This window comes from Mesoplodon densirostris, chromosome Y, assembly GCF_025265405.1.
Source record: "Mesoplodon densirostris isolate mMesDen1 chromosome Y, mMesDen1 primary haplotype, whole genome shotgun sequence".
In the NCBI taxonomy this organism is placed as follows: Eukaryota; Metazoa; Chordata; class Mammalia; order Artiodactyla; family Ziphiidae; genus Mesoplodon; species Mesoplodon densirostris.
In genome coordinates, this window is record NC_082682.1 from 9,853,792 (window position 1) to 9,997,970 (window position 144,179).

At 41.0% G+C, this 144,179-nt stretch overlaps 2 pseudogenes; one reads left to right on the forward strand and one right to left on the reverse strand.

The window, feature by feature from the left end:
- The first annotated feature begins 8,129 nt into the window (after positions 1 to 8,129).
- LOC132482901 (probable helicase senataxin) lies at positions 8,130 to 70,023 on the forward strand (annotated as a pseudogene).
- Positions 70,024 to 82,462: 12,439 nt separating this feature from the next.
- LOC132482902 (ubiquitin-like modifier-activating enzyme 1) lies at positions 82,463 to 119,169 on the reverse strand (annotated as a pseudogene).
- Positions 119,170 to 144,179: the final 25,010 nt, after the last annotated feature.

The window sequence follows — 144,179 nt, forward strand, 5'->3', positions numbered from 1 at the left end:
TAGGTGGGAGACAGATAAGTAAACAGCTCAGCCTAACATGGTAAATGCAGTGATAGAGACCATGTACAAAGTCCTGAGGGGATAGAGAAAAAAGCCATCAAAGACAGATTGGAAGGGAGGGAATGAGTCAGACAAGCCTCCAGGCATGATGATGCTCAGAGGTAGTTCTCAAATCTGGCTCCCCCCACCCCCGCTCCCGAAATATTTACTTATTTATTTATTTTGGCTGTGCTGGGTCTTAGTTGTGGCTTGCGAACTCTCAGTGGTGGCATGCATGTGGGATCTAGTTCCCAGACCAGGGCTCGAACCCCGGCCCCCTGCATTGGGAGTGCAGAGTCTTACCCCCTGGACCACCAGGGATGTCCCCCAAATCTGGCTTTTTATCAGACTTACTGGTGGAGTGTTTTTTAGAACACATCTGAATTTTCTCAGTGGTATCTCACCATGTGCTTTTGCTAATTTTTTTTGCCAAGTTCCTTTGGTGAGTCTGATGCACATCCAGGGTTAAGCAGGCAAAGGTATGAAGAGTAGGTGTCCAAGGCAGATGGAAGAGCTTCCATAAAGGCAGGTAATGCCAAACACCAGGAAGCATTTTAGGAAGTGCAAGTGAGGGGGAATGGCAAGAGATGATGCTGAAGCCAGGTCATGGAGAGCCTTGTGTGGTGAGGTCAGAAATTTTAATTTTATCGGCCAAAGGTAGAGGAGTCATTTGTGCTTTTAGAGTCTGGTTTTGGCTTTGGCCTTTGACAGCACTTTGGAGGAAGAATTGATGGTGGATCAAACAAGAGGCAGATCATTTAGGTTTCTTCTGTAATCCAGACAAATAATGAAAATGTATTGAACTAAGGAAATGGCAGTCTCACTGAGAGTAAAGTACAGAGGTAATCAAGGTGGTAGACTCTATAGAACTTGTAGAGATGGGGGCTAAGGGAGGATAGTATAGGAGAATTCACAGGTTACTGGTTTGAAAAGTGAAGTCATGGTAATACCATGCATACAGAGAATACAGGACAGATAACACATTGATGGGAAGGACTTTGTTCTATTCTGGTCCTGTTTACTTGGAGGCAACTGTCAAGTGAGTATAGATTCACTGTACAGTAGGATATTGAGTACGGTCAGCCTTCCATATCTTTGGGTTTCCCATCTGTGGATATAGAGGGCCAACTGTGTTCCATGTACTCCACTATTTTATGGAAGGGACTTGAGCATCTGCAGATTTTGGTATGCATGGGGGTACTCCTGGAACCAATCCCTTGCAGATACTGAAGGGCGGCTGTATATCTTTGTGGAATTCTAGGCTAGGCTATCATTTATTGAGTAGCTGAAACACAAACATGGCATTGAGTTTTACCTACATTCTCAGTCTTTGGGAAGCTTCATTATAAATAGTAGTTGAAGAAATAGGTTGAATTGTCACCCACAAAGAGGATATTGAATGAAGGGTTAGAGTCCTGAGGACAAACCTTTGGAAATGTTGATATGAAGCAGGGGGAAAAGGAACAGATGATTATGGGGGCTGGGTAGAGGAAGTGAGAGAAGAATGGTGTGTTGTCGTAGATAAGGAATACATGCTTAGCAGTTTCATATGCTTTAGAGGAGTCCATTAAAGAACCTACTGGATTTGGTATTAAAGAGATTATTAGGGACTTTTGTGAAAACATTGAGTGAAACATAAGGTAGAAGCCAGAGTGCAAAGGAGCTAAAGAAGTGAATCTAAATTATTTTTTCAAGGGGAGTTCCCTGGTCGTCCAGTGGTTAGGACTCGGTGCTTTCACAGCCGTGGCCCGGGTTCAATCCCTTGTCAGGGATCTAAACTAAGATCCCTCGAGCCGCTCAGCATGGCCGAGGAAAAAAAATAAATAAATAAAAGCAATTGCGAAGAAGTTTAAAATAAATAAATTTTCAGAAAGTTTAGCTAGGAAGGATAGAAGAAAGTGATTGTTATTTGAAGTTTCTGGCCAGGTATTATTGATAAATGTAATCCCCTGGATAAGTCAATAGAAAATTACAGTTATACCTCTGGTGAAGCATCCTATGTTATTGGCAAAAAACCTGTCTCTCTGATGCACAGGAGCTGCTCTTACTTCTGTCATGCAGCTTGAGGATTCCCTGGACTCCCCCATTTGTGGTTCAGTAATGATTCCAAGCAGTAAAAACACTGATGAAATTAACAAAACTGTCCTCCAGAAGAACTGAATTGTACAAAAATTTGCAAGATTCATAGTCATCTACCAGCAGTTTTCCCTTAAAAGAAAAATTTCAGTATACCCTGTTCAGATTTTTTTGGGGCTTAGCTATCAGGCCAATGATGATTTTACTTTTAGGAACATAACCACACCCACTTATGGCCTTTGAGAGGAACTATGGAAACATGTTTCTATTGTTGATGTGCTGTAGCACTGTTCTCTCTGTTTTCTAAATTCCATGGCACTTAGCTGTTATATGGCAGTAACTCCTATCTACTTTGAGAACATTTTGTTTGCTTTCTGGAATGTGGAAGTAGGCCAGCTCTCTGAGTGAGTGAAATAAAAAGCAGCCTCCATATTTTTTTTTTACTAGAAAGTTTATTTTGCTAACTAACTTCTCTGTTAATAATTATTTTAAAGTATACAACATTTTGGGCTTCCCTGGTGGCGCAGTGGTTGAGAGTCCGCCTGCCGATGCAGGGGACACGGGTTCGTGCCCCAGTCCTGGAAGATCCCACATGCCGCACGGAGCGGCTAGGCCCGTGAGCCATCGCCGCTGAACCTGCGCGTCTGGAGCCTGTGCTCTGCGATGAGAGAGGCCACAGCAGTGAGAGGCCTGCGTACCGCAAAAAAAAAAAAAAAAAAAGTATACAACATTTTATTTGTACTTCAGTACCTTGATTTTTTCAAAGTTGCAGTTGACTGCAGTCTTGTTTCCTGCTCAAGTCAAGCTTGAAACAACTGATGTTTGAGAAATCTTCCCTGAGTTTCATTTTCTGTCCTTGCATTGTCTAGAAGGGTGAAACTTGTTGAATTAGATTACTTCACTGGAAAAACACAGCTTCTGCAGACTTTTAACTTCCTGGTATTATATTACTGGTTTTTCAAGTATGAGAAGTTCTTTGAGTGAAATTTATATTCTGCAGAAACATAATGTCTATTCTGTTACTTCATATTCCCTAGTTTGCAGCACCCTTAAAAAATGTAATTGAATTAGAATTAGTGTTAGGAAAGGGCAGGTCTCTCCAGCTGAACTAGCATATTACTTTTTTAATTTTTCACACAAGGACTGTGTAACTCATGCTATCTTTCTGCTCTACTTTTCAGGAAGCTCCTAAATTAGGCCTTATTGAAATTAAATTTCTTCTAAATAAGTTTTGATTTCTCTCCCTTTTTAAATTTCCTTCTAAAATGTCTTTTTCTTTATACTTTAATGTTGAAAGCTGCCCTGAATTCTTTTCAGAAGCATGAAGAAAGTATACAGTTAATATTTAATAAGTTTTAAAAATCAGTTCACAAGACAAATACATGTTTTTGATTGTACAGAAACTATAAATACTGTCAAGATGTGATCAGTTTCCCATTAGCAGAGCTTATTATGCACTCTGAATTTTTGGGTGGTAATGCATTCAAAAATGTAACATTGTCAAGTTTCTGTACCCAAGTATTCAATGACTTGGGTCATGTTTCTTAACCTTTTATTGTCCCTTCTCCCTCTCTGAAAGGAAACATTTAAGACATTTCTTTCCTATGAATTTCCCATGAATTTTAATACCAGCAATATATTATATACTTCTTTACGTAATGTCCATATACCTGTGCTTTATATGTAAAAAGAGTAGGATGTGTTCCACTAACCAGTTTTCATCTCCTTGAGGATGATGTCACTCCTGATGAGAATGCACGGATTAGGATCATCCAGTTAGGAAATGAACTTCATTGGGTTTACAGTTGGGTTTGTAACTTTTTTCCCATCAGGCTGATATACATTCATTAGATAATGAAGGTCAAGTTTTCAAGATCGGTTTTATTGGGTAATTTCCTGGCCCAATTCCCAATAAAATGTTTCCATATGATAGAACACTTGGTTCGATTTCCCTTGGGTGTGGTTTTCTTCATTTTTGTCAAAGACTGGCTAATAGCTGTTTGGCTAATACGTTGAGTTTGTCTGATGTTTTTCACATGAATAGACTGGGGTTGTGGCTTTGGGGAAGCATACTGCAGAGTTGAAGTTCCTGCCTCATCACATTGTGTCAGGGGTTACCAACACGACTTAACCACTGGTGATGTTAACCTTGATCACTTGGTTTGAGGTGGTGTTTGCCAGGTGTCTCCACCATAAGTGTGCTTTTCACTTTGCATACTTTCTTATTTGGAAGTGTTTCACCAAGTCCAGCCCTCGCTCAAGATAGGGTGGGATTAAGCTCCACTTCCTGGAATGGGGAGTATCTGTATATATTATTTGCAATTCTTCCATAAGGAAAGTTTGTTCCTTCCCCCACATTTGGTTATTCATTCATTTGTATCAGTATGGATTCATGTATATTTATACTGTGGGTTATAATCCAATATTACATTATTTTGTTACTCAGATTGTTTCAACTTTGGCCGCTGGGAGCTCTTCACGTTGGTGTCTAATATGTCCCTTTGACATGCCCCCATCCTTTTGTGTTTTGTGCACTTTGTTTCTGTTCCGGGCTTCCCTGGTGGCTCAGTCGTTGAGAGTCCGCCTGCCAGTGCAGGGGACACGGGTTCGAGCCCTGGTCCTGGAAGATCCCACATGCTGTGGAGCAACTGGGCCTGTGCACCACAACTACTGAGCCTGCGCTACAGAGCCTGCAGGCCACAACTACTGAGCCTGTGCTCTAGAGCCTGAGAGCCACAACTACTGAGAACACATGCCACAACTACTGAGGCCCACGCGCCTAGAGCCCGTACTCCACTAGAGAGGCCACCGCAATGAGAAGCCCATGCACCACAACAAAGAGTGGCCTCTGCTTGCTGCAGCTGGAGAAAGCCATTACACAGCAACAAAGACCCAACGCAGCCAAAAATAAATTAATTAAAATTAAAAAAAAGTCCCCCACTATTATTGTGTTACTGTTGATTTCCGCTTTTATAGCTGTTAGCAGTTGCCTTACATATTGAGGTGCTCCTATTTTGGGTGCATATATATTTATAATTGTTATATCTTCTTCTTGGGTTGATCCCTTGATCATTGTGTAGCATCCTTCCTTGTCTCTTGTAACATTCTTTATTTTAAAGTCTATTTTATCTGATATGAGTATTGGTACTCCAGCTTTCTTTTGATTTCCATTTGCCTGGAATATCTTTTTCCATCCCCTCACTTTCAGTCTGTAACTGTTCCTAGGTCTGAGGTGGGTCACTTGTAGGCAGCATATATATGGGTCTTGTTTTTGTATGCATTCAGCGAGCCTGTGTCTTTTGGTTGGAGCATTTAATCCATTCATGTTCAAGGTAATTATTGATATGTATGTTCCTATTACCATTTTCTTAATGGGTATGGGTTTGTTTTTGTAGGCCGTTTTCTTTTGTGTTTCCCACTTAGAGAAGTTTCTTTAGCATTTGTTGTAGAGCTGGTTTGGTGGTGCTGAATTCTCTTTGCTTTTGGTTGTACGTAAAGCTTTTGATTTCTCCATTGAATGTGAATGAGCTCCTTGCCAGGTAGAGTAATCTTGGTTGTAGGTTCTTCCCTTTCATCACTTTAAATATATCGTGCCACTCCCTTCTGGATTGTAGAGTTTCTGCTGAGAAATCAGCTGTTAACCTTATGGGACTTCCCTTGTATGTTATGTGTCATTTTTCCATTGTTCTTTTCAGTAATGTTTCTTTGTCTTTAATTTTTGTCAATTTGATTACTATGTGTCTTGGCGTGTTTGTCCTTGGGTTTATCCTGCCTGGGATTCTCTGCGCTTCCTGGACTTGGGTGGCTATTTCCTTTCCCATGTTAGGGAAGTTTTCGACTATCATCTCTTCAAATATTTTCTTGGGTCCTTTCTCTCTCTCTTCTCCTTCTGGGACCCCTGTAATGCGAATGTTGTTGTGTTTAATGTTGTCCCAGAGGTCTCTTAGGCTGTCATCATTTCTTTTCATTCTTTTTTCTTTAGTCTGTTCTGCAGCAGTGAATTCTACCATTCTGTCTTCCAGATCACTTATCCGTTCTTCTGACTCAGTTACTCTGCTGTTGATTCCTTCTAGTGTATTTTTCATTTCAGTTACTGTATTGTTCATCTCTGTTTGTTCTTTAATTCTTCTAGGTGTTTTTTCTTTAATTCTTGTAGGGCTTTGTTAAACCTTTCTTGCATCTTCTCGATCTTTGCCTCCATTCTTTTTCCAAGGTCCTGGGTCATCTTCACTGTCATTTTCCTGAATTCTTTTTCTGGAAGGTTGCCTATCTGCACTTCATTTAGTTGTTTTTCTGGGGTTTTATTTTGTTCCTTCATCTGGTACAAAGTACTCTCTGCCTTTTCATTTTGTCTGTCTTTCTGTGAATAGGGTTTTCCTTCCACAGGCTGCAGAATTGTAGTTCTTCTTGCTTCTGCTCTCTGCCCTCTGGTGGCTGAGGCTACCTAAGAGGCTTGTGCAGGCTTCCTGATGGGAGGGACTGGTGGTGGGTAGAGCTGGGTGTTGCTCTGGTGGGCAGAGCTCAGTCAAACTTTAATCTGCTTATCTGCTGATGGGTGGGGCTGGGTTCCCTCCCTGCTGGTTGTTTGGCCTGAGGCAACCTAGCACTGGAGCCTACCTGGCTCTTTGGTGGGGCTAATGGCGGACTCTGGAAGGGTTCCCACCAAGGAGTACTTCCCAGAACTTCTGCTGCCAGCGTCCTTGTCCCCACGGTGAGCCACAGCCACCTCCCCCCCTGCCTCTGCAGGAGACCCTCCAACACTAGCAGGCAGGTCTGGTTCAGTCTCCTATGGGGTCACTGCTCCTTCCCCTGGGTCCCAGTGCTCACACTACTTTGTGTGTGCCCTGCAAGAGTGGAGTCTCTGTTTCCCCCAGTCCTGTCAAATTCCTGCAATCAAATCCTGCTAGCCTTCAAAGTCTGATTCTTCAGGAATTCTTCCTCCCGTTGCCGGACCCCCAGGTTGGGAAGCCTGACATTGGGCTCAGAACCTTCACTCTAGTGGGTGGACTTTGTGGTATAAGTGTTCTCCAGTTTGTGAGTCACCCGCCCAGCAATTATGGGATTTGATTTTATTGTGATTGTGCCCCTCGTCATTGCAGCTTCTCCTTTGTCTTTGGATGTGGGGTATCTTTTTTGGTGAGTTCTAGTGTCTTCCGGTTGATGATTGTTCAGCAGTTAGTTGTGGTTCTGGTGCTCTCGCAAGAGGGAGTGAGCGCACGTCCTGTACTCCGCCATCTTGAACCAATCTCTGAAATTAATTTCATTTAACCCTTTTTACTTGAGTTTGGATGGTGGAGGCTGGCTCTGATGGTAATATAAAACCCCAAATTGGAGACAGTTGAAAACTGTGAGTTTCAAACTTAGTAGGAATAGGTTTGTAGCTATTATATTTGCAGCCATTACAGTTTATACTGCGTTGATGAGCAGTGAGTTATGGGCAGCAGTTCATACACACGTGCAAATTCATGTGTATATATACTTCCTAACCAAGAGAAAATTCTTCTCTATATGAGTTTTTGTTATTGGTATGGACTAATATTTGTGGATTTCTAAGGTTTCCAGGGATTTCTGGAGTAGGGCCTCAGGGAATGTGAAAGGTTTCCTGAGCTTTTCACTTGACTCCAGTACATGATTAGAACACTCCAAAATCTGTACTTTGAAAACATTGATAATTCTATGTCTCTGTATATAATTTCCCATCAGTACTGTATAGTTTTGAGCCGGCTTTATAACACAGCTGTATGTTGCCTTATGATGTTTATTACTAACTGCTTTCATTTCATTATTTTTCACGTGTCACAGGTAAAGATTTTACGAGTAAGCTCAGATTGAGTTTAGCCAGTGATTGATAAGCTGGCCAGCAGAATATTCTGGATGTGGTCGAGGCACATTGTAAGTTGAAGACATGATCGTTAGTAGGAAATGTATCCATTCTCCACCAGAATATGCCTGAAGTGTTGTGTGTTTTTTTTCTTTAGTCTTTCCATGTCTTCTTTTCTGGATACAGGTACAGAATGAGCACATGTTGTTGGTGTACACCAGGTGGTATTTCCACCATTGACTTCCTGCAACGCTATGTATCCAAGACCCACTCCAGTGAATTTCAGACAGCTGAGGAAGACCTCTGCTACTGCTTAGAATGTGTGGCGGAATACCACAAAGCAAGGGATGAATTGCCATTCTTACATAAGGTACTTTACATTAATTGGGCAGTATTTTTCAGAGCTTGATAACTAGGAAGAGAATAAATTTGAACTCTGTTGGAAGCATTCAGGGAACTGAAAATGTGATTTAAACTGTGAATGCTAATGTACGTGTAGTATGTAACTCATAGCCTGGTAGATAGTAGGTGCTGAATAAATGCTTATTGATTGATGGAATTGAATTGAAATCTAAAGCAGAATTTTATAATCCTCCACATTTAGACATTTTGATGTGAAACAGTTTCATGAAATGAAGTGACATATGGGGTTTTTTTGGGTTCATGTTTTAATGTTGTTGCATTTGACATTGTTAACAGCCAGGTATCTGAATGGCTTGGGTTATTCTTTTATTGGCTAATAGTTCTTTTTTTTTCCCCTCTCTTCATTTTTTAATGTTAAGTGCTATAAATCAATAAAGACAAAAATTTTTTCATTCACAGTAACCAAAGTGAAACATATAATTTTAAATATGTGGCTTTGAATATTGGTTTATTATATTTATCTGATGAGAAATGGAATACAGACCATAGAGTTATGTATAATAATATAGAAGAGTGGGCCTCCCTGGTGGCGCAAGTGGTTGAGAGTCCGCCTGCCGATGCAGGGGATACGGGTTCGTGCCCCGGTCTGGGAGGATCCCATATGCCGCGGAGCGGCTGGGCCCGTGAGCCATGGCCGCTGAGCCTGCGCGTCCGGAGCCTGCGCGTCCGGAGACTGTGCTCCGCAACGGGGGAGGCCACAACAGTGAGAGGCCCGCATACCGCAAAAAAAATAAATAAATAAAAATAAAATATTATAGAAGAGAGGAGGGGGATGATTAGTTATGAACCTTTAGAGGAAAACCTTTACGTTTACAAAGTTGCCTAGTGATGAAGCTAACCAATGCCTTTATGCTAAAGATGATGTTTCAAGGTAATTACCTATGGCTGGAACGTAGGAGGGAAGTCAGAGAAGGCCCAGCTTGTGCCTTGGTAAAGAAGCTCCAACTTCTCATTTCCTTTTCAATAGAGTATAGTTGACAGTGCTGTTGATAACAAAACTCTGCAAGAGCAATGTTGTAAACATCTCATGCTCTATGTACTCATGTTCATGTATCATAAAAGCCACTTTTATGTACAGTGACTGTTTTCTTTAAATTTAATATATGAGGTTTAGACCTTTTTTTTTTTTTTTTTTTTTTTTTTTTTTTTTTGCGGTACGCGGGCCTCTCACTGTTGTGGCCTCTCCTGTTGTGGAGCACAGGCTCCGGACGCGCAGGCTCAGCAGCCACGGCTCACGGGCCCAGCCGCTCTGTGGCATGTGGGATCTTCCCAGACTGGGGCACGAACCCGTGTCCCCTGCATCGGCAGGCAGACTCTCAACCACTGCACCACCAGGGAAGCCCTGTTACTTCTTTAAACTTCTGAATTTTTATGCTTAGGAAAAGGCTTTCTAGAAGGATCGTCACATCCAGTATATTTTGTTGCTAATAAGATATAAAGCACACTGCCCGTTTTTCTTTTCCTGTAGGTTTTATGGGAATTAGAAACCTCACGTCTCATAAATCACTTTGAAAAGGCCATGAAGGGAGAAATTGGAGACGATGACGAGTTATATATAGTAGACAACAATGGAGGGGCACAGATGTTTGACCTTACAGGCCAAGACTTTGAAAATAAGCTTCGAGTTGCTCTTCTTGAAGTACTGAAATATCCTTATTTGCTTTTACATGAGCGTGTTAGTGAGTATCTTGGGTGTTTCACAGTTGTATCATTTTTTTATTTTAAGAATTGTAAGAATTTGGGTTTATCTATATTGAACATCTGTTTCTTAAACATATACTTAGGATACTTTTTTTTCCAAATGTTTTATTTTGAGCATTTCCAAACCTAGAAAAGTGAATTACACAGTGAATACCATATACACACCACATAGATTGTACAGCTGCTGATATCTTGCTGTTTTTGCTTTATCACATATTTATTCATCTATCCATTCAATTAATTTTCATTCTTGGAATTTGTCTGTAGCAGGGTTTTTCAAACTTGGCAATGTTGACATTTTGGACTGGATAAATTTTGGTGGGTGAGGGACATGCTGTTTATTGTAGGATGTTTAGCAGCGTCCCTGGCCTGTCTCCACTAGATGCTGGTAGTGACTTGCTCTCCCCATTACCCTAGTTGTGACAAGCAAAAATGTCTCCAGATATTGCCAAATGTCCCTTGGGAGTTGGGGGTCAGGGCCAGTGGGGGACAGAATCGCCAGGTTGAGAACCACTGTTCTGTAGTAGTTTTCAGTAATCACAATGGCATAGCATATTATGTCTGCCTAGATTTTGGCCATTTATATTTGCATTTCTTAATATGAATCTCTTGAAGATATTTCCCTGATCTGTCACATCTAATGAAATAACAGTACCTTTAAGGCACCCACTACTGTATCTAGTCCACATTCAGATTTTCCCAATAGTTGCAAAATGTGTTTTTGGATGATTTATTTAAATTAGAGTCCAATCAGGGACTGTACATTTGGTTCCATTTGGTTCCATATTTCATACATCTCTTTTAATCCAGAATAGTTTACTTTTACGTATGTGTGCACAGGTATAGATATAGTTAGATACATAGATAGATGGATAGATAGATAGATAGATTTTTTGTCATAACTTTGACTTGCTGAGACCAGATGGTTGCCCTAAAGAATAATGTGCTTCCTGGACTTTTCTGATTTCTTCCTTGTCATGTTATTTGACTTGTTTCTCTATCCTCTGTATTTTCAGTAAATTGAAAAGTATATCTAAAGATTTATTTGATAAATCAGTTCTTTCTAAATAAACTCAAAATAACTAGATTTTTAAATTCGAACAAGTCATTTTTCAAACATTTATTAAAGAGTACCATATCCAGAAAACTATATAAGCTTGATTTTTCATAAACTAAACATACTTGTGTAGCTGGCACCCAGGTCAAGAAACAAAACATCATCAACACACCAGAAGCTCTCCTCTTACTTTTCCAGTCATTGTTCCTCCTTCCCAAAGCTAACCACTGTCACTACAATATTCTTTGAAGCTTGACAAAATAAAGTTGATTCATCTGATATGGTAAATGTAGGAGTCTATTCAGTATACTTTTGAAAGAGTGATGAAGAAATTTCCATAAAGCAACAGGGATTAGGATAGTGCTGGTACAGATAGACTCATGGAGCAGTGTAGAGAGTCCAGAAGTAAACCGAATCTATTTGGGGAATTTACTCTTTGGTGATGATAGCATTTCAAACCAGTGGAGAAAATGGATTACTCAGTAACTGAGAGTAGGACAAAATAGCCATTTGGGGGACAAAGCTGATTTTATCAGTGCGGTACAAGATAAAGTCCTCATGGATCAAAATGTAAAATGCTAATGGAATTGGACCTATAGCCATACTTCTAAGAAGGTGCCCTCTGGAGATAATTATGCCCAGTGTGAAAAAAGATGTTTGTACTAGGAAAGTCAGAGCAATTCATAGGCACACAATATGATCAACCTACCGGTCTTTCAGCAGCTAAATATCATTCCTACATTTACAGCATTTTTATGCCTCAGTTTAAAAAACAAAAGGAGCAACTTTTCATTTACTTACAGAGCAACTGAAGGAGCCAAATTTAGGGAATCTTGATAACGTTGATAAGATGTATGTCTTATGTTTACTGCCTTATTTTTTCTATTTAGATGAATTATGCGTTGAAGCACTTTGCCGGATGGAACAAGCTAACTGCTCCTTTCAGGTTTTTGACAAACATCCAGGGATCTATTTGTTTTTGGTCCATCCCAATGAAATGGTGAGTGTGAGTGTTAGGCAGTGGAAGAGGGGATATTTTATTTTTGCTCCTATAGTATAGATAACTATAATAGAGGTTTTTGATGTGTACTTTGTTTAAAATATTTGCCAAAGTTATTCTCTTGTTGTTGTAACATTACTGCAGTTAAGGAGGGGGTGCTGGGGGGGCTCAAAGAAGAGAGTTAAAAGAGTAGGGAAACAGTTCTGACAGGTGATGCTTCAGTTTAAAAGACAAATGAGGGAATAATCTGAACTTTCAGTGTGTTGACCTGAACTAACGAAGAAGGAGAGTTCTCTCTTGCTTTTCTTGCTTGCCTGCCCCGCTCCAAGCACATGGAAATACCAGTTAAAACACTTGAAATAATTATTTTGCTAATAGATGAGATTTTTAACAGGTGATGGTGTAGAGGGGTGGACAAGGAGATTCAGTTCCTAGGTGCCAGACAGGAAGAGGAGCATGAGAATCAGAACAGTAGGTAGACAGAAGCAGAGAGCAACACCAGAGGCTTGGAACCTGACTTTGCGCTGATTGCTCGAGTTTGAGGACGTATCATCATGTGGCTAGGCAGTGTGTGCAGTAGGACCTGTGCACGTTGGCCTCTAGAACTGAGTTACAACGTTAAGGCAATAGCCACGAAGGGTTGCTCTGCCAATAGAAGGATAGTAAAGAGGCTTTTTTTTTAAGTGGCGAAGAAAGAACACGGTAATGGGGTTTCCAGTCAGAATGGTGGTGAATTTCAGTCTCCTTTGTGCCAAACCCAAACAATGATAGAAAAAAATTCAAAAAGTGGAATTCTAAAAGGTATAATCACACTTTTCAAAGGGTAAATGTTTCTTTGGACCAGTAATAGAACAGAAATACAAAGTGATACATGGTGGAAACCTGTATGTCGGCCTGGGTGGCTGTAGGTAGCAGGGGACTGAGTTTGTGCATGATAATAAGAATTACAAGTCTACTCCAGGCAAGGGTAGAACCAGAGTCGAGGCCTGTGCTTAAAATAAGGGTGGGGCTTTCCTGCCTGTGAAAGAAGACTGACAGAAAGTACAGCCAGATGCTCTCTGGGACTGGCTTTCTTAAAGCTGCAAAGCAGTAGAGGAAGCAGGTCCAGCTGAGCAACCAGGACCTGGGCCAAGCACTTGCAGACTGGTTGACTGGGTCTGCAGAGCCAGGAATGACTGTATTCTTCATTATATACATGTTTTGGTAGGTGAGGAAACTGAGTCAGGAGACTTAACCACAGTTACACAGGCTAGTATGGTGACTGGGATTTGTATATAGGCAGCCTGATCCAGAGCCCTAATGCTTTTTTTTAAAGTTTTTATTTGAAAATACTTTAAAATTTTCAGAAAATTCTCAAAAATAAAAAAAAAGTAGAAAACACCTGTATATTCTTTAGCTGTATTCACCAATTACTAATGTTTCACTCCATTTGTTCTATCATTTGCTTTCAGTTAACTACAAAGCTGTTTGTTTTCTGACCATTTGAGAGTAGGTTGCATGTATCATAGCCTTTTGCCCCTAAATACTTCAGTGTATATTTCCTAAGAATAAGTATATTCTTACAATATTATAAACTTCAGTGACTTTAACATTGACACAGTAAGGTCTGTTTTCCAGTTGTGTTGTGTGATCCAGTGTACTTTGTAGCATTTTCCCCCTGTACTCCAGTATCCAGACCAGGATCAGGATTTACATGTAGTTGTGTTACATTAGTCTCCCTTAATCTGTAACATTTCCGCAGCCTATCTTTGTCTTTTATGACAATTACATTTCTGAAGAATAGTCATTTCTGTCTCCCTCCCATTTACAAAAAATAGAATGCTTATCATTTTGGGTTTGCCTGATGCTTGTGCATGGTTAGTCTTCGGTTATACGTTCCAACTGGAATACTACATAAGTGAAGGATGTTATGTCCTTCTCAGGGTGTCAGATATACAGGCATGCCATATCATCCGGCCTTTCATGGTGATGTTAATTTTGATCATCTAGTTGAGGTGTTGTCCAGTTTCTTCACTGTACAATGTCTATTTCTTAAGTACTCTAAGATCACATAAATACCTTACTCCTCACCAAAATGTTCTCCTAAATTTAGCATTACCTGATGGTTCTTCCCTGAGCCAGTTTTTCTAAGATTGCAAAGTAGTTTCAACCCCAGCACTTTACACGTTTACCAGTCAGCACTTGACATTGATGATACTATAATCAAGAGCCATTTTCCCTGCTCTTCATTTATTCATCTGTTTATCATAAGTTATAGACTCATTGATTCCTTTGTATTTTTTTCGATAGCTTAAAATCCATTACTTAATTATGTTGGCATAGAGCCCATTCTTTTGTCCACTAGTTCTATGTTTTGCAAACTTTTCTGCCCATAACCTAAGTAAAAATATTCTTCATCGAGTTCACACACATATATAGACATACGTGACCTAAACATTTCACAAAACAGTACTTACTGTTATTATGAAGGAAGCCCACTGATTTTTTTTTTATTTTATTTAGTTTTTAAGGTTGGTTGTGGTCACTAAATTCAGTTTGTAGTGCAGAATAAATTTAAAATCACTTCCCTATGCTATATCGCCATGTAGAGGTGACCTTTGATTTCTTCTGAGGTTTCTCTTTTCATTTTTCTTTCCTTTTTTAACTTTCTATTATGGAACATTACAAACATACAAAAATAGATTGGTGTAGTGAACCCCCATATATCCATCACTGTGCTTCATCTATTATCAATATGTGGTCAATATTCTACTCCTGTTAAGATTAGTTACCGCAAATCAGACATCAGAGCATTTCATCCATAAAATACTTTAGTACGTGTATCAAAAAGTTAAGTGCTCTTTAAAAAGAACAATTACATCAACACACTTATAATAATAATAATAATAATAATAATAATAATATATTTCTAGTCAGTGTTTGAGTGGAAGTTATTATCCAAAAATGCTTTATCAGGTTTAGATCAAATCAGGATCAAGTAAGGTTCACACGTCGCATTCCAGTTGACCTTTGAGCAACATGGGTTTGAACTGCATGGGTCCTCTTATACACAGATTCTTTTTAATAGCATGTAGTATAGTACTACGCAGTTCGAGGTTAGTTGAATCCATGATGCAGAACCAGGATATGGAGGGCTGCCAACTATGTTATATTCGAATTATATTAGTGCATTCAACTACGCAGAGGGTAGGTGCCCCTAACCCTTGTGTGTTGTTCAAAGTTCAATTGTAATTAGTATCTTCCGTCTTTTATTTTTTTCCTGTCATCATGGACCTTTTGGTTTATTTCCTTTAAATGTCTGAAAATCATGTATTTTTCCTAAAGTACTTTATTCTATATGATAGGTTTTTTCTTCCAGTTTTATTGAGGTATAATTGACATACAGCACTGTATAAGTTTAATATATATGGTGTAATGATTTTTTAAAGTATTTGATGTATCTTGTGTCCTCTGTAATCTGTAGAGAATCTTATTTTAACTGTATTCTTTCTCTAGACAATTGTGTGTTATATGAAGTAATGAATGTGTTACACTTTTAGGTTTCGCGTTGGGCTATCCTGACAGCAAGAAACTTGGGGAAAGTGGACAGAGATGATTATTATGACTTACAGGAGGTTTTGACTTGCCTTTTTAAAGTTACTGAGTTAGGGCTTTTAGAAAGTCCAGACATTGATACTTCTGTCCTTGAGAAGGGTAAACTGATTCTTCTGCCTTCACACATGTATGATACTGCCAACTACAAAAACTATTGGTTAGGTGAGTATTGTTCCTACACACATATAATTAGTATTTTCCAATATTTCTTATGATTATCCTGCAAGGGAAGGGATCTCTTCTGGTAATCTGATCAAAATTGCTAAATAGGGTTTCCCGGGTGGCGCAGTGGTTGAGAGTCCGCCTGCCAATGCAGGGGACATGGGTTCGTGCCCCGGTCCAGGAAGATCCCACATGCCGCGGAGCGGCTGGGCCCGTGAGCCATGGCCGCTGAGCCTGCGCGTCCGGAGCCTGTGCTCCGCAACGGGAGAGGCCACAACAGTGAGAGGCCCGCCTACCGCAAAAAAAAAAAAAAAAGCTAAATAAAGGATTTCATAGTTCACAATTCTTGTTCTGTCATTAAATTGACTATTACAACATCTTGTCTTTAAACATATCTTATCCTAGAAATCATCTGTGTAAGAGGTACATTTTCAATTATGGCAAATAGATCTTTTATTTAAGGCAGTATTAGATGTTACCGTATTAGCACAGCAGCTGAACTTAATAGGGTTTTGATCTCTTGAAACAGAGGTTTAATACCTCTTTTCCCATCTGTAAAATATTTCCTGGGAGAAAGCGATACTAACTTTGGTTTTCATCAAGTTGTATATTGACTTAAAGTAGTTCTGTCCTACTTCATTGATTCAGAGTCTTACAGTCATGTGTATATTTGGCAGTGACTGGTACTTGAAATATAGTGATCTTAAAATTTAAGGGGTCTTTGATATTATGAGATGCAAATTGTGTGGTAGTCATTTTGGAAATGGTTTTCTAACCAGGTTCGTGCCATTTTCCCTTTTTATTCAGTCTAAAGTTCTGTTCTTAGGAGGAGGAGTTGTATATGAATATCTCAGACTTCAATGTCTGAGGCACTGGATACTGTTTGGTTTCATCTTACTGCCTTGTTATTCTTTTTGCCAACTAAACTGGAGAAGACATTAGAACAGTTTTATTTAATCAATTCAAGAAAACTATATGTGATCTTACAGGTATTTGCATGTTGCTGACCATTCTTGAGGAGCAAACCATGGATTCACTGTTGTTGAGCTCAAACAAACAGAATGATTTTATGCAATCAATACTTCACGCCATGGAGAGACAATCAGATGGTAATAAACTTTATTTGCTGACTATTGTGATGATGGTGCACTTTGAAAATACTAGTGTCACTGTAAGAATTTGGGTGTATGATGTGGAGGAAAGAAAGAATGAACATTTTATGGTTTTGGTCACAGAGTCAGAATTTTTAATTGGAAAGGACCTTCAGAGTTTAACTCAGCACGTTACTTTCATAAAAGAAGAAACTGAAGCCCAAGGAAGTTAACTTACTTTTGAAAAAAATTAATTTATTTATTTTTGGCTGTGTTGTGTCTTTGTTGCTGTGCATGGGCTTTCTCTAGTTGCAGCGAGCGGGGGCTACAGATTCTTTCTTTAACATCTTTATTGGAATATAATTGCTTTACAACGGTGTGCTAGTTTCTGCTGTATAACAAAGTGAATCAGCTACACATATACATATATCCCCATGTCCCCTCCCTCTTGCGTCTCCCTTCCACACCCCCATCCCACCCATCTAGGTGGTCACAGAGCACCAAGCGGATCTCCCTGTGCTCTGTGGCTTCGTCCCACTAGCTATTTTACATGTGGTAGTCCATGCCACTCTCTCACTTCGTCCCAGCTTACCCTTCCCTCTCCCCGTGTCCTCACGTCCATTCTCTATGTCTGCGTCTTTATTCCTGTCCTGCCCCTAGGTTTTTCAGAACCTTTTTTTTTTAGATTCCGTATGTAAGTGTTAGCATACAGTATTTGTTTTTCTCTTTCTGACTTACTTCACTCTGTACCACAGACTCTAGGTCCATCCACCTCACTACAAATAACTCGATTTCGTTTCTTTTTTATGGCTGAGTCATATTCCATTGTATGTATAGCCACATCTTTATCTATTCATCTGTCGATGGACACTTGGGTTGCTTCCATGTCCTGGCTCTTGTAAATAAAGCTGCAGTGAGCATTGTGGTGCATGACTGTTTTTGGATTATGGTTTTCTCAGGGTATATGCCCAGGAGTGGAATTTCTGGGTCATATGGTAGTTCTATTTTTAGTTTTTTCAGGAACCTCCATACTGTTCTCCATAGTGGCTGTATCAATTTATATTCCTACCAATAGTGCAAGAGGGCTCCCTTTTCTCCACACCGTCACCAGCATTTGTTGTTTGTAGATTTTTTGATGATGGCCATTCTGACTGGTGTGAGGTGACACCTCACTGTAGTTTTGATTTGCACTGCTCTAATGATTAGTGGTGTTGAGCATCCTTTCAGGTGTTTGTTGGCAAGCTGTATATCTTCTTTGGAGAAATGTCTATTTAGGGCTTCTGCCCATTTTTGGATGGGGTTGTTTGTTTTTTTGATATTGAGCTGCGTGAGCTGCTTGTAAATTTTGGAGATTAATCATTTGTCTGTTACTTCATTTGCAAATATTTTCTCCCATTCTGAGGGTTGTCTTTTCATCTTGTTTATGTTTTCCATTGCTGTGCAAAATCTTTGAAGTTTCATTAGGTCCCATTTGTTTGTTTTTATTTCCATGTCTCTAGGCGGTGGGTCAAAAAGGGTCTTTTATGTCATAGAGTGTTCTGCCAATGTTTTGGCAGGCGGATTCTTTACCACTTCACCACCAGGGAAGTCCCCTCTTTAAGAAACATTCTATAATTGTCTTCACCTAACTAATGACTTTCTTCCTTATTTGAGAGCTTCCTAGACATAAGACAGCTTCAGTAGAGGATAAAAAAGTATATGAGCAGTTCTACACGAACGACTATGATAAAAAAAAAAGTAGACTCTAAGAGCCCTGAGGGAAATAAAGCAGAAAGTTCTAAGGTTGACAGTAATTGGGTGAGTTAGAGCACTTGCCTCCTAAGAATACTGCGGAAGATGACAGGTGGTACTCACAGTGAAGCCATTCTGGTTCTTTCTTGGAAAAAGCCAGCTATCTGTTTTTTTCTGTAGGTGGTGTATCTTTATGTGAGTGTAAAAAATAAATCTGGAAAGAAAGAATAGAGTAAGATCTTACAGATGCTTGACTGAGGGCTTCTAATTTCCTTAGAAGACATTAAGGAGCAAGTGAAGGTCTTTGAGCAGGGTAGTGTTTTGCCCCTGCATGTGGAGAAGAGGGGAAGGACTGGGCATAAGAGTGTGTGAGTAATGGGAATTCCTGCCAGTTGGATGGAATGGAGATAACAACAAAGCCATGTTGAGACATGGGTGGATGAAGAGTATGTATCTCTGCTTATCCAGTGGATGAGGGGTTCAGTCCTTTATTCCAACCGAATGACACACACAATTCAGGATTTCTCATATCATGGACTTTGTTTAGATCTGAAAATACCAAGTTTTCCGTTCTCTCCCTTTTTTTTCTACTTTACCTCTGTTATTTATTGAAGGATGGGAGTATAAAGGTCTGGAAGAAGCAGAGGAGGAACGATTCTTTCAGGTTGGCAAATAGGGTGAGAAAGTTGAGTTTATCTGGACTATCTCAGTTTGTTCCACACAACAAGATTTCTTAACAGAGGTGTATTGCTTTAAAAAAAATGCAGACACTATTTAAAAGTTTGCCAGCTTTCTAAAACCTGTAGTTGACAACGCTTTACTTTAAATTACTTCCTGCTTTGCTTTCAGTTTTGTTGCTACCCAGGTAAAGAATGCTTAATTCTCAATATATTTTAGTACCTTTCTCTAATTGTGTTGTAATTTGGCAAATTACTCCATTGTGTCTCAGATGATAATGTGGATCCTTTCTGGCCAGCGTTACACTGTTTCATGGTGATTCTGGATCGTCTTGGATCTAAGGTCTGGGGTCAACTTATTGATCCTATTGAGGCATTTCAAACCATTATCAACAACGTGAGCTACAGGAAAGAGATCCAGAACATACGGAGCAGTTCTGTGAGGTTCGTTCAGTTCCTGTGTCAGGATTTCCAACAATCTGTATGAGGAAGTCTACTATAATTGACTTAACAGTAAGATTTTTCTCTTCTTTTTACCCTTCATTTCAGTAATTTCTATTTGTTCTTAATATTTAAGGACCAAGTCAGAACCGGAGTCATATTTAGATGATATGGTGACTTGCAGCCAGATGGTATACAATTATAACCCTGAAAAGACCAAAAAGGTATAAAACATTTTGAGAATTCAGATGATATTGTATTGCCTTTATATTGTATAGCCAGTGTTTTACGTGGTTAGTTGCATTGCTGATTTTATGATATGTAGCTATTCTGAATCAACTGTTGCATAAAACAGTTTCTGATTGAACAGTAGCTCATGAGGAAAAATGGGCTGTAATGAGAGCATGCACACTTTGAGAGATTAATTTTAAGTACATTTTGGAAGGGTAGAACATTTATGGCTTGAGGGAGATAAATCACATGACTAGAAATCAAAACCAACTGAAGGAAAGAGGTCCAGAGTACATGGAGGTTTTGTAAATTTAACCTTTTCATGAAAGCTTCACCTCAAAATTGGACTGTTTTCAATTTCTTAGGGGTCCGTATATGTACATCAACACAGGAAAGTTGAGCAGTGTATTTTCTTGTTGGCAACTTTTGTGTTAAACCTGTCATGAATGGTGCTTGTTTATCTGAATATCAGTATCTCTTTCATTTTAGGATTCAGGGTGGAGATCAGCCATTTGCCCAGATTATTGTCCTAACATGTATGAAGAAATGGAAACATTAGCTAACGTGCTTCAGTCAGATATCGGTCAAGACATGCGTGTTCATAACAGCACGTTTCTGTGGTTCATTCCCTTTGTGCAGTCCCTCATGGATCTTAAGGATCTGGGTGTGGCTTATATAGTGGAGGTTATTCATCATCTGCATTCTGAAGTCAAAGACGTCCTCAACCAGACGGACGCCGTGTGTGACACAGTCACTGAGTTTTTCCTTCTGATTTTGGTGTCAGTGATTGAACTGCATAGAAATAAAAAGTGTTTGCATTTGCTGTGGGTTAGTTCCCAGCACTGGGTGGAAGCCATCGTAAAATGTGCCAAGCTTCCCACCACCGCGTTTGCTCGGAGTTCTGAGAAGTCATCTGGAAACTGCTCCAAAGGCACAACAATGATACCTCTGTCACTGCATTCAGTGCCATCTAACTCTGTACAACTTGCTTGTCTGCAGCTGATCAGAAGTCTCCTTAAAGAAGGCTATCAGCTTGGGCAGCAGACTCTTTGTAAGCGATTCTGGGATAAGCTCAACTTATTCCTACGAGGAAATATATCTTTAGGTTGGCAGTTGACAAGTCAGGAAACCCATGAGTTACAAACTTGTTTAAAGCAAATTATTAGAAACATAAAATTCAAAGTGCCTCAGTGTAGCACTTCTGTGGATCTGACTCCTCCATGTAAAACGCCTCCTGCATCTTACAATAAAGAAGTCTAAAAAACACAGGCACTGTCTGGAAAACTCCAGCCCAACATTCTCTAAAGAACCGATGAAAGCTGATGCCTGTCAAGTGAAAGAGAGTATTTTCAGCAAGGCACATAATGCCATAGAAGAGGATAATGAGCAAACTTATATAAAAGATTTGAAACGCAAAGACCATCTCTCAGCTGAGTTGTGCTTGAAGCCCAGTAGTAAAAGGCTTGTTAATGAAAGAGCTCGAGGCCAAATTAAAATAAGTACAGGGAAGCATAAGTCTGTAAAAGAGAATTCCTCATATACCCCACAGAATTGTACTTCAAGAAATGGTCCAGAAAAGGTATTTGACAGAGGAATAATCACATCAGCAGGTTTGTTGACTGATTCTAGCAATGACTCTCTGGAAAAGGTATCCACATCAGATGAGGATTTCTCTTTAAAGGATGATGCTCTTGGCAAAACATCAAAAGCAAGAACTAAGGCACATAAAGATGAAATCTGTGCTAAGTTATCGCATGTAATGAAAAAGCAAGACAGGAAAAGTACCACTTTAGAGGAAAACCTGACTGTATCTAGCATTGAAAGTTTCTGTTCAAAGAAAGATGCAGGAGGTCAGAAAGGAGATGGCTTCATACACAATCTCTCTTTAGGCCCTAGTGGTGTTCTGGATGATAAAAATGGACAACAAAAACCTGAAAACAGTTTATTGCTGAAAAAGAAACAAGTAAAGGAAGAAGAGTTGGGCATTTTCTCCACCCCTGATATCAGTTGTCAAATACTAGAATGTCATGTTGGTAATAAAGATTTGGTCTCATTCACAGAAATGACCAATATTTTTGTGGAGAAAACACCTCCCTTTAAAGATCCTGTGACTGTACTTGAATCAAGAGATATGGGAATTAGCAAGAGTACTGTTCAGTTTTCTTCTGATTTAAGAGAACAGGTCCTTAGCATCAGTCCTAAGTCTGACCCTTTAACAGATTCTCAGATAGACAGAGACATCCACATATTATCTTTAATAGCTCAAGCCAGTGTTATTAAGTTCCCATCAGGTTCAACCCAAAGAAGTTTATCCCAGCTACAAAGAAAAGTTAAAGATGATAGAAGATGTTTGACAGCCAACCAAAATAGTGTCAGGGAAACCTGCTGTGGACACGTCATTATTATTTCCGATTCTGATGAAGAAGATGATGATGATGAAAGAATTGTGGGTTTTAAGAAACACATTAAACAGGGTAAAACATGCATTGAGAAAGAATGTCCAGAGCATCATACTTCAATAGCTAACACAAATGTGGAACAGAATGTAATAAAGGAAGAAAATACAAGGTCCCTTTTGCGGTTTGAGGAATCGGATTCTCATTTTTTTGAGTTTGAAAGTCCATGTGAAGTGTTTTCAGTTTGGCAAGATCAGAAAGCAGACAAGAATTCAGTTCAAGAGAATGAAGATAATTCGTGCTTGACTCATGTAGGTGATACCACAGATGATTGGGGTTATGGTACAGCTTATGTACCTGAAGAGGTCATTAAAACAGCAGAGGCAGCTTTGAAAGAGGGAGAACCTGAATCCAACAGTGACATAGAGGAGGATAATACATTTTTAACACAATGTGATCCGGAAGATATGGATTTATGTTCACAAATGGAGAAAGAGAATGATGAACTCATTGAAGTAGTTCATGGAAAAGATACAGTCCAGGTAGAAGAAGATTCTGTGAGTCGGCCTCAGTTGGAATCTTGGAGTAGCACAAAATGTAAATACAAAGATTGTGTGGAAACACTGAAAAACCAGGGTGAATACTGTTCCAAACACTCTGAAGCTAAAGCAGCAGATGAAGATATATTTCGTAGACCTGGCTTGCCTCTCTCTGCATCTAAACCTTCGAGACCTCCCACTGCTAAGATATTTACCTCCAGTAGTACTTCACGAATTGCTGGTCTTTACAAGTCTTTGGTAAATACGTCAGCACTCTTACCAACTCTGCAAAATAAGTCAAGTGGGGTACAATGTGCTTTGAAAGTACCACAGCCAGTCTCTCTGGTGTCTCAGAAGCCAGTGGCTGAAATGAAGGGTTTGTGCAACGTTCTCCAGTCTCATACTCCAAATAATTCCAACAGGCAAGGCTACAAAGTTCCATTTTGTGAAAACAGATCTTTTTCGCCTTCCTCTCCAGTAAACATTTTCTTGTCAGCACAGTCCATCTCTGACACCTTCGTTAAAGAGGTCTTAAAATGGAAATACGCAATGTTTGTGGACTTTGATCAGTGCGGACCCCCTTCAACTCTTTGTCAGTCCATCACAAGACCTGTGCCTGTGAGATTTCAAGATGGTAGAGATTATTTTAATGTGTTTTTCCCTTTGATGATCCTGAATACTTTTGAAACAGTAAGTATATGTTCTAATCGTATACGTTCAGACTTTGAAATTACCTTTCTTTACCATGTTGTGTACGGCTAAAATAACTGATCGCATTTTGATTTAGATGTAGCTTGTAGATTTCATGTTGAACAGACATTGTGCCCGACACTCTTCTAGATGCTGGTGATACAGAGGAAACACTTAAACTCTGCCCTTCTGGAGCTTACAGACACAATTCAGAGTGCTAGTTTACCAAGTCCAGAGGTGGCACAGGAGGAGGAAACGTTTTTCGGTGTAAAATAAGGGAAGACTTCTCAGAGGACATAGTCTCTCATCTGCGTTTATTTTTTTGAAAAGTAGAGTAAACCTTTACTGAAGTTTTCTTGAGGAGGTAGCAAAGGGCAAGTTACACTGGTCAGCACAAAGCAGTAAATCCCAAATTTCTCATCTGTCTTCCCAACTTCTTATGCCTCATAGCAGCCTTTAGCTGCCCCCCTACCCCAACACATCCCATTCTGGCTCTTCTCTCTTTCTTACTGCCTGAATGGGATTGCCAAGTAAAATATAGGATTCCCAGTTAAATTTGAACCTCAGAAAAACAGCTAGTAATTCTTTAGTGTAAACATCCACCTGCACTTTGAAGGATGTTTTTGGTGTTCTCACAGCAGGTCGACTTTTACTTTTTTTTCAAATTGATTAAAAAACAAAAACCCAAAACGTGAGTGTGCAATAAGATGCTTCAAAACCAAGAGCACTGTGGTGAATACCCACGTATTCAGTCAGCAGATCCTTGGGTGCCTGCTACTTGCCCAGTATTATCACAGACCTGGTGGGGGTAAAATGGTGAACACAACAGACAAGGCCTCTGCCTTCTGGGAATGATCATTTCAGATCAGGACAAAAGGCTCTAGAGTGCTCTAGAATGATCTAGAGCAAAAGGGAGCGGGCACTTTAGACTGAAAGGTGAGACGGCCTCTGTGAGCGATGGTATTCACACCGAGACCAGAGTGAGCAGAAGGAGTTGGCCATAGGAAGTATATCCCAGGCAGAGAGACTGCAAAGATCCAGCTTAGAACTGTTAAAGGCAAAGGAGATGTACTGCACAAAGAGGCAAGTTGGTGTCGATTTATGCCCTAAATTTCAGCCATTGTCATAAGAATTATTTTACTAGTGTTTCAGAACCATTAGAAACAACTAACTGGTAAAGGCTCTTCAGTCTCTCTCCTTAAGAACAATGTGAAATAGTAATACAAGAATGATTTTCTTACCTTACAAAATCGTTAGTTCAGTGAACAGTGTATACAGTTAAATAAGCTGGGGAATATACAGAGATTTTCTTCATCTTGGAGCTTATTTTTTTCTTGAACGTTTATCCTTTCCAGAAAACACCAAATCGCTTAGAAGCCATTCATAGCCCTTAAATTTAGGACACATTTGTGATTTTATTTTTCCCTTAGTTCAGAAGTATTTATATGTTTATCTTTAAGATTTCTTCCTTCAGCACATTTCTGTAGCCAGAACCTTTTCAAAACAGAATGAGCGCAAGTTCCGTTTGTATATACACAAAGTTTAAGATAGTCAAATACTTGTGGAAGGCCCATTATAAAAAAAAAAATCAGCCACTCTCACCTCCCCAAGTAATTATTTTTGATCCTTGAGGGATCCTTTTGTTATTTACTTCCATATTTCTAAATAACATGCCACTATTTTGACTTGTTAATTTTTCAGTACTAGACATTTTCTGTAATTACCCACTACAGGAAGTACCCTCTCTTCCCAGCCCTGTGTTCACACACACCTCTCCTGTTTCCCCATCCTCACTATGGAGTAGTTTTGTAATTTTTAGGTCAGTATTTGTTATTATTTTGACGATATAAAAGGTGTCCACTGGGCTTCCCTGGTGGCGCAGTGGTTGAGAATCTGCCTGCTAATTCAGGGGTCACAGGTTCGAGCCCTGGTCTGGGAGGATCCCACATGCCATGGAGCAGCTATGCCCGTGAGCCACAAGTACTGAGCCTGCGTGTCTGGAGCCTGTGCTCCCCAACAAGAGAGGCCGCGATAGTGAGAGGCCTGCACACTGCGATGAAGAGTAGCCCCCACTTGCTACAACTAGAGAAAGCCCTCGCACAGAAACGAAGACCCAACACAGCAAAAATAAATTAATTTAAACAAAAGAGAATAAGGTCTTTGAATTTAAAAAAAAAGTTTCCACTACAAAGTCGGGGTAGCTGTAACTACTTTTCGTTTCCAACTCTTTGCTTTCTCTTTCTTTGGATTTATTGTTTACATAATTTTCTATGTACTTATTACTAATTTAGCTTCAGGCTGTCTCTTGGATGTTTAGGTCTCTCAGTATGATCAGGCACATCAGATAGTTGATAAATTTCATCTTCTTGGTTTAGGATGGTTAACCTGAAATGCTCACCATCCTCATCTTAGGGCTTGCATTTCCTTCTTTCCTGTGTTGGAACTTTGTCTCCTGTACCCAGGGTTGTCTGTTTTTGTCACCCTCTCATTTTAGTAAGTCACATCCTTCAAGCTTCCTGAGAAAAGAATGTGTAGGAGATAAATTTTGAAACTTTGCATGTCTTAAAATTTCTTTCTATTTTGCCATCTCTGTCTTTGTTGTTGTCATCGTCATTCTCCTTCCTTGGAGACTTTCTCAGCATCCAAGTCTATTGAAAAATTTTTGAGCATATTTTTAGTTTCACAGTACTCTTGTCCTCTCATTATTCCTTTTTATAGGATTGTGTGCTTTCTTCATGTGCACAGTATTTTTTACCTGAAGTTAATTAATGATAAGTTTAAAGTTAGTTGAAAGTTTTCTTCTCTTTTCATTGTCCCTGTTTTCCCAGTTGCTTTTTTCCTATTCATTTTAGTGTCTACAGACCTTTCATGTTAACTCCTTTCTTCACATGTCTAATGATTTTTGGTGGTTTACTCACATTTAAGAACAGAATACTAACAAGCAGATTGGAGCATTGTTCATAAAAGCCAAAAGTTGTAAACAGCCGAGATGTCCATCAGGAGATGAATGGGTAAACAAAACATGGTATATGCCTACAATGGAATATTAGTCTACTATTAAAAGGAATGACCCATTATATGTACTTTTACCTGTTCTTTGATGAACCTGGAAAATATTATGCTAAGTGAAAGAAGCCAGGTACAGAAGGCCACACATTGTGTAATTCCATTTATATGAATTTCCCAGAATAGGCAAATCCGTAGAGACAGAAAGTGGATTAGTAGTCGCCAGGGGATGGGTGAGGGAGGGGTGTGGGAATTAGGACTGACTGCTAATAGGTATAAGGCTTGTTTTGGGATGGTGGGAATGTTCTGGAATTAGATAATGGTGATGGTTACACAAAACAGTGAATGTACCAAAAACACACTGTAGTGTGCACACTTTAAAGTAGTGAATTCTATATTGTGAAATATATCTCAACTTTTTAATGCTATAAGAAAAGAGGATGCATTTAAATAATGACAGGTCAAAAGAGGTGCTTAGGAAAAGAGATACTTTTACTAAAATGGTCCTTTATTATTTGCACTGTGGAAGTCAAATGTGATCTGAAGGACACCATCACATGGTGAAATCCAAATTAGTTTCATTCTTTATATTAAGATTATATGCTTAGGTATAGTTATAATCTATATTTTGTTACATGTAAGATTTTAAAACAGATTAGAAGCTCTGAGTGAAAGGGATAGGCTTGTTGACCATTTGGCATTTTATTGGGAAGCCTCATCCCCACCCTCATGTCACTGTTTTTAGTCTTTTTTTCCCCCTCTTAGTGAGGTCAGATTTCCCCAAGAAGAATCTTCAGATCGATTGCCTGGAAAGCATAGGCTTGATGGGGAGCTGACTGTGGGGTGAGGGTGGGGGCAGAGGGAAAGGTCCAGGCATTCAGTATATAAACATTTGCTTAATTCCCTGTTTAAAAATTATTTTATTTTATTTTTTAAATTATTTGTTTTATTTTTGGCTGCATTGCGTCTTCGTTGCTGAACGCGGGCTTTTCTCTAGTTGTGGCGAGGGCTTCAGTAGTTGTGGCTCACAGACTCCAGAGCGCAGGCTCAGTGGTTGTAGCGCACGGGCTTAGTTGCTCTGCGGCACGTGGGATCTTCCCGGACCAGGGATCAAACCCGTGTCCCCTGCATTGGCAGGCAGATGCCTAAACACTGTACCACCAGGGACGCCCCCCCACCTTTTTTTTTAAGTACAGCATCCCCTCTCTGTCTGCTGCCCCACAGGCAGAGACGGTCACACTTTATAGAAGTGAAACCACTCTAGCTTTTTGCTAGGAACAGGGATGGACAGTCTCCCTTCAGCACTCCTCCTTCTAGAGGTGTATGTCAGATGCTTCCTTCTTAGAGTTCAGCTTCTTGGACTTGCTGAGTTAGTTAACCATTCATCCATCTGCTTACCAGCTTCCCAGATTTTGATACTCTTGCCTCGTCTTCTGTTCTCTTCATCCTAATGAACTAATCCTGTTGTGAAAAATCCCTTGGGTGTTTTAGTGGGGTTTCAGGGGAATGAAAGGAAATGCCTGTGTTCAATCTGTCATCTTTACCATGAAGTTTTATCTTGTTCTTTTTTTCTTATTTTTGCAATCTTGTTCTTTTTCTTTAACCATGTAGTGAAACAGCATTGTTTTAGCATTTCTAGTTTATATAGTCCAACATTTATTAATGGTATTATTAATATACCTTGATTCCTTTTTTTTTTCCCCACTGTAACGTGTGGCTTGTGGGATCTTAGTTCCCTGACCAGGGATTGAACCTGGGCCCTCAGCAGTGAAAGCACTAACAACTGAACTGCCAGATAATTCTCAGATACCTTGATTACTTTTAATGTTTATTCTTTCTTATAAGCCAGAGACTGTGGCATCAACCACAGTCTTGGTCCAAGGCTTCTTATCCTTATTTGGATGTAATTTGACTTCATAATATTGTTTGTTAATGGAATGCTGAAGTGTGTTTAGAGTCCTTTGACAGAAATGTGGTTGGTATCCTATTTAGGACATGAAACACAGTGTTTGGTTATCCAGTTCTTATGTCTTATTGCAGGTGGAATGCAATGACATTGCGTAGAATTATCCCTTGCCCCAAAGGGCAAACGAGCAAATTCAACTTTTAGAAATATGAGTCTCTTGAATAAAAAAAAAATCCCACAGGATTCAGAGGCAAAAAGTATACAAATCAATTTTCACAGCAAAGTAAAGGAGCTGTTACAGTGGAGGATTCCTGGACTGAATGTCAATATTATGACATAGTATGAGTCTGTTTCGTGTTTGGTAGTTGCAATCGTTGTTGCTTTTGTTGTGGTCATCCATTTGCAATGCTTGGTGTCAGTTTATCTCTTGTAAAAACAAAATACAGTGTGTGTGGGGAAAAAAAAGAAATATGAGTCTTTTGTGTACTGATGTGACTGATAGAGGATATATTAGTTTTTAATCCTTACGTTTAACACACAAAAGTATTAGATAATGTGCACTATTTTGACAGGGACCAATTTTTTTGGTCAGTTTTGGCAAATACTTTATTGTCTTAAAGTTTTGGTTTGCTGGCTCTGTCTGCAGTCCCCTTCGGTTACCTGTGTGTGCATGCACGTATATGCAGAGTGTAATTGGCAGGAGCTTTTTAGGTTGTGTAGACAAGGAGCAGGCAGAAAGGGGGCCCTTCTGGAGTACCAGCTGTGATTCTTAGTGCCCACACCCCTTATAGGGAGAGTGCACCGTTTTTTAGCTAATTTCCAGGTATACTTTGTTCTGTGAAGGAAACAAAACAGGTTGATATGATGAGCGACATTGGGAGGCTGCTTTTGAGATCGGGCTGAGAGCCAGGAGAGGAGGGTTTTGTGCAGAGGAGGGGGGAGGGTCAAGACTATAATGCTTTGAGGTAGGTCTAACTGAGCATATGTGAGCAAAGAGATTAGACTGATGTGACTGGAGTGAGGTAACTTAGAGGTAAAGGGAAATGAAGTAAGATTGCAGAAATCAGTCAAGAGCTGGATGGTATACAACCCTGTAAGTGCAGGTCGGGGTTTCATTCTCAGTACAGTGAGAAGATGTTGGAGGATTTTTAGTTGGTTGGTGTTTAGGCTGGGGGAGTAGCAATATGTAGTAGTTTACTTTTTTGTTTTAAAGAAAACATTCTTAGTTGCTCATTAGAGAATAACTGTAGAAAGGTAAGCATAGATGCAGTAGACCTGTCGGGGGCTATTATAATAGCCCAGGAGAAAGATGATGGTAGCTTGATCTAGGTGGTAGCTATGGAAATAAAGAGAAGTGAATTCATTGGGCGTAAATTTTGGAGATAGTACTCAGTACTTATCTTTTTTTAATATATATAGAAATTTATGTTATTCATTTTTGGCTGGGTTGGGTCTTGGTTGATGCACACAGGCTTTCTCTAGTTGCAGCGAGCTAGAGAAACTCTGCATAGCATCCCCCATTGTCAACATCCCCTACCAGTGTAGTACATTTGTACAACTGATGAACGTACATTGACACGTCATTACCACCCAGAGTCCATAGTTTTCATTAGGGTTCACTCTTGATTTGTATATTCTAAGGGTTCGGACAAACGTATAATGACATGTATCAGTCCTTTAATATCAGAGTACTTTCACTGCCCTAAAAATCCTCTCTGCTCTGCCTGTTCACCCCTTCACAGTCTCAACCCTGGCAATCACTCATCCTTTTACTGTCTCCATAGTTTGCTTTCCCAAGCATGTCAAATAGTTGGAATCACACAGTATGTAGCCTTTCCAGATTGGCTTCTTTCACTTAGTAATGTGCATTTCAGGTCCTTCTGTGTCTTTCCATGGCTTCATAGCTCATTTCTTTTTAGCACTAAATAATATTCCATTGTCTGGTTGTACCATAGTTGGTTTATCCGTTCACCCACTGAAGGGCATCTTGGTTGCTTCCAAGTTTAGGCAGTTATGAATAAAGCTGCTATAAATATCCATGTGCAGGTTTTTAACGTAAATATAAGTTTTCAGTTCATTTGGATAAATAGTGAGGGCACTATTGCTGGATCCTACAGTAAGAATATGTTTAGTTTCATAGGAAACCACCGAACAGTCTTCCAAAGTGGTGGTACCATCTTGGGAATTTCCTGGTGGTCCAGTGGTTAGGACTCTGCACTTCCACTTGCAGGGGGCACAGGTTCGATCCCTGATCAGGGAACTAAATCCCACAAGCCACGTGGCTCAGCAAAAAAAAAAGAAAAAAAAAGGTGATGGTTCCATTTTACATTCCCAGGAGCAATAAATGAGAGTTCCTACTGTTCCACATCCCCGTCAGCATTTGGTCCTGTCAGTGCCCCAGATTTTGGCCATTCTAATACGTGTGTAATAGTTTCTTGTTGTTTTAATTTTCATTCCTTTGATGACATAAGATACGGAGCATTTTTTCATATACTAATTTACGGTCTGTATATCTACTTTGGTGAGGTGTCTGTCCAGGCCTTTTGCACATCTTTTTCATCAGGTTGTCTGTTTTCTTACTGTTGAGTTATTTTTTTCTTTTTTAAATAAATTTAGTTTATTTATTTTTGGCTGCATTGGGTCTTCATTGCTTTGCACAGGCTTCCTCTAGTTGCAGCAAGCAGGGGCTACTCTTTGCGGTGTGCGGGCTTCTCATTGCAGTGGCTTCTCTTGTTATGGAGCACGGGCTCTAGGCATGTGGGCTTCAGTAGTTGTGGCATGCGGGCTCAGTAGTTGTGTCTCACGGGCTTAGTTGCTCCGTGGCATGTGAGATCTTCCTGGACCAGGGATCGAACCTGTGTCCCTTGTGTTGGCAGGCAGATTCTTAACCACTGTGCCACTAGGGAAGCCCTTCTCCTTCACTTTTAAAGTATAATTTTTCAGGATTCCGAATTCTAGGTTGGTAGGATTTTTTCTCTCAGCAGTCTAAATATTTCACTACTCTCTCCTTGCTTGCATGGTTTCTGAGGAGAAGTTAGATGTAATTCTTATCCTTCCTCCTCTATAGATAAGGTGTTTTTTCCCACACGCTTCTTTCATGATTTTTTCCTTTATCTTTGATATTTCATATTCCTGAAGGTTGAATATGATATGCCTAGGTGTAGTTTCTGGCATTTATTCTGCTTGGTCTTGGAGCTTCCTGGATCTGTGGTTTGGTGTCTGATGTTAATTTTCGAAAACTGAGTCATTATACCTCAAATACTGCTTCTTTTTCTCTCTCTCTTCTTCTTGTATCTCCATTATGTGTATGCTGCATCTTTTGTCATTATCTCACAGTCTTGGATATTCTGGGGTGTGTTTTTTGTAACCCATTTTTTTTCTCCTTGCTTTTCAGCTTTGGTAGCTTCTATTGCTGTAGCCTCAAGCTCAGAGATTGTTTCCTCAGCAATGTCCAGTGTACTAATGAGGCCATCAGAGGCATCCTTCATTTCTGTTACAGTGTTTTTGATCTCTGGCATTACCTTTTGATTCTTTCTACTTTACATCTCATTCATTACATTACCCATCTATTATTTCATGGCCTCCTTTTTTCATTAAACTCTTAGTATATTAACTATAGTTTAAAAAAAATCCTGGTCTGATAATTCCAGTATTCCTGCCATATCTGACGGGTTTTAGTGCTTCTTTATTCTGTGCAAACTGTGTTTTTTTTTTTTTTTGCCTTTGAGTATGCCTTGTAATTCTTTGTTGCAAGGCAGACGTAATCTACTAAATAAAAGGAACAGCAGTAAATAGGCTTTTAGTGATATAGAAATGAGGTATGGGGGAAGGAAAACCATTCCATAGTCCTGTGATAAGGTGTCACTCTTTTAGTGAGCCTTTGCCTCTGGACTAAGAACTTTACACCACATGCTTCTTAGTTTCCCCCCACCTCCTTGGGTGAGACAGGATGGTTAGAATGGGCTGGAGCTGGTTTTCTTCCCTCAAGTAGGTTAAGCTCTGATGAAATCCCAGGAAGTTTGACTCCGGTAAAATAGCTTCTCATAGATCAGGCCTTGTTAAGAAGGTCAAGAATGTTCTGGTGTATTTCACAATGGTTCCTTTACCCCAGTCCCCACCAACCCCCCACCCCCGCTGGAAGCACACAGGGAATTTTCTCCAGTGTTCACTGTGAGGGCCTGTTCGAGCTCCTAGAGGTAAGACTCACCAAAGTGTGGAGTCCCACTTATGACTGGGTCCCCCTAGAGTTTTTAAGAGAGGTCATGCTGAGCCTCCAACAGTTTGTCGCATCCAGTTCAGGATTTCCTCCTGGCATGGAGGTTTCTACTTAAGAGTTTTCTGCGCTGGCAAGTTGTGATTGTCTGTATCCACCTTTTTGTCTCTTTTTACTTGTTAGGATGGAGTGGTGACTTCTAAGTTCCTTACATGCCAAGCTGGAAACCAGAAGTCCCAAATTAATTTTTAATGTTTGTGTCACACAGGAGTTCTAGGTTCTGGATTTTATGGTTGCTTACTTTGGAAAATTTTGCTGTTTAACATTGGCTTTTCAGATGTTTTTGCTTTCTTAAGTTGCTTTTTTTTGCTTTGCGTAGGTGGCACAGGAATGGATCAGCTCTCCAAACAAAGAGAAATTCCATCAGTTGCATTTACGAAAATTTCCTGCTGATTATAAAAAATACTGGGAGTTTGTGGGTAAGTTCTTCCTTACGTAACTTGGGCTCTATCATATAATAATTGGAGATTGCTATTTGAGGGAACATAATAATTGCTTGAAGTTTCTGGGATATAGGTTTCCTAAGGTCAATTTGTAAGCTCTTACAAAGAATATGTTTAAAGTCTTTACTTAATGAGGATAATTACTGGGACAGTTATAAAATTCATGGTTTTAACCATTGTGCTAGCAGAATACCACAGGCCAAAGTGTCCCTAGATGCTGGGCAAGGGAGAGAGAAGGTGAGTGAGGGAGTTTGACTGGCGGGGGTGGAGGGGATGTTGACATGATCGTGCGTACAGATTCTGAGTAAATCTCTCTGCCGTCTCTGCTCTCACTTCATGAGTTGTCTGGAGCATGTGTCACAGTTATATCTTAGTTATAAATAAACCAAGCATTTAGAACCCTTTAAAATAAAAAATATAAATTATCCATCTGCCTCCTTCCCCCTTGTAGTCCATCCCACTCCATAAATTCACATAAGAAAAAAAGCGTGTACATATATTTGGGGGGAAAGGTATTATATGTTCACTGTAGAATATTCAGATAACATTAGCCAATAGTAAAATAAACATCACTCACAGTTCCCATCATTCAGAGATCATCTTATGAACATAGTAGTGTATATCTTACTGCTAGACTTCCTATTCATCTGAGTGAAGGCGGGGTGGGTAGGGTTATTTTACCTAAGTGACTTCTTTCATGTATTTATTCAGCAAATATTTACTGACTTTATACTACCTGATAGTGTATGATTCTAGATGCTAGGTATGTAGCTGTGATGAAAACATAAAATTCCACCTTCGTGAAGCTTACATTTGACTTATTTTCATTTAGTCTATTATAAATGTCTTTTCAGAGATAAATAATAATAGCATGTTCAGTGTTTGTAGTTATTCCATTGTAAGCGTATTCCATAGTTCTATTTAACCAGTAATTTCTAGTTAGACATGTACATTACTTACGGTTTTTTACTGTTACACTGAAAAAATCCCTTTGCTAGATCAAACAGTGTGTGCATTTTAAGACTTTCGGTTCATATTGCCTCTGTCTACCAAAAAGAATACCATTTTCACTTCTGACATAAGAATGTAAGAATGCATCTCTTCTCATTTGCTAGTTTAAACTTATCCCCCAGTTTTATATGGAACATGTATCTCATTTGAAGTTGTAGTTTTTGTCCTCAAATCTTTATTGGTCTTTTGTATTCTTGCGGGGTGGATGGATAATTGTCTGTTCATGCCTTTTGTCCTTTTTTTTCTCTTAAGGAGGTTATTTTCTTACTTGTATGCATTGTTATTTTTTTTTCAATTTCATTATTTGCTGTTCAGTTTCACATGCAGTTTTTGAGGCAGACAATTTTTATCTTCACATGTTCAAAAATACCGTATTTATTTCTTTACTGTTCAGTTGGTTTTAGAAATCAGATAAATACTTCCATATTTTCTTGTAGTAGTTTTATATTTCTTTCTAATATTTAAATCACTGATTTATCAGCCATTTATCTTGATGGTATGATAGAATCACATAGCATTTACTCTTGTGTCTGACTTCTTTCATGTAACATGTCTTCGTAATTCATCAATTTTGTGTGCATCTTTGGTATTTTTTCATTGCTGTGGTGGTATTTCAATATGTGACTGTGTCACCATTTTACTGTTGATGGACATTTTTATTATTATTATTTTTAAGAAGTTTTTTTGGCAGTGCCATGCGGCTTGTGGGATCTTAGTTCCCCGACCAGGGATTGAACCCGGGCCACAGCAGTGAAAGCGCCGAGTCCTAACCACTGGATCGCCAGAGAACTCCCGTTAATGGACATTTTTTTCAGCAGTTTAGGCCTGTGTGTCAGGGCTCCCCAAGCCCATGCCCACGTTCAGTGATTCACTAGGAGGACTCACAGGAATTATATTCATGCTCATGGCTGTGACTTACTATGGCAAGAGGATACAAAGCAAAATCAGCAAAGGGAAAAAGGAAACCAGGAGCAAGATTCCAAGAGTCATTTCCCAGCGAAGTCACACAGGACACACTTAATTTTCCCAGTAGAGGGCTGCAACAACCCATGTGACACATTATCTGCCGGGGAAGCTTAGAGACCCAGTGCCTAAAACACCCTCTGCCTAGCCCACATTCATGATTTTCACAAGTAAAGTGGGTGTTTGACATAAGCTGTAGAGAAAAAATTTGGCAAACAGGTAAGGTACAGTGAGCCATTGTCATCAGCAAATGATGAGAGCTGTCTGGAAAACCAAGTTCCCAGATTCCAAGGGGGGCCAACCTTGTAAGCAGGCCTTTCTAATGATAGCAGCCTCAGGCCTTCTTCTACACACAACATTTTATGAATAATGCTACTATGATCATTCATGTGTCTCTTCGTGTTATGTGAGGGCATTTTTGTGGAGTCTGTCTCCTGAAGTGGGTCTCAGAGTCTCAGGGTATTATGCGTGAGCTTAACATGAGTAGATAATGCCCAGCTAGTCATGCAGAATGACATGCCCCACCAGCGTATGGAAGTCACGTTGCTCCATGTCTCTGCCAACACATTTGTGTTGATTGTGCTGTTCATTTTAGCCGTTGTAGTGTGCGTGTACTGATGGCCATTTGTGGTTTTATTTTGTAATATCCTGGCTATCAGTGAGATTGAGCACCTTCTCATATATTTAGTAGATGCTCAAGTAACCTCTCTGGGGAAGCACCTATTAAATTAAAGACTCTTGTTCATTTTCTGTTAGTTGTCTTTTCCTTACTGATTTGTAGCAAGTTCTTTATGTAATCTGGATATAAACCATTCTCCCACTTTGGCATGCATTATGACTCTCTTAGTGATGTCTTTAAAATTCTTATTTTATTCTTGTTTAGACTTTATTTTTTAACATAACTAATGCATCTGTGTATTTTTTTATGGTTAATGGTCTGTGCCTCATTTAAGAAACCTTTCCCTGCTGCAGGTCATAAATATATTATCTTAACATCTAGAACAGGTGTCAGCAAACCACAGCTTGCAGATCTACCCTGTATCCTGTTTTTATACTGCCCAAGAGTAAGGTTCTTACATTTTTTAAGGTTTTGAAAAAAAGATGATGATGAATATGCAACAGACATCATGTGTAGCCGGCAAAGAAAAATCTGGCTCTTTACAGAAAGTTTGCCAATCCCTTTTCTAGAGGCTTCGCTGTTTTGCCGACCAGGAATGGATTTTGTACACGAGTAAGATGTAGGGGCCATGTTTCATTTTTTTCCCTAATGGAGATGTAATTACCGCAGTAGTATTTATTGAAAAGATTATCCTTTCTCCATGGTCTGCAGTGTCATATTTGTTACAAATCTAATGTCCATTTAATGCACTGACCTTTTTCTGGGCTCCTTTCTTCTTTGTTGGATCATTTGCCTACCTTTCTGCCCATATCACGTTGCTTAATTTTACTTAATTAAGCTTTATTATAAACATTAATGAGCAAGTCTGCTTACCTTGTTTGGCCTTAAGAGTACGTTGGCTATTCTTGTCCCTTTGCATTACCATGTAAGTTTTAGAGAAAAAAAGATGTGGACATTTGTTAGGAATTGGCATCTTTCTAATACTGATTTGAATACAATACATACTGTCAGTTATTTAGGTTTACTTTCAGTAATGTTTTACAGTTTTCTAGGGAGAGGTTTTGCAGATCATCATTGGTTAGATTTTTTTCTTTTGGTGTCATTTGTAATTATTTAAGTGACTATCTCTAATAGAGATGGACCTAAAAATTCATAGTAAAACATTATTTTGTTGCTAAAGTATTAACCATGATTTCTTAATATTAGATAGCTAGACAGTGTTCAAGTTTTCAGTTTCCTCATAAAGAACAATTTATTTCAGCCTGCTTGAATTAAGATCCAAGTTAGGTCCACTCATTGACATTGTTAATATGTCTTCTTCAATTATAATTGTCTCCTTCATGGATTTCCCCCCTCCTTTGTAATTTATTTGTTGAAGAAATTGTGTTGTTGACACTGTAGAATTACAGGGTCTGTGTCTGTGTCTTGCTGATAGCATCCCCCTGGTGGTGTTTAGTATGTTTTTCAGTCCTTTGTACTTTTTGTAAATTGATAGTTGGATCTAGAGGCTTGATCAGTTTCATTTGACCTAATATTTTTGGCAAAACTAGTTCATAGCTGAGGTTGGTGTGTTCCTTTATCAGGAGGTGCTTGATCTCTAATTTCTCTTTTTGTAATACTTATAACCATTGATCCTTAATGCCTTGATTAATTATCTTACTAAAGGATACAAAATGGTGATATTTTTATTTGATCATTTCTTCATGTATTTGCTATTGTAGTTCTATAAAGAAAAAGTGCTCCATTTTATTTGATTACTCAGTAGTATACTTTATAAAGAAGGGTAGAATAAGTATTGATACTTGACTCCTGACCAGTTTTCAAAATAATGACTTAATTCTCTGCAAGTGCTGGGTTGACCAGTGAACTTTAAAAAAAATGTTTTTTCGTTATGAACACATGGACTTAAATACACTTGTTTCAAGTCTTTGTAATTGGTTTCTTCAAGTTGGCTCCTGAGCCCTTTAGACAGGACCCTACTAGTCTTTGAGAGCTTTCTTGCTACCTGATACAACCGATACCATCTATATGTTTTATCCTGTATGTGAGCTTTCAATTTTCTAAGTAGCCTTAGTATCTTTGGGTAGAAAAAGTTATTTCAAGATCAGTATTGGCATGTTATATGCTGTTTACAAGTAATACATGTAAACATAAGGATACAGAAAGGTTAGAAGAGGAAGATTGGAGAAAGCTACTCATGCAAACCCAACTAAAAGAAACTTGTTTTGCTCTGTTAATACCAGACTAAATAGACTTTACGGCAGAAGAGCATTATTTGAGATTAAAAGCGAGTATTTCACAATGATAGCAAGTTCAGTGAACAGAAGATAGGACCATTTTGAATACCTAATAAAATATATAAAGAAAAAACTGATAGAACTAGAGTGTACTCTTTACATATATGTGAGACCTTTGAACCATTCATTTTTTTCTTTTCTTTTAGTTTGGAAATTATACATCAACTTTTACCTCTTTTGCCATTTAGTAGTTCAGGTGAAAACTTAGAGTGTACATGATTCAAACTTTACAGATTTCATCGATACTTTAAGTGTCTCCATAGATAAGGCAAAATCTTAAAAACTTTAACCCTGTTTATGTGTTCCACTTTGTATATTATTATTGTTACGTATTTTAACTCTATATTTTAAACTGTGTAAGACATACAGTTGGTCCTCTGTATTTGCGGGATTTGCATCATCAGATTCAAGCGTGGATTGAAAATATTCATGGAAAAAAATTCCAGAAAAACATGTTTGCTATGCACCAGCACCTATTTACATACCACTTATGTTGGATTTACAACTATGTCCATAGCGTTTGCATTGTATTAGGTAGTATAAGTAATCTAGAGATGATTTAAAGTGTACTGGAGGATGTGCGTGGGTTATATGCAAATACTACGCCATTTTACATAAGGGACATGAGCATCTGAGGATTTTGGTGCCTGCGGGAGTCCTAGAACCAATTCAAGGACTGTACTCTGTGTAGTGCCTTGTGCAGACCTTTTTTGTTTGTTTGTTGATTCTACTAGTTCATGTATTCTCTCCTGGTGCTTTGCTTATTTCTAATATGTTGGTCATTGTCTTTGGAAAGTTATTTAAAAAATAATCAGGGGCCTAGGATGATACGATGTCCTCTTCCAGAGAGGATTTTTCTTTGCTTCTGCCAGGATTCTGGGAGTACTAGCAATGTGGGATCATCTTAATCCGGTTTAAAGGATTGAGCTTTCCTGAAGTACTCGGGTGAATTGAAGCTGCCTTCATTGTTGGGTGTAGTCCTTCATGGTCCCTACCTGAAGCTTGAGGGCTACCAGTATGCCTACTTTATCTATGCAGGCCCTGGACTCCAGTTTTTGTCTCATTTTTTGTACAAGGCTATCCCAGGTACTGCTCAAATTCCTGGCTGCCACTCCCTGAAGAGTTCAGATGTTTCTAGGGAAAATACTGGGCTGGCCCTTGCGGATCTCCACCTTGTTCTGGATCTCAACAGAGTGATTCTTCATTGTTGTATTTGCTCTCTGATGCCTTCAAATAGACATTTCTTACATGATGCATTTTTTAAATTCTTTTTTGACTTAGTAGTTCAGTCTACTTAATCCTAGTACTTCGTGCTTTGGTTCAGTATGTTGTTGCTGGATTTGGCAGTTGGTACTGAACTTTTTAATTTTAGAGCTTGCTCTGTTTTCCCAGCCCCATTTATTTTACGACTGTCCTTTCCCCCTTGTTTGAAATGCCACTAGTAGGCTCAAAATTCTTACGTGTACATGGATCTGTTTCCAGATTTTCTCTTGGGATTTTGAAAGTAGGGCACAAAAGTGAAAATTCCTTGATTAAAAACTACGGTAAACTTCAAGGAAAAGAAATTTATTAGCTACTTTTGAATATTATGACTTCATCTATTTTGGCTTTGTAGCAGGTTTTAAGAAGACTTTTATAATGCTGTGTGATCAATATTTGTCAATGCTGACTAGCTTAGACTATCATTTTGAAGTATGTACAAAGTCCGCTAGTGCTGTATACTTGCTTGAACTTGGTACAAGCGTTTAATATCCTTTAATCTCATGTAAAATAATTCTGTTAGAATAAATGCTGGCTTCTTCTTGTGTTATAGTTTATCTTGAGGAATGTGAACTAGCTAAACAGCTTCATCCAAAGGAAAGTGATTTGGTGTTTTTGGTCCCTGAAAGACTAAATGGAGAGAAGAAGGATATAGAGAGAAATCGCCTGCAAGTACCCCGTGAACATTACTGTGGCTATGTTCATACGTTCCGCCGCACTTCAGTCAGTAAGTACCTAATGAGACATGGAAGAGAAATCTGTCAGCAGCTCATCTTTTAATCTCCCTCTAAATTAGGCTTTACTAGCCATGTATTTGCTATACATTTACCAGCCCTCTATTTGCTGTACATTTACCAGATGTATATTTGCTCTATGTTTACCAGACTGTATTTGCTAGGTTGATTACTTACCATTCAGAGTCCTCTTTTAGTTTTTCTAGACTCAGCTGGAAAAGGCCCAGCATGTATTGCTTTAGACTTAGGATTTTAAAGCTTTCTTTTGTAATGTCTTCTCCTTCTAGTAAATTCCTTCATCTGTCAGTGTGTTTGTTATAAAACAGACAGTTTGCAAACCATCTGTTTGTTAAATCACATTCCAGCCTTGGTTTGGGGGCTAATTATTGATGAGCAGACCAAACACAGAACTAATTGTAAGGCAACTGGAGGGGTTTACTGTTTCATCACTCCCATCCATTGTGGTGTAGGGACTTCTCTCCCTAAGGTAGCATAACAAAAATAATGTTAGCTTGAATTTAAGGACTACTGACTGTGTGCCAGCCAGTGTGCCCTGTCCTTCCTGTACACATTTATCATCTTTTCCCAGAGCCCTGCAAAACAGAATGGTTTGTTCCCTGCTCATTGGGAAATCAGAGTTCAGGGATGTTAAGTAACATATCCAAAGACATCCTTAGTATTAAACACTCGGTCCAGAATTGAAACCTAATTTTGTTTGACTACGAAGTCCACATGCTTGATATATGCCAAGCTGCCTTTTTGACATTGCTGCTCTCTTAGTCTCTGTTATGGGAAGAGAATATGTGATCATTATTCCTTCACCTTTTTGTATCATATCTTAAAAATAGCAACAAAGCTCTTAGAGTTTAACATTGTGCCGCATCATAACTGGTGTGCCATGTCCACTATTGTGTGATCGGAGCTCAGTTCTTTGTGCAAGATGCGTTGAGCACCAGGGATATCTAGCTTCATCTGTGCTTTCAACTCTTACAAGTGGTTACATTTGCCAAAGTTCTGTTTCTAAGATTTAGCAATGGTTTCTGTCTCCTTCCCGGAACTCCTCATGCATCCAACTACCTGACGTCTCCATTTGGAGATTATTAGACATTTCAAACCTACTGCAAAAGGAAGCACTTGATTTACTGCCTGACATCTGCTGTTGCTCCGGTTTTTCCCAACTCAGCATGTGGGACCTCCATCCCATTCTTCCAGTTGCTCAGCCCAAAACCTCAGAGTCATCCTTGAGTCCTGCTTTCCCTCGCACGCTCCATCTAATGCATCAGGAAGTCCTGTCGGATCTTCCTTGGCCATATATTCTACATCCAAGCACCACCTCTCCTGCTGCCTCCTGGCCCACGTGACCATTCACTTTTACCTAGATTTTAGCCTCTTAAGTTGTCTTCTTGTGCTTTTTCCATTGCAGTTTATTCTTCTTTCACGATAAGTGATTCTTTTAATGTGTGACTTAGCGCGTGTCACTTACCTGCACGGAGCTGTCCTGTGCTCTTGACCTGACTCAGAGTCATGTTCAGAGTGGTTAACTGCAGAGCCCTCTGAAGTGTAGCTGCATTTACTGTCTTGGTCTTCTAGCTTGCTTCTCCCTGCTTTTCCTTCTAGCCATTCTGGCCTTCTTCCTGTTGTGAAAATAATCCAGGCACCTCGCTGCCCCATTGTCTTTGCAGTTGCTGATTCTCTGCCTGTAACCCACTTTCCCCGGTTACGGGCATGGCTCACTCACTTAATGCCATGGCTCTGCTCAAATATCATATCAGGAAAACCTCCCCTGACTCTCCTGTCTACAACAACACTCCCTCACAACCCTCATCACTTCCTCATCCCCCTTCTCGGCTTTCTTCCTAGCACTTACCATCACCTGACATGTTTATTTGCTTTTCTGCCCCCTTCTTCTAAAAAATAAGCCTCCAGAGGACAAGAACGTTGCCTGGTTCTTAGGAGGCAGTCAGTAGATACTTACTGAGAAAATTATTTAAATGATGTATAAAAAACATGTTACAGGGCTTCCCTGGTGGCACAGTGGTTGAGAGTCCGCCTGCCGATGCAGGGGACATGGGTTCATGCCCCGGTCTGGGAAGACCCCATGTGCCACAGAGCGGCTAGGCCCGTGAGCCATGGCCACTGAGCCTGCGTGTCTGGAGCCTGTGCTCTGCAACGGGAGAGGCCACAACATTGAGAGAGGGCTGCATACCCCAAAAAAAAATGTTAACAAAACACCTTGTTCTGAATAACCTTTTTAACTGGACACTGATATTCACTGGTAACTGAAATTGCTTTTTCTCCTTCTTGATAATAGTGCGTAATGGGAAATCTGAGTGTTCCCTTTCCATCCAGACTCAACATAATTTACCAGTCAATTTAAATGAATTCGTGAAATGTCTTGTAATCAGCTCTCTGGTGACTACACAGAGGAAGTTGAAAGCCATGTCTTTGCTGAGTGGTCGGAACCAACTGGCCAGAGCCATTCTGAATCCAAACCCCATGGACTTCTGTACAAAAGATTTACTAACTACAGCATCTGAGAGAATTGTGAGTGACAGTCATTTGATAACAGGGGAAGTCAGAACATTTCATGTCAAGATGTTAAAGCATGTTATTTTTATCTGTCACACATTCCCTGTTGTCTACAACAAAGACATATTCACCATGTGTGCCCAGTGACGTTTTTAGTGCTTAGTTTTCTTTAATATTGCAAAGTAGTTCTTTGTGTTAAGTTAGTCAGCTTACCTCAGGAAAAAAGGTAGAGTCCAAAAAGGAATTGAAAATATGCTTGCAGAGCAGCATTAAAATGTGAGGTGAACATCGTACTTAACGGTTTGTTAGGTAATTAAATACAGGAGTAAGAGGAGGTTTAATGGAATGACTTTTGCATTTGAATGATCAGTGGAGCATTGACTGGTACTGTTGTCAGTGTGACGACGAAGTTGTGATTTTTGTGTGAACACATATTTCTCATTGTTGTAAGAGTTGTGTGTAAGTTCCAGGAAATTAACACAGAGACAGGCGGAGGGAAAGGAATGCTATTTGAACCCCTGTCTTGTGTTAGGACTTTCATATGCATTTTCTCAGTGAGTTCTCACCCTCTAAGGAATCCCAGATTTAATGATTGTCAAAGCCTGAAGCCCAGAGAGGTTAGGAGTTTAGAGACCTAGCTTTTGAGTGAAACTGAGTTGTAGACTCAGATCTGACCCCAAATCCATGTTGTTTTGACTGTATCACTTGTGTTAGGAAAGGAAGTCTTGGAATGTTTTTACTGTCTAAAGAGAGAATTGACTAAAATGGGAAGAACCACGGAATAAAAAGAAGAAAAGTACAAAACAGTTTATTGTGATCATCTTTATAAGAATCACAAATAAAAATATAGTTGTTGTGGTTGTAGGTGGACTGAGGCCTGTAGACTCATCAGTAGCTCTTTCCAGTAGTGAAAGTGGTTCTTAGATTAAGGGTCATTTTGGGGTTTTGCCTGATCATCACCAAAGCATCTGTCTGACAAAGGTCAGCAGCAGTTCAAACAGATGTCTTCCACTCTCTCGCTCTCTTGTGCCATCCCAGGAAGAACCACTCGTTCTCACTAGTGTCTTTTGTATAGATTGCCTACCTAAAAGATTTCAATGAAGACCAAAAGAAAGCGATAGAAACTGCATATGCCATGGTGAAACACTCCCCAGCAGTTGCCAAGATCTGTCTGATTCATGGACCACCCGGGACAGGAAAATCAAAAACCATTGTGGGCCTCCTGTACCACCTACTGACAGAGGTAGAGTGTGCACAAGGGCATCTGTGCCCTTAATTGAGTATGTTGTTTTACTTTAACTAATGTGTAAATAAGTACTAAAGTGCGTTTTTTCCCTTCACTTCTGTGTATCTTTTTGATACTGTGTGGAACTATATCAGATAAAGCGGTAGCAGAGGTAGAGAAGGTTATAAGAAATAAAAGGAACAGAAAATGTTATCTTGTGTGAAACTAAGGGCCAGAAGAGTGTTCTTCGGGCTTTATTATAGGTCACGGCTAATCCCAGGAGACAATCTTGAATGTATTCCTGGGTTACATTTTGGATTGAACATTGAATAAAATAAGTGGATAGTAAGGTAAGGCTCAGAGAAGTTAGATAAAATTTTATGCCAGATTAATTTTTATTTTTTGGGCACACCATGCGGCATGTGGGATCTTAGTTCCCCGACCGGGGATCGAACCTGGGCCCTTGGCAGTAAGAGCACTGCGTCCTAACCACTCGTTTGCCAGGGAATTCCCAGCCAGAGTAATTTTTTAACATCAGTGTAAGATGTAGGTGCTTTTATTTACTTTTAACTATTTATTAGGGGAACTTTCAAATATATGTGACAGTAGAGAAGAACTATAACACTGCATAATAGAGCTTATCAGTATTGTTTGTTTGTTTTTTGGTTTGTTTGTTTGGTGCAAATTGTCGAACCAGAGGAGGGGGCATTCAGATGAGAACTCCAATGCCAAAATCAAACAAAACCGTGTCCTTGTGTGTGCACCTTCCAATACAGCTGTTGATGAACTTACAAAAAAAATTATGCTTGAATTCAACGAGAAGTGTAAAGACAAGAAGAATCCTTTAGGTATGATACTTATGTGGGCTTTTCATTTGTTTTTGTTTTCAGTGTTTAGTGTGGGTAACTTTGAATGACAAAGAGCAAGCCAGTTCTGGTCATTTTTTCTACTTGAGGCTGTGGCCCATGTGTACTTACTGCTTTGTTTACTGAATATTTTGGAGCATTTATTCTGTGCCAGGCCCTGTGCTGTTTGAAACACCTTAGAGCAGCCCTTGATTCAGTTGTGTAGGGGTTACGGAAGACTTTTAGAGGAAATGATATCTAAGATGAAACTTGGAAGAGCAATGAGGAAGTGAAGTGGGGAGAGGACTCTGGTGGAACTTACTGTACATAAAAAGGACCAGAAGCCAGAGAACCGTGGATGGTTCAGTCTAGCTAGAATATAACAAGCTCCACCAAGGCAAGGGGTTTTAAAAATATGTTCATTGTAGTAACCCCCGTGCCTGGAACAGTGCCTGGCACTCAGTTGGGACTTAGTAGATGTTTAGTGACACAAAAGCTAGAGCAGTCATCACTTATGGTTACCGAGTGCTCACTATGTGTTAGCACTCAGAGTAATCCTCTGAACCATGCAATAAATAACCTATCTACATTTTATAGGCGGAGAAGCTGAGGAGTTGAGATGTAAAGTATACGACAGGGATAAGTCTTTACAGTTGACAGATTGAAGAGCATTGCCACCGAGGATTTGGGATGCTTGAGCGAATGTGTAAAGTCATTTCTGTGCACTTAACCTTAACACCTCCTCTCACACCAGCCATCCTGAGTGGCGTGGTTATGGCTCTGGGTTGGGCTGTTCTTCTAAGCACATGTATCTCGTCTTCCCTAAGCAAATTTTATTTTCCTTGGGGTTACCTGGCAGTGACCTAAATCAGTTAAGATTCAATTGGGCTGCAAATAATAGACACTCCAAATACAGTGGCTTAACTATGATAGAAGTTTATTTCCTTCTTACTCAGAAGCCCAGAGATGGGCAGCTGAGGGATGATACTGGCGTGATGACTCTGCTTCCGAGTCTTCAGAGACCTAGGGTCTTTCTACCTTGTTGCTGCACTACATGGGACCCCCCACTCCTTAGTGCACCTCATGGTCAGAAACGGCTGCTCCAGCACCAGTAGTCCCATCTAGCAAGTGCAAGGAAAAAGGGACAGATATACTAGCTGTGCTTTAAGGAAAGTTGTGAGACGCTGCCAGTAGCACCTCTGCTTATTTCCTTTTGGCCAGAACTTAGTCCCGTGGCCACACCAGCTGCAGGAGCAGCCAGGATGTGTCGTCTGTCTTCGCAGGGATCACGCACATTTCCCCTTTTATTGCACATGTATTAGCTACATGTAGAGGTCATTTGCTTTTAAAACTGAAAATGCATTGTCAACGGAAACTTTTCTACTCACCATTATGTTTGTGAGAACTATGACTTTATGTATCGCTGTATATGGATACGGTCATTCATGTTAACTGCTATAGGGTGTTTCATCTGTGAGTGCACAGTTCATTCGTTATCCATTGATAGAAATGTAAGTTCTTTCCCTTTTTTTTTTTGTTATTTCAAACTTTATTCCTGTACTTGTGCCTGTTTCTCCAGTGCAGGATGAAAACGTTTACTGCAGTGACTGAGTTGTATTGTGTTGTACTGTACAGCAGCTGAAGGGAGTACACTGGAGTACTGTGTTCTTACTCACGTCTCCTGAGTATTCATACAGGCTGCTAGGGCAGTGCTTTCACACTGTGGCTTGTGACCAGTTAGTGGATTGTGAAATCAGTTTAGGGAGATCAGACCCAGCATACTTAGACAAGATAAGATAGAACAGAAGAGAACAGAAAAGATTAGAGTGTAGGTAGTGAGGGGTAAAGTATTGTTTTGTGAAACCTGTTTTATTGGTGAGGTATGAGTGTACTGGCTTTCAATGTGAAGTGTACCTCATACTATAGATCACGGTCAAAAGAGTTTATAAAAACACTGGTCTAGTGTATATATACCTAGAAATGAAAATGCTGGGTTGAAGGATTTGTGCAGATTCTAGATAGTGCCCGGTTCTGCTCCAAAGTGGTTGTATCAAGTTATACAACCGAAAACAGTTCCCACGTGATTTTCACTTTCCTTTCCCTGAGGGAGGGTAATAAGCCCCTTTTCAGGTGTGGGCTGACAACACGAGAAGGCTGGGATGAAGGTGGCACAAGTGTAGTGTCTAGGTTGGATTTTTAATATTTTTGTTAGAGAGAAAATGACATCTCTTGTCAGTAAAGACAGCTTTTTTCTTCTTATTCAGTACTTTCATTTTTGCTTCTTTTCACTATGTCCAGTGGTCCTGGGTGTCCTTTACGGAAATACCTTGGACATCTCACCATTATGTGTGATGTTTGTTCCTGGGGTTTGGTATATACGCTTTTATCAGGTTAAAAAAGTCCCCGTCTAATTAGAGTTTTTTAATGAATGGGTGTTGAATTTTACTGCATGCAGTTTTTTTTTTCATTCATATACCCCTCCCCCTCACCGTATGGCAGTGCAAGCACAGAGTCCTAACCAGGGAATTCTGCTTTTCTTTCTTTCTTTCATTCTTTCTTTTCTTTCCTTTCTTTTCCTTTCCTTTTTTTTTTTTTTTTTTGTGTGTGTGGTTCGCTGGCCTCTCACTGTTGTGGCCTCTCCCGTTGTGGAGCACAGGGTCTGGAAGCGCAGGCTCAGTGGCCATGGCTCCCGGGCCTAGCCGCTCCGTGGCATGTGCGATCTTCCCGGACTGGGGCACGAACCTGTGTCCCCTGCATCGGCAGGCGGACTCTCAACCACTGCGCAACCAGGGAAGCCCCTTTTCTTTTCTTTCTTTTCTTTCTTTTCTTCTTTCTTTCCATACCCCGAGGCTTAAGGGATCTGAGTTCCCCGACCAGGGTTTGAAACCAGGCCCATGGCAGTGAAAGTGCCGAGTCCTAACCACTGGACTGCCAGAGAATTCCCTACAATGCTTTTCTAATGTGAAAATATCCTTTATTCCTAGAATAAGGTCTGCTTGGTTGTGTACTATTATTTTTTTACCACATTGCTGGATTGCTATTGATTTTTTAAAATGAGGGCAGCCTATAATTTTTCTTTGTCATATCTTTGGTTTTAGTATTGAAGTTATACAGACTTTAAAAATGAAGTTATACAGGGCTTCCCTGGTGCCGTAGTGGTTGAGAGTCTGCCTGCCGATGCAGAGGACATGGGTTCGTGCCCCGGTCCTGGAGGATCCCACGTGCCACGGAGAGGCTGGGCCCATGAGCCATGGCCACTGAGCCTGTGCGTCTGGAGCCTGTGCTCCGCAACGGGAGAGGCCAGAGCAGTGAGAGGCCCTCATACCACAAAAAAAAATAAAGAAAGAAGTTATACAGACATTTATTTGGGATGTTTCATATATGACAGAGAATTACCTGTTACTTGAAGGTTAATTTGTCTTTAGTGTTGTTTTTTGGGGGGACTTCTTGTTTGTTTGTTTTTTGTCTGTTTTTTGACAGATGGGTAAGTTTCTGTCTGCTGAATGTCTTTAATTGTTTATTCAAGTTTTCTACATTTGAGTGAGTTTTGCTAATTCATATTATTCAAGAAAAATTTCCACTTCACCTTAGGTTTTCAAATATATTGGCATAACATTGGTCACTGTATTCTCATTTTTAAAATCTCAACCATATTTTGGTTGGGTCACCTTTGTCATTCTCTGTATTATGTATTTAGGCTCTAAGTCCACATGTGGCATGGGCCTATAGTTGGAAAGTCCTAGAAGAGGGTTTTTTTTCCCAGCTAAGCCCAGGCCAAGATAGATTCATGTCTTTTTCATCCCTCCACCTCTTCCATGCCCTCTTACTTTCTAGTGGACATTAAAATCCAAGCCCCATTTATAAAATTTCTATATGTTGATTGGAATGGTAGTTTTGCTGATGTAGATATTTGTCAAACTCTGTAGAACTAAGGATTTTTAAATCTCTGCATTTGATTGTATGTAAATGAAAAAACAAACACCTAAGCATCTAGAGAGTGACCAGCCCTCACCCTGTTCCCTCCAGGGAAGCCACAGCATCTCAGGGGCTTTCACCTCTGGTTTTCACCTTTCTCTTTGTTTTTGGCCCCTAGGAATTTCTCTTACATCCTTCTGAGCTCACCCTGCAATTTAAAGGATGTCTGTTTTAATTTCTGGAGCATTTTTAGATGCTTATAGTGGGTATAAATCTCATCCACCTTTCTGGTAGAAACACAAGTTAGCAATTTTGACACCTTCAAGTAAATGTTGGTCCGAGAAGATGGCTTCAAATTTTAGAAGAATGAGCTGAACTCGGAACAAAAATATGTGTAAACAGCTGTATAATGAGTTCATTTATTCATTCAGTGTATGTTTATTGTACTTACGTGCCAGCTGCGGTTCTAGGCAGTGACCAAAACAAAACCTGGTTCTTATGGGACTTGGATTCAGTGGAAGGAGATAGCAAACAAGTATGTGATGTGTCAGATTGGGATAAGTGCTAATAAACGCTGCATGATTGCTATAGTTTAGTAGTTCAGTGAAGCAGTGGGAGACTTTTCGATTAAATAATATCTGAAATGTGCTAACCTAAAATTAAAATGTGGTTAATAAACCAGTTAAATGATGCTGACAGTTTTTGGAATTACCATATTCCAGAATTTCCAGCATCTTGTGTCCCTTAGATCCTGGAGTGGCATTGTGATGTGGAACAGAGTTTCAAAACCGTGGTTCTCAGTATTCTGCAGAAAAGCATTTGATGGTCCTGTAAGATTCTGTTTGGGGAATTCAGACATGCATTAATAGAGAAAAGTCTTCATCTTCGAAATATCCTATGGTCAAGAAATTTGTTTTATTTTCACTCGCCATTTCCCAAATACATTTTACCATGGAGTGATGTATAGAACATAGTTTGAGAAGCATTAGTGTAATAGAATCTCAACTCTGCAGTGTACTGCTTGTGCCACCTCAGTAGCTTTTACTAGGTGGAAATAAATCCTTGCCTTATAGGATTCTTATGAAGCAAATCTAAAAGAATGTGTGTGGAACCTCTAGCGCAGTTCCAGGTATTTGGTTGATTAATAGTTCATGTTAGCTCCTTTCTCTGATTGTTAATATATTTGCTTAGAAATAATTATTATGTACAGAAATTGACAGCATTCTTATTAACCTCTAAGTGTGACTTGTATCAACAGGAAACTGTGGAGATATAAATTTAGTACGTCTAGGTCCAGAAAAGTCTATTAATACTGAGGTCCTAAAATTCAGTTTGGACAGCCAAGTTAACCACAGAATGAGTAAGTACTGAATAAAGATATATATTAATTGATTTCTGTTTCTTTTTGTATGGTAGAAAATGGCATGGGCATTAAAGGTAATTTGGAGATCCTAGAAGTAGTCTAGTTTTGAAAGCTAGTTTTTCTTCTCATTGTGTATGCATATGTGTGTATTTGTTAGAATTAACAGCTTTTTATCTTTTTTTTAAAGAAAAAGACTTACCTTCTCATATTCATGAGATGCACAGAAGAAAGGAATTTCTAGGTCATCAACTAGATGAACTTTCTCGCCAGCGTGCTTTATGCCGAGGTGGAAGGGAACTACAGGTATCTAAACATGTCTTGATCAGTGTTTTTTAATAGCTCATAGATAAACTAGTTGGTGAGTATTTGATGCCATTCTTTCATTGTGGAATAGCATAATTTGTGTATAAAAATGTACAGAGAAATGGTATGCCTTATATTAGGGGTTAAACTTTTTTTTAAAAGAACAAGATAGTAAATATTTTAGACTTTGCAGGCCATGTGCAGTCTGTTTTAGCCACTGAACGCCACTGTTAATAGCATGAAAGCAGAGTAGATAACACGTAAGTGATGCCCCAAGTTGGCCTGCTTAAGCAGAAAGAGCGTACCTGCAGTACTCTGAACAGAACTGAATCATACACACTATTAAGAATTTATTGGACTTCCCTGGTGGTCCAGTGGTTAAGAATCTGCACTTACACTGAAGGGAGCTCAGGTTCGATCCCTGCTCAGGGAACCCTAGTTCCTCATGAGCATTCCTCATGCTGCACAGTGTGGCCACCAAAAAAGAAAAGAATTTATCAAATTAACACCTACTGATTGAAGCATGGGGTGCTGGTTGTTGGGTTGCTGGATAATGAGCTGATGTTTAAAAACAGACCACAAGAGAAAGCGAAATAGAGAAGTTTATTTTCACAGGTCTTGAAGAAGGTATAAGGCATGTCTCATGGGGCATGACAGGCAGGTCAAGGGAGAGTGCAGACAGAGAGAGGCAGGCCCTGGCGCACATGTCATTATCAGAGTCCATGGGTGGAGTACTTTGGGGTTCCCAGGCTAGGGCTGGATTGGCCAATTTTAACCAAAAGAGCAGGGTTTTGGTAAGTAGCTTGGAGGGTCTCTTATCTAAAGGGCATATAAGGGGAAGGCACTGGATGGCAGAGGAGACTGTTGATCACAAGAGCTGATGTTGGCTGGTGGGCCGGTGACTCCACGGGCTGCCATCTAGGGCGTGCATGTGTGTGAAGGGGCCTAGTGTTAGTTTGGGGTCTCTGCAGGCTGCTTGGCCAAACAAAATGGATGCCAGGGCATCAGTACCATGGAGTAGCTTAGCTAAACTCTGACCCCCAGCAATACAGAAAGACTGATATAGAGAAAACACACTGGGTGAATCAGTTTTTCATTGGTAAAGTACTGGCTCACCCTTTTGAAATGTGAGACAGTCCATTGGAAAGCATTTTAAAATGCTTAATTTAATTTTAATGATGGCATTCTGATTTTTTTCCAGAGGCAAGAATTAGATGAAAAAATGGCCAAAGTTTCACAAGAAAGGCAGGAGCTTTCTTCTAAAATTAAAGAGGTAAGTAGTTCACCTGTAGCACTTTACTGGTATTACTTTTTCTTTTTTTAAATTATGAAATAGTTCAGACAACCTGTGGTCTTTTCTCAATTACATTTAAAAATTGGGGGGAATTCCCTGGCTGTCCAGTGGTTAGGACTCTGCTTCCATTGCAGGGGGTGTAGGTGTGATTCCTGGTCAGGGAACTAGATCCCATGTGCTGCAACTAAGAGCCTGCATGCTACAACTGAAAGATCCCTCATGCTGCAACTAAAAGATCCCACACGCTGCAGGGAAGATCCCACATGCCACAACTAAGACCCAGCATAGCCAAATAAATAAATAAATAAATAACTATTTGAAGATACAGGAAAAAAATTACACGTCTGAATTCAGGTAGAGTGACAGTGGCTGGGATGTGGCCCAAGAAATATAAGCACCTTTTTTCTCAGTTTTTGGCTGAAAGCATATACTCCTTTTACTTGTGTTTGATCACAAAAAATCCTTCTATAACATGTATAACTTTTCCCAGTTTTCTTTGGATATAAAAATATCAACTAACATTTATATTGGTCAAAGCTAGGATGAGCCAGGTGTGTACCCCATCACCAGAATGCAGCCCTTAATGAAATGAATTGGCGGTCAGGGAAAGAGAGGGTAATACTCAACCGGTAATGGTATTTGTATTTTTGAGCTGAGGTTTTCCTCTTGAATGTATTATTGACCTTCTCTGTGTGGCTAAATAAATATAATTGAACTTAATGTGTATTTCCACTAGCAGTTTGTTATGTGGAAAGCTTTTTATTAAAACTTTAAGCTGAGCCCAAAATTAATCTTCCCACATTTAAGGATGAAGTCCATGTTTACCAGTACTATGGTTTTTGCCGCTGATCACATTGTTCTGTGGGCCATTAAAACAATTGTACTTGGCAGTTTTACTCATTAGATGGCTGAGAGGAGAGGTATGTGACAGTTAACATGTGAGCACCAGAAGGCCACAGTTGCCGCCCTCTCTTCACATACATGCCTTGGCAACCATGGTTGAATCTATCACATGTTCAGGGATGATTCACGACAGCTTTTTCAGGAGGGGAGATAGGCTACCTGAATCTATGATGAGAGTACCAGTTTATTAATTTGAACACTGAATGATATGCGTTGTGAGGTGTCATTCATACTGTTAGTCTCCATCACAGCTTATTCCATTATAGTCTGGACCAAGGTTGTTGGATTCCACTGTGGAACTAGAATGCTTGTCAGTTTCACAGGCGTTTTTGTTGGTACTATCCCTTATAAAAGAACAATATTACATACTTAAAAACTAACAGCAAAGTGTATGTTCAGGCTTAGTTCTGATCCTGGTTTTACTCAGATAATTGCTTCACAACTCAGTAGAATTACTTAATCTTTGCTTATTCTGATAGCTTCCCTCATACGTCAGGCTGTAAGAATTGTAATCCACTTCGACCAAATTAAACCTGAATAAATTTTTCTTAATGTGCTTATTATTAACTCATGTTCTGAGATTAGACTCCACTGCAAAGTGTTCTTTCTGGTGGCTTCTGATTATCTTGAATGTTTCTGCTGTTTTCTAGGTTTGAGGTTCCTACCTAACATTTACTAGACATTATTTTGCCACATAATAAGTGTAGTTAAGAATTTATATACAACTGAATGTTGATGAAGTTTTATTCTCTTAGGTTCAAGGATGCCCACAAAAGACACAGAACATCATCATCTTAGAGTCCCACATCATCTGCTGCACACTGAGCACGAGTGGTGGTTTGCTGCTCGAGGCTGCTTTCCGTGGGCAAGGGGCTGTCCCCTTTAGTTGTGTCATTGTTGATGAGGTCAGTAAGCAGTCGGCCATACAGCTTTGCTAGGAGTAAGGCGTAAGTCTTAGATGAAGAGTGGCTGCCGAGATGTTGACAGAGTGGTCTTTGCATCTGATTTTGACCTGCCATTACATGTGTATTCTCTTATGTTGAAATATGCTGCTAATGACCCACCACAATGAAAATTGCTTTTTCAGTATCGGGACTGTAGTCTTAGAGATTCCTGATTGTTCTTCATAAAATCCCTCCCAAGGATTATTCTAGCTCCTGCTTTGGATATCTCTGGTTACCTTTATTTTTTTTGTGGTACGTGGACCTCTCACTGTTGTGGCCTCTCCCGTTGTGGTGCACAGGCTCCGGACGCACAGGCTCAGCGGCCATGGCACATGGGCCCAGCCACTCCGTGGCATGTGGGATCTTCCTGGACCGGGGCATGAACCCGTGTCCCCTGCATGGGCAGGCAGACTCTCAACCACTGCGCCACCAGGGAAGCCCTCTGGTGACCTTTTGAAGCATTTTTAATATAACTCTGGGCAGCTCTGAGCCACTGTATTTTCAGCTAACATCTTTATTTCTACTTCATTCATTGAGCAAACATTTATTGGGTACCTACTGTTTGCCAGAATGTAGAGCCAGAAGACAAAAGAGATGGAAAATGAGGTACAGAGAACCCATCCAGGAGATCCAAGATCCAGTATTCATCAAAACGAAGGAATAGAAAAGATGGAAGTGATGAAATAATTGAAGGAAATGCCATTGACTTGAAAAGAAGCTTGACTCTTGCGTCTGAAGCGGCCTACTGAGGAGCAAGGAAGAGAGTGAGAGGGGGTGGGACACACAGACACACAGTCCCCCCAGGCATGTGCCCAGCAGGGACAAAGAAGACAAACCGGGGGCATGACATGGCCCTTCTAGCTTATGGGCTGCTTCCCAGGTGGTAGTGGCACCTGAGTGGTGGCTGACTTCAAAACGTGTGTGGGCTTTTTTCCCCCACTTCGGTGTTTAGAATGTTTTTGTTGTTTTGTTTTCTAACCAAAGAAAGTTCTTATTTTTGATCTTTGGTGCAGAAGGAGAAAGTGTATGTTTCTGAATGGTTAGGACTCTTATGAATTGGATAGACTGTATATGGATAAATAAATAATAGATATAATTCTGATTATGTCTCCATTCTGTACTCTCTTACCAAGGCTGGACAGTCTTGTGAAGTTGAAACTCTTACTCCCCTCATACATGGTTGCAACAAGCTCATCCTTGTAGGAGATCCTAAGCAGCTCCCTCCCACAGTCATTTCCATGGTACGTTTTTTCACATTCGTGTTGCTTTAAAGTGGAAGGGGCTTGTTTGGGTTTTTTTGTTTTGGGCGGTGCGGCGGTCTTTCTTGGATCATCATCTCTTATTTGCAAGGATAAATAGGGAATGGCTGAGAAAAGAGAACCACTGTTGAGAGCCTTCATAGTGAAAGTCTCCCGAAATGTTCCTTTGTTCATAATGTGCTTATGTGTGTGTGACAGGAGCAGTGTGAGTGTCACAGACCAGAAGTTTAGGAGGAGGATGTCCCATGTGCAGTGGGCTGTTCCTTTGGGAAAGGCAGTGTGCAGCTGTTCTAAGGGCTGTGTCTGATTTATTTTAGTAACATAAACACCAAAACAATAATAAAAGAAAACCTTTAAAAGCAGGGAATAGAATCCAACCTCCTGATTTATCTTTCAATATGTGAAAATTTGAGGAAAACAGTATAAAGAGAAATTATTCTTACAGTAACGTTTTCAATTTTAGAATTCTGTATCCTATAGCACAGGAAAATGCCGGTGTCCCTCATATCCTCTGAAAGGGAAGGTGGGAAAGGAAAGAGGTTGTGGGCTGTGCTTGTGGGAAGATGAGCACCAAAGTTGTGGTTCCGTTCACTTCGTTTCTTAAATCTCACTAAAGGTGGCTCCTAGAAATGCACAGCAGAATCAGGATTCAGATGTTTTGGGTAATCTTCATAGGTCTAGATGACGGTTTTGAAGTTTAATGAAATTTCAGCATTTTACTGATACATAGATTATTTGTACAAATATAGAGTAGTGGCTGCATAAACTGTCCCAGAGAACAGACCATTTTCACAGCATTTCTGTTACGTTATGGAAACAAAGCAGGTTTTTTTGGTTAGTATTGTTTTTGACTTTGGAATCATCAAAAGGATAGTGCAGTTCTTTGACGTCTGAACACTCGTGCGTGACTGTTCAAGGGAGTAGCCTAGGAGCGCCCGTGTCCCTGAGTGAAAACCTTGTCCATAGGACAGAGCTGCTGTGGGGGGTTCTGCTTGTGGAGACCTAGGAGGAGCCAGCTCTGCCCTGCATTCTTTGACTAGTTGCAGTATTTCAGAAACCTACTGATTTAACTCCCTGAAGGGCCTTAGCATGTGGTTAGTGAAAAGGGTTGTCGATAGGCCTCAACTTGACTGTCTCCTTTGGTGATGGATTAAAAACAGCAGAAATGAGAAAAATCCATTTAGGCTTTTCTTATTGTTGCAAAAATAATAGAGGCTTATTGAGAAGATTCAGAAAATAATTACAAAGTTAATTTTCTCAGCATGCCTTTCTAACCCTAGGGATAAGTACTATGAACAGTTTAGTGAGTATTTGAACAGTTTGTGGGCATGTGTGTGTTGACTTTTTTCAGTCTGTGTTCATTGAGTGCCAGGCTAATTCAGGCACTGTTTTTAAGTTTTGGCGTCATGACAGTGATGAAAATAGACGAAAATCCCTGCCCTTGGGCTTCCCTGGTGGCACAGTGGTTGAGAGTCCACCTGCCAATGCAGGGGACACGGGTTCGTGTCCCAGTCCGGGAAGATCCCACAAGCCACGGAGCGGCTGAGCCATGACTGATGAGCCTGTGTGTCCGGAGCCTGTGCTCTGCAGCGGGAGAGGCCACAACAGTGAGAGGCCCGCATACCACAAAGAAAAAAAAATCCTTGCCCTCATGAAGCTGACATTCCTAGTGGGTAACAGACAGTAAATAAGTTACTAGATTCAGAATGTCAGATGCCTATAGGGAACGTATAAATTTGTGTATATGTATGTAGGTTTTTTTTAAATTTATGGCTGTGTTGGATCTTTGTTTCTGTGTTAGGGATTTCTCTAGTTGTGGCAAGTGGGGGCCACTCCTCATCGCAGTGCGCGGGCCTCTCACTGTCGCGGCCTCTCTTGTTGTGGAGCACAGGCTCCAGACGCACAGGCTCAGTAATTGTGGCTCACGGGGCCAGCTGCTCCATGGCATGTGGGATCTTCCAAGACCAGGGCTCGAGCCCTTGGGTCCTGCATTGGCAGGAGGACTCTCAACCACTGCGCCACCAAGGAAGCCCTGTATGTAGGTTTTGACCTTGTTTAAAGGTGGAAGAATCAGTCTGTACCAAATTACCCTTTTTTCCAGTCAGTAAATAGATCAGGGATATATGTTCATGTCAAAACATAAAAATCTCCATCATTTTGTAGGATGGACTCAGTTTTTTTTTTCTGGAAGTAGATGTGTTACCTCATATAAACCATTTTCTTTTTCCCCAGAGTGAAATAAATGAGGTTTTTTAGCTAACTTGAATAGATAAACTTTGGGGGGTATAGATGAAATTGCCAAATGTCTACTAAAAATATTCTCTTTAATTATACAAACTTATTTAATATCACATATGTAAATAATCACATATATAACTAATATAAATAAGAAGTAACACCTGTTTTCTCCACTCTGATAGTTTGTGAAACAAGTTTATTAAAACTGTGCACATACATCTTCAACGCTCATATTGTCAACGTCACTCATAAAGATTGCATCATCCTAGTGGGTTTTCCAGAGCACATTTTTTGCTTCTAGATTATTTAAGACGTAATACTTTTTGAATCTTGATGTGATGCTACCATTGAAAAGTATATCCCAAGGCACGACCGTGATAACATTAAGACAGTTTTCTTCGTTTGTCAATTAAGTCACTGTGTTTCAGATCACAGGTTTGTAACCCTTTCTTGGATTTATGAAATCAACTTAGTTGCCTGTGTCCTCTACTAGAATGTAAGCTCTGTGACATTTGATCTTCACTGTAGACTGTCAGCACCCCAAATTTTAGCTGCTCGGTATATGATGGATGGATAAAGAAATTGGTCTTTCAGAGGCTTATTTACAATGGCATTCATTATTTCTAGTTGTGAGAGCATAGCCCAGAAATAATTGTTAAAATCTGTGTTACAGTTCTTTGCTGCTTTTATCATCGGTTCTTTCAGGTGACCTCTGTTAGCACCAAAATAGCGACAGCTGTGGTCATTCACAAGATCACATCTCGTTCATAAGCAGTATGTGGGTTTTCTAAATAAGGGGAAAATACCTTAACTTTTGTAGTCAAGCTACATGGCTTTTCTAGGGCTGGAGTCGGAAACATCTTCTCTCTCTGAATCTTTGGTTGTTGGTAATACCTGGTATATTTTAGAGCTCAGTGATTGTTTTTTTTTTTAATAGTGGGAAACGTACACATGAATTCTTGCAGATTATTGCTTTGTTTTCCTCCTTTCAGAAGGCCCAGGAGTATGGCTATGACCAGTCGATGATGGCCCGCTTCTACAACCTTCTGGAAGAGAACGTGGAGCACAATGTGATTGGCAGGCTGCCTGTCTTACAGCTCACCATTCAGTACAGGATGCACCCAGACATATGTCTCTTCCCTTCTAATTACATTTATAACAGGAACTTGAAAACAAATAGGTGAGCTCTGTTCATTTCATGTTCACCTGTTTTATTTGTAGGTTTGGCTGCTTAGGAAGAATAGCTCTTTTGTTGTGCTTTTAGGTCTTGTTATTAAAAACACAAAGGTTTAATAATTTTAATTACAAAAGTCCTATTGATTGTAGCAAATGCAGATAAATGAAAAGAAAGGGATAAACCCAACCCCTATTGATACTACCCAGAAGTAATCGCTGGTAACATTTTGTTATATCTACTTCCAGTCCTTGTACTATGCACATCTTTTTTTTACTTTTTCTCCTTTTTTGGGGGGGTGGAAAAGCACACCATGCTCTACATAGTATACTGTAGCATGCTTTTTTCACTTACTGTATTATGAGTAATTTTCCAATCATGATTGTTATATTTTAATTTACATGGGTCATTCTCCCTAGTACTAGAATAGAAATGAAATTAACTTGCTACCTTTCACTAAAATATGTTATTTAAAAGTATTTAATTTTATTTAAAAAGAAGGTCCTCTTGTCCTCTTAACTTTCCCTTGCTCTCTTCCACAGAAAGAACAAATAGTAATAATAATTCTAAAACATTTTCTCTTGTAATTTGACTTGCATTCTAAATGGTGGCTGCTCTTTTGTAGAATGACAGAGACCATTCGGTGTTCATCTGACTGGCCATTTCAACCCTACCTCGTGTTTGATGTTGAAGATGGTTCAGAAAAGCGGGATAATGAGTAAGTTCTCCTTTTTCTTCAGTCCGCACTGATGGTCCCAGAATTTTTGTATTGTTTCTGTTCATATTTAAATTCAAAATACTTTCCATATAAATCTCTCTGCCTAGTGCCAGTGCACAATCATTTTCTTTTAGCTGGGTTGATAACTTCACCTTTTCAATCATAAATTACTGATGTCTTTATATATTTCAGTCTTGAATTTTTTTCTTAACTGGGTAATGGGGGTTATGTTACCTAACATGCGGTCAGCACTTCAGTAGATCCATGCTGAGATCCCAGCTGTGAGTAAAACAGACGTGGCCCCAGTGTAAGGCTGCTGTGGTCTAACAGGCGAGACAGACATTAACCAGGCCATCACCGTGGTGATTAATGGTTCCAGTTGGGTTAAGTATTGTGATGGATAAGTACAGATACAGTTGAATCAAGGTGTGAGGCAGAGGGTGGACAATACTTTCAGCATGTTGGATTGTGAATCAGGTGGTTTGTGAATGACAGCACAAAAGGAGCAGTGGTTGCTAATTAGGAAGCACCTCAGAGGAGCCGGGGCTTCTTGTGTGAGAATAAAGGAGGAGGAGCCCGGAGGCTGTATTTGTTAGCACAGATAGAAATGCCACCCCTGCATCATGACGTATGAAGAAATAGAAATTCCACCTCTGTGTCAAGAGAGAGCTGCAGAGCAAGTGGTGTCCTCCATGAGAATAAGATATTAGTTAATAGTGGTGGAAGGAGGGGCCCTTCAGTGAAGAAGTTAGAAATACGGAGCAGTTGGCTGGGGGGTTGCTATTCCAGAGGGATTGTGGAGGTTGTAGTGGGGTCTGTTGGAATGGAGCAGAGGATTGAGAGTTTACCGCATAAGTATTATGGAGATGGATGGTCACGGGAAGAGTGTTGGCCTGAGAGGTGACCAAATAAAGCTTTCAGGTATGGAAAAGAAAGCTAGCTGACTGGCTTGTCTGTATAGTAAGTCTTGAAATTAGAATAGTGAATATTTAAGGCTTTAAAGTGAGACAGATAAGGTAGCCTCGGGAATAAAGTTGTGCATGCAGGGCATCCCCCAGTGTGCACACATGTTGCATTTGGTATGGTGATGAGGGATCGCATTGTAGTTCAGGAGATGAGTTGGGAGTGCAGGATGAGGCCAGCAAGGACAGAGGACGTGATCCTGCTGTAGGGCCCCGTGTTTGTTCATCTCTGGGAGCCGGGTCACATTTAGTCTGTGTGGCTGCCATCCTCTCGGTCATGTGGTGCATGATCTGCATGGCCTGTGGTGGGGAATGCAGGAAGGTAGTACATCTGAAGCACTTTTCTCAGTGTTGGGAAGATAGTCAATCCTTACGTTAGCTATTCATTAGTCATATCTTCATTATTATTATGAATACTTTCGTTCTCACTGTGGCTATCCCTGTTTTAATAAGTGAAGAAACTGGTGCCTTAACATCACGTAACTCGAACCACTTTTCTCTCCTACAACTTTGTGTTTCACTGGGCAGTTATTTTTATATTTATTCATCTGTACAATATTAATGGTCATTATAACAGCCTCTTTGAATCACTGCTGACTGAATAAAGATGAAACCTACCTATGTACTCTTTACTGTAGTGGAAAACAAAGTGGAACTTAACTTAGCAATTGGACTGCTATTAGTTTTGATGTGTTGTATTTTTTGTTTTCATCTTATTTAGCTCATATGTAAATGTTCAAGAAATAAAACTGGTAATGGAAATAATTAAACTTATGAAAGACAGAAGAAGGGATGTTACTTTCCGAAACGTTGGCATAATAACCCATTACAAGGCTCAGAAGATGATGATTCAGAAGGATTTGGACAAAGAGTTTGATAGAAAAGGGTGAGGCATCTCTATTTTTACAGATATTTTGAGTTTTTCTGTTGAATTAAAAAGAAGAAAGAGGGGATAGAAGGAAAGAAGAAAAGGAAACTTAACTCTAGGGAGTGGTCTTAGACCCTGGTAGTATAGAACAAGGAGACTAGGACCCTGGCTCCATAGACTTGTGCTGGGAGGGAGTGTGGTTACACGTGTAGCCCCTGCAGATGGAGTACCTCCTGTCAGTTCAAATGTCATCACCGTTACACTTGACAATGGAAGTGACTGAGAAATTCTTCAGGCCTTTACCTTTAGTTGGATGACTTGTTATCTGAATTCTAACTCTACTGAGAATCATGTATTCACATTTTCACTTACAATAAATTATTTAACCCTTTTAGTGCCTTCATGTATAGGGTCATGTTTTTGTCTCCTTTATACCTCAACAGTAAAATAAAAAATTAAATATTGGAAATCCATTAACTCAAATGTTTCTGCACCTAGAAACCCACAAAGTACCAAAATTGACTCTAGGAAAAAACAGAAACTTTGGATAGACCTATTAAATGAAAAAGAGTGAGTTAGTAATCACTTTCCAACAGAGAAAAACAGAGGATCAGGCTTCACAGGTGAATTCTGTCCAACATTAAGAATTAACACCAGTCCTTTGCAAATGCTTCCAAAAAATAGAAGGGAAGACTTTCTAACTCATTTTATGGGGCCATTATTACCCTGATACCAAAGCCATGGAGACATCACCAGAAAAGAAAACTATGGACCAATATCCTTTATGGATATGGATGCAGAAATTCTCAACAAAATAATGGCAACTGAACTCAACAGCATATTAAAAGGATTATTTACCACAGTCAAGTGGAATTTATCTCAGGAATGCAAGGTTGGTTCAACATATGAAAATCAGTCAGTGTGATATACCATATTAAAGGGGGAAACCCCACATGACGGTGATCATCTGAATAAATGTGGAAAAGACATGTGACTGAATGCAGCAATCTTTCATGATAAAGATACTCAACAAACTAGGAAGAGAAGGGAACTTCCTCAACCTAATAAAGAGCATCTATGAAAAACCCACAGCTAACACATCATACTTGATGTTAAGATTGAAAGCTTTCCCCCTATGATGAGGAAGGATGCCTCTCTCTACTCTCTCTACTTGCACTACTTGTGTGCAGCACTGTATTAGAAGTTCTATGCAGAGCAATTAAGCAAGAAAAGGAAATAAATGGCATCCATATTGGAAAAGAAGAAGTAAAAGTGTCTCTTCACAAATGGCATAATCTGGGACTTGCCTGGTGGTCCAGTGGTTAAGACACCATGCTTCCACCGCAGGGGGCATGGGTTTGGTCCCTGGTCAGGGAACTAAGATCCTGCATGCCGTGTGGCCACAAAAAAATCCAAAAACCAAAAAAAACCCAAAACTAACAACAACAATAAAAAAAAACAAATGGCATACTCTTACATCTAGAAAAACCTAAAAAAATCTTTGCAAACTACTGGTCCTTATAAACAAGTTCAGCAGAGTTGTAAGGTACAAGATCAGTATACAAAAATCAGTTGTATTTCTGTACACTCTAGAGAAGTCTGAAAAGGAAAATTTCTTAAAATTCCATTTACAGTAGCATCATAAAGAACAAAGTACTTCGGAGTAAATGTAACCAAAGAAGTGTGAGCTCATACACAGAAGGACAAAACGTTGTTGAAAGAATTTAAAGTACTAGATAAATGTAAAGACATTTCATGTCCATGGATCGGAAGACTTAATATTGTTAAGATGGCACCATTCCCCAGGTTGATCTACAGATTCATTGTTATCTCTGTCAAAATTCCAGCTACCTTTTTTTTTACAGAAATGGACAAGCTTATTCTAAAATTCACATGGAAGTGCAAGAGACCCTAAATAGCTTGACAGAGAACAATGTTGGAGGGCTCACACTTCCCTCTTTCAAAATTTACTACAAAGCTATCAACACTGGTACTGTCATAAGGGTAGACATATATAGACCAATAGACTAGAAGTGAGATTCCAGAAATCAATCCATACATTCATGGCCAGTTGATTTTCAACAAGGGTGCCAAGCCTACTCATTGGGGAAATAATAGTTTTTCAACATACGGTGCTGGAATAACTGGATATCCACCTGCAAAAGAATGAATTTAGACCCCTGTCTCACACTGTATAGAGTAATTAACTCAAAATGAATGAGTGCTCTGAGTCTAAGAGACAAAACTATAAAACTTACAAGGAAACAAAGGTAAATTTATATGACCTCAGATTAGGCAACAGATTCTTAGATATGATACCCAGGCACCAGTAACCAAAGGAGAAGTAAATTGGCCTTCATAAAAATTAAAAACTTATGTGTTTCAAAGGACACACTATCAAAAGAGTGAAAAGACAACACACAGAGTGGGAGAAAATACTTGCAAAATATTTATCTGACAAGTCATATCCAGAATATATAAAGAACTCATACAACTTAATAAAATGATAATCTAACTTTTTAAGCGGGCAAAGGATGTGAATAGCATTTCTCAAAAGAAGATAAACAAAAATCCAACAGGCACATGAAAAGCTGTTCCACATCATTTGTCATTAGGGAAATGCAGATCAAAACCACAATGAGGAGATATCATTTCACACCCACCAAGATGACTAGCATTACAAAAAAAAAAAAAAAAAAAAACAATAACAAGTTTTTGAAAGGATGTGGAGAAATTAGAATACTTACACATTGCTGATGAGAAACTGCAGAAAACAGTTTGGCAGTTCCTCCTAAAGTTGAACATAGAATTACCATGTGACCCAGCAATTCCACTCCTAGGTACATACCTGAAAGAATTGAGAAAGGGTTCACACAAAATCTAGTACATGAATGTTCATAGCAGCATTATTCATGATAGTCAAAAAGTGGAAACAACCCAAATGTTCCAAAATGGTACATAGGTAAGAAGTAAATTGTGTATCTGTACAAGCGAATAGTCAGTCGTGGAAGGAATGAAGTACTGTTACCAGTCTACGACACGGATGAACCTTGAAAACATTATGCTAGGTGAAGGAAGCCCAACACAAAAGGTCCCATATTTTATGATTCCATTTATATGAAATTTCCCATGTAGAAAAGTCCATAGAGACAGACAGTAGATTAGTGGTTGCCAGGGCCTGGGGAGGGGGAGATAGAGACTGATGGCTGATAGGCACAGGGCTTCTCTCCTGGATGATGGACATGCTATGAAATTAGATAGCGGTGATGACTGCACACTGTAGTGAATGGACTCAACACCACCAAATAGTGTGCTTTAAAATGGTGAATTCTGTGTTATGTGAATTCTACTCCAGTTTAAAAAGATAGCACTAAAAAAATAAGAAATACTACTGTGTAAATATGTATATTTAATAATTATCTTTTTTCAGCAAATATGTTTCTCTCTTCGTAAATAGGCCAGCAGAAGTAGATACCGTGGATGCCTTCCAGGGTCGTGAGAAAGACTGTATTATTGTTACATGTGTCAGAGCAAATGCCATGCAAGGCTCAATTGGGTGGGTAACTGTCATCATTGATTCTTTGCTTGTTTATGATCCAGAGTTAGATCCTTTTAATCACTGTTAGAGAATACCATCATTTGCTCTATTTTCTTATATAAAAAATTGAGTAATATCATGAAGGTTTCTTTTTTAAGTTGTGAAGGTGATCCACTGTTAGGTCTGCTTCTCTTGGTACCTTGTTTATTAACCCATGTCACAGTGTGAATCTGTTGTTTCACCTGATAAGAGTGAAACAGATTATCGAATCCAGTATATTTTGCAGGGGCATGCTCCTCTCCATGGTATGTGTCATAATTGATCTCCTATCATATTTTTAGGATCTTTGAAGGCTTAAAAATCATACCATTAAACTTTCCAATATCTCATCCAAGTCAAAATAGGAAATTGACAGACAGATGCATCACTTTGAAGGAAAGCACTGGGCCTCTTGTTTGTTTGCTGTCCTTAATGGGAATTGCTTCTGTGCCGGGTCCTGCACCACGAGCTTAAAGCAGGAGCCCAAGAAAAGCTGTCTGAAATGCCTGTGTCTCACCTACGCTGACATGCCGAGTCTTTCTGAAGAAGGAAGTAACTCTTTTTTTTCCTTCTATTGCTTAGGTTTCTGGCAAGTTTGCAGAGATTGAATGTCACCATCACACGAGCCAAGTATAGCCTCTTCATCCTGGGACATTTGAGGACCCTGATGGTAGGTACATTCTCGAGGACCGGGGAACTCCAGAGTTTGCTCATGATGACTGATACCGGGTTGAGGTTTTATTTTTATTTTTCATCAAAGTGGAAATGATTTCGAAGCTACAAACAATAATGAGCCTCTTCCCACTGGTTGTTTTGTCCTCCAGCAGCTTCTTCCTGGGAGCTTTTATAATGCCTAAACTGCTCACCCTTTCTTAGCCCAAGACCCAGGTATCCGTAGTGTACTCTCAAGATGAGCTTTAAAAAAATTGTATCTACATCGTAGAATTGTTAAGAAGACATGTAAACCCATATATGTAAAGTGCTAGAAGATTGGTTAGCACTTAGTAAACACTCAGTAAATGTGGCTATTAGCCTAGCTTAATGCCAGAGAGGGGGAATTTGCAGGAAAGTGCTTGGATCTTCATTTCTGTCTTGGCACTTAGAGCAGCACTGCTTGCTGTTTCCCTTGAGGGGTGAGTGGCATCAGAGCTCATCCATCCGTACAGATACTCCTGTAGAAGGAGGGGCAAGTTTACATCTGTAGTCGACAGATAGTAATAGTACAGCTTAATTTGGTGAACCACAGCTAGATAAAACATGTATTTGCTGCCTGCCTCATTAGGTGTAATAACTCAGTTTCTCTAATTTCTGTATTTAACAGAGTCATTGTTTTATCTCAGGAGAGGTGCCAACTCAGTAGGATTTTCCTCCGTTTTGGTTAGTTCCACCAGAGGGCGCCCAAATACAGTCTTTCTCATTCAGCTCTTATCTAGATTTGTGGTCTTCAACCTTTGTTGTTTGTGTACCCCCTTGAAAGAATGTTTAAAAGCTGTGTATCCTCCGCTTTTAAGATTATATTGAAAATGTTTCATCGTTAAGTGTTGATAAAGATTTTGTTTCTAATATATTGTAAATATTTGACATTTTAAAAGAAAGCTATTAAAAATAAATCCATTTTGCCACTCTTAAATATATCCAGTGGAATAGAGAGCAGTGTTATTCTTTCTGCTCTTTAAAATTGAATTGCCATTTATACTGTTTAGGATAAAATTCAGTGGGGGTAGTTTATATATTTTCATAATTAAAAGCCTTTCTGTTAATATGACTATTAGGCTTTTCTGCCACAAAAACTTTACATGTAAATTTGAAAATTTAAAGAATTGGTTTTCATAACGATTTGGGGAAACTGTGTGAAGGGTGTGTGGAACCTCTGGACTGTTTTGGTAACTTCCTATGATTCTATAGTTACCTCAAAGAGTTTTTTTTAAAAAAATTATTTTTCCTGTGACCATAAGGATCTGAGTATTAACGAACGATATCTTGTCAGTTGAGTAACGTATTAACAATTACTCTTTTCACACAGTTGAATTTTGATAATGTTCAAACCCGAAAAGTAAAATGTTTATAGAGCTGTGTCTCTTAGATGACCTGATTGCAGGAGCCTTCATGGGCAGCCCTCTGTTTACCAGCCCCTCTATTTGACACCCAGGCATGTTTACCTCCCCTAGCTGTGTGTCCTGTGGTCAGATTAGGGACAGGTGAGACTTGTGGTTGTGAAGGTGGAGTGGAAGGGCAGAAAAGCCCCAGGAGGACATAGGGAACTGGGGTTTGGAAGCTGAGGTTTGGAAATTCATTCCCAGAAAACGTGCTCACAACCCCCTGAGGAAGTCTCTGTGAGCCCCAGAGTCACCGTCACGCAGATTTGAAGACCACTGACGTCTAGGTGCAGTATAGACGTTATTATCTTCACTCTGGGAAGCCAGTGTGACAAAAAGAGACCGGCAGAACAGAATAGAAAAACTTCCAGTTTATCATTTGGACTTTGCAATCCAACTTGCGTATTTATCCTTGGGCTTCCCCCTTCCCGAGCCTCTTTTTTTTTTTTTTTTTTTTTTTAGTTCTTCAGCCCAGTTTCCCTTATGGAGATAGAATCAGTGATTAAGGCACTTGGTTTCCTCTGAGAAATCAAGACTAATAGCCCCTTCTCAGAACTGTTTTTGTGATCTAGGGATTGGATTAAACAGCAAGTTTAGGTGCAGTAGAATTGGCAGAAATAGCAGCAAGGCCATCTGCTTTACATCTGCTTTCCAGCCACAGGGTAGGACTCTCAAGAGCTCTCCTGAGTCAGGGAGATCTGAGACTGGTACCTCTTACATGCACCTCCTGGTGCATGCGGTCACCGTACCGTGCACTTGATTTATGCGACTTACTTTAAAAGGCCCTGTGAGGTCTGCATTGCCACCATAGTTTATCAAATCCAAGAAGCCAATAGTTATATAATGTGCGTCATTATTTTATGCTCTACTATTGAACTGTGACACTTTATTTTCACTTAGAATTTTTGTCTTATAGTGACTGAAAAAACTCTTTTAGACTTTAGACAGATTTTTATTGGGTTGGCCAGAAGGTTCATTTGTTTTTTTCTGTAACATCTGAATGAACAGTTTGGCCAACCCAGTGTCATACCACTCTTGTTCATACCTAGGAAAAACAGCAAAATAGGTAGACTAAGATACCCCTGAAAGCATCTCACTCTCAGACTAACACTCTGGGCGTCCCCATTCACCATCCCATGTACCCTTACTGATGCTCGAACCATTCCCTGTGCAGTCAGAGGTGTGTCATGAGAGGGCCCCACTGTGGTCCCGGGTTTTTTTCCAACTTCTGATCTCCATTCTCCAAGTTGTAGTGCTGGTACTTTCTTGTCTTATCAGAAGATGTCTGTGGAAAGATTTTTCAGGCAAGAGCCAGGACTCATTCTTTTTAGAAGTGGTTTGTTGACTAAAAGTCAAGAGGTTGTAGCTGCCCAGCCATGAATTCCTCCAGGATTACATACATGGAAACTGCTGTCTGGCCTAGAGGCACCCTAAAGTCAGAAATGGTAAAATGTGAAAATAAAGCGCATTTTATTTATTTTATTTTATTTCAACGCACATTTTAGAGTCATTTAAATAAAATACTATTCATACCTTACAGTGAGGAAACAGGCTCAGAGAGGTCAAGTGACTTGACCAAGGTCACACAGCAGGTCAGTACTATGTATGCAGCTTCACTGCTATACCCTTACCCACCTTCATGAATAGTGCAGGAGCCCCCATGAGGGGAGCTATCCTTTCCTTCTCTTTCCTTCAATCTCTGTCTTTTTTCCTCCCTCATACTCTCTCTTTCTTCTGTCTAAAGAGGCCCAAGTTCTGATGGTTGTAAAGAAGCAATTTATTGTTGAGGAAACTAAAAGGAAGAGAGGAGAGATGCGTGAGTTGGGTTCTTGTTTTGTTTTTCCGTTTAGATGTGCTTTTCATAATTTAAGCTCTTCTAGAAAAGAGACACAAGTGAGACAACATCTTTGGAATAGTTATCTCAGCAGATTAAGATGTTTTAGCCCTTGGGAGTTTGGGAAGCCTTTGGGAATTTGATGCAAGCTGTGGTCCTCTTTCTAGAACAGTCAGCATGCACTCAAGTGTTGGAGCTTTCTGAAACCAAGCCTTCCTCTTCCAGAATGTTAGCCTTGGCCAGAGACAGGCAAGACTCTAGGGTCAGCAGTGTCAAAGGGAACTTGGTGGGATGACGGAGCCCTTCTGTGTCTGTGTTGTCCAGGATACTAACCCTAGTCACATGTGTCTGCTGAGCACTTGAAATGTGGCTGGTGCAACTGAGGAAATGAATTTTTAATTTTATTTAATTGAAGATGAAAGAGCTACATGAGGCTACCGGCAGTTGGTACAGATTTGCATGACAGCTAATTCACCACGTGGCCTGAGTATCAGTGGTAAAATGATGGAAGTACTTTCTTAGAGGTGGTTCCCAGTGTTCTTTTCTAGCAGCATGGCTTTATAGTTCTGTATTCCACCTTATTTTTCCTTTCAGCCTTGTCTAACAAGTAATGGATTCTTGAGAATCTGTTCACGAAAGTATACTTACTATTTGTTCAGAAGTGAAAGCTGGAACCTCTGCTTCCCATGCATATGAGTGTTTCTTTGGGATGTAATTTACTTCCTTCTCTTTGTTTCAAGGAAAACCAGCATTGGAACCACCTGATTCAGGATGCGCAGAAGCGTGGTGCCATTATTAAGACTTGCAACAAATACTATAGATACGATGCAATGAAGATTCTGAAACACAGGCCCATACTGCAGAGAAGTCTGACTCACCCTCCTGCTATCACGCCAGAGGTTTCCAGACCCCAGGGCAGAGTGCCCAGCAACAAGCTAGACAGTGAATTTGCCGAGATGTCTCTTGCTTCTTCCCTGTACCCCTCACCCTCTGAGTCCAAAGAAGCCACTGTCACTGTTACTGCAAAGGACCCTGAAAGGCCACCCCTTCAGGACTGGCCTCGGGACCCACGACTGCTTAGGAGGATGGGCTTGGGCTGTGAAGCCAAAGGGAAGAGCCTCTTTGAGCTGCAGCCCTTGAGCCCCTGGTATCCTGGAGCAACGCCTCCCTCTGGAGAGCAAGGCTCCCCCGGAAGTCACCAGGATCCGACCAGTATTGGGCAGCAGGCCCCCACCAAGGGAGCTGCTGTGAACAACCAGAGACCTCGCATGCAGTGTGATCCTCCAGCTGCTAGTACCAGTACTTCCACGAGTGAGAGAAGATGTGCCCAGGAAGGGGAGGCACTCAGCCACAGGAGGGAGACCAGTGCCTTCACCAAGGGGAATCAGGAGAGGCGTGGCTCTCTGAGCCACCACACAAAGAGGAACTCAGGCTGGGACGAGAGGGGACTGGAGGAGGAGGACAGTAGATTGAAGAAGAGGAAGCTTTTATAGTGGAGCCAAATGAGACTGTCAGTCACAAGCATTACTGCAAACTTCAGATGACCAGCTAGTAGGACTGTCCAGATAAGATTACTTTTTTCCTTAAAGGAGTTTGTGTGCTGTTGGAAAACAGAAAATGTATCCTAACACATGGGCCTCTTGGTCATCTTCAGTACATTTTGTCAGTTTCAAAAGCTTTCAGAAGGCATTTGTGTATCAGTAATAATGTCCTCGAAGTCGAAGACTTAAAATGTTGATCTCTTGTTCTTCTGTAGGAAAGGTCAGACTGGAGGATTTTAAGAGGATGCTGTAAAAGTTGGAATGTATATATGTATAGCAAATAACAGAATCCTCTTAAAATTTGGTAGACAGCTTTTCTTTCCCCTGCTTAAAATGTTAATCATTTTCAACGGAACAAACCTTATATTTAAAAAAAAAAGATGGGAGGAGGGCAGGTCCTTTCAGAGATTGTTGTAGCAAACAGACGTCTTTAACAGCCCAGGTGGCCTGAGAGAACTGAGTCAATGCGTTGGGTCAGAGTCCTGTTAAACCAACTGGAGTGTCCTGGGCAAGACCCTGGGAAGCAGAGCTCTGTTAGGTGAAGTTCCACTCCTGCACCTTTTTAGACGAGGCACCTTGGCACAGGATGTTACATTTCTGTGACGAGTTCATCTGCCCATTGTAGTCAGCACGTAGTTCTCTAGCTAAAATTCTCATTCTTCATGAGATAGAAGAATGTGAAATGAAAGAATAATTCTTGAAATGTCATTCAGATGCCCCCAGCATATTGTGAATTTCCTGCAACTGGTGGGTTACAAATCCAGTGGTTGCCAAGTATTGGAGCAGTGCTGGGGTGGCTTGTGGAAGCCTGTGGATCGCCAAGAGAATCCAACTCATGAAAAGCTGGATGTTTAACATCTTCCCAAGGGATACTGGTCACCAGGCAGCTTGGGAACCAGGTAGGGCAGAGCAGATAAAATATTTTAGGCAGGAGAGAAACATCCTCTAAAAAGTGAAGGATGGGAGAGGAGTGCAAATACTTGGGAGTTGAGAACAGGGAGAGAGTTGACAGATTGCCTGTCATCTTTGGAAACCATCGTAAGTGACGCAAATACACCGCTGTGGTGGAAGATCTGGTTAGAGGGGTTGTGCTTCTGTGAAAGGAAGTGGCCACGGTGGGTGGCGATTTGAGAGACTTGATGGAGAGCAGGGCTGCCTAATGTCAAAGTCCAGTTTTCCAAGCGCACACACACTGATGTTGAGGTATCACAGACTGAGAATCTGTGTTAGTAACAGTTGACCATTGTTTGAACTAGCGGTTTGTAGTGAATGTTTTGCAGCCCTAGTTAATTTGGGGGAGAAAGCATGCATTCCTGAAGATGAATGTGCACCATTTGAAACTTCTTCAGTCATCTTCTTTTTAAGCAAAAAGGGCTTTGTGTTCATCAGGAATTCTACTGAAGCAGGTTATTAAGAGCTTTCAAAAAAAAAAAAAAACGTTTGGTTGCCAAAGGTTTAAGCATGCTACTTCTTTGTTACCCTTGTCCCTCCCTCTGGTTTCCAGACCTCTGATGATGGGATTGAACACTCCTGTCACTCAGGGAGCACGTGCTCTGTCCCCACAGTTAACCACTGCTCCCCGTTGACAGAGGCGGGCTGAGCCCCACTCTGGGTAGGGGCTTTGTAAGCTTCCTGCCTGGCCTTTGGCAAGAAAGCTCATTGTTTCTTTAAGTTTACTTTCCTGCTATCTTGGTAAAATGCTTCATTTAGCAGACACTTGTTGTGACAATGTAGAGAATCTAAAACCTGTAAGCTTAGAGAAGAGGCATGCTGGAAAGAGCTGGGGTCAGGAACTTCTCCCACTCCGCTCACACAACACGTGAAGTAATTGCTCCCCATCATACGTACTTTGCTGCCCCACCCAAACGATGTTATTTCCAGTTAAGTTTGGTGCCTGTTCTCCCACGTTGTGTTCACTTTTGGTCCACCTTCCACCTGGTCTGGCAACGTGAGAATTAGTGCATCATCCCTGGTATTGAGCAAGCCTGTGTCCTGACAGCCTCTCCCAGCAGGAAACAGTCAAACCTGACATTGCATTGGAATCGAGTTGTGGTTCCTGTTGATGTATGTATTTGCATGAAGCATTTCATATGTACAGTGTGTCCTTGATGTGGCTGTCATAGCACTGTTGTTGATTGGTGGTTAACCTTACTGCAGGTGAAAAATATGGCTGTTAGTTTCGTCCTTGCCCTGGCATTATAAGAAAGTGGCCTTCTTTCAGTCTTAGTTCTTTGAACATGCATATATTCTACTTAAAAATGTGTTTTGCTTCTTTGTATATAACTTGCCTTGGATTTACTATGCACAGTTTATTTAGTTCTTTCTTTTCATGTATTATCAGGAGGAAATTTGATAAGTACATGTGATTAATCTCCCATAAATGAGTTTTACAACAAAATTGTACTAAACTATTTTCTAAAGTGAGTTGTGCAGATTGATAATTTTTTTGCTGTAGTTTTGATTCGTTCTATGCTCTGAATTCCTAGCTGGGATTTGGCAAGCAATAGCCCTGTTGTCTTTGTTAAAACCTGAACATTAAGGGAAAATGGCAGAATTAAAAGTGGAAAGAAGAAAACTGACGTGGTTTAGGAGTTATGTGTTTTTGAATGAAGGTTCAAGGTACTTCCCAGATACTCCATTTAGTCTGCCATTAGATGTATTTTATGCCAAAATTATCTGGTGGGGATTTGTTTTATTCAGGTTTCTCATCCAGTCCACAATCCCAGCTCTCCTTGCTTCTCAGCTGTTCTTGGAATCTTACCCGTAAGGTTGCAGGGTGCACTGTGGCTAGTTGTGGTGTCAGTTACACGTTGACGTTTGGTCCAGAAACGCACGCTCACCTCCAGGCTAAGATTGGGGAGCGGGTGAGAGAGGAGGGATGGATGAACAGTGACCCACGAAAGGAGCTCCCGGGGCGCCAATGGGGGCGCAGGGAATAGATGGCCAAGTTGGGGGTCACCACTGCTGGTTACAAAAGTACAACTCGTTTTATAAAAGCAGTGGCTTCAGGGGGCACAGTCAGATGTGCTGTGCTCTGCCAGGACATGGGCACCATCAGCTTCGCTGCGCCTCCCACTCATTCCGGATGGAGGCACCAACCACCCACGAGCGTAAAGTGACATACGTGTTCTGGGGTGAGATAAGCTTGCCAAGTGACCTGATGGGAGGTGAGCGCTCTGCGATGGCCATTTTATTTGTGGAATTTGTTACTGCAGCAGCTGGAGCAGTGATTTTTAAAGTCCCTCCTGACCAACACGCACTATCACCACCATCTCCTGGGGTTCACCATTTATTTTTTGAGGAATAAATAATTCAGGGAGGAAACTAAAATTTAGCTTCAGCTTAAATAGAATTTCCAATGTTCTGCAGCACCGTGAAGGCCGGTTCTGTACACAGGGGATCCCTCCATAACTCTGAAAGGACCTGAGTTATCGTCGCCCCGTCCTGCTGTACAGAAGGCATTTGCCAAGTCAAATGGCGTAAATGGTGTCTGCAGTTGGAAGGTGCTCGGAACCACAGGAGCTGCCTTTGTGCTCTCTTCGTTAGAGCTTGGGCCCAGCCGTGCTGGTGGACACTGTTGCCTTTGGTCTAAGGAGCATTGCTGCAAATCAAATTGTTAGTAGTTCTCAGCCTGCGAGGTGCACTTTGGAGTCACCTGGGGGAACTTCGGAAAAATTCCCACTCCCGGGCCCTACTCTAGAATTCCTGATTTCATGGGTCTGGGGGCAAGTACTTGTCGCCTTTTCCTTTTTTAAATGTAAGCTTAAACTCACTCTCAGGTGTTTCCGTCGAGTGGCCAGCCTTGCGGCCTGACTCCTAAGGGTTCAGGAGGAAGGGGGAGCAGCCCTGGGGCCCGTCGGGGTCACATCTGCCTTCCTCAGTAATGGTCCCCCCACGGGTCCTGAGTGGGGTGAGGCCCACCACCAAAAGCCATCTGGCCATCTCTGCTTTTGTTCAGAAGGAGATTCCCAAGGGCTGCAGAGTGGGGCTGGGGAAGGAGGTCTGGGAATATATCCAGAGAAAACCATAATTTGAAAAGATACGTGCACCCTGATGTTTATTGCAGCACTATTTACGCTAGCCAAGCAACCTAAATGTCCATCCCCAGAGGAATGGATAAAGAAGATGTGGTACATATATACAATGGGATATTACTCGGCCATAAAAAAGAACGAAATAATGCCATTTGCAGCAACATGCGTGGACCTAGAGATGGTCATACTGAGTGAAGTAAGTCAGAGACAAATATCATATGATGTCGCTTATATGTGGAATCTAAAAAAATGGTACAAATGAACTTATTTACAAAACAGAAATAGAGTCATAGATGTAGAAAACAAACATGGTTACTGGTGGGAAGGGGAGGGTGAGGGATAAATTGGGAGATTGGGATTGACATGTACACACTACTATGTATAAAATAGGTAACTAATAAGGACCTACTGTATAGCACAGGGAACGCTTCTCATTAGTCTGTAACGGCCTCTATGGGAAAAGAATCTAAAAAAGAATGGATATATGTGTATATATAACTGATTTGTTTTGCTGTACAGCAAAAACTAACACAACATTTAAAATCAACTATACTCCCATAAAAATTATTTAAAAAACACAAAACAAAAACCACACTGCCACCATTCAGGTCACAGGGACATCTTATTGGGGTTCCTCTGGTCAGAGGGATGGGTTTTCTATGAGGATTTTCCCACAGTCCCCGCTCACAGGGGCCTCTTTTCCTGGTCCTCCAGAAAACTACAAAACATTGCTGCTGCTTCCTTTACCAAATACCCCCCTGGTCATTGCAAGTATCTGAAATAGTTAATTCTGATCTATTTTTATAGTCTACTGCCATAAAAAGGCATAAGGGCATCACTGTTTTTTTTTCAAAGTGCATTTATAAATTAAATCTATTCTTTTTTTAAATTAAATTTTGTAAAGAAAAAATTGGAAAATTTTATTTGAGCCGAATTTGAGGATTATAACCCAGGAAGAGCATCTCAGAAAGCTCTGAGAACTGTTCCCTAATTTTCTTTTTAAGCCCTTTAATTGCCACCTCTTCTAGTATTTAACCTGATCTACTGCATCTAATAAACTCATAAACACGGTGAATCTCTAGTTCTTTTAAAAATACCATTTACATACGTACACTAATATGTATAAAATGGATAACTAATAAGAACCTGTTGTATAAAAAAGTAAAATAAAATTCAAAATATTAAAAAAAAGAAACCAGAAAACCTGAGGATTCTTTTCCTCACATCAAAAAATAATAATAATAAAACAAATAAATACCATTTAATACAATGTTCTTAAATTTTCCATTTAATCCTAAACTGAGTTATTTAGTAGGTTTCTAATTGAAATAACAAAACTAATCTGAGATGAATATGCCAAATTCTCTTAAATGTTAAAAACGAGCCATCAAATACACTTTAACACATACAATTTGATCTAAAAACATCACTATCGTTTTAATTTACTACATCATCTCAGGTTTAATTTTCAGTCTTTACAAAGTTAGAAAGCAGCCACTAAGGGAAGTTTTTATCTTCCTGTGTGAATTAAGGTTGGCATCCCAAGCAAGTTAAAAAACAAATATGTGACCTGGGAATGGTGTATGTCCACAGTGATTCTCAGACCACTGATTGGCACAGACCTGGCTCTTAAAACTTTTGTGAAATAAATCATACACATCAGAGTGTATATAAGAGTGATGTAAAAGGAAAGATGTAATAAAATAGACACTCGTGTACCCCCCACCCCATCGTAAGAAATGTCACTGCTGATGCCTGGAAAGGTCACTCCATGTTTCTTCCAGACACTCCGCCCCACCACACCCTTCCACCTAGTTGTAACCCGAATTCTGAATTCTGTAGTTTGTATAAAGTTTCACTGCACACCCCCAAATTATATTTACTTAATTTTGAAGTTTATGTGTTATATACAATGGGTATTCTGGGGCTGACTTTTCTCCCCCTCATCCTTACATTTCTGAGATGACTAGCCGTTATCCACTCTTTTTGGGTGGAGGGTAGTATTCCATTTTAGGAACACGCCCCAGTTAGCCCGTTCTACTCTGATGGACTTTGGTGTTGTTACTGCTTTTCCTGTCGCATTCCTCTGGTACCCACGTAGAAGAGTTTTCCCAGGCAGTGTTCAGACCTTTGTCATGTAGGGACACAGGACAGGAAGGCACTCCAGAGCACCCGGACGTGGATGTTTCTGGGCTTGAGGCTGTGACATCAGAGCTCCAGACAGCAGCACGGTCAGATGCTCCCTTCCCCTGGAAGCAAGCCAGGAGGACAGCATGCCAGGTGGGGACTGATTGGAGCCCTGCCCTTTGTATCATAATCCCCTTATCGCACCAGTAAACCCCTTGGTCACAGGAGCCAGACTTTGTGGTTTCCATTCTTTGTAACATAAGTGCCTTGATTGGAGTACTCCTTACCTAGCAATCTAAGGTAGTTAGTGGTCTAGAGACACATCCTGTGGTACTAGCGATGTTGGACTTACACCCACCTCTCTGGGGCAGAGTGTCAGCGCCAGATGTAAATAGATCCCGGTAGCTGGGAACTGTCCACAATGTTATGGTTAGGTGGGGGTTATAGTTTTATTCTGTATACTTGTATGTGTGTGTGTGTGTGTGTGTGTGTGTGTGTGTGTGCATATATTTGAACAGAGTGAAGAGGCAATGGAACAGTAAGCATAGGAATTATCCTATGGAATGGGAGAAAAGATTTGCCAACTACACGACAGCTAAGGGACTAATGTCCAAACATAAAAGGACACAATTAAAACAAAAGTTGAATAATCTAATTAAAAAGTGGGCTGAAAACTTTAGCAGATATATTCCTCTCATAGGAGACCTACAAATGACCAACAGACACATGAAAATTTGCTCAAGTTCTGTACTAGTAAGAGAAATGCAACATAAAACCACAAAAAGATACCAACTCACACATTTCATAGTGGTTATTATGCAAAAGACAAGACATAAAAGTGTAGTCAAGCATGTAGAAAAAAGGGAACACTTACAGACTGTTGGTGGGAATGTAACTTAGTACAACCACTATGGAAACTAATTCGGATGTTCCTCAAAATACTAAAAACAGTACCACCATATAACCTAGCAATTCCATTTCTGAATATACATATTTGAAGGAAATGAAATTAGTTACTTTACTGAGATATTTGCACTCTCTTGTTCACTGTATTAATATTTACCTAAAATATGCAAGGCATAGTCATTAACTATGTCATTGTTTATCAATGGTTAAATGAATCCTTTTAATGTGCTGTTGCATTCTCTTTGCTAGTATTTTGTGGAGGATTTTTGCATCTATGTTCATCAGTGACATTGGCCTGTAGTTTTCTTTCTTTGTGACATCCTTGTCTGGTTTTGGTATCACGGTGATGTTGGCCTCCTAAAATGTGTTTGGGAGTGTTCCTCCCTCTGCTATATTTTGGAAGACTTTGAAAAGAATAGGTGTTAGCTCTTCACTAATTGTTTGATAGAGTTCGCCTGTGAAGCCATCTCGTCTTGGGCTTTGTTTGTTGGAAGATGTTTAATCACAGTTTCGATTTCAGTGCTTGTGATTGGTCTGTTCATATTTTCTATTTCTTCCTGATTCAGTCTTGGCAGGTTGTGCATTTCTAAGAATTTTTCCATTTCTTCCAGATTGTCCATTTTAGAGTTGGCATAGAGTTGCTTGTAGCAATCTCTCATGATCTTTTTTGTATTTCTGCAGTGTCAGTTGTTACTTCTCCTTTTTCATTTCTAATTCTATTGATTTGAGTCTTCTCCCTTTTTTTCTTGATGAATCTGGCTAATGGTTTATCAATTTTGTTTATCTTCCCAAAGAACCAGCTTTTGGTTTTCTTGATATTTGCTGTTGTTTCCTTCATTTCTTTTTCATTTATTACTCATCTGATGTTTTTGATTTCTTTCCTTCTGCGAACCTTGGGGGTTTTTTGTTCTTCTTTCTCATTGCTTTAGGTGCAAGGTTAGGTTGTTTATTTGAGATGTTTCCTGTTCCTTAAGGTAGGATTGTATTGCTATAAACTTCCCTCTTAGAACTGCTTTTGCTACATACCATAGGTTTTTGGTCGTCATATCTCCATTGTCATGTGTTGCTAGGTATTTTTTGATTTCCTCTTTGATTTCTTCAGTGATCACTTCGTTATTAAGTAGTGTATTGTTTAGCCTCCATGCGTTTGTATTTTTTACAGATCTTTTCCTGAAATTGCTATCTAGTCTCATAGCATTGTGGTCGGAAAAGATACTTGATAGAGTTTCAATTTTCTTAAATTTACCAAGGCTTGATTTGTGACCCAAGATATGATCTATCTTGGAGAACGTTCCATGTGCATTTGAGAAAAATGTGTATTCTGTTGTTTTTGGATGGAATGCCCTATAAATATCAATTAGGTCCACCTTTTTTAATGTATCACATAAAGCTTGTGTTTCCTTATTTATTTTCATTTTGGATGATCTGTCCATTGGTGAAAGTGGGGTGTTAAAGTCCCCGACTATGAATATGTTATTGTCGATTTCCCCTTTTATGGCTGTATTTGTTTTATGTACTGAGGTGCCCCTATGTTGGGTGCATAAATATTTACAATTGTCATATCTTCCTCTTGGATAGACCCCTTGATCATTATGTAGTGTCCTTCTTTGTCTCTTGTACTAGTCTTTATTTTAAATTCTATTTTTTTCTGATATGAGAATTGCTACCCCAGCTTTCTTTTGAATTCCATTTGCATGGAATATCATTTTCCATCCCCTCACTTTCATTCTGTATGTGTCCCTAGGTCTGAAGTGGGTCTCTTGTAGACAGCATTTATATGGGTCTTAGTTTTGTATCCTTCAGCTTGTCTGTGTCTTTTGGTCGGAGCATTTAACCCATTTACCTTTAAAGTAATTATCAATATGTATGTTCCCCTTCCCACTTCTTAATTATTTTGTATTTGTTTTTGTAGATCTTTTTCTTCTCTTGTGTTTCTTGCCTAGAAAAGTTCCTTTAGCATTTGTTGTAAAGTTAGTTTGGTGGTGCTGAAGTCTCTCAGCTTTTGCTTGTCGTTTAAGTTTTTAATTTCCCCATCAAATGTGAATGAGATCCTTGTTGGGTAGAGTAATCTGGGTTGTAGATTTTTCTCCTTCATCACTTTAAATATGTCCTGCCACTCCCTTCTGGCTTGCAGGATTTCTGCTGAAAGATCCACTGTTAACCTTATGGGGAATCTCTTTTGTGTTGTTTGTTTGTTTGTTTTCCCCTGCTGCTTTTAATATGTTTTCTTTGTATTTAATTTTTGGTAGTTTGAATAATATGTGTCTTTGCATGTTTCTCCTTGGATTTATCCTGCATGGGACTCTCTGTGCTTCCTGGATTTGATTAACTTTTTCCTTTCCCATATTACGGAAGTTTTGAACTATAATCTCTTCAAATATTTTCTCAGTCCCTTTCATTTTCTCTTCTTTTTCTGGCACCCCTATAATTCGAATGTGGTGCATTTAATATTGTCCAAGAGGTCTGTGAGACTGTCTGCAGTTCTTTTCATTCTTTTCTCTTTATTCTGCTCTGCAGTTTTATTTCCATTATTTTACTTCCAGGTCACTTATCCATTTTTCTGCCTCAGTTATTCTGCTACTGATCCCTTCTACAGTATTTTTAATTTCATTTATTGTGCTGTTCATCATTGCTTGTTTGTTCTTTACTTGTTCTAGGTCTTGTCAAATGTTTCTTGCATTTTCTCTATTCTATTTCACAGATTTTGGATCATCTTTTCTATCATTATTCTGAATTCTTTTTCAGGTAGACTGCCTATTTCCTCTTCATTTATTAGGTCTGGTGGGTTTTTACCTTGCTCCTTCATCTGCTGTGTGTTTTCCTGTCTTCTCATTTTGCTCATCTTTCTGTGTTTAGGGTCTCCTTTTTGCAGGTTGCAGGTCCATAGTTCCCATTGTTTTTGGTGTCTGTCTCCAGTGGCTAAAGTTCATTCAATGTGTTGTGTAGGCTTCCTGGTGGAGGGGACTAGTGCCTATGTTCTGGTGGATGAGGTTGGATCTTGTCTTTCTGGTGAAAAGGTCCAGGTCTAGTGGTGTGTTTTGGGGTGTCTGTGGCCTTATTATGATTTCAGGCAGCCTCTCTGCTAATGGGTGGGGTGGTGTTCCTGTCTTGCTAGTTGTTTGGCATATGGTGTCCAACACCATAGCTTGTTGGTTGTTGAGTGAAGCTGGGTCTTGACATTGAGATGGAGATCTCTGGGAGATTTTCGCCATTTGATATTATGTGCAGCTGGGAGGTCTCTTGTGGGCTAGTGTCCTGAATTTGGCTCCCCCACCTCAGAGGCACAGCACTGACTCCTGGCTGGAGCACCAATAGCCTTTCATCCACATGGCTCAGAATAAAAGGGAGATAAAGTAGAAAGAAGGAAAGAAAGAAGGAAGGAAGGAAAGAAATAAAGAAAAAAGAAAAGATAGATAAAATTTAAAAAGTTATTAAAACAAAAATAAAAAAATAATTATTAAGGAAAGAAATATTTTATAAGTAAAAAAAAATGACAGACAGAACCATAGGACAAATTGTGAAAGCAAAGCTATACAAACAAAATCTCACACAGAAGCATACACATACACACTCATAAAACGAGGAAAAGAGGAAAAAAATAATATATCTTCCTCACAAAGTCCACCCCTCAATATGGGATGAATCATTGTCTATTCTGGTATTCCACTGATGCAGGGTACATCAAGTTGATTGTGGAGAATTAGTCCGCTGCTCCTGAGGCTGCTGGGAGAGATCTCCCTTTATCTTTTTTTTTTGCTTTTGTTTTCTGTGTTTTGTTGTTTGTTTTAATTTTTGACCCTGGTGTGAAATACTTTTAAAAAATATTTTTTTAATTAAGTGTACTTTCATTTATTTATTTGTTTGTTTGTTTATTTTTAACTGTGTTGGGTTTCATTTCTGTGTGAGGGCTTTATCTAGTTTTGGCAAGCTGGGGACACTCTTCATTACAGTGTGCGAGCCTCTCACTGTCGTGGCCTCTCTTGTTGTGGAGCATAGGCTCCAGACGTGCAGGCTCAGTAGTTGTGGCTCACGGGCCTATTGCTCCATGCGACATGTGGGATCTTCCCAGACCAGGGTTCGAACCCGTGTTACCTGCATTAGCAGGCGGATTCTCAATGATTGTGCCACCAGAGAAGCCCCCTTTCTCTTCTTTGCTCGCACAGCTCCTCTATTTCTGCTATGAATTTGGCCCTGCCTCTGCATGTAGCTTGCCTGAGGGTGTCTGTTCTTCGCTCAGACAGGACAGGGTTAAAGGAGCCGCTAATTCAGTGGCTCTGCCTCTCTCTGGCCGGGGGGATGGAGGGGTATAGATGCAGGTCTGGTCTGCGGCGTCCAAAGCTGACGTGATGTTGCAGCAGCCTGAGGTGCGCAATTAGTTCTCCTGGGGAAGTTGTCCCTGAATCTTGGGACCCTGACACTTGCGGACTGCACTGCTTCCTGGTCACGGAGGTATGAGGAGTGACCTGTGCTTCTACACAGGATTCTAGGTGGTGGCAGCAGCAGTCTTAGCATCTCATGCCCGTCTCTGGGGTCACGCTGATAGCCACAGCTCGTGCCCTTCTCTGGAGCTCCTTTAAGTAGCACTCCTAATCCCCTCTCCTCCTGCACCAGGAATCAAAGAGGGAAGAAAAAGTCTCTTGCCTCTCTGGAAGCTCCAGACTTTTTCCCGGACTCCCTCCCAGCTAGCCGTGCTGCACTAACCCATTCAGGCTGTGTTCACACTGCCAACTCCAGTCCTCTCCTTGCGCTTTGACCCAAGCCTGAGTCTCAGCTCCCAGCCCCTTCATGCCCCAGCCGTTGAGCAGACCAGCCTCTTGGTCTGGTGAGTGCCAGTCGGCACCGATACTCTGTGTGGGAACCTCTCTGCTTTGCCCTCTGCACCCGTTGCTGTGCTCTCCTATGTGGTTGCAAAGCTACACCCCTCCACCACCAGCAGTCTCCTCCCACGAAGGGGCTCCTAGTGTGTGGAAGTCTTTCCTCCTTCAGAGCTCCCTCCCACTGGTGCAGGTCCTATCCCTATTCTTTTGTCTCTGTTTTTTTCTTTTTTTTTTCTTTTGCCCTACACAGGTACGTGGGGAATTTCTTGCCTTTTGAGAGGTCTGAGGCCTTATGCCAGTGTTCAGGTGGTTTTCTGTAGGAGTTGCTCCATGTGTAGATGTATTTCTGATGTATCTGTGAGGAGGAAGGTGATCTCCGTGACATACTCTTCTGCCATCTTCCTGAACTCCCCCTCTATTTCTTTTTAAACAGAGAGGACAAAGGAAAAAATAGCAAACCAATGATTTACCAGAAGAGGTGGATTTAATCTCTTCTCATAAGCTTGGATGTAAGGCAAATTCCATGCTGGTGGGAGCGGCTGAGCCTTTTGCACTATCACCTGTACCTACAGAGCTAAAGAAAGGCTTGTCTTTCCCACAGACAACAAGGTACGGGCCTTTGACAAAAGAAGGATATGACACACTTGGATTAATAACTCTTTATTAAGAATTCCAACTCCAAACAGTAGAAAGCAGCAACAACAACAAAAAGTCCTCAGAAGAACTTAAGGCTCAACATTTGCAACGACTATAAGAGAAATGGAAATAGATTGACTTGACTGAGAATGAGGTAGATGGGTGTAGAGGGATCAGCGAATGGTGTATCGTACATAGGGTACATCCAAATCATTGCCGCTCTTGTTTTTGCAGCACGGCTCAAGAAACAGTGCTTGAATGAGGTGTCCCAGCTTTTGCTTTGATACTCGTCTCACTATTGCTGTTATCCTGGGGTGAGGAAAAAGAGGGTCTGTGAAGAAGAAATAGAGGAAAGGACTTACAGAGACAATGTTAGGGGAACAGTGAAGGTGTGTTGCATAGCTAGCTGATGCTTCCCACCCCAGGCAGGACCTGTTTCTGTTTGCACACTGACCCAACTCAAGCTTGAATTGATCTTTGATCTTGCTTGCTGTCATGCAAAAGGAGTAGAGCATGGATACACCCTGGGACAGCATGGTGATCTCTAACTTGTGCTCTGGCTGAAGAGGGTGGAAAAGAGGAGGGGCAACAGGGTCACTGGGATGGACAGTAGCAGTAACCTGGGCAACCACCACCACAAGTGCAGTGAGTGAAAGGCCTTTACCTTAAAGTAGTCAAGGAATTGCTTGAGGGCCATCTCTTCACCATTAGGCTGCAGCCCCTGTACCTCAAAGCAATCCCACAATGTCCACTGCTGGTTATAGTACTGTGGGACAAAGCACAGAGTAAAGCACCAAGAGAAAAACGGGAGCAAACCCTAATCATATGCTCCTCTTTATTTCACAAACATGCCAGTTCCATTCCTACTTTGCACAGGTTCAAACAATGAACATAGGATACGCAAAATTAAACAAAGCCTCTCACCTGGTATGATGAAAACCAGAGCCAGTTCTACAGAGATAAGATACACACAACCTCTACGCACACACACATACACAAAGCATCACTCACTGATGGGTAACACAAAAGATTTCTATACCAGCAAGCCTTTACCTGGTGACGGTGTGGGGCAAGGGGCTCAGAGAAGCTGAAAAAGGCAGGGCCAAGTTGATGAATCTGTTTTTATAGGACTCAAGCTATTGGTGTCCCTGCACTACCTTGTAAAGCTCCAAACATGCAAGGCCAAATGTAGCTGCTGTGGTTGTGGCAATGGCTGGAATGATCTTCCCTGAAATCAACTTGCTGTGTAACACAGAAGGTGAGGCATAGATGTAGTGGTTAGAGACATTCAAGGTGTACAGAAGAGGCCAAACGTGGCAGACTCAAACTTGGAAAAGGTTGCAAGGTTAGGTTTAGACTATTGTTACCTTATGCCCGTCAGTAGGGGGAATGTTATAGTTATCTGCCCGGAGACTCAATACAGCCACAATGAAATGCACATGAAAGTTGCTGTCATCATCCTATTGTGAGTGGAGATAGAGGAAGAACAGAAGAGACAGAATTAAGGAGAAAAAGTTTTCTTGGATACTGGGAACTGAGGTATATTCACCTCAATTACCTGCGAGACCAGCCAAATACTAGCCCAGACCACAAAAGATACTTGGGCCATTCCATGCAGGAGAAACGGGTCCGTGCACAGGTCGTGGAAGATCCCACCTGCCAGGGAGCATCTGGGCACAGGAGCCATGTTTGCTGAGCCTTCACATCAGGAGCCTGTGCTCCAAAATGGGAGATCCCACAAGAGAGAGAAAGCCACGTACCACAAAAAAAAATTAAAAAAATAAAAAATAACATAATTACAGTCAGGCCTGTAATCCCCAAAAAAGCTTAGGGTGGCTCAACCATTTCTCATACACGGTTGAGGTCCCCATCACAGCACCTTCTCAAAGCTGATGGGGTAGATCTTGAACCCAGGGAAGCTCTCTGGTTGGGCAGCATGTCCTTGAGCTCCTGCAGGTAATTATCAACTGCAGAAAGGGAGGAAGTACACGTTAGTCCTTAGATACATGTTAAATCCCAGTTCACGGTCTGAGGTGCAAGCAGGAGTCCAGGGTGGGGCAGAGATGTTCAGGCAGATAAAGGATTTGAAAAGGAGAGACATCGTGGGAAAGAGAAAAGAAGGGGGAAAGATAGGGCAGAAAACACGTCAGAAAAGTAAAAGATAGGTGTGTGGGACATGGAGATATGTAGAGACACTGAGGGCAACAGGTAAAGCCACTAAGAAAGGATATAGACAGCAGCACTAATCATCACAGGTAAGAGGTGAAAGCACAGAAGTTGTTCACTGCTGAATGAGTGGACAGAAAAATGTGATCTATCCATCCAATGAAATATTAAGCCTTAAAATCCACTCAATTAAATATTAAGACTTCCAAACTGGAAGTCTACTATATTTAAAGATGGTAACTCCTTTGGTTTCTTACCACAATTAAAAAAAAAGGAAGTCAATGAGAAAATACTGCAAGAGAAAGACATAGAGAGAGATGGGGAGACATGAAGGAAGATACGAGGGAAAACAAGAGACAGAGGGTTAAGAGATACAGAAAGGGGCATAGGGGGAAAGTATACAGACAGCAAAGAAGAGAGTAATATGAAATGGGATAGAGCTGAAAAACTTTGAAGAGGGAGACCAAGGAGAATAAATGTGAAGATTAAGAGAATGTTCAGAGAATGAGAAAGTACAAAACACCTGAAATGGAGACACGTAGAGAGATAAATAAAGAAAATATACAAAGAGGAACATGAAAGAGTAGTTATTTCGGAAAGGAAATGCAGGAGATACATCAGGAGGGGAGAGATATACAGACGAAGAAACTGAAGGATATATACAAAGAAAATGAAATGTAGAGGAAGACTTACAGAGCATGAGACAGAATACGGTAGAGGGAGGGAAATTTGAGTTGGGGGGTAGTTAGAGATGGAGAGATGAGGAGGGCTGTCTAGAGAGGGAGATGAGGAAGATATATGGAGGTTAAAAATAGGTGAGGCTTCCCTGGTGGCCCAGTGGGTGATAATATGCCTGCCAGGGCAGGGGACATGGGTTTGAGCCCTGGTCTGGGAAGATCCTACATGCCGCAGAGCAACTAGGCCCATGAGTCACAACTACTGAGCCAGCGTGTCTGGGGCCTGTGCTGTGCAACACGAGAGGCCACAACAGTGAGAGGCCTGTGCACCGTGAAGAAGATAGGCACCCACTCACCGCAAATAGAGGAAGCCCTCACACGGAAACAAAGAACCAACACAGCCTAAATAAATAAATAAATCAGTGAATAAATAAATAAAAATAGGGTAAACAGGCATACCAAAGAAGGTGGGGAGGTGGATGAGGAGATCTATAATGAAATGAAACAGGGAAGAAATCAAGGCAGAGAGACTACTGGTAAAGATCATATCCATTTGTCCCTGTAATGGACACAAAAAGAAACAGAGAAAGAACAAAACAAAGCAAACATACACACAGTAAAGAGATGGACAACTGGTGCACCTGAGGGAGAAACAGTGGGAAGAACAAAGTAGTAGCACATCAGAGAACTTGCCTCAACCAACTAACCTTATTTTAAATTGGAAGAAGCAAGGACCAAAGGACAGTGTGGATTAATCTCAGGCCTGAGATCTCAGAGCAGAGCCAGTAGCAAAACACAAGTACAAGGGAGGCTTGCATAGGTAGGTGATAAGTAGGATGCTACCTTAGGCCAACTAGATAAACATCCTCACCAACACACGTAGTGGTCTGCAGCTCCCGGTCAGAAACATGGATCTTGACACCAGACTTCAGGGTGAACTCAAGGACCTGCACAGACTGAATGAGTATTGTCACAGAAGCTCGGTCCTGAGAACCCCTCAGCCCATAGGCCTGGGCAAATAGGGTGGCAGCCATTATCACGTAGTCCAGATGCAGGGGCTAAGAGAAGGCTAGGTATGGAGGGGTAAGCATATCAGTACTCACCTAAGGAGCTGCAGCCTCCTTCCCATCCACGTACCCACATTTGACCCAACTGTAGGAGACGTGAGGGAGGAGACTTCATTGCTGACATCAGAGATGAGTGGCTGTGCACAGACAAGAAAGGGGCTCCTGAGCTTGTAAGCTAGGAAAACAGAAAGATGTGGGAGAGTGAGACCTGAGAGGAGAGGTGTTTCTCATAATTGTAACTCCTCATTTACAAGCCCGGACGTCCCAAATTGGTATATCGCTGGGCATTCACTTTGTGCCAGACACAGAGCTATTTATGAAACTTTTATGGATTGCCAGTCGTGTACTAACATACTTAATTTATTAACTTAGTAAATATAAATTAACCCTCATAGAACTCTCATGAAATTAGGTCACCATTATTCCAACTTCCTACATGAGGCTACTAAGGCACAGAGAGGAAATACATGATTAGTCCCAATATCAAATGCAGTTGAGTCTTGAAGCCACATAGGTCCTGTGCTCTTAACACCAAAATTTCTCTTCTACAATCTCTATAGCCCTGACAGGGAATCTGGAATGACTCATGTCATATCTAAGGGAAATAGGTACCAAGTATCTTGCTTGAGAGAACAGGGCTGGGCAGGTAGAGGAGAGAGGTCAGGAGGAACAGGTGTTTGACTTCAAAAATCACTTGCTTAATCATTTAATGAGATCTCTGGGACTTGGTGGTCTTTCCACAACTGGACTAACTGCAATGATTCATGTCAAAAGCGTGTAGCAAACTGCTTCCAGTAAGCCTATTCTGACAAATGGACCCCACAAGAGTGTAATACCTGTTTCGGAGGAAAGCTGTGCAGCAGCTGTCTGATGCTGTTGGAGCACTGGGTGTGCCAGTGCTAGTAAGCCCACGTCACACAGTCAGCCCATGTATGTGGCCGCTGAAGCACCAGGCTGAGCTGAACAGCCTCCAGCACCTCTAGGGTTTGGGTGCCTGCCAGGTGCAGTTTTTGCTCCACAAACTTTGAATCCCTATCAAGAATTAGAGGGGACACAAACTCAGAGTTACACAGTGATCCCAGAGGGAGCTTAACAGCATGAAAAGTCAGTGCTGACTCCCAAATGTATAAGGCCCAAGGAATCATTAGATTATTTGAAAAGTAGGCCGGGTCCTAAGTGTTACACTGGTTACAGAATGCTTTGACTGACACGCAACGGACACGGTGAACGAGGAATGGATAGAATTACTCACATTAGGTACTGGTTGACGTTTTCTGCTGGCTGCTTGAAGAGACCTTCAAACTCATCCAGAGCCCACTGCAGACAGAGCAAATCAACACTACGTGGGTTATGGGAAACAAATAAGTTTCTGTAGGCCTTAGGAACACCATCAGGAAATATAGCAAATAGGAAGAGCATGGCTGTTATGGGAGAACAGAGGAAGGAAACCCTCCCAATATATCTCCTCAAACTTGTCAAGCCCTCACCACTTCAATGTAAAAAACAATGATCTTAATCTGGGAAGAGGTTTACACACAAGTGTACATTCATGCAGAATTTATTAAGATGTACACATTACCCTACGTATGTCATGCATCAATTCAAGAAAAAGTTCACACCAAGAATAAAACATGAACGATCTCTATGCAGGTTCTGGGGACTGGGAAGAAAGTAAGATAGAGGTTTGACCCCTGTGAATTCGGAGGTCGATAAATAGTCACTGGTGAAGTGACCTGGAGCACCTTGATGCTCGAAATCCAGGTTCAAAGGCCAGCTGTGTCACAGTCTTGTGACAATCAGGTATATCTTTACTTGTGTTTCCTCATTTTAAAGACAAACACTGGAACAGTAAAACTACACCTCATGGAGTTAATAAGAAATCAGCAAACATGTACACATTTAAAGCTTAGTTTGAAAGTCACAAGGGCATATTAAGTATACATGCTTTTCAGAATTCCTGTGAGAGTTACTACTGTCATTCCAATTTTACAGATAAGGAATCTGAAGCATGAAGAGGTTAAGTCCAAGGGCTCATAGTATATTAGTTTTAAAATCATTTTTATTGGGCGTTCTGCGTACTGGGTAGAGAGAAACACAATAATAGAGCCATAACCTAGTAGAGGTTTTATATGTATAGAAATGAACACACACACACAAACACATCACCGTCTCTCTGTATCTACACATTCACACAGACACACACACACACACACACACCAACATGGGATGCATGGACAGGGAGAAAGACACATACTGAACTGAGTCCACAAGTATAAACTCATCCCTTCTGGAAGGAAAAGTGACAGACTGAACTGTTACTGCTCATTTTCTTCCTGTTCCCATACTTCCTAAACATAGCCTCAAAGACTGGGTTAAGAATCATTTTGATAAAAGGATGGTTATTTGTGGTTTGAAAGGGGACTGTAATTAGGTCCAAGTTCTGAGGGCCAGTTAATGGGGAGCTTTTACTTTGTCAATCTACATGAGAGGTATGCTGTTTTGTATGTACGTGTACTATATAAACAGAACTATGCTGACAAGCTATTAAACATATTTTGGGAAACAATTAGAAAATTATTCCTAAATATGGACTTAATATTGGAGATATTTAAATAACTAGCAGGGATGATATTAAGTTAATTTTGTTCAACAACAAAATAGTATCCTGTACACAAAGAAACATATCCTCACCATTTAGATATACACTTCTTACATAAAGTTTTTCACATGGTATAAATAATACTTCCCTGTATGTTTCCAAAATAAAAATTTCAAGTTAAAAACAATCATTTTGCAAAGCATTAGGCTCCTAGGTTTAAAGTGAGTGAAGGAGAGTTAAGGAAAGGGCAGATATTACATACACTGAGGCTTCATCATCGGAATAACAAGAGTTTGGCAACTGAGACACTGTCCCAGTACATATCTGTTCCACCTCTTTCTCCCTGCAAGGCTGATCACCTGCAAAGTGTGCTCGATGACATTCGGGAAGTTCTTCAGTGTGCACCTGGGGATGGACTTGTCAGGAGGGTCCTGGCTGGAGCTGTATGACTCTGTCAGGAAGGGGATAAACCCTTACACATTACCCTTGGTACACAGTGTGCCTGACTCCTGAAGGGGCTTATGGTACAACACACAGCAGCAGTCCATATATGTGCCTGTGAGAAAGTTGCAGCAGGTGAGGGTGGGGAAAATAAACTCAGGATAAGACACGGTGACACACACTCCCCAAAACACACACATTACTCTCACCTCGTCCTCACCCACCCCCAAAACTCACGGGCATCCACATTGTCCGAGGCATTGTCCACACCATCCAGCTTTTGGAGGAATTTATTATTCATACACATGCTCTGTGTGAGGGCCCACACAGTTCTGATGGCTCATCACAGGGATGTGTGCATTTATCTGGTTCACAGCTACAGTCTGTATCAGACTTCAATTTCTGTGTAGTGATGTAGAAACAGAACTGTCATTCACATAATCACCCAACAAAACTTTAAAGAGCTGTTCTGAAAACTGATTTAAGTAATGATGCACAAGACCTAGGCTCTGAGGTCAGGAGGCTCTGTGGTCTATGACAAATGCCACACAGCTTGGGCTGGGACAAATGAGGAATGAGGTGAATAAAAAAGGAAAACATTGATACAATAGGAGACAATGGGTTGAGTATCTGTTCTTTTGTCTACCGAACATCCACTGTTTTTCGTTACTAGCACCCCGAGTTGGAGTGCATTCACGCAAAGAAAACCAAGGTCCTCTGAACTTACAAAAACAAAAAGGATCCTCTGAAAGTCCAAGTCAGATCACATTCCTCTCCTCAAAGCCCTCTATTGATTCCCACTTTCACTAAGGGTGAAATGAGCTGGTCCCTATTCCTTTGACAACCTTCTCTCTTACCATGATCTGTCTCTGTCTCTACTCCTTAAACATAGCAGTCATATTCCAACCTCGGGGTTTTTCTCACACTGTTAACTTCACCTGCCATACTCTTCCCTGAGATTTCTTCCTGTTCTCGTATATCATCTTTAATTCTCTGTGGATATACCACCTTTCCAATGAGGATTTCCTTTACCACACTGCAAACCGCCCTCTCATAGCACTTCCAGTTCTATATCTTGATTTTCATTCTTGCCCCTACACAGTATTTTTCACCTTGTTATGTTCTAACCACATACGGTGCTATTGTATTTATTATTTGCTCTAGCAGTTGTCCAAAATGATGTTAAAACAAAGTTTGTGGGGGTTTTTTTATGTGATGCAAAGCTATCAAGATTTCCTACATTAGACATTTAATCTGAGAACATTTAAAAACATTATTACTCCATTTAAAATTGGAGGGGCTTCCCTGGTGGTGCAGTGGTTGAGAATCTCCCTGCTAATGCGGGGGAAATGGGTTCGAGCCCTGGTCTCCGGAGATCCCACATGCAAAGGAACACCTAGGCCAGAGCCACAACTACTGAGCCTGCGCATCTGGAGCCTGTTCTCCACAACAAGAGTGGCTGCACTAGTGAGAGGCCCGCGCACTGCGATGAAGCATGGTCCCCGCTTACCACAACTAGAGAAAGACCTCACACAGAAAGGAAGCCCCAACGCAGCCAAAAATAAATAAATAAATTAATTAATTAATATGGAATAATTCCATTATATAGTACAAACAGTATGAAAGAATCTCCAATACAAAGCGTTAATGACAGGAATCAATCTGTATTTATACTTTTGCAAATTTTACTTATATAATGTCTTAGAAGATAGCTGAATTTTCATTATCTACTGACTTTAATGTTATACATGTTTTGCTTGAAAGATGTAAGTGATATCCAGCCTCACAGAAAAAATATTTCAATAACATTTTCAGATGACTGTTGATTTTTTTTAAATATATCAAAATTTGACAAGTGATATTTCTTTAAAGTTTAGTTGGAAGGTGAAATGATGATCCACATCAATACCCACTGTCTTTCTCTGTATTTTGAATGGCTCTTTAGTTAATGCACAGTTCTGTATCATCATGAATTGGTCTGGTTATTTGGAAAATACTGTGTTTTTGGGTTACGGACAGCCTCCTAGAACAGAGTGGAAAATTACTCTTTCACCTGATAAAATGAGGATAAAAAGGACATAATGTCTTAGTATTCTTAAAAGAGTTGTGATCTTTTGGACTTGAGGAAAGAGTGCTGCCAACCTCCACTGCATTAGAGAATCTCTCGTTTACTATGTCTTCTCACTAGACAAAAGCAGAAACCTTTTATTTGCTATCTTATATATTCTAACTACTTATGTAGTACCTAGTATTTGCATGATAAAATGAAAGGAAAGATAAACACTGGGCAGGCAAAATAACACTGAACTTTACAGAGACTCCCCAGATAGATCCTTCTATAATCTAGCTTCCAGAGTTCCACATTAGCCGTAATCAAAAACCAAAGAAAAAAAAAGATGGCTGGGGACAGGTTTAAACTCACAAAGGAAAGATGTAACAAGTTTTCAATAAATATCTGCTGGAAGAAAGACTGAGTGGTAGAGAAAAAGAAATAAGGTAAGAACTGAAGGAAAGAGACAAACAAAAAAGTCCTATGGTGGGCTTCACTGGTGGCGCAGTGGTTGAGAGTCCACCTGGTTTTTCGGGGACATGGGTTTTGTCCCAGTCCAGGAAGATCCCACATGCCGTGGAGCGTCTGTGCCCATGATCCATGGCCGCTGGTCCTGAAGTTCCAGATCCTGAGCTCTTCTATGGCAGAGGCCACAACAGTGAGAGGCCCATGTACCAAAAAAAAATAATAATAAGTCCAAAGGCAATAAGACAAATAACCAGAAAAAGACAGGACAAAACTGAAAAACAAAGCTCAACTACTTACCATATCCATTCCACTCACCTTGATATCCCAAGGCCGGAACAGAAACTGTCAATTCAGATTGGATTTTATTATGGTGTCCATGTCTGTAATGGTGATTGCCCCACTCTCCACACAGCCTAGTCCAGTCATGGCAAAGGTCTTGAGCAGCTCACAGCCAACAGCCCCTGCACCCAACTGGGAGGTGGCCAAGAAGAGAGACAGAAGATGGTTAGGGTCACTGGGTAACAAACCCACTCCTCAGTCCTCTCTCCCCTTGGAGATGGCAAGAGAGGGTAAGAGGATCTACGACTGCATATTTAAGTCACAGTGTCATAAAAATCCATGGTTCTCTAAGGAAAGAGGCACAAGACCAGGATATAAAGGACCTGGTGTGAAGAAAATGGAAGAGGGATGAGATGAGGGTACAAGCAAACACCATCCCTTGTACACCAAGAGGAGACTCCAGAAGAGGTGGCCAGAGCCTAGGGGACCTAAAGGTAGCTTTTGACCACAGGGTTCTCTCACCAAGAAGTATCTCTGCTTGCCCAGCTTCTTTTGCAGGCCAGAGCCAAATACAGCCACCTGCTCATCTTAAGGGTTCTGGCACTGAGTCATGTGAAGGGAAGAGAGGGTTAGGGAAATGCCAACTTAAAAAGATCCACGATAATGTCTTCTCCATGGGCCCAAATCACATACTGGAAGACACGTGTCCTCTGTAAAGGCCTCTTTGTCCTCAGGGAGTCACTCAATGGCATCAAAGTACAGCTACTGTATAAAAGGCATAAACTTTCCAGAGCAGCCCTGAGGAGGCGGTTAGAAAGAGGATGTGATCACTGGTTAATCAGAGCTGGACAGCAAGCAGCAGGGCCGGAAAGGAAACTGGCTCACGCCCAGCACTGTCCGTCTCCACTCGCGCTGACCTTCATAAACTCCTGGGCAGCTACGCAACCAGTGAAGGAATTGATGGGTGCCAGATCCCCAGGGGCCATATAAGCTGGCTTCCGGATGAGGTCTTCATCCAGACTGTTTTGCTGCACTGCTGGCAGAGCTTGAGAATTCAAGCCTGTGCTAGGGTCACCAGTTCTGTTGCGTCCTCCTGGAAAGAGAAAAAGAACAATCACACAACTGTGGGGAGAGGGAGAGGTAGAAAAACTCAATAGATGAAAAGGCATAGAGGAGCTTTGGTTCATGGACCTGGCTTGCTTGCCCACCCATCTACCTCATTGTGGGGCTGATGGGTCTGGTCATGCTGGGCACAGAACTGGTGCAGGGCCTGGAAGCCAATGTGTAGCTGAGGAGAGTGAGAATACTTGGGAAAATCTGTTATCACAAAGTCCGGCTCTGCCTGTGAAGACGGCAAGTGTTCTGTGGAGAGCAAGATATCAGAACCAAAAAAGTAAAAAACGCAGAGATGCCTGGAACCCTACAACACACCCTCCTGCTCATACTCACAAAGCTTATCCTTTTAGTTACTTTCACTTGACTGACAATGCCTCCACAGATGTAGTCAGAGAAATTGGAGGTATCACAGATACTAAAGGTGTAGGGACCTGGGGGATGAAAAGAATGAAGGGTTATCTGTCAATTCATTCCCTCCCAAGATCAACAGCACTATCAAAACAGGAATATGAAAACCTCCCACCTTCTTCCTCACCTAACACCCTCCCCCATACAGTGGGAGTTTGGAGTTAACAGATATAAGCTATTATATATAGAATAGGTAAACAACAGGGTCCTACTGTAGAGCACACAGAACTCTATTCAGTATCCTGAGATAAACCATCATGGAATAGAATATGAAAAAGAATGTATATATAGATAACTGAGTCACTTTGCTGTAAAGCAAAAAGTAACTAAATATTAAATCAACTATCCTTCAATTAAGAAATGAAAATAATGTATCATACATCATAAAACAAAAACAAAAACAAAAACACAATGCTGATTTCTTCAGACAGCACAGGTATTCTATGTCTAAATGCCACTCTAGAGAAAAAGAAGTAAGCCCTGAAAGGATCAGATGGCAACTACATAATTTCTCTAGAACAGACTCAAAAATATTAAAGGAACACAAAACGCAACTCCAAAACGCTAACATTCACAATTACCTTCCATCCATCAACACTTACCAGAAACTTACCAGCAACATCTGTGGCTTTAGTTTTCATTAAATTTGTAATTATTTGGCAATTATTTCTTCAAAAACTCTTTTGGCCCACCCCTTTCTTGGGAATTTCTTTGAAATGTGAAATATATTTATAATAGATGTTTTAATGTTCTTGACCTGTGATTTTACATAACAGATGTGATTAACAAATTAACACACAAGAAAAAATTAGGAAATTTAACAAAGTAGAAGAAACTATGCAAAATACAACAAGTTGGGGGAAAGTCAAACAAGTCTAGTCCCTTAATATACATGTACTTGGAGTTCTGGAAAGAGATAATGGGGTGGCAGTGAGCTCTGAAAGTAATATTTTCAAAAAATATGTGCGCAGAAATTTTCCCAATTTGATAAAACTATAAACCCAAATTTAATATATATTCAATAAACTGCAAAAGAGACATGGAGAAAACTATACAAGTGTATATAATGTATTATATATATATATATGTATGTCTATATTCCTCTGGGTTCTGCTTTTGCCGAATCCCATATTTTGGTATGTTGTGTTTTCATTTTCATTCACTTCAGAGTATTTTCTAATATGCCTTGGACACTGTTTGACTCTTTTATTACTTTGGAATGTGTTCTTTAATTTCCACATATTTACAAGTTTTCACAAGTTCCTCCTATTATTGATGCCCATTATTCTTTCCTTTGTGGTCAGAGAACAATTCGGTGTGATTTAAATTATTGACACTTGTTTTATGGCCTAACGTGAAGTCTATCCTGGAGAACATTCCTAGTTCAAGTGAAAGGAGATTGTATTCTTCTGTTCTTGGGAGGAATGTTGTGTACATGTCTGTTAAGTGCACTCGGTTTATATCATAGTTTTGTTTAGGTCTTCTCTTCCCTTGGTGATCATATGTTTTGTCATTTATTTGGATATGCTGTTGAACCTATTTATCTCTCTCTCAAATTTTGTAAGTTTTTGATTCAGGTATCTGGAACTTTTTTGTTAGGTGAGCATTTGTTTATAATTCTTGTGTATTTCAACAGATTTACCCTTTTATCAATAATATATTATTAATCTAATATAATAATATAGTAATATATACTGTCCTTTGCCTCATAATTTTTTTTTATTTAAAATTTGTTTTGTCTGTTGTTAGTATAGTCACTATAGCTCTCTTTCGATTTTTGTTGGCATGAAACTTATCTTTGCAACATTTTACTTAAAATCTATTTGTTTCACTCTAAGATTTGTCTCTTTAACAACATATAGGTGGTCACATTTTTAAAAAGTCCATACTTACAATCTGCTTTCTAATTGGACATCTTCTAGTGAACCACTTTTATGGTTATTTGTTATTTCTTTTACTATATACATTTTAGAGCCATTTTATTAGTGGTTGTTCTGGAGTTAGGTTGTTATAAAGTAAACTGACAGTTTCTAACAACCTAGTTCACATTAATACCAACTTAATTTCAAAATATGAATTTTTGCTTTTATCTAGTTTATCCTTTTTCTTGTGCTGTTCTTATCATAACTTACATCTTTATACACTTTATACATCAGCACCAATTAATTTTTTTTTCCTATGGAGTAATGTTATAAATCGGGTAAGAGAAACAAGTAACTGCATTAGTTTACTATTGTTGCTGTAACACATTTTCAGGAATTCAATTTTTTAAAACTTTACAAATTGTTCTTTCAAAATACTACATGTTACAAGCCCCAAATCCATTTTACTGGGCTAAAGTCAATATGTTGGCAGGATTGGTTCCATCTGGAGGTTCTGCTGGGAGAATGTATTTCCTTGTCCTTTTTTTGCTTAGTGGTTGCCAGTATTCCTAGGCTAGTTACCCCTTCTACTACCTTCAAATACATCAGTTCATTTTCTACTTCTGTCATCACATTAACTTATCCTCTGTCACTGAAATCTCCTTCATTCCTCTTATAAGAAACATTTTGATTAGATGCACCTAAGGTAACCCAAGAAAGTTTCGCATCTGAAGACTCTAATATAATTATATATGCAAAGTTTTCTGCATAAAATAACATACATGCCCTGGGAATTAAAATGTGGGCACATTGGGGGACTATTATTCAGACTACAAACATACACACAAAAAATTCGTTTAAATTATCCTCTGTATTTACCTATATAATTACTTTTACTGATGTTCTTTCTTTCTCTGGATTTGAGTTATCATCAAAGTGACTTTTATTTTTGTTTGGACTCTCTCCAGGAATTATCTCATCTTGTAGGGCAGATAGTTAGCAATAAATCCTCTCCGTTTTGTGCTTATCTGGAATTTTCCTAATCTTGTCCTCAGTTTCAAAAGATGGTTTTGCTGCATATAAAATTCTTGGTTGAAAGTATTTGGTTTTTTTTCTTTTAACACTATGAATGTATCCAAGTGTCTTCTGCCCTGCATGTTTTTTTGATGTGCAGTCTTTGTTTTTGGCTTAATTGAGAATCTCTTACATGCCATGGGTTGCTACACAGGGCTTTCACAATTCTCTCTTGGTTTTTGGCTTTCAGTAGTTTGATTATGATATGTGTTGCTATGGATCTCTTTGAGTTTACCCTGCTTTGAGTTTGTTTAGCTGGGCGAATCTGTATAATGATGTTTTGCATCAAATTTGGGATGTTTCTTGGCATTAATTCTTAAAACTTTCTTTCTGCCCCCATAATTATTTTGACAACTCCCCAGGTTAAAGTATATTTGCACTGGGTGAGCTCCAAATTATGTCAAATATAGACAGTCTTGCAAATGCAGTCTTCCAAGGAACATCTCAGTCACATCAGATAATGATAAATCTTTGGAGATGAGGTTCTGAAAGAATTCTCACTTTGTTCTTCTCCTTCTGGTGGCTACTCGGATGCAAAAGGAATGCATACTCTTTCAATATGTACTATTATTAAGCTGGAAAAAAGGAGGGTGTGAGTTTGACCAATTAAAGTCTCTAGAGCTTGCTGATCTTACTAAGATTCAGTCATTTTTAAACACGTAAATACTTCCCTAGTTCCTGTGTAATTTTGTCAATTTCCAGAATTCTGAAAAAGTTGAGTCTGAAAACTTTGTAGGTTTGTAATGTAGAGAATTTTTGGAGGGCCTTACTCTATCATCTTCTGACATAACTCATTAGCTGTCCTTTCTGAGGAAGAAACAATGATCCTTTCATGTTTCAGCTCACAGTTGACACAAGAGAAGTGTTGGACCCTCACAGTAATTCTTTCCATGATTACCAGCTGTGTGACCTGAAGACAGGGACCTCACTTCTCTGGGCCATCTATAAAATGAGGATAATGATTGTAACTTACGCCATTAGTAGAGTTTAAATGACTAAATATGAATAAAGGGCTTTAAAAAGAGTGTGACACACAGTAAGTACTACCTAATTACTATTAGTAGCTGGAGTACTATTAAATTACCTGGTGTATTATGACACCTGATAAAGACTTACATTCCCCACACTGTAAAGATCATGTAAGTATTTGCTCTTCTTCTTATCATCATCTTCATACCACCAATGGATGCTGAAAAAAAATTGCCTGTGATCACACAGCTGGGAAAGAACAATGCTGGATTATTCATTTAGAAACTTTGCAGGTATCTGACATACTGGACCAGAAGGCTTTCCCTTCCTCATATACAGAAGTATCTACTTCTTCGCTAGACGTAAGGCTCACAACTCTGTAATCCATTAGGGAAAATTATACATGGTTTATGTACATGAATGAGCAAAGACCATACTCTTCATGATAGATGTACAACTGTCCTAAATAGAGCCTCTTTAAAATGGGGCTATACTCTCCCTCATGAATAAACAATTCATGTAATTTTGCATGATAATATCTGTGTCCCAGCAGCACAACTGTTCTTTCTCCATTCCTGACAAGAAGGATGCCATATGTTCATGAATGGTAGTAAAACTATAGAAAATGAAGTCCTAATGGTACCGTGTTCCTCCCCAGATCCTAGTTGACTAGGCTCCAGTATCCTTTCTTAGCCTGAGTTGAAGACTATCTTTATGAAAAAAGTGATCCCCGATGAATCGAATCTTATTGACACAGATCTCCAAATGCTTGGAGGACCCTATAATGGAACTTGGGTCACAAAGGCCATTCTGGCAAGATCCCAACATTTGTACTAGGACACTTACTTAAACAATATTCCTCAAATCCTGCCTTGATTAGCAATCTCCAATTTTACCCAAATCCACCTCCCTTTGGAGAACATTGCAAATACCATGTGCTATCGAAACATGGCCACCAATGACCATCCGACAAATATTCCTAAGCCCTGTTGCAAAATGATATGCCCCCAAAGAGGCATCCAAATCCCTCCCCTCAGTCCCTAAACACCACCTCCTATAGGTCCCCTCCAGAATAGACATCCCCTAAATGGCACCATGGGCCATAGATGCAAAGACATACCTCAGGGGATACCTGAAGTTTAGATCCTTCTACAAATGACGTGTAGTCTTTTAGACACCTTGGACTCCTCTTGACTCGTTGAACAGAGCAGAAGGTGAACTTTCTGTTGGAGATAAGACAGAGCAGTTGAGCAGTAGCTAATGGTGTCACCCTGTCAGCAGGAAAAACTCTTATTTACCATTGCAACAAAAAGAATAGGAATAAACCTACCCAGGGAGAGAAAAGAGTTGTATGCAGAACACCATAAGACGCTGATGAAAGAAATGAAAGACGATACAGATGGAGAGATATGACATATCCTTGGGTTGGAAGAATCAACATTGTAAAAATGACTATATTACCCAAATCAATCTACAGATTCAATGCAATGCCTATCAAGCTACCAATCGCATTTTCCAGGGAATCAGAAGAAAATATTGCACAATGTGTATGGAAATAAAAAGACACCGAATAACGAAAGCAAACTTGAGAAAGAAAAACGGTGCTGGATGAATCAGGCTCCTGCACTTCAGACTATACTACAAAGCTACAGTCCTCAACACAGTATGGCACTGACACAAAAACAGAAATATACATCAGTGTAACAGTATAGAAAGCCAGGAGATAAACCCACTCACATATAGTCATCTTAATTTTGACAAAGCAGGCAAGCATATACAATGGAGATAAGACATCCTTTTCAACAAGTGGTGCTGGGAAAACTGGACGGATACATGTCCAAGAATGAAATTAAAACACTCACTAACACCATACACAAAAATAAACACAAATGGATTAAAGTCCTAAATGTAAAGTCAGACATGACCAAACAATTAGAGGAAAACTTAGGCGGAACACTCTATGACATAAATCACAGCAAGATTCTTTTTGACCCACCTCTTAGAGAAATGGAAGTAAAAACAAACATAAACAAATGGGACCTAGTGAAATTTAAAAGCTTTTGCACAGCAAAGGAAACCATAAAGAAGACCAAAAGACAACCCTGAGAATAGGAGAACATATTTGAAAATGATGCAACTGAAAAAGGATTAATCTCCAAATTTTACCAACAGATCATGCAGCTCCAAACCAAAAACACAAACAACAATCCAAAAATGGGCAGAAGATCTAACTATACAGTTCTCCAAGTTTGATATACAGATTGCCATAAAACACATGAAACGTTGCTCAATATCATGAATCATTAAAGAAATGTAAATCAAATCTACAATGAGGTATCACCTCACATTAGTCAGAATGGCCATCAACAAAAACCGTACAAACAATAAATTCTGTAGAGGGTGTGAAGAAAAGGGAAACTTCTGGCACTGTTGTTTGGAATGTAAATTGTTACAGTCACTATGGAGAACAGTATGGAGGTCATAAGAAACTACTACTAGAACTGGCATATGACCCAGCAATCCCACTACTGTGCTTGTACCCTGAGAAAACCATAATTCAAAAGGAGTCATGGAACACAAAGTTCATTACAGGTCTATTTACAATAGCCAGGACATGCAAGCAACTTAACTGTCCATGGACAGATGAATGGATAAAGAATGTGTGGCATATATATACAGTGGAATATTACTCAGACATAAATGAAATTGATAGAACTGTTAAACAAATTCACTAATGTTGTTGGATGTGAAACAAAAATACAAAATTAGTTGCATGTCTATACACTAACAAGAAAATAGCTGCCAGAAAAATAAAGAAAACACGTCCATTTACGGCATTACCAAAAACAATAAAATGTTAGGACTACATTTAAGCAAGGAGACAAAAACATCTCTACACCTACAAATATGGCATTTTCAAAAACTGAAGAAGACACATGTAAATAGAAACCTATCCCATGTTTCTGAATTGAAAGAATGAATACTGTTGAAATGTTCACGCTACCTAAAGCCATCTATAGTTTCAATTAAAACCCAATAAATTTTCAATGGTAATTTTCCTAGAAATAGAATATCAATCCTAAGAATTGTACAAAACAAGAAAGGACCCTGAAAATAGACAAAGCAATTTTCAGCAAATTAAACAAAGCTGGATGCAACTCACTTCCTGGTTTCAAACTATTATACAAAGTTACGGTAATCAAAATAGTGTGAAATTAGCATAAAAACAGACAATAGACCAATAGAATAGGACTGAGAGCCCAGAAATAAACTCAGCCATGTCCAGTCAACTAACATTTGACAAGGATGACAAGAATAAACAATGGAGTAAAAATAGACTTTACCCTGAGTGGTGCTGGAAAAACAGGATATCCACACGGAAAAGAACAAAATTGAACACCCATCTTAGACGATTCAAAAATTAACACAACACGAACAGAAATCACAAAATCCCTAGAATTAAACAGAAAAAAAATCTCCAAAGCATTTGTCTCAGCAATGATTCTTTTGGATATGATACCAGAAGTAGAAGGAAGAAAAAGAAAATTCAACATGTGTGATAACATCAAATTAAAAAGCCTCTGCACAAAAAGAAACTTGAACAGAGTGAAGAGGCACTGAACAGGAGGCATAGGAATTCTCCTATGGAATGGGAGAAAAGATTTGCCAACAACATGCCAGCTACGGGACTAATGTCCAAACATTAAATGATTCAATTAAAAAAAAGTTGAATAATCTAATTAAAACGTGGACTGAACAACATATCAGATATACTACCTTCATAGGAGACCTACAAATGACCAGGAGACACACAAATATTTGGTCAACATCTGTAATAGTAAGAGAAATGCAAAATAAAACCACAAAGAGATGTCAACTCACACATTTCATAGTGGTTATTATGAAAAAGAAAAGACAAAAAAGTGTAGTCAAGCATGTAGAAAACAGGGAAAACTTACAAACTGTTGGTGGGAATATACCTTAGTACAACCACTACATAAAATAATTAGGATGTTCCTCAAAGTACTAAAAATAATACCACCATAGAACCTAGCAATTCCATTTCTGAATATACATACTTCAAGGAAATGAAATCAGTTACTTTACTGAGATATTTGAACTCCCATGTTCACTGTATTAATATTTACCAAAATATGCAAGGCGTAGACACTAACTGTTTATCAATGAATAAACGGATTAAGAACTGTATATATTAACACAATGGATATTATACAGCCATATAAAGAAAATTCTGCAATTTGTGACCACATGAAATCAACTTGCGGGCATTATGCTTAATGAAAAAATCAGAGACATAAAGACAAACTGTGTGGTCCCACTTATTTATTAAATCTCAACGGCAGAGCTCATCAAAACAGAGAGTGGATATGTATTTAATAGGTGTGGGGTTGGGAGAAATAAGGAGATGATAGTCAAAGAGTACAAATTTCCTGGTATAAAATGTGTAAATTCTTGAGATCTATGTTACAGCATAGTGACTTAGTTACCAACAGTTTATTGCATATTTCAAGGTTACTAGGAAAGTAGATCTTTAATGTTCTTACAGCACACACACAAATATGGTAACTTTGTGAGGTGATAGAAGTATTAACTAACATCATTATCACATTGTGTCACAACATAGATGTAAGTCTAATCATTATGCTGTGTACCTTATAATTACCAAAGTTATATGTCAATTATATCTCAATAATGCTGGGGAAAATGTATTAAAGATAGGACCGAAATGTTTCAAAGCCCTTGAGAAAAGATAAGGAACAAACTTCTCAAGATAGGTCTTGGCAATAATTTCTTGACTATGACAGCAGTAGAGAAGGCTACAAAATCAATAGTTAAGTGAAGTGAAATTGAACTGAAACATTCCTACATAATAAAGGAAACAATCAACAGAATTAACAGGCAATCTACAGAATAGTATAAAATATTTACAAACACGTACCTTAGAAATGGTTAATATCCAACATACATTAGGAAAGTGCATAACCTCAGTAGTGCGATATCACCTCATATCTATTAGCTTTGCTATTATCAAAAAAGAGGAGACAGCAGGCATGACAAAAGGGAACCACCTTACACTCTTGTTGAGAATGCTGATTGGTGTAGCCACTCTAGAAAAGAGTTTGGAGGTTCCTCAAAAAGCCAAAAATTAGAACAACCAAATCATCCAGAAAAAAATATTTGGTTATTTATGAAATGGAAGGAAGAATGCTGTCTCTAAAAAATACCTGAATACCATGTACCATGGTATTCACCATCATTCTCAAATGCCATACCAGTATAGCTACACACTTAGCCTGAAGAGATGGATAAAGGAAATGTGCCCCAGTAAATTATTTTGTGTGGCAGGAAAAAGAAGTGTCACAATAAAACTATACTCAGGCATAGTAGAAGTAAAATGGTGCCATTTGTAACAAAATGGGTGCACCTTAAGGGCACTATGTTAAGTCAACATCTCTAATAGTAAGAGATGTTGAGAAGAAGTATGATGAAATAAGAAGTAAGAAGTACTTAAGAAGTAAGTCAGACATATAAAAACAAACATGGTGTAATCTCACTTATAGGAAAAGTAAATTAATCTTCGTTGCAGGTTTTTCTCCTTCATTACTTTAAATATATCCTGCCAGTCCCTTCTCGCTTGGAGAGTTTAACAACTGTCCTTCACAATCACTTCCAAAATACAGCAGAGGGAAGAACACTCCAAAACTAATTCTACGGCACCACCATCACCCTGATACCCAAACCAGGCAAAGATATAATTAAAAAAGAAAACTTCAGGCCAATATTACTGATGAATATAGATGCAAAAATCCTCAACAAAATAATATGAAACCGAATCCAACAGCTCATTAAAAGGATAATACACCATGATCAAATGGAGTTTATTCCAGGAATACAAGGATTCTTCAATATATGCAAATCAATCAACATGATACTTCATATTAACAAATTGAAGGAGAAAAACAATATGATCATCTCAATAGATGCTAGGAAACTTTCGAAAAAATTCAACACCAATATATGATAAAAACCCTCCACATAGTAGGCATAGAGGTGAGTTTCCTCAACATAATAAAGGCCATATATGACAAACCCACAGCAAACATCATCCTCAATGGTGAAAAACGGAAAGTATTTTCATCAAGATCAGGAACAAGACAAGGTTATCCACCCTCACAGCTCTTTTTCAGCATGGATTTGGGCGTTTCAGCCACAGCAATCAGAGAAGAAAAGGAAATAAAAGGAATCCAAATCAGAAAAGAAGAAGTAAAGCTGTCACTCTTTGCAGATGACTTGATACTACACATAGAGTATCCTAAGGATGCTACCAGAAGATGAATAGAGCTAACCAATGAATTTGGTAAAGTAGCACGATACAAAATTAATGCACAGAAATCTCTGGGATTCCAATAGGCTAATGATGGAAAACCTGAAAGAGAAATTAAGGAAACACTCTCATTTACAATTGCAACAAATAGAATAGGAACAAACATACCCAGGTAGACAAAAGACCTCTATGCAGAAACCTATAAGATGCTGATGAAAGAAATGAAGGAGGATACAAAGAGATGGAGATATATACCATGTTCTTGGGTTTGAAGAATCAACATAGTGAAAATGACTGTATGACAAAACACAATCTACAGAGTCAATGCAATCCCTATCAAAGTACCGATGGCATTTGCGAGGGAACTAGAAGAAAAAAATTCACAGTGTGTATGGAAACAAAAAACACGCCGAATAGCCAAAGCAAGCTTGAGAAAGAAAAACAGAATTGGATGAATCAGGCTCTTGGACTTCAGACTATACTAAAACAACAGTAATCAAGGCAGTATGGTACTGGCACAAAAACAGAAATATAGATCAATGGAACACGGTAGAAAGCCCAGGGGTAAACCCACAGATATATGGTCACCTTATTTTTGATAAAGGAAGGAAGAATATACAATGGAGATGAGACATCCTCTTCAACAAGAGGTACTGGGAAAAGTGAAAGGCTACATGTACAAGAATGAAATTAGAACATTCCCTAACCCCATACACAAAAATGAACACAAATCGATTAAAGGACTAAATGTACGGTGAGACAATATCAAACACTTAGAGGAAAACATAGGCAGAACACTCTATGACATAAATAACAGCAAGATTCTTTTTGACTCACTTCCTAGAAAAATGGAAATAAAAACAAAATTAAAGTAATGGGATGTAGTGAAACTTAAAATTTTTTCACAGGAAAGGAAACCATAAACAACACCAAAAGACACCCCTCAGAATGGGAGAAAATATTTGCAAATGAAGCAACTGAAAAAGGATTAATCTCCAAAATTTACCAACAGCTCATGCAGCTGTAAACCAAAAAACACCAACAATCCAAAAATGGGCAGAAGACCTAAATAGACATTTCTCCAAAGATGATACACAGATTGTAATAAAACACATGAAAGTTTGCTCAACGTTTCATGTTGAGCATGAATCATTATAGAAATATAAATGAAATCTATGATGAGGTATCACCTCACACTAGTCAGAGGAGCCGTCATCAAAAAATCAATATACTATACATTCTGGAGAGAGTGTAGGGAATACGAAACCCTCCGGCACTGTTAATGGGAATGTAAATTGTTACAGCCACTATAGAGAACAGTATGGTGGTCATTAAGGAACTAAAACTAGAACTAATATATGACCCCGCAATCCCACAACTTTGCATATACCCTGAGAAAGCCACAATTCAAAAAGAGTCATGGACCACACAGTTCATTACAGGTGTAATTCCAAACACCAGGATAGGGAATAAGCTAAGTGTCAATCGACACATGAATTAATAAAGAAGGTGTGGCATATATATACAATGGAATGTTACTCAGAGATAAATAGAAATTAAATTGAGCTATTTGCAGTTAGGTGGATAGACTTAGAGTCTGTCGTACTGTGTGAAGTCAGAAAGATAAAAAGAAAAACACTTTGCTAACACATATATATGGAATCTAAAAAAAGGGTTCTGATGAAGGTAGGAGCAGCACAGGACAAAATATTCAGATGTAGAGTATCGACTTAAGAACATGGGGAGTGGAAAGGGTAAGCTGGCACGAAGTGAGAGAGTCATATGTACATATATACACTATGAAATGTAAAATGGATAGCTAGTGGAAAGCAACTGCATAGCACAGGGAGATACGTTCAGTGCTTTGTGACCACCTAGCTTGGTGGGATAGGGAGGGTGGGAGGGAGATGCAAGAGGCAGTGGATATGGGAATATATGTATACCTATAGCTGATTCATTTTGTTATACAGCAGAAACTAACACAACATTGTAAAACAATTATATTACCATATGAATGATAAAAAAAACAATATGTTGTCTACAAGAGCAATTTTAACTTTAAGGACACACATAAGCTGAAGATGAGGGAATAGAAACTGATAGTCCAAACAGTTTCCAAACAAGAGCAGGACTGGCTCCCCCAATCTCAGGTAAAACAGACTTTCAGTCAAAATAGTTCACAATTGATATAGAAGGTCAGTATACAATGATAATAGATCAATTTATCAAGAGGTTATAATAATTGTAAATATATATGTACTGAACGTTGTAGGATTAAACAAATATATAAATCACCCATTAACAGATCTGATAGGAGATATCAACAGTAAAACTAATAATGGTAAGGGACTATATTATCCGACTGTATACCTTAGAAAATTGATAAAGACACTGAATGTACCCAATAAAATTATATAGAAGTTCCATCCAACAGAACCAGAATCCACATTATTCTTAACTGCAGACAGAGCATTCCCTAGGATAGAACCTGTCGTGGAATATAAAGCAAGCGTTAACAAATTTAAGAAGATCAAAACCACATTAAGCAACCTTTTTGATCATAATGTTATGAAGCTAGAAATCAATAACAATAGAAAAGGTGCAAAAAACCTAATACGTAGAATTATACAGCACACACTGGAGATATCTAAGGGTCAAGAAAGAACCCAAAAGGGAATTCTGAAACTACCTTCAGATAAACAAAAATGACAATATACCCAAACTTTAGGAATGTACAAAAATCAGTCTAAAGAATGAATTATTTTTAGCAATCATAAATTCTTATATTAAGAGAAAGGAATGATTTAAAATAAAGGACTTAACCTTATGCCTGAAAGACTAGGAAAAATGAACAAATTAAGCACCAGGAATAAAAGGAAAAAGTAAGAAAGATTCAAATGGAAATGCATAAAACGAATATCAGATAATTAGGAAAAACTGAATCCAAGTGATGGCATTTGGAAAGGATAATAAAATTGACAAACTTTAGCTAGACTAACAAAGAGAAAAAAGAGCTAAATAAATAAAACTTTAACTGAAAGTGGAGAAATTGCAACTGACATCATAGCACACAAATCATTATAAAGAATGATAAAAAACCGGGTCACAAAAATGGATAAATCTCCAACAACTCATATATAAAATGAAGCAAGACAATCACAAAGAAGCAAAAAACAAACAAACAAAAATTATCATGATCATACAAATAATGACTTAGGAAATTGAAGCAGTATTGAAAACTCACCCAATAAAGAGAAGCCCAGGATCAGTTAGTTTCACTGGTGAATTCTACTGAACATTTAATGAAGATTTATTGCCAGTCCTTCCCAAACTCTCCCAAATAACTACAAAAGAGGAAACATTTCCAAACTCATTTTATAAAACCAGCATTTTCCTGATTAACAAAGCCAGATAAGGAAATAACAAGGGAAACACAAAACAAAACAAAACAAAACAAACATACAAACAAACAAAGGAAAATGAGAAAACTTTCAGGCTAATATCCTTTTACATATAGAGGCAAAAATTCTCAACACAATTCTAGCAAACCAAATTCAATAGCACACTAAAATGTTCAACATGATAAGGTCGGATAATTCCTGGTGATGCAAAGGCAGTTAACATTTTTAAATCAACAATTTTAATTTATGACACGAATAGCATGCAGAAGAAATGTTTGAAAGAATTTTCTAAATTTTCGTGATTAAAGCTTTCAACTACCTGGGGAGAGAAGAAACATTTTAAATGTAATAAAGTTCATATATTATCAAGGCCCCAGCTAACATCATATTCATGTGAAAAGCTGAAAACCTTTCCTCTAAGACAGGAACAAATAAAAAATGCCCACTATCACCACCCCTATTCAACAGAATACTAGAAACACTAGCCAGAACCATTTGGCAAGAAAAACAAATAAAAGGGATCAAAACTGGAATGGAAGAATTAGAAATGTCTCTGTTTGAAGATCACATATTCTGTATGCAGGAAATCCTAAAGACTCCACCAAAAACCCCATGAAACTGTTAAAACTAATAAATGAATTCAGTAATATTGTTGGATATGAAATAAAAATACAAAATTAGCTGCATTTCTATACACTAACTAGAAAATAGCTGACAGAAAAATAAAGAAAACACTTCCTTTTACAGCAGCACCAAAAACAATAAAATCTTAGGAATACATTCAAGCAAGAAGACGAAAACATTTGTTCACCTAAAAATATGACATTTTCAAAAACTGAAGAAGAAACATGTAAATAGAAAGCTATCCCATATTTCTAAATTGAAAGAATGAATACTGTTAAAATGTTCATGTTACCTCAAGCTGTCTATAGTTTCAATGGAATCCCAATCAACTTTTCAATGGCAATTTTCCTAGAAATAGAACAATCCTAAAAATTGTACAAAACAAGAAAGGACCCTAAAAATAGACAAAGCAATTTTAAGCAAGATAAACAAAGCTGGATGAAACTCACTTCGTGGTTTCAAACCATAATACAAAGTTACGGAAATCAAAACAGTGTGAGACTAGCATAAAAACAGACAACAGACCAATAGAATAGGACTGAGAACCCAGAAATAAACTCAGCCATATCCAGTCATCTAACATATGAAAAGGACGACAAGAATAATTAATGGAGTAAAAATAGACTTTACACGGAGTGGTGTTGGAAAAACTGGATATCCACATGGAAAACAATAAAATTGAACACACATCTTAGAAGATACAAAAATTAACACATCATGGATAGAAATCATAAAATCCATAGAATTAAACAGAAAAATTTTTTCCAAGGCATTTGTGTCAGTAATGGTTCTTTTGGATATGATACCAAAAGTAGAAGGAAGAAAAAGAAAATTCAACATGTGTGACAACATCAAATTTAAAAGCCTCTGCACTAAAATAAACTTGATCTGAGTGAAGAGGCAATGGAATAGGAGGCATTGGAATTCTCCTATGGAATGGAAGAAAATATTTGCCAAGAGCATGCAAGCTACAGGAGAATGTTTAAACATAAAAAGTCTCAATTTTAAAAAAGCGAAAAATCTAATTAAAAGGTGGGCTGAAGATCTTAGCAGATATATTCCCCTCATAGGAGACATACAAATTACCAACCGACAAATGATTATTTGCTCAATATCTGTAATAGTAAGAGAAATGCAAAATAAAACCACAATGAGATATCAACTCACACATTTCATAGTGGATTTTATGAAAAAGAAAACAGAGAAAAGTGTAGTCAAGCATGTAGAACACAGGGAACACTTACAGACTTTTGGTGGGAATGTAACTTAGTACAACCACTATGGAAAATAATATGGATGTTCCTCAAAATACTAAAAATAATACCACCGTATAACATAGCAATTCCATTTCTGAATATACATATGTGAAATAAATGAAATCAGTTAACTTACAGAGATATTTGCACTCCCATGTTTACTGTATAAATATTTACCAAAATATGCAAGGCATCTTCACTAACAGATTATCAATGATAAAAGGATTTAGAAATGTATATATTACCACAATGGATATTATACAGTCATATAAAGAAATTCCCGCAATTTGTTACCCCACGAAATCAACTTGCGGGCATTATGCTTAGTGAAACAATCAGACATTAAGGTAAACTGTATGGTCCCACTTATTTATGAAATCGAAATGGTGAGTTCATCAAAAAGAGAGTTCATACATATTTAATAGGTGTGAGGTGGGGAGAAACAGGGAGATGATTGTCAAAGAGCACAAATTTCCTGTTATAAAATGTGTAACTTCTTGGGAACTAAATTAAAGGATAGTGACTTAGTTACCAATACTTTATTGCATGTTTAAAAGTTACTGGGAATGTAGATCTTCAGTGTTCTTACAGTACACACGCAAAATTGGTAACTATGTGAGGTGATAGAAGTATTAACTAACATTATTATCCTATTATTTCACAACATAGATGTAAATCTAATCATCATGCTGTGTACCATAAAACTACCAAAGTTATATGTCAATTATATCTGAAAAATGTTGAGGAAATTGCTTTAAAGATAAGACCAAAAAGTTTCAAATACATTGAGAAAAGATAAGGAACAAACTTCTCAAGATTGGCTTGGCAATAATTTCTTGGCTATGACAGCAGTAGAGCAGGCAACAAAATCAAAAGTTAAGTGAAGTGAAATTGAACTGAAACATTCCTATATAATAAAGGAAACAATCAATAGAATTAAGAGGCAATCTACAGAATAGCATAAAATATTAGAAACAAATACCTGATAAGTGGTTAATGATGAACATATATTAGGAAAGTGCTAAACCTCTGTAGTGGAATATCACCTCATATCTATTAGATTGTCTATTATCAAAAAGGAGAAGATAGCAGGCATGACAAAAGGGAACACTCCTACATTCTTGTTAGGAATGCTGATTGGTATAGCCGCTCTAGAAACCAGTTTGACGATTCCTCAAAAAGCTAAAAATTACAACTACTAAATCATCCAGAAAAAACTCTTTGGGTATTTTTATAAAGGAAAGAAACACACAAAATCATAAAAACACCTGCATCCCATGTGCACTGCACCATCATTCTCAAATGCCATAACAGGAAACAACATACTTAGGATGAATAAATGGAGAAAGAGAATGTGGCACAGAAAAGTACTTTGTGTGGCAGGAAAAAAAAGGTATCACAATAAAAATATATTCAGGCATAGTAGAAGGAAAATGCTGCCTTTTGTAACAAAATGGGTGCACCTTGAGAGCACTATGTTAAATCAACATCTCTAATAGTAAGAGATATTGAGAAGAAGTACAACAAATTAAGAAGTACTTAGAAGTAAGTCAGACATATAAAAACAAACATGGTGTGATCTCACATATTTCAACAAAAATTCATCTTTGTTGCAGGTTTTTCTCCTTCATCACTTAAGATGTCCTGCCAGTCATTTCTGGCTTGGAGAGTTTAACACCTGTCCTTCTAAAACTCTTCCAAAAGGTAGCAGAGGGAGGAAAAGTCCAAAACTAATTCTATGGAGACACAATCACTAATACCAAAAGCAGACAAAATATCAAAAAAAATAATAATAAAACATAAAACTGCAGGCCAATATTACTGATGAATATAGATACAAGAATCCTCAACAAAATAGTAGCAAACAGAATCCAACAGCACATTAAAAGGAAAATACACCATGATCAAGTGGGATTTATTCTAGGAATAGAAGGATCATCCAATATATGCAGAGCAACCAACTCGATACACCATATTAACAAATTGAAGTAGAAAACACATATGATCATCTCAATAGATGCAGAGAAAGCTTTCGAAAAAAATCAACACCAATTTATGATAAAAACCCTCCACATAGTAGGCATAGAGGGAAGATTCCACAACATAATAAAGGCCATATATGACAAACCCACAGCAAACATCGTCCTCATTGTTGAACCACTGAAAGTATTTTCACTAATATCAGGAACAAGACAAGGTTGCCCACCCTCTCAACTCTTATTCAACATAGTTTTGGATGTCTCAGCTACAGCAATCGAGAAGAAAGGAAATAAAAGGAATCCAAATCGGAAAAGAAGAATTAAAGCTGTCACTCTTTGCAGATGACATGATACTACACATAGAGAATCCTAAAGATGCTACCAGAAAACGACTAGAGCTAATCAAGGATTATGGGAAAGTAGCAGGATACAAAAGTAATGCACAGAAATCTCTGGGATTCCTATAGGCTAATGATGAAAAATCTGAAGAGAAATTAAGGAAACACTCTCATTTACCATTGCAACAAATAGAATAGGAACAAACACACCAAGGTAGACAAAAGACCTGCATGCAGAAACCTATAAGATACTGATGAAAGAAATGAAAGAGGATACAAAGAGATGGAGAGATATTCTATGTTCTTGGGTTGTAGGAATCAACATAGTGAAAATGACTATATGACCTAACACAATCTATAGAGTCAATGCAATCGCTATCAAATTACCAATGGCATTTTCCAGGGAACTAGGAGAAAAAAATGCACAGTGTGTCTGGAAACAAAAAAGACACTGAATACCAAAAGCAGTCTTGAGAAAGAAAAACTCAGCTGGATGAATCAGGCTCCAGAACTTCAGAGTATACTACAAAGCTACAATAATCAAGACAGTATGGTACTGGCACAAAAACTGAAATATAGATCAACGGAACAGGATAGAAAGCCTAGAGGTAAACCCATTCACATATGGTCACCTAATTTTGATAAAGGTGGCAAGAATATACAATGGAGATAAGATATCCTATTCAACAAGTTGTGTTGGGAAAACTGAACAGCTACATGTACAAGAATGAAATCAGAACACTCCCTAACACCATACACAAAAATAAACACCAATGGATTAAAGGCCAAAATGTAAGGTTCTGCACTATGAAACACTTAGAGGAACATATAGGCAGAACACTCTATGACATAAATCATAGCAAGATTCTTTTTGACCCACTTCCTAAAGAAATGGAAATAAAAACAAAATTAAACAAATGGGAACTAATGAAACTTAAAACATTTTTCACAACAAAGGAAACCATAAACAAGACCAAAAGACAACCCTCAGAATCAGAAAATATTTGCAAATGAAGCAACTGAAAAACGATTAATCTTCAAAATTTACCAACAGCTCATACAGCTCTAAACGAAAAAACACAAACAACAATCCAAAAGTGGGCAGAAGACCTAAATAGACATTTCTCCAAAGATGATACACAGATTGCAATAAAACACATAGAAGGTTGATCAATATCATGAATCATTAAAGAAATATAAATCAAACTACAATGAGGTATCACCTCACACTAGTCAGAATAGCCATCAACATCAAAATTCTAAAAACTCTAAATTCTGGAGTGGTGTATGGAAAACGGTACCCTCTGTCACTGTTAGTGGGAATGTAAATTGTTACAGCCACTATGGTGAACAATATGGAGGTCATTAAGAACCTAAAACTTGAACTAATATATGACACTGCAATCCCGCTCCTTTGTATATACCCTGAGAAAAGCATAATTCAAAAAGTGTCATGGACCACAAAGTTCATTACAGGTGTAATTACAATAGCCAGGACAGGTAAACACCTAAGTGTCAATAGACAGAAGAATGGATAAAGAATGCGTGTCATATATATACAATGGAATATCACTGAGCCATAAATAGAAATAAAATTGAGCTATTTGCAGTTAGGTGGATAGATTTAGAGTCTGTCATACTGTGTGAAATGAGTCAGAAAGAAAAAAAAGACAAACTTTTTGCTAATACATATATATGGAATCTAAAAAAAAACATTCTGATGAATGTAGGGGCTGGACAGGAATAAAGATGTGGATGTAGAGAATACACTTGAGAACATAGTGAGTGGAAAGAGTAAGCTGGCATGAAGTTAGAGAGTCCTATGTACATATATACACTATGAAATGTAAAATAGGTAGCTAGTGGAAAGCAGCTGCATAGCACAGGGAGATACGTTCAGTGCTTTGTGACCACCTAGCTTGGTGGGATAGGGAGGGTGGGAGGGAGATGCAAGAGGGAGTGGATATGGGAATATACCTATAGCTGATTCACTTTATTATACAGCAGAAACTAACACAACAGTGTAAAACAATTATATTGCCATATAAATGATAAAAAAAAACAATATGCTGTGTAAAAGAACCATTTTATCATTAAGGACACACATAAGCTGAAGGTGACGGAATAGAAACTGAAAGTCCAAACAGTTTCCAAACAAGTACAGGACTTGATCTCCCAATCTCAGGTAATACAGACTTTCAGTCAAAGTAGTTCTCAAGTGATAAAGAAGGTCAGTATACAATGATAATGGATCAATTTATCAAGAGGAAATAATAATTGTAAATATATATGTACTGAACGTTGCAGGATTAAACAAATATTTAAATCAACTATTAAGAGATCTGATAGGGGCCTTCCCTGTTGGTGCAGTGCTTGAGGGTCCACCTGCCGTGCAGGGGACACGCCTTCATGCCTGGGTCCGGGAAGACCCCACATGCCGTGGAGCGGCTGGACCCGTGAGCCATGGCCACTGAGCCTGCGCGTCCGGAGCCTGTGCTCCACAGTGGGAGACGCCACAACAGTGAGAGACCCGCATACCACCACCCCCCCCCAAAAAAAAAAAAACAGATCTGAGAGGATAAATCAACAATAAAACAAATAATAGTAAGTGACTATATTATCCCACTTTCTACCTTAGAAAATTAATAAAGAAACAGAATGTACCTAATAAACTTATAGAAAACTTCCATTCAACAGTACCAAAATCCATATTCTGCTTAAGTGCTGAAGGAACATTTCCCAGAATGGACACTGTCTTGAAACATAAAGCAAGCGTTAACAAATTTAAGAAAATCAGAATCACATAAAGCATCTTTTTTGATCATTATGTTATGAAGCTAGGAATCAATAACAATAGAAAAAGAAAAATCCCTTGTATGTAAAATTGTACAACACACACTGGAAATATATGTGGGTCAAGGAAGAAGTCAAAAGGGAAATCTGAAACTACCTTCAGATAAACGAAAATGACAACATACCAAAACGTTTGGAATGTAGAAAAATCAGTCAATGGATGAGTTAATTTTAGCAATCATAGATTCTTCTAAAAGAGAAAAGAATGATCTAAAATGATCTAGAAAATGATCTAAATGATCTTATACATGAAGGACTAGGAAAAATGAACAAATTAAGCACCAGGAATAAAAGGAAAAAATAAGAAAGATTCAAATGGAAATGAATAAAACAAGTATCAGATAATTACGAAAAACGGAATCCATGTGTTGGTATTTGGAAAGGATAATAAAATTGACAAGATTTAGCGAGACTAACAAAGAGAAAAAAAGAGCTTAATAAATAAAACTTTAACGGAAAGAGGAGAAATTGCAACTGACACCATAGCATACAAATCGTTATAAAGAATGCTAAAAATCTGGGTCACAAAAATGGATAAATCTCCAACAACTCCTATATAAAACATAGCAAGACGATCAAGAAGAAGCAAAAAACAAAGAAGAAATATCCTGATCATACAAATAATGACTTAGGAAATTGAAGCAGTATTCAAAACTCTCCCAACAAAGAGAAGCACAGGATCAGTTAGTTTCACTGGTGAATTCTACTGAACATTTAATGAAGATTTATTGCCAGTCCTTCCCAAACTCTGCCAAATAACTAAAAAAGAGGAAACATTTCCAAACTCATTTTATAAAACCAAGATTTTCCTGATTAAAAAAGCCACATAAAGAAATAAGAAGGGAACACAAAACAAACAAAAAGCAAAGAACTTACAGGCTAATATCCTTGTACATATAGATGCAAAAATTCTCAACAAAATTCTAGCAAACCAAATTCAATAACACACTAAAATGTTCAACATGCTAAGGTGGGATAATTCCTGGGGATGCAAGGGCAGTTAACATTTTTAAATCAAAAAATTTAATTTACGACACGAATAGCATGCAGAAGAAATGTTTGAAAGAATTTTCTAAATTTTCGTGATTAAAGCTTTCAACTACCTGGGGAGAGAAGAAACATTTTAAAAGTAATAAAGATTATATATTATCAAGCCCACAGCTAACACCATATTCATGGTGAAAAGCTGAAAACTTTTCCTCTAAGACAGGAACAAATAAAAAATACTCACTATCACCACTCCTATTCAACATAATATTAGAATCCCTAGCCAGAACCATTAGGCACGGAAAAGAAATGAAAGGGATCCAAAGTGGAAAGGAAGAATTAAAAATGTCTCTGTTTGAAGATGACATATTCTGTATGCAGGAAATCCTAAAGACTCCACCAAAACCCAATGAAACTGTTAGAACTAATACATGAATTCAGTAATTTTGTTGGATTTGAAATAAAAATACAAAATTAGCTGCACTTCTATACATTAACAAGAAAGTAGCTGACAGAAAAATATAAAAACACTTCCATTTACAGCAGCACCTAAAACAATAAAATGTTAGGAATACATTTGAGCAAGGAGAAAAAACCATCTGTACATCTAAAAATATGACATTTACAAAAACTGAAGAAGACACAAGTAAATAGAAAAGTATCCCATATTTCTAAATTGAAAGAATGAATACTGTTAAAATGTTCATGCTAACTCAAGCTATCTATAGTTTCAATGGCATCGCAATCAACATTTCAATGGCAATTTTCCTAGAAATAGAATAATAATCCTAAAAATTGTACGAAACAACAAAGGATACTGATAATGGACAAGGCAATTTTCAGCAAGATAAACAAAGCTGGATGCAACTCACTTCCTGGTTTCACAATATTATACAAAGTTATGGTAATCAAAATAAAGTGAAATTAGAATAAAAACAGACAATATACCAATAGAATAGGACTGACAGCCCAGAAATAAACTCAGCCATGTCCAGTCAACTAACACTTGACAAGGACGACAAGAATAAACAATGGAGTAAAAATAGACTTTACACTAAGTAGTGTTGGAAAAGCTGGATATCCACATGGAAAAGAATAAAATTGATCATCCATCTTAGACGACTCAAAAATTAACACCACGTGAACAGAAATCAAAAAATCCTTAGAATTAAACAGAAAAAACAATCTCCAAGGCATTGTGCCAGCAATGATTCTTTTGGATATGATACCAAAAGTAGAAGGAACAAAAGGAAAAATCAACATGTGTGAAAACATCAAATATAAAAGACTCTTCACAAAAAGAATCTTGAAAAGAGTGAAGAGGGAATGGAACAGGAGGCATAGGAATTCTCCTATGGAATGGGAGAAAATATTTGCCAACAACATGACAGCTACAGGACTAATGTCGAAACATAAAAAGACTCAGTTTTTTTTAAAAAAGTTGAATAATCTAATTAAAACGTGGCCTGAAGATCTTAGCAGATATATTCCCCTCATAGGAGACATACAAATTACCAACCGACACATGAACATTTGCTCAACATCTTTAATAGTAAGATAAATGCAAACTAAAACCACAATGAAATATCAACTCACACATTTCATAGTGGTTATTATGAAAAAGAAAAGACATAAAAGTGTAGTCAAGCATGTAGAAAACAGGGAACACTTACAGACTTTTGGTGGGAATGTAACTTAGTACAACCACTATGGAAAATAATTTGGATGTTCCTCAAAATACTAAAAATAATACCACCATATAACCTAGCAATTCCATTTCTGAATATACATAATTGAAATCATAACGTGCATGATGTTGTAAATAAGATCATCAGAAGATGGATCAGGATTACTCAGTCATGCACATATTTTTGTGGTATCCTGTATGGGAATATCTATTCTTGAAGAATATATACAATAATTCCATGTAGGAAATCTGATATTGGTATCTACAGCATCCCAGTTACTATCCAATTGGTCTTCCGGAGATTGTAATATAGATGATTGTACTCCTGTATGAATACCATAAGGAGGATTACAAGGAGGAAATTTTAACGATGAGAGGAAGGTTGATTATAAGTTGGATCTTCTCCAGGTGCTAGATAAATCAAAGACCAAAGAAGTCTCTTATTAGATTGACTCGAAGGAGAAGCAGTAAGCTGTCCTTTAAGAAAAACAGTATACATACATCCTTACGAGAGGCTACTGAATTATTAATTGATGGAAATATAAAACATATAGGATGGAACGCTGATTTTCCATGAAAAGTAAAATTATTATTTGTTTTAAATTTATTATATGGATAGGAGCTTATGGCTCCTCCCATTAACCTGGGCATAGTAGTAGACACTGGTATACCCTCATTATCCCAGGCTACAGTTTGTAAAATCGGTGGATCAGGGAGATAAGTCCAATAAGATTTACCCAAAGCATTTCCCCTAGTTACCTGGCAGGCCAATATAGCAAGCATAGCAACAACAAGATTTCCAGGTGTTAAGGTAGCTCCCTGGTCTGTTACCACATTCTCGGTGTCATCAGCAAGTCATTTAATCTGACCTCAAGTTGGTGGATTCGAAGTTCTCGTAGAGATGGCCTGTCTCTTGCGAGGTCTTGGGTGTGGACGTGGCAGACAAAGAATTGGTCTCTCTCCAATGGTGAGGTTTTGTATCTGCTGCAGCAGCGGTTCATTAGCTGATGGTGATTCATCAGCTGACGTCTCCGGCTCTGGTGGCTTGTGCCTGACTGGAAAGTGGTTAGGAGGGGTCAGAGGGCCCGACATGTCTGATGAGACTGTCAGGCACTCACAACGGTGAGTCAGCGTCCTGTGGAAATACACAAGCATAGCCTCTGCCGCTGGTTAGAATATATCAGGTCCTTTCCATTGACGAGTGAGCAGATCCTTACATTTCACCCTAGGTTTAGGTTTATTAATATCGGGATTCCAATGTCTCATCATGGCAGTATTACCTTGTGAATCAGTCTTCAAATTATTTAATACAAATAGTGTGTGTTGAAGAATGTAGTGTGGAGAACTGTACTTGAATTCCCCTTGCTGTAATTTTGTAATTTGAACTTTTAAAGTATGATGGGCTCTTTCCACTATTGCATGACCCTGAGGATTATAGGGGATTCCCGTAGAATGGGAAATATTAAATTTTTCACAAAAGTCTTTAAAAGCCTTAGAAACGTAGGCAGGAGCGTTATCAGTTTTTAGAGCTTTTGGAATGCCTAGAAAGGCAAAACAGAAAAATAAGTGTTGCATAACATCCTTAAAAGCTTCTCCGGTTCTTGCTGAGGCAAGAATTACATGAGAATAGGTATCCACAGAAACATGTACATAAGATAGCTTTCCAAAAGTTGGCACATGAGTTACATCCATTTGCCATAACATATTAGGTAATAATCCTCTAGGGTTGACCCCCATGGGCAAACTGGATGAATAAATTGGACAATGTGGACAATTTTTAATTATAGATCTGGCTATCTCCTGGGGCAGTTGAAATTGACATCACAGAGCTGCAGAATTATGATGATGCAAATTATGTGAAGCTTGTGCCTCCTCAATACAAGGGAAAGCGTCAATTCGTGTCAAAAGGTCAGCTTGGCGATTACCTTCACATATGCTTCCAGGCAAGTTAGAATGTGACCTTACACGACCGACATAATAAGGTAAAGAACGTGCCCAAACTTGTTTTTGTAAACAAGCTCACAGTGATAGTGCCCATGGTGGCAGTGCCCACGGTGACACTGCCCACAGTGACCATGCCCATGATGACGGTGCACATGGAGACAGTGCCTATGGTGACATTGCCTATGGTAACAGTGCTCACAGTGACAGTACCCATGGTAACAGTGACCACGGTGAGAGTGCTCATGGTGATAGTGTCCATGGTGGCAGGGCTCATTGTGACAGTCGGCATGGTGCCAGTTCCCATAGTGACAGTGCTCATAGTGACAGTGCCCATGGTGACAGTGACCACGGTGAGAGTGCTCACGGTGCTAGTGCTCACAGTAATAGTGTTCATGGTGACAGTGCCAATGGTGACAGTGCTCACGGTGACAGTGCCCATGGTGATAGTGCTCATGGTGAGAGTCCGCCCATTGATAGTGCCCATGGTGGCAGTTCCCATTCTGAAAGTGCTCATGATGACATTGCCCATGTTGGTAGTTCCCATGGTGACAGTGTTCACGGTGATAGTGACCATGGTAACAGTGCACGTGGTGGCCGTGCCCTTGGTGACAGTGCCCATGATGACAGTAATCATGGTGACAATTCTCACGGTGATAGTGCCCATGATGACATTGCACATTGTGGCAGTGAAAAATTGTGACAGTGCCAATGTTGACAGTGCACACGGTGACAACCCATGCAGACAGTACTCACGGTGATATTTCTCATGGTTGCAGTATCCATGGTGACAGTGCTCACAGTGATAGTGCACATGGTGGCAGTGCCCATGATGACAGTACCCATGGTGACACTGCCCACGGCACCATCGTCTATGGTGACAGTGCTCATGGTAACAGTGCCCATGGTGAGAGTGCTCACAGTGATATTGCCCATCGTGACAGGGCTCATGGTGTCAGTCCGAATTGTGCCAGTACCCAGGGCAAGAGTGCTCATGGTGACAGTGACCACAGTGAGAGTGCTCACGGTGATAGTGCTCATGGTAATAGTGCTCTTGGTGACAGTGAAAATGGTGACAATACCCATGGTGACAGTACTCATGTTGAAAATACCCATGGTGGCAGTTCCCATCGTGACAGTGCTCCTGGTGACAGTGCTCATAAAAGCAGTTCCCAAGGAGGCAGTGCTCGTGGTGACAGTGCTAATGGAGACATTGCACTTGGTGGCAGTTCCCATGGGGACAGTACCGATGGTGACATTGTGCATTGTTACAGTGCTCATCGTAACTGTGCTCACAGTGATAGTGCACATCGTGACAGTGCCCCTGGTGGTAGTTCACCTGGTGACAGTGCTAAATAGTGACAAGGCACATGCTGACAGTGCTCATGGTGATAGTGCCTATGGTGACAGTACACACGGTGATAATGGACATTGTTACAGTGTTCATGGTGACAGAGCCCAAGGTGGCAGTGACCATGGTGACAGTGCCCACAATGACAGTGCCCATGGTGAAAGTGCCGACAGTGACAGTGCCCATGCTGACACTTCTAACGGTGACAGTGCCCATGGGGACAGTTAGCATAGTGAGATTTGTCACCGTGATAGTGCCCTTTGTGACAATGCTCACAGTGACAATGCCCATGGTGCCAGGGCCCATAGAGACATTCCACACGGTCACATTTCTCACGGTGAATGTGCCTATAGTGATATAACCCATCTTGACACTGCACATGGTGGCAGTGCAAAATGGTGACAGTGCCCATGGTGACACTGCTCATGGTGAATTTGCTTACATTGATAGTCCTACGTTCACAGTGTGCATGGTGACACTGCACAGAGTGACAGTGTTCATGGTGACAGTGTTCACGGTGATAGTTCCCATTATGAGAGTGTCCATGGTGACAGTGCCCATAGTCACAAATCTCATGGTGTAGTACTCACAGTGACAGTGCCCAAAGTGAAAATGCCCAGGGTGACAGTACTCATGGTGAGAATGCCCATGGTGACAGTGCCCATGGTGACATTGTCCATGTTCACATTTCTCACAGTGATAATACCTATGATGAGAGTACCTAGGGTGACAATGCCCATGGTGACAGTGCCCATGGGGTCATGCCCATGGTGACAGTGCACATGGTGACTGTGCTCATGTTGGCAGTGCCATAAATAACAGTGCTCATTGTGGCAGGGCTCATGGTAACCATGCTCATGGTGACAGTGCCCTTGTATACAGTGTTTATGGTGATAGATGTCACAGTGTCAGTGCCCACGGGGACAGTGCCCACGCTGACAAAGCCCATGGTGATACTTCCTATTGTGACAGAACCCACCCTAACAGTGCCCATGGTGACAAGGCCCATGGTGACAGGGCAAATGGTGACCTTGCCAATGGTGACAGTGCCAATAGTGACAGTGCTCATGGTGAAACTGCCCATGGAGACATTGCCCATGGTTATAGTGCTCATTGTGGCAGTACTCATGGTGACCGTGCTTATGGTGACAGTGCCCATGGTTACAGTGCTTATGGTGAAAGATATCACGGTGGCTGTGCCTACGGTGACAGTGCCCACACTCACAAAGCCCATGGTGATACTTCCCATTCTGACAGTGCCCACGGTGACAGAGCCCACGGTGACACTGCCCAAGATGTCAGTGCCCATGGTGAGAGTGCCCATGGTTACAGTGCTCATGGTGACACTGCCCATGGTGGCAGTGCCCCTGGTGACAGTGCACACCATGAGTATGCACATGGTGACCGTGCCAATAGGGACAGTGCCCATGGTGACAGTATTTATGATGATATTGCTCACAGTAGCAATGTTCATCATAATAATGCTCACGGTGGCAGTGCCCACAGTGACAGTGCTCATGGACAGTGCCGAAAGTGACAGTGCCCATGGTGACAGTTCTCACGGTGACAGGGCCCATGTTGACATTGCCCATGAGGAGAGTGCCCATGGTGAAAGTGCTCACCTGGAAAGTGCCCATTAAAACATTACCCATGGTGATAGTGCCCATGGTGAGAGTGCCCAAGGTTACAGTGCTCATGGTGACAGTGTCCATGGTGACAGTGCCCCTGGTGACAGTGCACACCGTGAGAATGTGCATGGTGGCCATGCCCATGGTGACAGTTCTTATCATGATAGTGCTCACAGTAGCAGTGTTCATGATAATAGTGCTCAGGGTGGCAGTGCCCACAATCAGAGTGCCAAAGGTGAGAATACTGACTGTGACAGTTCCCATGGTGACTTTTCTCTCTGTGATAGTGCCCTTGGGGAGAGTTAGCATGGTGAGATTTCTCACGGTGATAGAGCCCATTGTTTCAGTGCTCATAGTGACAAGACCCAGGGCTCCAGTGCCCATCATGGCATTGCTCATGGTGATAATTCTCACGGTGACAGTGCCCATGTTGATATTACCCATGGTGACATTATTCAGTGATAAAATGCTCATGGTGACAGTGCCTAAGGTGATAGTGCACATGGTGGCAGTGCAAATGGTGACAGTGCCCATTGTGACATTGCTTAATGTGATAGTTCTTGTGGGGATAGTGCACATGGTGACACTGCCCACCATGACAGTGCACTTGTTGACAGTGCTCACAGTGATACTGCCACTGTTGGAAGTGCCCATCGTGAAAGTGCCCATGGTGACATCTCTTATGGTGAGAGTGGTCAGAGTGGCAGTGCTCATGGTGAAAGTGCCCATGGTGACAGAGCTCACGGTGACAGTGCCCATAGTTATAGTGTCCATGGGGACAGTACTAACAGTGAAATTGTCCATGGGGACACTGCCCATGGTGACAGTGCCCATGGTCACAACCCTCACGGTGAATGTGCTCACGGTTACAGTTCCCATTTTGACATTGGCGACGGTGACTGTTCTAACAGTGATTGTGCCCATGATGACAGTGCTTATGGTGAAAGTCCACATTGTGCCAGTGCCCAAAGTGACAGTGCCCATGGTGACAGTGCTCATGGTGACAGTCTGCATTGAGGCTCTGCCCGTGGTGACAGTGCTCAGGGTGATAGTGCTCACGGTGATAGTACTCACGGTGACAGTACCCAAGGTGACAATACCCATGGTGAGAGTAATCATGGTGAAAGTGCCCACGGTGGCAGTTCTTATAGTGACAGTTCTTGTGACAGTTCTCATGGTGGCAGTGCACATGGTCAAGATGCATCTGGTGGCAGTGCAAAATAGTGACAGTGCCCATGGTGTTATTGCTCAAGGTGATAGTGCCCATGGTGACAGTGCCCCTGGTGACAGTGAACACCGTGAGAGTGCACGTGGTGGCCATGCCCATGGTGACAGTTCTTATCATGATAGTGCTCACGGTAGCAGTGTTCATGGTAATAGTGCTTACGGTGACAGTGCCCACAATGAGAGTGCCAATGGTGAGAATACTGACTGTGACAGAGCCCATGATGACATTTCTCTCTGTGACAGTGCCCTTGGGGACAGTTAGCATGGTGAGATTTCTCAAGGTGATGGTGCCCATTGTTTCAGTGCTCATAGTGACAAGACCCATGGCCCCATCATGGAATTGCTTATGGTGATAATTCTCACGGTGACATTTCACCACGGTGAAATAACCCATGGTGACAGTACTCAGTGATAAAGTGCTCATGGTGACAGTGCCTAAGGTGATAATGCACATGGTGGCAGTGCAAAATGGTGACAGTGCCCATAGTGATATTGCTTAATGTGATATTCCTTGCGGTGATAGTGCGCACAGTGACAATGCCCACCGTGACTGTGCACTTGTTGACAGTGCTCATGGTGATAGTGTCAATGGTGGAAGTGCCTATCATGAAAGTGCCCATGGTGACAGCTCTTATGGTGAGAGCGGTCAGAGTGGCAGTGCTCATGTTGAAAGTACCCATGGTGACAGAGCTCACGGAGACAGTGCCCATAGTTATAGTGTCCATGGTGACAGTACTAACAGTGAAATTGTCCATGGGAACACTGCCCATGGTGACAGTGCCCATGGTCACAACCCTCATGCTGATAGTGCTCAGGGTGACAGTGCACATGGTGACAGTGACCACGATGACAGTTCTAACAGTGATTGTGCACATGATGACATTGTTCATAGTGACAGTCCACATTGTGCCAGTGCCCAAGGTGACAGTTCTCACGGTGAAAGTGCCCAAAGTCACAATACCCATGGTGACAGTGCCCAGGCTGACAGTTCTCATGGTGATAGTGCCCATGGTGACAGTGCACATGGTGATACTGAGAATGGTGACAGTGCTTATGGTGACAGTGATCATGGTTTCAGTACCCATGGTGATAGTGCTGAAACTGACAGTGCACTTGGTGATACTGCCCATGGTGAGTGTGCTCATGATAATAGTGCCCATGGTGGCAGTTCCCATTGTGAAAGTGTTCATGATGACAGTGCCGATGTTGGTAGTTACCATGGTGACAGTGCTCACGGTGATAGTGACCATGGTAACAGTGCACATGGTGGCTGTGCCCTTGGTGACAGTGCCCATGCTGACAGTTCTCATGGTGACAGTGCACACGGTGACAACCCATGCTGACAGTGCTCATGGTAACAGTACTCATGGTTACAGTTCTCACAGTGATAGTGCCCATGGTGGCAGTGTCCATGGTGACACTGCCTATGGTGACAATTCCCATGATGACAATGCCTATGGTGACAGTGCTCACAGTGACAGTACCCATGGTAACAGTGACCACAGTGAGAGTGCTCATGGTGATAGTGTCCATGGTGACAGGACTCATTGTGACAGTCCGCATTGTGCCAGTACCCATAGTGACAGTGCTCATGCTGACAGTGCCCATGTTGACAGTGACCATGGTGAGAGTGCTCATGGTGGTAGTGCTCACAGTAATAGTGCTCATGGTGACAGTGCCAATGGTGACAGTGCTCACGGTGACAGTGCCCATTGTGATAGTGCCCATTGTGAGTATCCGCATGTTGATAGTGCCCATGGTGGCAGTTCCCATTGTGAAAGTCCTATGATGACAATGCCAATGTTGGTAGTTCCCATGTTGACAGTGCTCACGGTGATAGTGACCAAGGTAAGAGTGCACATGGTGGCCGTGCCCATGATGACAGTACTCATGGTGACAGTTCTCAAGGTGATAGTGCCCATGGTGACATTGCACATGGTGGCAGTGAAAAATGGTAACAGTGCCCATTTTCACTGTTCTCATGGTGACAGTGCACACGGTGACAACTTATGCAGACAGTACTCACGGTGACAGTTCTCATGGTTTCAGAACCCATGGTACAGTCCTCACAGTGATAGTCCCCTTGGTGACACTGCCCATGATGACAGTGCCCATGGTGACAGTGCCCACGGCGCCATTGCCTTTGGTGACAGTGCTCATGGTAACAGTGCCCATGGTGACAGTGACCATGGTGAGAGTGCTCACAGTGATAGTGCCCATGGTGACAGGGCTCATGGTGCCAGACCGCATTTTACCAGTACCCATGGGGACAGTGCTCATGGTGACAGTGACCACGGTGATAGTGCTCACGGTAATAGTGCTCATGGTGACAGTGCAAAGGGTGACAATACCCATGGTGACAGGTCTCATAGCGACAGTTCTCATGGTGATTGTTCTCAAAATAGGAGTTCCCAAGGAGGCAGTGCTCATGGTGAGAGTGCTTTTGGTGACAGTTCCCATGGGGACAGTACCGATGGTGACACTGGGCATTGTAAGAGTGCCAATGGTAATCATGCTCACGGTGATAGTGCACATCGTGACAGTGCTCATGGTGACAGTGCTCATGGTGACAGTGCTCTTGGTGACAGTGTTCATGGTGGCAGTGCCCATGGTGAGACTACCGATGTTGACACTGCCCATGGTGACAATGCACATGGTCATGGTGCATCTGGTGGCAGTGCAAAATAGTGACAGTGCCCATAGTGATATTGCTCATAGTGATAGTGCCCATGTTGAGAGTGCCCATGGTTACAGTGCTCATGGTGACAGTGCCCATAGTGTCAGTGCCCCTGGTGACAGTGCACGCTGTGAGAGTGCCTATGGTGGCCATGCCCATGGCGACAGATCTTATTGTGAGAAATCTCACCGTGCTAACTCTCCCCAAGGGCACTGTCACAGAGAGAAAAGTTACCATGGGCACTGTCACAGTCAGTATTCTCCCCTTTGGCACTCTCATTGTGAGCACTGCCACCGTGAGCACTATTTCCATAAACACTGCTACCATGAGCACTATCATGATAAGAACTGTCACCATGGGCACAGCCACCATGGGCACTTTTATGGTGTGCACTGTCACAAGGGGCACTGTCACCATGGGCAATGTTACCATGAGCACTGTAACCATGGGCACTCTCACCATGGGCACTATCACGATGAGCAATATCACCATGGGCACTGTCACCATGGGCTGTGTCACCGTGAGCACTCTCTCTATTGGCACTATCACCATCAGCACTCTCAGTATTGGCATGGTCACTGTGAGCACTTTCACAATGGGCGTTGTCACACTGGGTGCTGTCACCATGCACACAGTCTCAGTTATCACTCTCACCATGGGCATTGTTATCTTGGGCACTGTCACAGTGGGAAGTATCACCATGGGTTTTGTCAACGTGGGCACTGTCACTGTGGGCACAGCCACCGTGACATCGATCACCATAAGCACTGTAACCATGGGCACTGTCAGCATGAGCATGGTCACCATGAGCACTGACACAATGAGCACAGTCACTTATGGCACTGTCCACATGAGCAGTGTCACCATGGGCAGGACACCCTGGGTTTGTCACCAAGGGCACTGTTACCATGAGCACACTTAGCATGGGAATTGTCACCTTAAGTACTGTCACCATGGGCACTGTCACCATGAGCACTTTTACCATGAGCTCTGTCACCCTGGGTAATATCACCATGGGCAGTTACCGTGAGCATGGTCAATATTAGAATTATCACCATAGGCTCTGTCATCGTGAGAACTGTCACCATGGTCACATTCAATGTAAGAACTGTCAAAATGGGGACTATCACCATTGGCACTGTCACTGTGGGGTTGTTACCAAGAGCACTAGCACCATGGGCAATGTCTCCATGGGCAGTTGCACCATGAGCACTGTCACTATTGACACTCTCACCATTGGCACTGTCACAATGGGTCACCGTGAGCAGTGTCACCATGGGACTTGTCACACTGAGTGCTGTCACCATGGGCACTTTCACAAAGGGAAGTATCACATGGGCTTTGTCAGCATGGGCAATGTCCCCGTGGGCACAAACACCATGACATCTATCACCATAAACACTCTAAACATGGGCACTGTCACCATGAGCATGGTCACCATGATCACTGCCACAATGAGCACTGTTATTTATGGCACTGCCAATGTTAGCACCGTCACGATGAGCACTGTCACCATGGGCATGGCACCTTGGGCACTGTCACCATGGGCATTGTAACCCTAGGTACTCAAACCATAGGCATTATCACTGTGAGAATTCTGAACATGGGCACTGTCACCATGGGCACTATCACCCTTAGCACTGTTAACATGAGTGCTGTCACCCTGGGTATTTTCACCATGGGCACTGTCACTATGAGCACTACACCATGAGAATTGTGACTATGGGCACTGTCACCATTGACACTGTCACCATGGGAATTATCACCATAAACACTGTCACCATGAACACTGACACTGCGTGCAGTGTCATCATGTTCACTTTCAGTGTAAGGACTATCACCATAAGCAAAATCACCATGAACAATGTCTCCATTGGCACTGTCACCCTTTTGCACTGCCACCATGTGCAGTGTCACCATGGGTAATATCACGATACGCACATTCACCATGAAAAATATGACCATGTGGAATGTCTCTATGGGCACTGGCACCATGGGCATTGTCACTGTGAGAAATGTCACAATGGGCACTATCACCATGAGAAATCTCACCATGCTAACTGTCCCCATGGACACTGTCACCGTGAGAAGTGTCACCATGCACACTGTCAATGTCGGCACTGTCACCATGGGCACTGTCATTGTGGGCACTGTCACCATGGCCACTGCCACCTTGGGCTCTGTCAACATGAACACTGTAACAATGCCCATTATCAACGTGTGCATTGTCACCATGGGCACTATCACCATGAGCACTGTCAGCATGTGCACTGTCACTATTTAGCACTGTCACCAGGTGAACTACCACCATGGGCAATGTCACCATGGGTATTGTTACCATTTGCACTGTCACCATGAGAACTGTCACTATGAGAACTGCCGCTATGAGAACTGCCACCATGGGTATTTTCACATGAGTACTGTCATCATGGGTATTGTGACCATTTGCACTGTAACCATGAGCACTATTACCGTGAGAAGTATCACCGTGAGCACTCTCACTGTGGTCACTGTCACCATGAGCACTGTCGCCATGGGTACTGGCACAATGTGGACTGGTACCATGAGCCCTGTCACCATGGGCAGTACCACTGTAAGCACTCTCACCATGGTCACTTTCACCGTGGGCACTGTTACCATGAGCACTGTCACCATAGGCAATGGCACCATGGGCACTGTCATCATGGGCAGTGTCACGATGGGCACTGTCACCATGGGCACTATCACTGTGAGCACTGTCACCATGGGTACTGCGACCATGAGAACTGTCACCGTTAGTACTGTCACCGTAAGTACTGTCTGCATGGGTTGTCACCATGTGCACTGTCACCATGACAACTGTCAACATGGGCACTGTCACCATTTTTCACTGCCACCATGTGCAATGTCACCATGGGCACTATCACCGTGAGAACTGTCACCATGTGTACTGTCATCATGGGCACTGTCACCATGGGCACGCCCACCATTTGCACTCTTACCATGGTCACTATAACCGTGAGCACTGTCACCAAGTGAGCTACCAATATAGGCAATGTAATCATGAGCACTTTCACAATGGGAACTGCCACCATGGGCACTATCAACGTGCGGTCTCTCACCATGGGCACTATCACCATGGGTACTGTCACAGTGAGCACTGTCACCATCGGCACTGTCACCATGAGCACTATTACTGTGAGCACTACCACCGTGAGCACTCTCACCGTGGTCACTGTCACCATGGGTACTGTCACCATGAGCACTGTCACTATGGGTACTGGCACAACGCGGACGGTCACAATGAGCCCTGTCTCCATGGTCACTATCACCATGAGTGTTCTCACTGTGGTCACTGTTACCATGGGCACTGTCATCATGAGCACTTTCACAATGGGAACTTCCACCATGGGCACTATTAACGTGAGCACGCTCACCATGGGCAGTATCACCAAGGGCACTGTCAGTTTCAGCATTATCACCATGGGTACTGAAACCATGACCACTGTCACCATAAGCACCATGAACATTCTCAGTATCACCATGTGCACTGTCACCATGGGCACTATCACCATGAGAACTGTCAGCCTGAGCACTGTCACCATGAGTATTGTGACTTTGGGTACTGTCACAGTGAGAACTGTCACCTTGGGCACTGGCACAATGTGGACTGTCACCATGAGCACTGTCATAATGGGCACTATCACCGTTAGAACTGTCAACATGGTCACTGTCACCATGGGTACTGTCACCGTGAGCACTATCACCGTGAGGGATGTGACCATGGGCACTGTCACCATGGGCAGTGTCCCCGTGGACAATTTCACTGTTAGTACTGTCACCATGGACACTATAACTATGGACACTGTCACCGTGAGCTCTGTCACCATGGGCCCTTTCACCATGAGCACTGCCACACTGACCACTGTCACCATAAGAACTGTCACCATGGGCACTTTCACGATGGGCACTGCCAACATTGGCACTATCACTGTGAGCACTGTCAGCAAGAGCACTTTCCCGGTGGGCAGTGTCACCATGCGCAGTGTCACCGCAAGTACTATCACATTAAGCAATGTCACCATGGGCTCTGTCACCATTTTGCACTGCCACCTTAGATACTGTCACCATGAGCACTTTATCACTGAGTACTGTCTACCATGGGTAGTATCACCATGGCCGCTGTCACCGTGAGAACTATCACCATGAGCAATGCCATCATGCGCACTGGCGCCATGTTTCTTGTCACTGTGAGCACCGAAACAATGGGCACTATCACCATGAGAAATCTCACCGTGCTAACTGTCCCAAAGGGCACTACCACAGAGAGAAAAGTCCCCATGGACACTGTCACCATCAGTATTCTCGCCATTGGCACTCTCATTTTGAGCACTGCCACGGTGAGCACTATTACCATGAATACTGCTACCGTGAGCACTATCATGATAAGAACTGTCACCATGGGCACGGCCACCATGGGCACTCTCACGGTGTGCACAGTCACCAGGGGCACTGTCACCATGTGCACTGTAACCATGGGCACTCTCACCATGGGCACTATCACCTTGAGCAATATCACCATGGGCACTGTCACTATTTTGACTGCCATCAGATGCACCTTGACCATGTGCACTGTCACCATGGGCAGTGTCACCATCGGTAGTCTCACCATGGGCACTGTCACCATGAACACTGCCACCATGAGCACTGTCACAAGAACTGTCCCTATGAGAACTGCCACCATGGGCACTTTCACCATGATTACTGTCACCGTGGGTATTGTCATCTTGGCCCTGTCAACGTAAGTACTATCACCGAGAGCACTATCACCCTGAGCACTGTCACCACGGGCACAGCCTCAATGCAGACTGTCACCATGAACACTGTCACCATGGGCACTATCACAATGAGAACAGTCACCATGGTCACTGTCATCTTGGGCACTGTCACTGTGAGCACTGTCACTAAGAGCATTATCAACATAGGCACTGTCACCATGAGAACAGTCACCATGGGCACTGTCAACAAGGAGACTATCACCTTGAGCACTGTCACCATGAGCACTGTCACCATGAGCAATTTCAATAGTGTCACTTTCACTGTGAGAACTGTCGCCACGGGGACTCTCACCATTGGCACTGCCTCCGAGTGGTTGTCACGATGAGTACTATCGCCATGGGCAGTGTCTCCATGGGCAGTTTCACCGTGTGCATTCTCACTATTGGCACTATCACGAACAGCACTGTCAGCATCGACATGGTTACCGTGAGCACTGTCACAATGGGCATTGTCACACTGGGCACTGTCACCATGGGCACAGTCACCATTAGCACTCTCACCATGGGCACTGTGATCTTGGGCACTGTCACCATGGGCTCTGTCACCATGGGCACTGTCACAATGGGAAGTATCACCATGGGCTTTGTCAGCGTGGGCACTTTCACTGTGGGCACGGCCACTGTGACATCTTATCACCATAAGCACTGTAACCATGGGCACTGTCACCATGAGCACTGCCACAATGAGCACTGTCACTTATGGCACTGTCCACATGAACAGTGTCACCATGATCACTGTCACCATGGGCAGGACACCCTGGGTATTTTCACCATGGGTACTGTCACCATGAGCACATTCACCATTTGAGATATCACCTTAGGTACTGTCACCACGGGCACTGTCACCGTGAGCATTTTTACCATGAGCTCTGTCACCCTGGGTATTGTCACCATGGTCACTATCACCGTGAGACTGGTGAACATGGGCACTCTCACCATGAGCAATATTACCATGAATACTGTCACCCTGTGTATTCTCACTATGGGCACTGTCACCATGAGCACTACACTGTGAGAATTGTGACTATGGGCATTGTAACCATGGGCACATTCACTATCAGCACTATCACCGTGAACACTGTCACCATGAGCTCTGTCACTGTTGCAGTTTCACCATACACACTATCACCCTAAGGACTATCGCCATAAGCAATGTCACCATGAGCAATATCACCATGCGCACTGTCACCATTTTGCACTGCCACCATGTGCAGTGTCACCATGGGCACTTTTACCAAGAGTACTGTCACCATGGGTAATATCACCATGGGCACTGTCACTGTGAGCAATGCACCATAAGAATTGTGACTATGGGCACTGTCACCATGGACACTCTCACCATGGGAACTATCACCATGAACACTGTCACCATGAACACTGTTACTGGGTGCAGTGTCACCATGTGCACTCTCACCGTAAGGAATATCACTGTAAGGAAAGTCACCTTGAGCTATATCACCATGGGCACTGTCACCATTTTGCACTGCCACCATGTGCAGTGTCACCATGGGCAATATCACCATAGGCACATTCACCGTGAGAAATGTGACTGTACAGAATGTCTCTATGGGCACTGGCACAATGGGAATTGTCACTGTGAGCACTGTCACAACGGGCACTATCACCGTGAAAAATCTCACCATGCTAACTGTCCCCATGGGCACTGTCACCGTGAGAAGGGTCACCGTGGGCACTGTCACTGTTGGCACTGTCACCAAGGGCACTGTCATTGTGGGCACTCTCACCATGGCCTCTGCCAGCTTGCGCTCTGTTACCATGAACACTGTAACAATGCCCATTATCACCATGTGCACTGTCACCATGGGCACTAACACCATGAGAACTGCCAGCATGTGCACTGTCCCTATTTAGCACTCTCACCAGGTGAACTACCACCATGGACACTGTCACGATGTGCACTATCACCGTGAGCACGATTACCATGGGCACTGTAACGATGCGCAGTGTCACCATCGGTACTGTCCCCATGGGAACTGCCACCAAGAGCACTGTCAGCACGAGCACTGCCACCTGGGACACTGGTATTATGAGCACTGTCACCTTGAGAACTGTCGCTATGAGAACTGCCACCATGGGTATTTTCAGCATGAGTACTGTCACCATGGGTATTGTCACCATTTGAACTGTCACCATGAGCACTATCACCATGAGCACTCTCACTGTGGTCACTGTCACCATGAGCACTGTCTCCATGGGTACTGGCACAATGCGGACTGGCAACATGAGCCCTGTCACCATGGGCACTATCACTGTGAACACTCTCACCATGGTCACTGTCACCATGGGCACTGTCACCATAGACAATTGCACCATGGGCAATGTCAACATGGGCACTGCCACCATGGGCACTATCACTTTGATCACTGTCACCATGGGTACTGCAACCATGAGAACTGTCACCATGAGTACTGTCTGCATTGGTTGTCACCGTGTGCAATGTCACCATGCGAACTGTCAACATGGGCACTGACACCATTTTTCACTGCCACCATATTCAATGTCACCATTGGCACTATCACCGTGAGAACTGTCACCATGAGTACTGTCATCATGGGCACTGTAACCAAGGGAATGGCCACCATGTGCACTGTTACCATGGTTAGTATCACTGTGAGCACTGTCACCATGGGAACTAACAACATGAGCAATGTCATCATGAGCACTTTCACAATAGGAACTGCCACCATGGGCACTATCATCACGCGGACTCTCACCATGGACACTATAACCATGGGCACTGTCACTGTGAACACTGCCGCCATTGGCACTGTCACCATGAGCACTATTACTGTGAGCACTACCACCGTGAGCACTCTCACCGTATTCACTGTCACCATGTGCACTGTCATTGTGAGCACTGTCACTATGGGTACTGGCACAATGCGGACTGTCACAATGAGTCCTGTCACCATGGACACTATCACCATGAGCACTCTCACTGTGGTCACTGTTACCATGGGCACTGTCACTATGAGCACTGTCACCTTAGGCAATGGCACCATGGGCACCGTCATCATCGGCATTGTCACCATGGACAGTGTCACCATGGGCACTGCCACCATGGACACTATCACTGTGAGCACTGTCACATTGGGTACTGCTACCATGAGCACTGTCAGCATGGGTTGTTACCGTGTGCACTGTCACCATTCCTCATATAGAAACCGTTGCTGCAACAGATACAAAACCTCACCATCGGAGAGAGACCAATTTTTTGTCCGCCACGTCCATGCCCGAGACCTCACAAGAGACAAGCCATCTCTAGGAGAACTTCAAACCCACCAATTTGGGGTCAGATTAAACGAATTGCTGATGACACTGAGAAAGTCGTAACAGACCAGGGAACTACCTTAACACCTGGAAATCTTTTTGTTGCTATGCTTGCTGTATTGGCCTGCTAGGTAACTAGGGGAAATGTTTTGGGTAATTCTTATTGGACTTATCTTCCTGATCCACTGATTTTACAAACTGTAGCCTGGGATAATGAGGGTATACCAGTGTCTACTACTATGCCCAGGTTAATGGGAGGAGCCATAAGCTCCTATCCATATAATAAATTAAAAATAATAATAATTTTACTTTTCAAGGAAAATCAGCGTTCCATCCTATATGTTTTATATTTCCATCAATTAATAATTCTGTAGCCTCTCGTAAGGATGGTTGTATACCGGTTTTTCCTAAAGGACAGCTTACTGCTTCTCCTTCGAGTCAATCTAATAAGAGACTTCTTTGGTCTTTGATTTATCTAGCACCCGGAGAAGATCCAACTTATAATCAACCTTCCTCTCATTCTTTAAATTTCCTCCTTGTAATCCTCCTTAAGGTATTCATACAGGAATACAATCTCCAGAAGACCAATTGGATAGTAACTGGGATGCTGTAGATACCAATACAGGATTTCCTACATGGAATTATTGTATATATTCTTCAAGAATTGATATTCCCATAGAGGATACCACAAAAAAATGTGCATGAGTGGAGTAATCCTGATCCATGTAAGGATTATAGATCTTATTTACAACATCATGCACGTTATGGTTGGAATAATTCATTCATTCCTGCTTCTATGCTTGTTAATAGATGGCACACTGGAGGATGGGTGCCTCCTATCCTAACTATGGCTCAAGATAATATGTATTATGCACAGACCCAGCTTTGGAAAGCTATTGCTGCACCATTGCCAGTTATTCTTCAAAGACTTAAAAATATGGGCATTTATTCTATGCAGGCTTGTGTGTCAGCACCTTATGTATTCTTGGTAGCCCCAAAATATGTGGATCTAAATATTTATCATAATACTTCTGATTCTACATTTTGGACACATTGCTTTGATTGTATTTTGACAAGTTGTATAAATTCCCCTATGAATGTACAAGTTTTAATGATTCTTGAATGACCACCATACATTATGTTGCCTGTAAAATTATCCTCTGCCTGGTATGATGACTTTGGCTTACAAGTTTTGCATGAAACTGAAGTTTTATTACATTCAAAAAGATCGTTACAGCTTTAATTCTAGGAATATCTACATTTATAGCTGTAATAGCATCATTTTCTCTTTCAATAAGTTCCTTAGCTCAACAAGTACATACAGCTCAACATGTAAATGAGCTTTTAAAAAATGTGTCTTTAGCTCTGGCTACTCAGGAAGTTATAGACAGAAAGTTAGAAGCAAAGGTGGCTGCCTTAGAAGAAGCAATTTTACACATAGGGCAAGAATTAACTGTGCTCAAAGTAAGATTAGCTTTGAGGTGTCATAAAAAATATAGATGGATTTGTGTTACTCCTCTAAAAGTGAATGCATCATTATATTCTTGGGAACAAATTCGTACTCATATTATGGGAGTTTGGAACCAAACAGATGTTAGTTTAGACCTTACTAAATTACATCAAGAGATTCATGACATAGGAAATACAAACTTAGATTTATCTCCGACACAGTCTGCTCAGAATTTCTTTTGAAAGTATTAAGTCATTTGTGTCACATACAACCTTATACTCAATGCTCATTAATGGAGGAATCATTGCAGGAGTTGTACTAATTCTGATATTTTTACTTCCAGTCATTGTCAGAATAATTATTAAAAGCATCAAACAACTTTTCGGGGAGCTACCTACTGCACTTTTAAGAAAATGAAAAAGGTGGAGATGTTGGAAGCCATCCTGGAGCCATTGCACCATGACAAAGTCATGGAGCAATAGAAGGCGAAACTGCAAGGCAGTGCCATGCCAGGAAGGTGGACTACAGCTCTGTTGTTATGTTTTATGAAAATAAATTTACATATAGGGGCAATTTTGTGGGGATGTTGCTCCACATGAAAGAAAAATTCCTCTAGGACTTCCCCTCCTGAAACTACAACAGAATGGGAAGTACCCACTAAAGCCCTGGGGAAATGGGTAAAGAATTAAGAGCCTGGCACTAAAGGGATGTTTTTAGAAAAACGCCCTCTAGTATGGAGTTATGGCCATGGGCCAGAGTTCCTGATGACATAAGAAATTTATGGTTCTATTATAAAGGAAGATTAATTATAGAAAAGCAAATGACTAGAGCAGAATTGGTTGTTAGGATAGGGAGAAAACACTGTCTCAGTTGGAGGAAACAACAAGAAAGGGAATGCAGGGTATATTGTAAATATTTTCATGGAACCCTTGTAAAAGGCTGCCCATGCAAGAAGATAAATAGGAACAAGTAGCTCCAACTTTTACAATTAAAATAATCATATAACTGCTTGGCTTGGTTACTAAGAAATAACCTGTGATTAATGGGAACTTGGGGAAATATTTTAATAGGACATCTAGAAACTAGGGGATATTTTTTAAAAACAACCTTTATAGAATATTTTGAGGTTTGATTGTGCTAAGACTGTTTGGCCATGTACCTGGTAATGGAATAAACAACAATATATAAACCTGTGATTGTAAACAATAGAAGAAGAATAAAGAATAAAGACGTGAGAAAGAGAAACATGCAATGCTGATACTTTAAGAAGTGTAATAGAATTATTTCCTTTGCCGACGCTATCCATCCCTCGGGTATCCCTGGACTCATTGGAGCTGGACTCCGGCAAGTGCACATGGTAATACTGCCAATGGTGACAGTGCTCATGGTGATATTGCCCATGGTTGCAGTACCCATGGTGACATTGCTCAAACTGACAGTGCCCATGGTGACACTGTCCACAGTGACCATGCCTAGGATGACTGTGCCCAAGGTGACAGTTACCATGGTGACATTGTCTATGGTGACAATGCTCATGGTGACATTGCCCATGGTGACAGTGACCACAGTAACAATGCTCACGGTGATGGTGCCCATGGTGACATGGCTCATGGTGAGCCTCCGCATTGTGCCAGTGCCCATGGTGACAGTGCTCACAGTGAAAGTGCCCATGGTAACACTGCTTACGGTGACAGTGCCCATGGTGAAAATACCCATGGTGATAGTACTCATCGTGAGAGTGCCCATGGTGGCCATGCCAATGGTGACAGTGCCTATGGTGAAAGTACTTATGATGATAGTACTAACGGTTACAGTGTTCATGGTAATAATGCTCACTGTGGCAGTGTCCACAGTGACAGTGCCCATGGACAGTACTGACAGTGACAGTGTCCATGGTGACAGTTATCACAGTTACAGAGCCCATGGTGACAGTTAACATGGTGAGACTGCTCACTGTGATAATACCAATTCTGACAGTGCTTATAGTGACAAGGCCCATGGCCCCAGTGCCCATTATGACATTGCTCACGGTGATAGTTCTCATGGTGACAGTTCCCATGGTGATAGTATCCATGGTGACAGTCCTCAATGATAAAGGGCCCATGGTGACAGTGCCCAAGGTGATAGTGCACATGGTGGCAGGGCCAAATGGTGACAATGCCCATGGTGACATTGCTTACGGTGATAGTCCTTATGGTGATAGTGCACATGGGGACACTGCACACAGTGACAGTGCTCATGGTGACAGTGCTCATGGTTGCAGTACCCATGGTGACAGTGCTCACAGTGACAGTTCCCATGGTGGCAGTGCCAATGATGACAGGGCCCATGGTGATAATGCCCACAGTGACATTGCCTATGGTGACAGTGCTCATGGTGACAGTGCCCATGGTGACAGTGAACACGGTGAAAGTGTTCACAGTGATAGAGCCCATGGTGACCAGGCTCATGGTGAAAGTCCGCATTGTACCAGTGCCCATGGTGACAGTGCTCATGGTGATAGTGCTCACGGTAACAGTGCTAATGGTGACAGTGCAAATGGTGCCAATACCCATGGTGACAGTACTCATATTGAAACTACCCAAGGTGGCAGTGCTCGTGGTGACAGTGTTCTTGGTGTCAGTTCCCATGGGGACAGTACCGATTGTGACACTGCACATTGTGACAGTGCCCATGGTAACTTTGCTCACGGTGACAGTGCCCATGTTGAAAATGCCCATGGTGAGAGTATTCATCGTAAAAGTTCCCATGGTGGCAATTCTAATAGTGACATTTCTCAGAGTGACAGAGCTCATGGTGACACAACAAATGGTGTCAATACCCATGGTGACTGTACCCATAGTGAAAATACCCATGGTGGCAGTTCTCATGGTGACATTTCTTATGGTAACAGTGCTCATAATAGCAGGGCCCAAGGTGGCAGTGCTCATGGTGACAGTGCTCTTTGTAATATTGTTCACGATGACAGTTCTCATGGTGACAGTGGCCATGGTGATATTACCCCTGGTGGCAGTACTCAATGATAAAGTGTCCAAGGTGACAGTGCCCATGGTGATAGTGCACATGCTGGCAGTGCAAAATGGTGACAGTGTCCATGGTGATATTGTGTATGGTGACATTGCTTAAGGTGATAGTCCTTGTGGTGATAGTGCACATGGTGACAGTGTCTATGGTGATATTTTGCATGGTGACATTGCTTAAGGTGATAGTCCTTGTGGTGATAGTGCACATGGTGACAGTGCAAATGGTGACAATACCCATGGCGACAGTACTCATGGTGAAAATACCCATGGTGGCAGTTATCATAGCGACAATTCTCAGCATGACAGTGCTCATAATAGCAGGGCCCAAGGTGGCAGTGCTCGTGGTGACAGTGCACTTGGTGACAGTTCCCATGGGAACAGAACCGATGGTGAAAACGCACTTTGTGACAGAGCCAATGGTAAGCTTGGTCTCGGGGATATTGCACGTGGTGAGCATGCCCATGGTGACATTGCCCATGGAGACATGGCTCACTGTGACAGTGCCCATGGTGACACTGCTCATTGTGCCAGTGCTCATGGTGACAGTGCGGATGATGACAGTACTTGTGGTGATAGAGTTCACAGTGGCTGTGCTCATGGTGATAGTGCTCACGGAGGAAGTGCCCTCAGTGACACTGCTCATGCTGGCAATGCCCACGGTGATAGATGCATGGTGACAGTGCCCACCATTGCAGTGCAATGGTGAGAGAGCTTAGGGTGACAGTGAAACTGGTGACAGTGCCCACGAAGACAATGGCCATAGTGACAGCACCCATGTGCCAAGGCCCATAGTGACAGTACCCACGGTGACACTGACCATGATGTCAGTGTCCATGGTGATAGTGCCCTTGGTGACAGTGCCCATGGTTACAGTGCTCATGGTGACACTGCCCATGGTGGCAGCGCCGCTGGTGACTGTGCACACCATGAGTATGAACATAATGGCCATGCCAACTGTGACAGTGACCATGGTGACATTATTTATGATGATGCTGCTCACGGTAGCAGTGCTCATCATTATAATGCTCACGGTGGCAGTGCCCCCAGTGACAGTGCCCATGGACAGTGCCAAAAGTGACAGTGCTCATGGTGACAGTGCCCATGGTGACAGTGCCCATGATGACAGTGCCCATGGTGAAAGTGCTTACCTGGAAAGGGCCCATGATAACATTACCCATGGCAGTAGTGCCCCTGGTGACAGTGCCCATAGTGACAGTGCTAATGGTGAGAATGCCCATGGTGACAGCACCCATGTGACAAGGCCCCTGGTGACAGTGCCCACGGTGAAACTGCCCATGGTGACAGTGCCCATGGTTACAATGCTCATGGTGACACTGCCCATGGTGGCAGTGCCCCTGGTGACAGTGCACACCATGAGTATGCATATGATGGCCATGCTAATTGGGACAGTGCCCATGGTGACAGTATTTATGATGATACTGCTCACGGTAGCAGTGTTCATCATAATAATGCTCACGGTGGCAGTGCCCACAGTGACAGTGCCCATGGACAGTGCCGAAAGTGACAGTGCCCATGGTGACAGTTCTCACAGTGACAGGGTCCATGGTGACACATACCACAGTGAGACTGCTCATGGTGATAGTGCCCATTGTGACAGTGCTCATAGTGACAAGGCCCATGGCGCCAGGGCCAATCATGTTATTGCTCATGGTGATAGTTGTCATGGTGACAGTGCCCATGGTGATATTACCCATGGTGAGAGTACTCAATGATAAAGTGCCCATGGTGACAGTGCCAACAGTGACAGTGCTCTTTCTGACAGTTCTCATGGTGATACTGCCCATGGTGAGAGTGCACAGGGTGATACTGCCAATGGTGACAATGCTTATGTTGACAGTGCTCATTGTTGCAGTGTCCATGGTGACATTGCTCAAACTGACAGTGCCCATGGTGGCAGTGGTCCTGGTGACAGTGTCCACGGTGATAATGCTCGTGGTGATACTGCCCTTGGTGACACAGTGCTCATGGTGAAATTGCCTTTGGAGAGAGTACCCATGTTGACAGTACCCTTGGTGACGTGCTCATGTTGACAGTGCTCACAGTGATAGTGTCCATGGTGAGATTGCTCATGGTGACATTGCTTAAGGTGATATTCCTTGTGGTGATACTGCTCATGTTGACAGTGCAAATGGTAACAATACACGTGGTGACAGTACTCATGGTGAAAATGCCCATGGTGGCAGTTCTCATAGCGACAGTTCTCATAGTGACAGTGCTCATAATAGCAGGTCCCAAGGTGGCTGTGCTCGTGGTGACAGTGCTCATGGTGACAGTGCGCTTGGTGGCAGTACCCATGGGAAAAGTACCCATGGTGACACTGCACATTGTGACAGTGCCAATTGTAACCTTGCTCTCGGTGATAGTGCACATGGTGATATTGCCCATGGTGGCAGTGCCCATGGTGCCAGTGTCCACAGTGACAGTGCCCATGCTAACAGTTCCCATGGGGATAGAGCCCATGGTGACAATGCACATGGTGATACTGCCAATGGTGAAATTTCTCATGGTTGCAGTACCCATGTTGACAGTGCTCAAACTGACTGTACCAAAGGTGGCAATGCACATGGTGACAGTACCCACAGTGACAGTGCCCATGATGACAGTGCCCTAGGTGCCAATGGTGACATTGCCTATGGTGACACTGCTCATGGTGACATTACCCATGTTGACAGGGCTCATGGTGAGAGTCCACATTGTGCTAGTACCCATGGTGAGAGTGCTCAGAGTGAAAGTGCTCACGGTAATAATGTTCACGTTGACAGTGTCCATGGTGAAAAAAACATGGTGACAGTTCTTATGGTGACAGTGCCTAAGTTGAAAATGCTCATAGTGACAGTGCTCATGGTGACAGTGCCCATGGTGATATTACCCATGGTGACAGTACTCATGGTAAAAGTGCCCATGGTGACACTGCACATAGTGGGAGTGCAAAATGGTGACAGTGCCCATGGTGATATTGCTCATTGTGACATTGCTTATGGTGATAGTCTTACAGTCATAGTGTGTATGGTGAAACTGCACAAAGTGACAATGCTCATGGTGACAGTGTTCACGGTGATAGTGCCGATGGTGAATGTGCCCATGGTGACAGTGCCCATGGTGACAGTACCTAAGGTGAGAATTCCCATGGTGAGAGTGTTCATGGTGATATTGCCCATGGTGACAATACCCAGGGTGTCCTGCCTAAGGTGACAGTGATCATGGTGACACTGCTCATGTGGACAGTGCCATAAGTGACAGTGCTCATTGTGTCAGTGCTCATGGTGACCGTGCTCATGGTGACAGTGCCCATGGTTACAGTGCTTATGGTGATAGATGTCAGGGTGACCATGCCCATGGTGAAAGTGCCCACGCTGAAAAAGCCCATGGTGATACTTCCCATTGTGACAGTGCTTACGGTGAAAGGGCCAATGGTGACAGTGCCGAAGATCACAGTGCCCATGGTGACAGTGCTGATGTTGACAGTGCCCATGGTGACATCGCTCAGTGTGACAACGCCCATTGTGACAGTGCTCATGGTGACCGTGCTGATGCTGACAGTGCCGATGGTGATAGTGCCAATAGTGAGTGCTCACGGTGAAACTGCACATGGAGACACTGCCCATGTTGATAGTGCTCATCGTGACAACCCTTTGGAGGAAGTGTCAATGGTGAGAGTCCCCGTGGTGACAGTTCTCATGGTGAAAGTGACCCTGTTGAAATTGCTCATGGTGAGAGTGCTCATGGTGACTGTGCTCAAGGTGATAGTCTCCATGTTGACAGTGCCCATGGTGACTGTTCTAACAGTGACAGTGCCTATGGTGATAATGCTCTTAGAGACAGTGCTCATGGTGAGATTACCCATGGTGACAGTGACCACGGTGACTGTTGTCACCATGATAGTGCCCATGGTGATTCTGTTCATGGTGACAGTCTGCATGGAGGCTGTGCCTGTGGTGACAGTGCTCAGGGTGATAGTGCTCACGGTGATAGTACTCACGTTGACAGTGCCCAGGGTGACAATAACCACGGTGCCATTTATCATGGTGAAAGTGCCCATGGTGGCAGTTCTCATAGTCACAGTTCTCATGACAGTGCTGATGGTGGCAGTGCTCGTGGTGAAAGTGCTCTTGGTGACAGTGCTGATGGTGGCAGTGCCCATGGTGAGACTACCGATGGTGACACTGCCCCTGGTGACACTACACATGGTCATGGTGCATCTGGTGGCAGTGCAAAATAGTGAGAATTCCCGTGGTGATATTGCTCATGGTGATAGTGCCCATGGTGAGATTGCCCATGGTTACAGTGCTCATGGTGACAGTGCCCATGGTGACATTGTTTAATGTGATAGTCCTTGAGGTGGTAGAGCACATGGTGACACTGCCCACTGTGACAGTGCTCTTGTGGACAGTGCTTACAGTGATAGTGCCATTGTTAGAAGTTCCCATCGTGAAAGTGCCCATGGTGACAGTTTGTAAGGTGAGAGATGTCACAGTGGCAGTGCTCATGGTGAAAGTGCCCATTGTGACAGATCTCATGGTGACAGTGCCTATAGTTATAGTGTCCATGGTGACAGTACTAACAGTGAAATTTTCCATGGGGACACTGCCATGGTGACAGTGCCCATGGTCACAACACTCACGGTGATAGTGCTCACGGTGACATGGCCCATGGTGACAGTGACCACAGTGACAGTTCTAATGGTAATAGTGTCCATGATGACAGTGCTCATGGTGACAGTCCACATTGTGCCAGTGCCCAAGGTGACAGTCCTCACAGTGACAGTGCCCTAAGTCACAAGACCCATGGTGACAGTGCCCAGTCTGACAGTTCTCATGTTGAATAGTGCCCATGGTGACAGTGCACATGGTGATACTGAGAATGGTGACAGTGCTTATGGTGGCAGTGGTAATGGTTGCAGAACCCATGGTGATAGTGCTGAAACTGACAGTGCCCTTGGTGATACTGCCCATGGTGAGTGTGCTCACGTTAATAGGGCCCATGGTGGAAGTTCCCATTGTGAAAGTGCTCATGGTGACCATGCCCATGTTGGTAGTTCCCACGGTGACAGTGCTCATGGTGATAGTGACCACGGTAACAGTGCACATGGTAGCTGTGCCCTGGGTGACAGTGCCCATGATGACAGTACTCATGGTGACAGTGCTCACGGTGATAGTGCCTATGGTGACAGTGCACATTGTGGTCGTGCGTATGGTGGCAGGGAAAAATGGTGACAGTGCCCATGCTGACAGTTCTCATGGTGACAGTGCACACAGAGACAACCCATGCTGACAGTGCTCATGGTAGCAGTACCCGTGTTGATACAGCTCACAGTGATAGTGCCCATGGTGACAATGCCCATGATGACAGTGCCCATGGTGACAGTGCCCACAGTGTCATTTCCTATGGTGACAGTGCTCACAGTGACAGTACCCATGGTAACAGTGACCACAGTGAGAGTGCTCATAGTGATAGTGTCCATGATGACAGGCCTCATTGTGACAGTGCGCATTGTGCCAGTACCCATAGTGAAAGTGCTCACCGTGACAGTGTCCATGTTGATAGTGACCATGGTGAGAGTGCTCACGGTGGTAGTACTCACAGTAATAGTGTACATGGTGACAGAGCTGGTGGTGACAGTGCTCACAGTGACAGTGCCCATGGTGATAGTGCCCATGGTGAGATTCTGCATGTTGATAGTGCCCATGGTGGAAGTTCCCATTGTAAAAGTGCTCATGATGACATTGCCCATGTTGGTAGTTCCCATGGTATGAGTGCTCACGGTGATAGTGACCATGGTAACAATGCACATGGTGGCAGTGCCCTTGGTGACATTGC